The 120,914-nt window shown below is 43.8% G+C and overlaps 2 protein-coding genes and 1 long non-coding RNA gene across 7 annotated transcripts; 1 reads left to right on the top strand and 2 right to left on the bottom strand.

Annotated features, from left to right (window-relative positions):
* The first annotated feature begins 1,419 nt into the window (after nt 1–1,419).
* Nucleotides 1,420–8,103, top strand: LOC127044221 (uncharacterized). The gene is made up of 3 exons (XR_007772430.1): nt 1,420–1,551; nt 2,146–2,275; nt 7,518–8,103. It is a non-coding gene; the product is annotated as an uncharacterized LOC127044221 (long non-coding RNA).
* A 39,933-nt stretch (nt 8,104–48,036) lies between these two features.
* On the bottom strand, nt 48,037–58,989 carry NUP42 (nucleoporin 42). Of its 3 annotated transcripts, XM_050938688.1 has the most exons (7): nt 58,782–58,989; nt 56,234–56,483; nt 54,352–54,446; nt 53,847–53,923; nt 49,993–50,079; nt 48,979–49,063; nt 48,037–48,887 (listed from the first exon to the last, which is right to left on the bottom strand). In XM_050938688.1, exons 1-7 carry the CDS (start codon nt 58,891–58,893, stop codon nt 48,316–48,318), a joined length of 1,278 nt encoding a protein of 425 aa, XP_050794645.1. In that variant the 5' UTR covers nt 58,894–58,989; the 3' UTR covers nt 48,037–48,315. The 3 variants fall into 3 exon arrangements, with proteins under 3 accessions (XP_050794645.1, XP_050794646.1, XP_050794647.1); XM_050938689.1 differs by lacking the exons at nt 53,847–53,923; nt 56,234–56,483; nt 58,782–58,989; XM_050938690.1 differs by lacking the exons at nt 53,847–53,923; nt 54,352–54,446; nt 56,234–56,483; nt 58,782–58,989 and adding an exon at nt 52,645–52,824.
* A 15,650-nt stretch (nt 58,990–74,639) lies between these two features.
* Nucleotides 74,640–115,467, bottom strand: KLHL7 (kelch like family member 7). Of its 3 annotated transcripts, none has more exons than XM_050938624.1 (11): nt 114,871–115,467; nt 102,307–102,409; nt 99,877–99,970; nt 98,430–98,554; nt 97,523–97,698; nt 93,971–94,145; nt 91,265–91,407; nt 81,915–82,155; nt 78,312–78,513; nt 77,918–78,015; nt 74,640–75,142 (listed from the first exon to the last, which is right to left on the bottom strand). In XM_050938624.1, exons 1-11 carry the CDS (start codon nt 114,988–114,990, stop codon nt 74,859–74,861), a joined length of 1,761 nt encoding a protein of 586 aa, XP_050794581.1. In that variant the 5' UTR covers nt 114,991–115,467; the 3' UTR covers nt 74,640–74,858. The 3 variants fall into 3 exon arrangements, with proteins under 3 accessions (XP_050794581.1, XP_050794582.1, XP_050794583.1); XM_050938625.1 differs by having other exon boundaries at nt 115,278–115,466; XM_050938626.1 differs by lacking the exon at nt 102,307–102,409 and having other exon boundaries at nt 114,871–114,968.
* Nucleotides 115,468–120,914: the final 5,447 nt, after the last annotated feature.

The following is a 120,914-nucleotide window of genomic DNA, read 5'->3' as shown; positions in this document are numbered from 1 at the left end:
TGGTGTAAGTGTGAAGAGGGTGCTAACTCCATCCCCCAGGGGCTGCTGTGGAGCCTGCAGGGTCGGGGCACAGACAGACTGGAAATCTTTTCCCTCCCCCACTGCTCCAGAGCTTAGTGAGTGGCAGAGGGGCTTCCCATGCCAGCGCTGTGTGGGGCTTTGGTATGTGCAGGGCTTGGCTTCTCCTGGTCAGTGCCCTAGGCTGGAGGGTCTTGGGCTTTCCCAGGGCACCGGCCCAGCCAGAGGCAGTGGGAGAAGGAAGGAGCCTGTCGGCCTGGTGGTTAGTAAGCTGAGCGCTCCAACTAGGAGCTGGTTCTCTGCTCAGTACTGGGAGTGAGATGCACTCTTCCAGGTGGGATATGGAGGAGCAGCAGGGCTGGGGGGAGAGGAAGGTGTAAAGCAGGGAGAGGACAGTGAGAGGAGGAGCATGTAAAGGGCTGATGGGTGGGCAGCAAAGGCTACATGTAACCGACCGCCACCTGGAGCCTTCCCACACTCAGCAGCCACCGCAGCTCACAGAGCACAGCTGGTGCCAGCCGGAAACGGGACAGGCGGGCATGGTCCTGCTGGACAAGAGCTGGCATGCAGCGGGGGTTGCGGTGACCAACTGGCAGGAGGAATGGCCAACCCCACATACTGCATCTTCACCCCGCCACCAGCCTTGCATAGCTGCACCCATCACCAGACACCCCCCCATCACCATTGGTGGGTGGGCAGCTGGCGAGCAGGGATCCAGCCAGCAGCAGGACCCGCCAGTACTGATGTGGAGAGACAGAAAATACAGGACAATTTGTCCATTTTAAGAAAAAGTTGTGACACCTGCAGGAGGGCTTAAATATGGGCTTGTCCCTTTAAAAACAGGATGTTTGGTCATCCAAAGCTTAGAGGAATTGTGAGAAAACTGAATTTGGTTTGTTATTGTCAAAAAAAAAACTAAATGAGGGAATCAGCCACAACAAAATGCTGTTTGCTAAACATTATTTGCCACCCTCAATGGACTTGCTAGGGAAACTCATGGTCAGGCTACACATGCTGCCTTTCTGGTGAGACTTCTGCATCACCCTTTGCATGTGACAGGTGGCCACCGGCTGACCAGTTTGAAAACAAAGAAAGCCACTTTTGCCTTCTAAAATATTTCTTGAAACATACCAGTCACAAGCTTTTGACTGGTATTTGGTACGTCCAGATCAGTAAGAGCAAAACCTTGCTAATGGACAACCAGATGTGTAACAATTCATTGGGATCATCTAGTCTGACCTCCTGTATAACGTAGGCCATGGGATTTACAATAATTCAGATATTTCTTTCATCATTTTTGGGGTAGCTAATGCTACAGTTAAGAGTGCAAAACCAGGTTGTATTAGAACTCATTTTCACTCTGTGATACCTTTCTCTACATTTCTTTTTTTAGGTTGATATTTTCCAAGCTTGGTCTCTGTCCAGGTGAATTCTTTTGGAATTTTGTTAATATATATATTTTACTAGAGAGATGCCATATGACCAGCAATTTAAGGGACAGCTCAGCACTTTGAAGTCTGAATCCTCCAGCAGGTATGAACCCTCTAAGATCCCCCTCCCCCCCCACCACACACACATACATTATTTTTTAAAAGTGCATGTGTGGCAGGGAGGAGTTTTCTTCAGTCTCTTAAGAGTTGCTAGAAAGGGTGTCCATCCCAGGAGGATGTGTAGTTAGAGCAGAAGACTGGTCAGAACTCTTTTGTGCCATCACTCATGGCCCCACTGACTCTCTGGGTAACCTTAGGCAAATCATCTAATCTGCCTGTGCCTCAGTTTATCTATTTGTAAAATAACAAAAACTACTAAACCTGGTTATTTTTCAGTCTGAATATTAGCTTTATTATCTTAAATATCTAATAGATTTGTGAACTACAGATTACGTGGTTAGAGAACCTGTTTCACAGTAGATACATAAACCTTGGTTTACACATGGTTTATATTCATAGTGACTCTTCAAAGTGCAATCATCATTCGGTCTGCAGGGCATATAATTACTTTGAAAGTACTTAGTTACTACTCTGTCATATGCCATATTATATGCTTCACTACATCACTTAATAATAGCATCTATACAGCCATCTTTCACTGAAAAACGCCAAGGTTTTGCTGATGTATATCTTTCAGCTATGTACAGTGCAACCAAATTATTGCTGAAAATGTCACCCTGACATCTTTAAAGGCATTTATTGATATTTTGGAGCAAGAGAGAGAATTATTTAAAAAGACCAACACTGGAAGAACTGGACTATGGTAGGTGAGTAGAAAGAACTTAGCAAGAGCAAACCACTGGATAATAATTTTTCTGTTGAGACACAAGCGAGAGAAGTGCTGTCTCAAACAACCAAGATCCACACTGTTTATTTATTTTGTGACATACAATAAAACTGTACTGTACTGTACTGCGTCAGGGCTTCTGGGGGGGGGGGGGGCAAGTGGGGCAATTTGCCCTGGGCACCGCAGGGGCCCTCATGAGAGTTTTTTGGGGCCCCTGGAGCAGAGTCCTTCACTTGCTCTGGGGGCCCCGGAAAACTCTCACGGGGCCTGGGCCCCCAGAGCTTCTTCCGCTCCAGGTCCTCAGCGGCAATTCAGCAGCAGATTCTGGAGTGGAAGGACTCCCTGCTGCCGAATTGCCGCCGAAGACCCAGAGTGGAAGAAGTTCCAGGGCCCCGGGCCCCGTGAGAGTTTTCCGGGGCCCCCAGAGCGAGTGAAGGACCCTGCTCCAGGGGCCCCAAAAAACTCTCATGGGGGCCCTGGAGCCCTTCTTCCGCTCCAGGTCTTCGCTGGCAATTTGGCGCAGGGGGGTCCTTCCACCCCAGGACCCACCGCTGAAGTGCCTGGTCTTTGGCGGCAATTTGGCATTGGAGGCCCCCCACTGCCAAAGACCCCAGGCCCCCTGAATCCTGCATCTTATTTCCCTGCACACTCCCACCCATTTGCCATGTTACATTAGTGTTAGGCCATTATGGGGCTGAGTCAAAGAGTTCAACAAGGAAGCTCAGCAACAGGTCAAAGGGAAGAGCCCTGAAAGTTCAAGAAATATCCCTGGTACCTCTCCTGACTGGAGGTCAGACGAGATGAAAGTTTTGGCAGCTAAACCTTAGCATACTATATACTATGTTAACTACAAAGTATATGGCCAAAATCCTGTCTTATGTTACTCCCACTGAATCATGTTAATGAAACATGTTAATTCAGAAAATAATTTCCAGCAGTGGAATTTCCAGACCTCACCCCAGCTAATGCAGAGGCCATGGAGAGAAAAAGGTAGAGATCTGCACACTCTCATTGGCAAGCAAGGCACACAAGACAAAGACCAATATTTGTTGAATCATATTTAAGGGCACAGAAAGAATGCATGCACTGGACAAGTCATGGCCACTGCACTCTAGCCCACTGCAGTGGTGATGTGCTGCCGCTACCATGGAATTTAAAACTTCTTGGAGCTGGCTTCCTTGAGAATACCCATTTGCTTTTAGGAAAGGCACATTCTTTGCGGGAGCTTACAGGCACCTGTTTGAGTTATGGACACACCTCCTTTTTCAAAGTCCACACCTTCTTTTAATGGGCATGCTGTGACTTGCACAGAACTGCCAAGAATTGCTGCCTACAGGGCCAGCTTTAGGCCAGTGCAACCAATTCTCCTGAATCAGGCCCTGCCCCTAAGAGGGCCCCACGCCCCAATACGGTGTACCGGCAAGAGCCGATGTGCCAGACCGGGGTGGCCCGGCTTCCCCAGGGGGCAATTTAAAGGGCCTGGGGCTCCCAGCAGGGGCTGGAACCCCAGGCCCTTTAAATTGCCACCAGAGCCCCAATGCTGGAGCCCTGGGGTAGGGCTGTGGGGCTCTGGGGGCTATTTAAAAAGTCCGGGGCTCCCATTGCGTCTACCGCCCTGGCCCTTTAAATAGCTGCTGGAGCCCCACCACTTCCCCAGGGCTCCCGCGGCTATTTAAAGGGCCGGGGCAGTAGAAACAGCGGAGTCCCGGGCCCTTTAAATAGCCCCCGAGCCCCAGGCTGCTGCTGCTACCCTGGTGGGGGAGGGAGGAGGAGGAGGCACTCACCGTACAGGGTGGGCTGTACCCCCTGCACCTGCACCCCCTGACCACAGCCAGTCCCTGCTGCACCCCTTGCCCTGCCTGCAGCAGCTCCTGTCTGCAGCCAGCCCTGCACCCGCTGCCCACAGCCAGCCTGTCTCCAGCCAGCTCCACACCCCCTGCCCTGTCCTCACCAGCCCCTGCCTGCAGCCAGCTCTGCACCCCCTGCCCACAGCCAGCCCATCTCCAGCCAGCCCCGCACTCCCTGGCCTGCCTCCAGCCCCGTATGAGCCCCTGTCTCCAACCAGCCCCACACTCCCTGTCTGCAGCCAGCCTGTCTCCAGCCAGCCCCTGATGCACCCCCTGCCCTGTCCGCACCAGCCCCACACCCCCTGCCGTCTCCAACCAACCCTTGCCGCATCCCCTGCCTGAAGCCAGCCAGGCCTGCACTCCTCTGTATCCAGCCCTGCCGACCCCTGCCGTACCCCCCTGCAACCCTGCCCGAAGCCAGCCAGTCCTGCACTCCTCTGTCTCCAGCCCTGCCAACCCTTGCCACACCCCCTCTGTGGCCCTGCCTGAAGCCAGCCAGCCCACCCCAAACCCCCCTGTCTCCAGCCAGCCCTGCACCCCTTGCCCTGCTTGCAGCCAGACCCTACCTCCAGTCAGCCCCTGCCCTGCCTCCAGCCAGCCCCATGTCCACTGGTGCCCTGCAGTTCCCAGGGCAGTAACCCTGCACACCTGCTTTAATGAGGGGGGCAGGGAGCAGCTGGGACCCACACATGTGCACACCCTAGGGTGACCAGACAGCAAGTGTGAAAAATCAGGACGGGGTGGGGGGTAATAGAAAAAATAAGAAAAAAAACCCAAAATCGGGACTGTCCCTATAAAATCGGGACATCTGGTCACCCTAGCACACCCCCCAGGGAGTGGTGGGGACCCACACATGTAAAACGGAGCTCATTTCTAGTTCAGGCCCATCTTTTTAAAAAAGAACTTTAGGTAGGTTTAACATACATTCGTATTTTCCCGGACATGTCCAGCTTTTTGGTTCTTAAATTGCCATCTGGGAGGAAAATACGGATGTATGGTAACCCTACTGGTACAAAAGATACATGCTATGGCACATCCCTTAAATCAGAACTTTTTATAGGGAACCGGTTGCTAAGAAAGGAAAGGCTTTTTTTTACATTTTTTTTTTTTTTTAGTCATCCCCGCTGGGATGTTCCAATTGGGCTCCGCACTTCCTAAAGCCGCCCTGGCTGCCTACCTTGGTTTACTCAAGGAAACACCATACTAGCAATTCATTTTTAGTGTAATTTGCCCATTGGTCATGAGTGCACAGCACCACTTCTATTGTTTTTGTTCTGTTGCATAGCAGGCCAAAGACAGCATGATCAGGCCCTGATATTAGAACAAGAAGACTAAGTTAAAATGATGACATTTTTTACCTCGTCAATATTAAGATGCATATAAAATGTAACACAAGATTTCTCTAAGTGCTAACTAACAAAGCTTAAAACTAACAGAATTATGATGAGAGGAGGAAGGGAAAATGTTATCAAATATACTAAAAGTACTATAAGATATAATAAAAAAAATCCTGTTTTTAAAGAGACACACAAGCAATCTGAATCACCAAATGTTATATTTGCCATAATATGAATAGACAAGTTTTCACTTTTAAAAAAAATTATATATATATGATTTGTATTGAAACTTTGTTGTTTTATCTAAACCTTCTTGTACAGTGTTGGAAAACTAATTACAATCTTATATGAAAGCCAAAAATGGAACTAACAGGGCAGTTGAATTTCCCTCTCTGACCGAGGTGAACTACAAATAAACATCAAATGGTAAAAAGCAAATTAGATTTTTGCAGTGCTTGTAACTTCAATGATCTAAAGTTCTGCTTGTAACTTGGAAAAGGAATTTCTTTGAAAAATCCATCTAGCTTCTAGACCTCCAAAATACAGCGGTCACCATAGCATCTAGCTATATACATTTTTGGCCTGATAGCACTCACTACAGAAAATGTGCATGAATCACCAAAATAAATAAAAAAGCCAGTTCTTCAATCTATAGCACAAAAGATTTTTTTCTTAGAAAGAGCAGAATAGCGTAGGACATCTCCCCCAAGAAACGTGATTCCTACCTATCACTCAGGGTACTATATATTGTATCCTGTACACCAGTAAATTAAACAAAACGAGGGGGGATGCTCAGGCAGGAGTGACTAAGACTGGCTGGAGTATCCCAGCTGGGAGCAAGAGACTTTTGCAGAAGCCTGCCAAAGCGGGGAATGGCTACTGGGAGTAAGTGAACTCCAGGAGGAAAAAAGCTTCAGGCAGAAGGCATGGCAGACCCCTAGCAGGGAGACTGGGAGAATAGACTTGATGCGGTGTTGAGAACTTTTATTTTGAATATTTTGTTATGTTAATAAATCCAGCCCCATGGAACAGTGTTGCTGAACTTGAAAAGAGTTTGTTTTGGTAATTTGACTGTCAGAACCCTGAAAAGAAGGGAAATTGAGGCAGGACACCTGCAGAATGACCTCAGGCCATGAAAGAGTGCTCAGGAGGTGGCTAACCTGTTCACATAACTGAAACAATTACACTTTCAGTACAAATGGTGTGTAATGAGGCAGTCGCCCTGCTCTGGCCCTGAAAGGGTTAAAAGCCAGTCCTTGGAGAGGGCTGGGGCTGAGGGCCAATAAGAAGAGGCTGGGAGGCAGCCAATCAGGTCCAGGCTGGGTGCTATAAAAGAGCTGTGGGGCCAAAAGGCAAAGAGTCTCTCTCGAGCCTTGGAGAGAGAAGGGCCTAGTTGCCTGTGAGCACAAAGAGGAGAAGAGCGGAGCGGAGCGGAGCTGGGGGAGGGCAAGAGGAGCTGGGGAGCTCCAGCCTGGCAATTCCCCAGGCTGCGGCCTTGGTAAATGCCTATGGAGGTACTGGGGCTGCAGAGGTGCAGCCCAGGAATAGGCAGAGACAGTGGGTCCAACCCCCTTGCCAGTTATGAGTGGCCATTACAGACTGCAATTTGCCCCAGAGAATAGGAGCTAGATGATGACTAGCAGTAGCCACTGAGGCAAGGTGGGCGTAGGAGGAGATGGTTCCCAGGGGAAGGGAGACCCAGAGTGTGAGGGCACTGCTGCAGGGCAGAACCCCAAGGAAAGGGGCCTTGGGGTTTGGAAGGGATATGGGGTCCTGAGGTAGGACAGACACTGGCCAGCAGGAGGCGCTCTGAGGCTGGAAAAAAGCTAATTCCTGGATGACCAGCAGGAGGCGCCACACCAGTGAGCGCTCAATCTGCTACATGGTGCCAATGTAGACACGATGGAGCGGAAGCTTCAAGGTTATTAAATGTACATTCAGACCTCCTATAAAGCAGTTGCAATTCCCCTGAAGCCAGTGTCACTGCACCCATTTGAACCAGCTCTGAATCTGACCCTGTACTACACGTTTCCTCCAGGAGCAGAGGATTATACATAAACTAGTCTTATTCCGGAACAGCATCAAGAAACAAAATTAAAGAAATGAGCAGTGTGAAAGAAGAAGAAAAAGTGGTTCATATATTCAGAACTCTCCAAAGTTAAAGTGATTCTCCAGGCTGAAGTCAAGGCTGGTGTCCAAATGAAAGCAAAAAGATGGATTTGCTTTCTGAAATGGAGTGACATAAAATGAAAGCCATTGCGGGTCATTTCAGTTCTGAGTTGCTGCTGGTTTGTCATTCTCTGGATGTTTGCCAGAGCCAGCTCTTGTTTCTTACATGCCACAAAAGATTTTGCTGCCTCTGATCCTCTCGGTATGAAAAACTGGCGCTTTGCCAGAGTGGAGAATACAGGCATATAGGGAGGCAGTACTGGTTAAAGGACTAAAAGCCAAGAGAGCCCAACTTCTAATCACTCTCTCACTGTATAGATTTGGATACATGACTTAACTGTTGGGCCTCAGTTTACCCATCTAAAATGTTGATGAGAAATAATTCCTACCCCACAAGGGTGCTGAACGGAGGACTACATAGTTATTATTTGTAAAGTGCTTTGAACATGTAAAGCACTGTTGTGTATAATTACCAAGTGTTGTTTTTCATTTTTTTAAGAACACTAATAAAATGGTCAGTCCATGAAGTTGCTTCTTTATCTTTCTAAGTGCTGCTTTCTAGTTCAAGAAAGAACTCAGCTCTGATGCTGAGAGATCAACTTCAATGACATCGTTCACCTTTGCTCTGGCAGTTAAATTCTTGTCCTTCTCACATGTACGTATTGACGTTCTGCTCTCACTGTGATTGGGAAAACCTCCAGCTTTGTGCCACAAGATAGACACTTTGCATTTCCCATTGCAGTAACAATCTGCTCACTGACAAGACTCGCTTGGAGGTGACTGTGATTATTAAAAATAAATAGCACAGCATGAACTTTATCTGATTCATTAACTGTGTGATAGTGCCATTAGGAAGCAGGATGAGAAGTGTAAATCAGACTTTCAAGGCATTGTGTCATTTATGGCCGACCTAGTATCTGGATTCAGATCACTGGCAGTAGTCAGCATGCATCCTGATCCTTGCTTTGAACACATTCCTGTCATAGAGACATAAAATGTGAAACTACATTCCAGAGTCAGGTTCTGTTAGAAGCACTTCGCCATAAAATGCCTCACAATCATCAAAGATCTATTAAATCATTAAGTCACAAGAAAGAATTAGCTATTTGTTTCAGAGCTGCCCAGAGGATTCAAGGGGCCTGGGGTCTTTGGCGGCGGGTCCTGGGGCAGAAGGACCCCGCCACCAAGGGTCTTCAGGACACTTCAGCGGCGGATCCCGGAGCGGAAGGACTCCCCGCCACCTAATTGCCCCCGAAGACCCGCAAGAGTTTTCTGGGGCCCCCAGAGCAAGTGAAGGACCTTGCTCCAGGGGCCCCGAAAAACTCTCGTGCAGGCCCCTCCGGGGCCCAGGGCAAATTGCCCCACTTGCCCCCTCCTCTAGGCAGCCCTGATTTGTTTTATTTTTCCACCAGTAACTGGTCACTAGTAATATGAAACTGACTTAAACTGTGCATTTATTTGGCTAATAGAAAAACAGCAATTAACTTTGTAGTAAAGACCTGGGGACTGGGTGACTCAGGATTTATAATGGGATAGAGAGCTTTTTCACCTGTGGGTGGGCAATTCTGCTTCAGGTAAGTAGAGATAATAAATCACTAGCATCTGATGACTGTTTGCTGGCCTACATACAATGCATGGGTGGTCGGAGTCCAGCTCCCAGGGGGCAACTGTCTACATCACTAAACCGTCACTTGGCATCAGATGGCAGATGAAGCAGAGGGGCCAAAGACTGAAAGCGTCTGACAATCAGAACACTGTCTCACCTGTAGGCTAGGAATAAGAGAGTTTAGCAGGACAGTGTGGAGATGCTTGCACTGCTGCTGCCTCAGCTGTATGGCTTTTTGGATAAATAAATAACTTCACGTTCCAGGCTTGCTACTCCAGCTCTAAAGTAATGAACAAAATTGAGATGGAAGGAAGAATCAGCAATACGTAAGACAGAGGGATCATTATAAAGATAATGACAAAGAAATCACTCATTGAGTTATACATAAATTAATTACCCCTGGACTCTGCCTGGCATGCTGAGGAATGCAAGTGTTCCTCTGAGCACCTCACCGTAATCGCCTGTTGGAGCCTAGCTCTCTCTCTCTCTCGTTTTATGTCATGCCATTAAATCTGATCCATTCCATTAACTCCTCTGAAATCAAAAGCTCTGAGTAAAAATGACAGATAAGATTTTCAGTCTGTGGACCAGCTCACTACTATGCCATGAAACAGGGGCCTACCTCTCTTTGCCTTTGCATTGCTCCACTAGATCCTTCCATGAGCTAAGGCATTTCTCTTCTTGAGAAGGACACAGTAGAAGCTATTTTTTCCTCTGATGAAGATGGGGATTAAAAGCCTTTAATGAAATTAAACGGTCTAACAATGGCATGAAAAGCAGAGCATCATATTCAGAATATAGTGCCAACAAATCAAGGCTCTCAGAAATAAAGCAGGTAGTTTAGGGCTTGTCTTCACGTACACCACTATTATACTTTAGTGAAAATGGTCCTACGCTGACGGGACAGCTTCTCTTGTCAGAGTGTCTCCTGCCAACACAGGGGTGGATTTTTCACACCCCCGAGCAGCCAAGTTGGTCTGTAGTGTAGACCTGGCCTGACATCATTATGAAATGTTGTAGTTCTGCAGTTACCAAGTTATGGCCTGCAGACAGCCCATAGTCTGAGAAACCCCTTCTGTTAGTCCACAGAATGAAACATTTGGGGCAACAATATAATAAATGATATGGCGGACTAAAAATGTGGGAGGGGAAGTGGTCAGGGAGAGGATCTGTCGCATACAAACTAATTCACATCATGAAAAATTATGCGAACCACTGCTGTAGATCATGCCAGTGAATGGCTGGCTATTTTAAGCTACCATAGTTTATGCATGTGTTTCTCTCTTCCAATAAAAATAACATAAGAACAGCCATATGGGGTCAGACCAATGGTCTGTCTAGCCCACTATCTTGTCTTCTGACAGTTGCCAGTGCCAGGTGCTTCAGAGGGAATTAACAGAATGGAGCAATCATCAAGTGATCCATCCCCTGTCATCCAGTCCCAGCTTTTGGAACTCAGAGGTTTAGGGTCACCCGAGCAAGGGGTTGCATCCCTGACCAGTTTGGCTATTCCCCACTGATAGACATGTCCTCCATGAACTTATCTAATTCTTATTTGAACCCAATTATACTTGTGGCCTTCACGACATTCTGTGGCAATGAGTTCCACAGGTTAACTGTGCCTACTTGCTTTTGTTTGTTTTAAACCTGCTGCCTATTAATTTCATAGGATGGCCACTGGCTCTTGTGCTATGTGAAGGGGTAAAGAAAGCTTTCCTATTCACTTTCTCCATGCCAGTCATAATTTTATAGGCCTCTATCATATCCCCGCTTAGTCATCTCTTTTCTAAGCTGAACAGATCCAGCTTTCATGTCTCCTTGTATGGAAACTGTTCCATACCCTTAATGATTTTTGTTGCTCTTCTTTATAACTTTTACCATTCTAATATATCGTTTTTGAGATGAAGTGACCAGAACACCATAAAGTATTCAAGGTGTGGGTGTACCATGGATTTATGTAGTAGCATTACAATATTTTTTTGTCTTATTATCTATCCTTTTCCTAATGGTTCCTAACATTCTGTTCACTTGTTTGACTGCCACTGCACATTGAGCAGATGTTTTCAGAGAACTATCCACGATACCAAGAGCTCGTTCTTGAGTGTAACAACTAATTTAGACCCCATCATTTTGTATACATTAGTTGAGATTATGGTTTTCCAATGTACATTACTTTGCACTTTGTGATGGGTTGGACCCCCCCCTTCTGGGATGCCACCTGAGGTACTGAGGTTTAACTGAACTTGTCCTGCTCAACCACCCTGGGTTCCCTCTCCCTACTTTGCTGAATTAGGCTTTCCGGCCTCTTGCAGAGCGCATACAGACAGGGCTCCTCCCCGCTGCAGACATAGATTGAAGTCAGCTCTGTGTGAGAGGACTCCCCCAGCATTCACATGCACACTCCTTTTGGGAGACAAACCCAAAATAATACTGTCTTGAGCTGTACAGAAATATCTGTACAGCACAAGTTCACAAAATTCACTCTCTTCCTCTATGTGTATGACTTCTTTCCCCCTAGTTAGAAATTGCATGAACTGGGTTTAATAATAAACAAAATAAATTTTATTAACTATAAAGATTTTAAGTGGTTAAAGGGATATCAAACAGAACCAGATCACCTTAACAAAAGCTGCAAACTGAGTTTAACACACTAGATAGGTAGGATACAAATTAGCAAATTCTCACCCTGAGTGATAAACAGGCTGGCAGATTCTTAAGGCACAAGTTGCCTTGGCTTTCTCAGGTTTTCATACACAGACTAAAGATCTTAGTTTGGGACCATCACTTCTCACAGTTCAATCTTTGTTCCTCGGATGTTTTCAGGTGTGTTGTTGTAGGGAGAGTGAGGACCCCTTATGTTGTCATTGACCCTCTTTTATATCTTTCCCCCACTTGCTGGAAAGCTGTTTTGCTGTGACCTGAGTCAAACAGTTCCCATTGTATAGAGCTAGCTGACTTGGGTCAAACAATTCCCATTATGTAGAGCTATCTCTGAGAGGTTTCTACTGCACACAGTTCCTGGGGTAATCCTTATGCTTGTGTGCATTTCTTTAAAAAGCCACTAACATTGTTTGGCCTCATCCAATGTAGCAAATTTGAAATACAGAGACATGGTCAATATTCCCAGCTTCAGATACAAAAATGATATATGCATACAAATTGGATAAACACATTCAGTAAATCATAACCTTTCCAATGATACCTTACACGAGCCATATTGCATAAAGTATATCTTAGTTATACCATATTAACATCATAACCATGTTTCCAGGAAGAATATGGGGTGTAACGTCACACACTTATCAACACTGAATTTTGTCTGCCATTTTGTTGCCTAGTCATCCACTTTAGTGCGATCCTTTTGTAACTGTTTGCAGTGAGCTTTGGACTTAACTATCTTGAGTAATTTTTATTGTCTGTAGACTTTGCCACCCTTTTCCAGATCATTTATCAATGTGTTGACCAGCACAGATCCTTGGGGGGACCCTACTATTTATCTCTCTGTATTTATTCTTACTCTTTTCCTTTGCTGTTTTTTAACTGGTTACTTATCCATGAGAGGACCTTCCCTTTTATCCCATGACTGCTTACTTTGCTTAAGAGCCCTTACTGTGAGTCCTTGTCAAATACTTTCTTAAAGTCAAAGTACACTATATCAAATGGCTCACCCTTGTCCACATACTTGTTGACACCCTCAAGGAATTCTAATAGGTCCCTTTACAAAAGCTGTGCTGACTCTTCCCAAATACATTGTATTCATCGCTGTGTCTGATAATTCTGTTCTTTACTATAGGCTCAACCAATTTGCCTAGTACTCAAGTTAGATATACTAGCCTGTAATTGTCAGGATTGCCTCTGGAGCCTTTTTAAAAATTAGCATTACATTAGCTATCCTTCAATCATCTGGTACAGATGCTGATTTAAGCAACAGGATGCATACCATAGTTAGTTCTGCAATTTCATATTTGAGTTCCTTCAGAACTCTTGGGTGAATACCATCTGGTCCTGGTGACTTATTGCTGTTTAATTTATCGATTTGTTCCCGAAGCTCCTCTATTGACAGCTCAGTCTGGGATAGTTCCTGAGATCTGTGGCCCAAGTGTAGGAATCTCCCTCAAGTACTCTGCAGTGAAGACAGATGGAAAGAATGAATGAAATGTCTCAGTAATGGCATTATCTTTCTTGAGTGTGCCTAAGCACAGCCTTGAGCATCCAGCAGCCCCACTGACTGCTGGCAGGCTTATGATGATGTACTTTAAAAAAATTTGCTGTTCGTTTGTGTGTCATTTGTTACTTTTCAAATTCTTTTTTGGCCTGCACTAATTATACTTTTACACTTGATTTGCAGAGTTTATGCTTCTTTCTATTTTCCTCCCTGGGATTTGACTTGCAATTTTTAAAGGATGCTTTTTTGTCTCTTGTCACTGGGTGCCTTGGATAGATCATACTGATAATGCTACACTCACTGCAGACTGCAAGAAATAGGGCACATAATTCCCAAAGCTGGTGGTTTCCTCTATAGTCAGATTCACCAAACCAGCAACAAAAGAACTTCTGTAGTATCACACTAGTTAACTTGAAACCAAACACATTCCAGCCCTTGTCTCCCATCCAGGCACCTCAATCTAATATAGTGAGAGGTTATTGCAAACCATTTCAACATATGTGAGGTTCTTTCTAATCCCAAAGGATCAGACACATCCCCAGCTCAATATGTATCTCAGCTCATGCCAAATATCATGCTGTCAGCCAATCCTTAGCAAACTAACTAAAGATTTATTAATGAAAGAAAAGAAGAGTTAAGCATGGTTAATAGATCATATACATACATACAAATGATCACAAAGTCCTTAGCTCGGGTGTGTAGCAGTGATGGAATAACCTGAGAGCTTGTAAAGTCTCTCTGGTAACTTCCAAAAGGTCCATAGTTCAAGGTGTTCCTTTTAGTTGTAAATTCACAGTCCAGAGAATTAGAGCAGGAAAAGAGGCAACATGGAGATGGCTCAGGTGTCTTTATATCCTCTGCCACATACATGGAAAGTTACCACCCCAAACAAAGCCCATGGCCCTCGAGGTTGGAAAAGCAGCAAAGAATCCTGTGGCACCTTATAGACTAACAGACGTTTTGGAGCATGAGCTTTCGTGGGTGAATACCCACTTCCTCAGATGTATGTAGTGGAAATTTCCAGGGGCAGGTATATATATGCTAGCAAGCAAGCTAGAGATAACGAAGTCAGTTCAATCAGGGAGGATAAGGCCTTGTTCTAGCAGTTGAGGTGTGAAAACCAAGAGAGGAGAAACTGGTTCTGTAGTTGGCAAGCCATTCACAGTCTTTGTTCAATCCTGAGCTGATGGTGTCAAATTTGCAGATGAAGTGAAGCTCAGCAGTTTCTCTTTGAAGTCTGGTCCTGAAGTTTTTTTGCTGCAGGATGGCCACCTTAAGGTCTGCTATAGTGTGGCCAGGGAGGTTGAAGTACTCTCCTACAGGTTTTTGTATATTGCCATTCCTAATGTCTGATTTATGTCCATTTATCCTTTTCCGTAGAGACTGTCCAGTTTGGCCGATGTACATAGCAGAGGGACATTGCTGGCATATGATGGCGTATATTACATTGGTGGATGTGCAGGTGAATGAACCAGTGATGGTGTGGCTGATCTGGTTAGGTCCTGTGGTGGTGTCGCTGGTGTAGATATGTGGGCAGAGTTGGCGTCGAGGTTTGTTGCATGGATTGGTTCCTGAGCTAGAGTTTTTATGGTGCAGTGTGCAGTTACTGGTGAGAATATGTTTCAGGTTGGCAGGTTGTCTGTGGGCAAGGACTGGCCTGCCACCCAAGGCCTGTGAAAGTGTGGGATCATTGTCCAGGATGGGTTGTAGATCTTTGATGATGCGTTGGAGGGGTTTTAGCTAGGGGCTGTATGTGATGGCCAGTGGAGTCCTGTTGGTTTCTTTCTTGGGTTTGTCTTGCAGTAGGAGGCTTCTGGGTACACGTCTGGCTCTGTTGATCTGTTTCCTTATTTCCACGTGCGGGAATTGTAGTTTTGAGAATGCTTGGTGGAGATTTTGTAGGTGTTGGTCTCTGTCTGAGGGGTTAGAGCAGATGCGGTTGTACCTCAGTGCTTGGCTGTAGACAATGGATCGTGTGATGTGTCCAGGATGGAAGCTGGAGGCATGAAGGTAAGCATAGCGGTCGGTAGGTTTTCTATATAGGGTGGTGTTAATGTGACCATCACTTATTTGCACTGTGGTGTCAAGAAAGTGGACCTCCCATGTAGATTGGTCCAGGCTGAGGTTGATGGTGGGGTGGAAGCTGTTGAAATCGTGGTGGAATTTTTCCAGAGTCTCCTTCCCATGGGTCCAGATGATGAAGGTGTCATCAATGTAGCGTAGGTAGAGAAGGGGCGTGAGTGGACGAGAGCTGAGGAAGCGTTGTTCCAGGTCGGCCATAAAGATATTGGCATATTGTGGGGCCATTCAGGTGCCCATAGCAGTGCCACTGATCTGGAGATATATATTGTCATCAAATTTGAAATAGTTGTGTGTAAGTATAAAGGCACAGAGCTCAGCAGCCAGTTGTGCTGTGGCATCATCAGGGATAGTGTTCCTGACAGCTTGTATTCCATCTGTGTGGGATGTTTGTGTAGAGAGCCTCTACATCCATGGTGGCTAGGATGGTGTTTTCTGGGAGGTGACCAATGCATTGTAGTTTCCTCAGGAAATCAGTGGTGTCACGGAGATAGCTGGGAGTGCTGGTGGCATAGGGTCTGAGTAGAGAGTCCATATATCCAGACAGTCCTTCAGTGAGAGTGCCAATGCCCGAGATGATGGGGCGTCCAGGATTTCCGGGTTTGTGGATCTTGGGTAGTAGATAGAATAACCCTGGTCGGGGCTCTAGGGGTATGTTGATTTCTTCTGGTGTTAGTGTAGAGAGTGTCCTGAGTAGATGCTGTAGTTTCTTAGTGTATTCCTCAGTGGGATCTGAGGGAAGTGGCCTGTAGAATTTGTTATTGGAGAGTTGTCTGGCGGCCTCCTTTTGGTAGTCAGACCTGTTCATGATGACAACGGCACCTCCTTTATCAGCCTCTTTGATGATAATGTCAGGGTGGTTTCTGAGGCTGTGGATGGCATTGCGTTCTGCACGACTTAGGTTGTGAGGCAAGCAATGTTGTTGTTCCACGATTTCTGCCTATGCACGCCGGCGGAAGCATTCAATGTATAGGTCCAGACTGTCATTTCGACCCTCAGGAGGAGTCCATGTGGAGTTCTTCTTCTTGTACTGTTGGTGGGAGGGCACCTGTGTATCAGTGCACTGTTCAGTGTTGTTCTGGAAGTATTCTTTGAGTCGGAGACGGCGAAAGTAGGCTTCCAGATCGCCACAGAACTGTATCATTATCATAACCTTAGTCCCAGATTTGGACCTTAGCGTCCAAAATATGGGGGTTAGCATGAAAACCTCCAAGCTTAGTTACCAGCTTGGACCTGGTACCTGCTGCCACCACCCAAAAAATTAGAGTGTTTTGGGGCACTCTGGTCCCTCTGAAAAACCTTCCCTGGGGACCCCAAGACCCAAATCCCTTGAGTCTCACAACAAAGGGAAATAATCCTTTTTCCCTTCCCCCCTCCAGGTGCTCCTGGAGAGATACACAGACACAAGCTCTGTGAAACTACACAGAGAGACTCCCCCTCTCTGTTCCCAATCCTGGAAACAAAAAGTACTTTCCTATTCCCCCAGAGGGAATGCAAAATCAGGCTAGCAATCCAACACACAGATCTCCCCTTGATTTCTTCCTCCCACCAATTCCCTGGTGAGTACAGACTCAATTTCCCTGAAGTAAAGAAAAACTCCAACAGGTCTTAAAAGAAAGCTTTATATAAAAAGAAAGAAAAATACATACAAATGTTCTCTCTGTATTTAGATGATATAATACAGGGTCAATTGCTTAAAAGAATATTGAATAAACAGCCTTATTCAAAAGAATACAAATCAAAGCACTCCAGCACTTATATTCATGCAAATACCAAAGAAAAGAAACCATATAACTTACTATCTGATCTCTTTGTCCTTACACTTAGAAACAGAAGATTAGAAAGTAGAAACTACTTCTCCAAAGCTCAGAGAAAGCAGGCAGACAGACAAAAGACTCAGACACTCAATTCCCTCCACCCAAAGTTGAAAAAATCCGGTTTCCTGATTGGTCTAAAAATCCGGTTTCCTGATTGGTCCTCTGGTCAGGTGCTTCAGGTGAAAGAGACATTAACCCTTAGCTATCTGTTTATGACACGCCCCCCAAATTGCAGACAGTGGGGAAGCTCACTGGCGGCGATTTCCTTCTAGAACTTGAAAATAAACAGATTAATACAACACATAGACCTTTACATATACTCCTAAGTATATAACTAACAGACTTCTACATTTTAAGAACACTTTTTAACTACTGAATTCTGGGAAACTCTCATGGGAGAGTGCATCAGCTACTTTGTTAGAAGCTCCTGTGATGTGTTGAATTTCAAAATCAAAATCTTGGAGAGCTAAACTCCAACAAAGAAGTTTCTTGTTGTTCCCCTTGGCAGTATGAAGCCACTTTAGTGCAGCATGGTCAGTTTGTAGTTGGAACCGCCGTCCCCAAACATATGGGCGTAGCTTTTCCAGGGCGTACACAATGGCATAGCATTCCTTTTCACTGACTGACCAGTGACTTTCCCTCTCAGACAGTTTCTTGCTGAGAAACACGACAGGATGGAAGTTGTGATCTGTTGCTTCCTGCATGAGCACTGCTCCTATACCACGCTCAGATGCATCCGTGGTTACTAGGAATGGCTTGTCAAAGTCCGGGACCCTGAGCACAGGGTCAGACATGAGCGTTGCCTTAAGTTGGGTAAAGGCCTTTTGACACTCATCAGTCCACTTAACTGCATTTGGCTGGGTCTTTTTGGTCAGGTCGGTCAGTGGGGCAGCGATTTGGCTGTAGTGTGGTACAAATCGCCTGTAGTATCCGGCCAAGCCTAAGAAGGATTGGACCTGCTTCTTGGACCGTGGGACAGGCCACTTTTGGATAGCATCCACCTTGGCCTGTAGGGGGTTTATGGTTCCTCGACCCACCTGGTGCCCCAGGTAAGTCACTCTGTTTTGGCCTATTTGACACTTTTTGGCCTTAACAGTTAGTCCTGCCTGCCTGATGCGCTCAAAGACCGTTTCCAGGTGTAGTAGGTGTTCGGGCCAGGAGTCTGAAAAAATGGCCACATCATCGAGGTAGGCAACTGCAAATTCTCCCAGTCCAGCTAGTAGACCATCTACCAGCCTCTGGAAGGTGGCGGGTGCATTTCGAAGGCCGAAAGGAAGGACATTGAATTCATACACCCCCGCATGGGTGACGAATGCTGACCTCTTCTTGGCAGGTTCATCTAGCGGTACTTGCCAGTACCCCTTGGTTAAGTCTATTGTAGAGATGAACTGGGCACGTCCCAACTTCTCCAATAGCTCATCGGTGCGTGGCATTGGATAGTTGTCCGGACGAGTTACCGCATTTAGCTTACGGTAGTCCACGCAAAAGCGTATTTCCCCATCTGGTTTGGGTACCAGAACCACTGGAGATGCCCATGCACTGGTAGATGGGCGGATTATACCCATCTGTAGCATGTTCTGGATCTCCCATTCTATAGCAGCTTGGGCATGAGGAGACACTCGGTAGGGTGGGGTTCTGATTGGGTGAGCATTACCTGTATCAATGGAGTGGTATGCCCGTTCAGTCCGTCCTGGGGTGGCTGAGAACAATGGGGCGAAGCTAGTGCACAGCTCCTTGATTTGTTGCCGCTGCAGACGTTCCAGGGTGGTTGAGAGGTTCACCTCTTCCACGCCACCGTCTTTTTTCCCGTCGTAGTAGACACCGTCAGGCCACTCAGCATCATCTCCCTGGACTGTAAACTGACAAACCTGTAAATCTCTGGAATAGAAAGGCTTGAGAGAATTAACATGGTACACTTTAGGCTTTAGTGAGGAATTGGGAAATGCTATGAGGTAGTTTACAGCTCCCAGGCGCTCTTGGACCGTGAAGGGCCCTTCCCATGATGCTTCCATCTTATGGGCCTGTTGCGCCTTCAAGACCATAACCTGGTCTCCTACCTTGAAGGAACGTTCTCTGGCATGTCTGTCATACTAGGCCTTTTGCTCTTCTTGAGCATCCTTTAGGTTCTCTCTAACAAGGGCTAAAGAGTGTCGGAGGGTGCTTTGTAGGTTGCTTACAAAGTCCAGAATGTTAGTTCCTGGAGAAGGCGTAAACCCCTCCCATTGCTGCTTCACCAACTGTAATGGCCCCTTAACCTCGTGACCATACACAAGTTCAAATGGTGAAAACCCTAAACTGGGATGTGGTACAGCCCTGTAGGCAAACAGCAACTGCTGCAACACTAGGTCCCAATTATTGGAGAATTCGTTGATGAATTTTCGTATCATGGCCCCCAAAGTTCCATTGAACCTTTCCACCAGGCCATTGGTTTGATGGTGGTACGGGGTGGCAACCAAGTGATTCACCCCATGAGTTTCCCACAGTTTTTCCATGGTCCCTGCCAGGAAATTAGACCCTGAATCTGTAAGGATGTCAGAGGGCCAACCTACCCTGGCAAAGATGTCTGTTAGGGCCAGGCACACAGTGTTAGCCCTGGTGTTGCCTAGAGCGACTGCTTCTGGCCATCGGGTAGCAAAGTCCACTAAAGTCAGTACGTACTGCTTTCCTCTGGGCGTCTTTTTTGGGAAAGGGCCCAGAATATCCACAGCTACTCGCTGAAATGGGACCTCAATTATGGGGAGTGTCTGGAGAGGGGCCTTGACCTGGTCTTGAGGCTTTCCCACTCTTTGGCATACCTCACAAGACCAGACATACTTGGCAACGTCCTTGCCCATCCCCTCCCAGTGGAAGGACTTCCCCAACCGGTCCTTGGTTCTGTTCACCCCAGCATGGCCACTGGGATGATCATGGGCTAAGCTTAAGAGCTTCCCTCGGTACTTAGTTGGAACCACCAACTGTTTTTGCGGCTGCCATTCTTCCCGGTGTCCACCAGAAAGAATTTCCTTGTATAGAAGTCCTTGGTCTATAACAAACCGGGATCGATTAGAAGAGCTGAGAGGCGGTGGGGTGCTCCGTGCCGCCGTCCAAGCTTTCTGAAGGCTGTCATCTGCTTCCTGCTCAGTCTGGAACTGTTCCCTTGAGGCTGGGGTCACCAGTTCTTCCTCAGACTGTGGACTTGGGCTTAGTCCCTCTGGAAGCGATGTAGGTGATGGGGTTGTTTCCGTTGCTGGTGAACCGCTCTCCGCTGGTGCACCTGAGGGTATTTCAGGCTCTGGCTGAGCCTTTTGGGTATGGCTGTCTTTTGCTTCTGCCAGTTCTGGCTCGCTGGCGCCCTCTGGCGTTGAGTTTGAAGATGTGGTTGCACTTGCTGGTGCTGGTTGCTGTTCCAGTTCCGGGCCTGGGACTGGAGGTGCTGTGGCTGTTTCAGTGGTTGGCATGGAATCCGGGTCCACTACCTCTGTCTGGGTCTCTGGTAACCCAGACGGGGCGTTTGTGGACGGTTCAGGAACAGGAATGGGTCTGGAAGCTTGCCTGGTTTGGCTACGTGTAACCATTCCCACTCTCTTGGCCCGCCTCACCTGGTTGGCCAAGTCTTCCCCCAGTAGCATGGGGATAGGATAATTGTCATAGACTGCAAAAGTCCACACTCCTGACCAGCCTTTGTACTGGACAGGCAGTTGAGCTGTAGGCAAGTCTACAGCTTGTGACATGAAGGGGTAAATTGTAACTTTGGCCTTTGGGTTGATGAATTTGGGGTCAACGAAGGATTGGTGGATAGCTGACACTTGTGCCCCCGTGTCTCTCCACGCAGTAACCTTCTTTCCGCCCACTCTCAAATTTTCCCTTCGCTCCAAGGGTATTTGAGAGGCATCCGGGCCTGGGGATCTTTGGTGTGATGGTGGTGTAATGAATTGCACTCGCATGGTGTTCTTGGGACAGTTGGCCTTGATATGTCCCAGTTCATTACACTTAAAGCATCTTCCATCTGATGGGTCACTGGGCCGAGGTGAGTTACTGGAGACTGGTGAGGTGGAAGGGTAGGGTGTCTGTGGCTTTACTTGGGTGGTATGTGGGGTCTTTGGCTGTCCTCGGTTGTAGGGTTTATGGTCTGTGTGCCCCCTGGGGTAATCGTTCCCCTTGACAGTAGCTTTCTTGCTTTCTGCCAGTTCCATCCATTTGGCTCCAATCTCCCCCGCCTCAGCGATATCTTTGGGATTTCCATCTTGTATGTACCGTGTGATGTCTTCAGGAACACCATCCAAGAACTGCTCCATTTGTATGAGGAGGTGCAGTTCTTCCAAGGTTTGAATGTTTTTTCCTGTTATCCAGGCCTCATAGTTTTTTGCAATGTAGTAGGCGTGTTTGGGAAATGACACCTCTGGTTTCCACTTTTGGGTTCTGAAGCGCCGACGGGCATGATCTGGGGTTATCCCCATCCTGTATCTGGCCTTGGTTTGAAAAAGTTTATAGTCATTCATTTGCTGCTTAGGCATTTCAGCTGCCACCTCTGCTAAAGGTCCACTGAGCTGTGACCTCAATTCTACCATGTACTGGTCTTCGGGAATGCTGTACCCAAGACAGGCTCTTTCAAAATTTTCCAAGAAGGCCTCGGTGTCATCACCTGCCTTGTAGGTGGGAAATTTCCTGTGCTGTGGAGCAATAATTGGCGCCGGGTTGTTAGGGTTGGCTGGCACATGCAGCCCAGCTTTTGCCAACTCCAGTTCATGTTTTCTCTGTTTTTCCTTCTCTTCATTCTCTTTTTGTTGTTTTTCCATTTCTTTTTGGTGTTTTTTCCATTTCTCGGTGGTGGGCCGCCTCCTCTTCTTCTTGCTTCCTTCTGTGGGCCAACTCTTCTTCTGCTTGTTTCCTTCGGTAGGCTACCTCTTCTTCTTCTAGTTTTCTTTTGTGTGCTGCCTCTTGGGCTGCCTGTTCTCTTTGGAAGGCTGCCAGTTTCATGCTTTCTTCCTTTTCTTTCATCTCCATCTCTCGCCTGTGTTCAGCTTCTTTGATTTGTTCTTCGGCCTCAATTTTTGCCTTAGAAGTCATGGTTCCTGTTTTCTTGTGTTGGGGTGCCCTCCGGTGTTTATCTTCTGAACTGCAGGTTCTCTGTTGCCTCCTGAAGTCTGCCTAGCAACAGTGCCTTTAGCTAATTTTCAATGTTAAGTAAACCTGAAAAACCACTTTATTTGCATTCATATAGTGCTGGTAATGACTCTCAATGGGAGTGCTATTGTGTGACAAAAGACCCTTAACAGTCTCTAAATGGCTTCTTGCTTATTATGCAAGCCACAAACTGCCAGAGAGAGCAGAAAAAAAAATTCTCTCTGGTTCCCTTTTAAAACCAAACTGTTTCTCTCTCTGCTAAAAAGCCCTTAGCAGAGAAAAGAAAAATATAATATTTCTACTGGCTTCTGGATTCTGTCTATATCCCACCGCTGCCACCATATCATAACCTTAGTCCCAGATTTGGACCTTAGCGTCCAAAATATGGGGGTTAGCATGAAAACCTCCAAGCTTAGTTACCAGCTTGGACCTGGTACCTGCTGCCACCACCCAAAAAATTAGAGTGTTTTGGGGCACTCTGGTCCCTCTGAAAAACCTTCCCTGGGGACCCCAAGACCCAAATCCCTTGAGTCTCACAACAAAGGGAAATAATCCTTTTTCCCTTCCCCCCTCCAGGTGCTCCTGGAGAGATACACAGACACCAGCTCTGTGAATCCAAACAGAGTGAATCTCCCTCTCTGTTCCCAATCCTGGAAACAAAAAGTACTTTCCTATTCCCCCAGAGGGAATGCAAAATCAGGCTAGCAATCCAACACACAGATCTCCCCTTGATTTCTTCCTCCCACCAATTCCCTGGTGAGTACAGACTCAATTTCCCTGAAGTAAAGAAAAACTCCAACAGGTCTTAAAAGAAAGCTTTATATAAAAAGAAAGAAAAATACATACAAATGTTCTCTCTGTATTTAGATGATATAATACAGGGTCAATTGCTTAAAAGAATATTGAATAAACAGCCTTATTCAAAAGAATACAAATCAAAGCACTCCAGCACTTATATTCATGCAAATACCAAAGAAAAGAAACCATATAACTTACTATCTGATCTCTTTGTCCTTACACTTAGAAACAGAAGATTAGAAAGTAGAAACTACTTCTCCAAAGCTCAGAGAAAGCAGGCAGACAGACAAAAGACTCAGACACTCAATTCCCTCCACCCAAAGTTGAAAAAATCCGGTTTCCTGATTGGTCTAAAAATCCGGTTTCCTGATTGGTCCTCTGGTCAGGTGCTTCAGGTGAAAGAGACATTAACCCTTAGCTATCTGTTTATGACAATCATGTTGGTGGGGGTGGCAGGGCAGAAAGAGAGTCCCCGAGATAGGACAGACTTTTCTTCTGGGCTGAGTGTGTAGTTGGATAGATTGACGATATTGCTGGGTGGGTTAGGGTTACCACGGTTGTGGCCCCATGTGGCAGGTAGGAGTTTAGACAGCTTACAGTCCTTTTTCCTTTGTAGAGAGGTGAAGTGAGTAATGTAGATCTCCTGTCTTATTCTAGTGAAGTCCGTTTGTATAGAAGTTTGGTTATTAATGAGAGTCTCCAGGTTGGAGAGCTCTTTTTTGATGTTTTCCTGTTTCGAGGTTGGAAAGTTACTGGCTCAAGATGGAATCCAGGATCACGTGAGCATATCACATGCCCTTACAAGGTTTACTGACTCACAAGAGGTGGCCATAGGCTCTTTGCTGTCTGAGGCATCCGCAGGAAGACATATTGCTTGGAATGAGTTTCTTCAATGATCCATTGTGAGAGCTGAGTGTTCGTGATGGCCCATCAATATATAGCTGTCTAGCCCTGATGTAAATCCATCTGATGGGTGTCACCCAGGAATACAACACAGGTTTAAGATACCAGTACATAGCCAATAGTCATAACTTCTGATTCAAAGATGATACATGGATTTAACCAGGATAATCACACTTGAAAGAGGGTAGCTTATCCATTGGCATCTTACATGATACACTTTGTACAAGATTTATGGTAATTGTATAACAGTGGTAATATCAGTGATATAAATGGTCATCTTTAATCATACAGCATCATACCTCTAACTACCGTTTACTCTGCTGTTTAGCTATGGTAACTTTTATTTTGTTGGTGTTCTGTTGTTTTTATTTGGGGCTATACATTTAGTTTGAACCTCTATTATGGTCTTTTAAAATAATTTCCATGCAGCTTGTGGGCTTTTCACTCCTGCGACTGTTTGTTTTAATTTCCACTGAATTAGCTTCCATGTTTTTGTGTAGTTCCACTTTTTGAAATTAAATACTACTGTGGTGGGTTTCTTTGGTAGTCTTCCTCCTCTACAAGGATGCTAAATTTAATTACATTATGGTCGCTAATACCAAGTAGTTCAGCTATATTAATCTCTTGGACCAGATCCTATGAGCCACTTAGGACTAATTCAGTAATTGCCTTTCCTCTTGTGAGTTCCAGGACTATCTACTCCAAGAAGCTGTCATTAATGGTGTCTAGAAACTTTATTTCTGCATCCTGTCCTGAGGTGACATGTTCCCAGTCAATATGGGAATAGTTGAAATCCCCCATTATTATTGAGTTTCCTGGTTTTGTAGCCTCTCTGATCTCCCTGAGCATTTCACAATTACCATCACCATCCTGATCAGGTGGTCAGGAGTATATTCATACTGTTATCCTCTTATTATTCAAGAATGCAATTTCTATCCACAGAGATTCTATGATAGTTTGATTCCTTAAAGACTTTTACTATATTTGATGCTACACTTTCTTCCACATACAGTGCTACCCTGCAACCAGTGCGACCTGCTCTATCATTCCTATATATTTTGTATCTTGATATTACCAGGTCCCATTGATTATTATCATTCCACAAATTTTCTGTGATGCCTATTATGTCAATATCCTCATTTAATACCAGGCACTCAAGTTCACCCTTCTTAGTATTTAGACTTCTAGCTTTTGTATGCAAGCACTTATCAAATTTGTCACTATTTTGTTTACTGTCTTCATGTGATGTAATTGTTTCTCTTCCGGTGCCTTATCAACTTCTACCCTCTCCTCGTTACTAGGATATAAAGTATCTCCTTTAATAAATCCACCTCTAAGGGATGTGTCTGAACCATGTGCTCCTCTGCCTCTATTGGATTTAAAATAAAATAATAATATAATAATAATATATGGAGATAACCTATCTCATAGAACTGGACGGGACCCAAAAGGTCATTGAGTCTAGCCTCCACTAGCAGGACCAAGCACTGATTTTGTCCTAGATCCCTAAGTGGCCCCCCCTCAAAGATTTGAACTCACACTACTAGGTTTAGCAGGCCAATGCTCAAACCACTAAACTATCCCTCCCCCCTGAAGGAACAAACACATGAGGATGGTTTTGATCCTTTAACCTCAGGGTTCTGAGGCTAGCATGCTGCCACTATGCCGGCTTTCCCACAGCCAATAATTTAAACATGCACCGATATATTTGTGCTATTAGGGCAGTGTCTGTAATGACTTTATAGCTAAAGCTGTGTTCAGTTTATTATTGAAAGGCTGGGCCTACACTCGACTGCTGAAAAATCACACAACATTACCACCAGTGGTAGCAACGGTGGGAGCTACTGTAAAGACAGAATTTTGGGTGGATGTCAGTGTTAGGCAGATGTGGTATAACCTTACTCACAGTAGATGTGTACACATCAAGTAAGTAAAAACACCAGTGGCCCAGAGACCCTTGTCTACACTGGTGCTCCCTCTGTAGCCATCACCAGTGAAACTGTTCTGGCATTAGAAACAATAGGAAAGTTTGGGGCTTTTTTAAAGCCAAAAGTAGAGCAGGCTTAAGTATTATTTGAATATCTTGAAAAATTAGATTCAAATTATGAATTGCTTTAATAAATACAGGTAATGTTGGGGAGCAGATGAAATGCATAGGAAAGTTTCAAAGTTCATGCAGAAAGGAATTGGAAATAGCTAAAGCCATCCAGATCCCTACAGTGGAAATAGGCCACTCAAACCTTATAAGTTGTCTATTTATCTACACATGTATTTTTATAGTTCTAGTCACTGTAGCCTCTTTGTAATAATTACTAATTAAAAAGAAAGTTTCAGGTTATTCACAAATAAAAATACAGTTGTTTGTGGTTTATATTAAAACCACCAGCACAATGTCACCATTGTTGGATAGCTGAGCTGAGACGCCATGGACTGGCTGGGCATGCAAACTAAACTATTTTGTTCTGGAAGTAAAGAGAGATTGGGAAAATGGATAGATCTGATGGGGTAAAAAGGAGGAAGTTGGAGGAGGCCCATAAAGGAGTTGAGACATTGGGAGGACAGTGCAGTGCAGGGATGCTTATATTATATCTACATAGACTATGCCTATTTTGCAGATAAAGAAAGGATTTCTATCTCCATAGCTATCAATCCATAGCGTTAAATTTACTTGTAGGGGAAAAATATCCTCTTTCCTGTATAAAGACATTAAGTGATAGCTGTGATGTGAAAGCCATGTTATTACTATGTATGGGGCACTGATGATGAAAATGCCACCTACTTCACAAAGTGAATGGGGTCCCAAGCAAATTCCAGCTAGGAACAGTTATGACTCAAACAGATAAATAGAACATTTCTTGTGATCATATCCAAGTCTCTCAGTACATTTTGTCTTTTCTGTGCCGAATAACACATCATCAAAAAATTGTGCTCTTAGAGTGAAATTTATCTCAACATGGAGAACCAGCACAAATCCTTTTCACCCTTTAAGCCAAATCCTGGGATGTGCATTAAGAGCCAAAGGCAGAGCAACTACACAGGGGGCCTCTGCATACTGTGGATGGTAGAACCTGGGGCAGAATAATGGAACATACAGCTACATAGATTCATTTGGCCTAACAACCCATGCCAGGGACACATAGAGATTGCAGCTACTATTCCACCCCATGCCAGGACTAGTGGCTGTGAGAAGAAGGCAGCAGGTTGTTCTGCACCCTGATCCCAGAATAAGGATGCATTGCCAAGCCTAGACCTCCTGCATGTCAACAACATGAAGCCTGATTTTATCATCATATTATGAGCGATGTGAATGTCATCCTGAGGCTGAAGTCAGAGATAATGTGCATATCACATCTAGCTTTGAGCCCTTTGGACTAAGTTAGATTCCCTTGCTTCAGTTAGACTTCAAGGGCCAAGCTTATAGGTGATGTACATATAATTTTAACATTGGTAAATTGATATGAGTTTATATAAATAAATCTGTATAAAGATAGACAATGGGAGGACGTGTTTCCACAACACACACATTGAGAGGGCCAGAAGACGGTGTAAATCACACCAAATTAGATTAGATTAGGGTCACTTCTGAATTTGGTTCTTAGTCTTTAAGGTGTGTCCTCTAGCATGTATTTATGAGCACGGTACTAGAAGAAGATATTATACCAGTTAACAAAAAACTGAAATTAAAAGCCCCGGGTGTGTCCATGACAATACTTTACTGCCCTTTCTTCAAAATCTTTTAGGAGGCATGGTTTTAAGTTTTCTAAAAACAAGAGAGTGCTTAGGTCAGCAGTCATGCACTTTTGCGTGAGGTTTGTGTGGCGAAAGAGCTGACGGAACATGTGCCTTTGCTAATGAGAAGTCAGGGAGAAAAAGCTTTAAGCAGACACATTTCTGCTCCAAGTTACATCATACATTTTTGGGGAAAACTTTTTAATCAAGATCAGCAGCTTACATAGTTCAGTTGTGTTTATTTTATTTATTGTGTGTTTGAAAATGATTGAAAGGAAGAAATTCTAGCTTGTTAGTATGTTATCTTTTATGCCAAGTAAACTGTCCCAGTTCATACAGTTTTTGAGAGAGACAGATCACATATTTCAGTCTCCAGTTAATCTGGTATCCACATACTGATTTATTTTAGATTCTGATATAATATAGTAAGTTCTCAAACTGCATAGAATTGAGGAGGTTGGGTTTGTTTGTTTTTTTTAAATAGTTTTAGGAATACAGCCAGAAGACACATCTGGAAGATTCTTTTGCTAATTTTGATGTTCAGGCTTCACAAGCTGCTTTGTAATTAAGAACTCATAATATTTATATCACAGTAATGCTTACAGGCCACACCCAGGTTGGACCCAACTGTGTTAGGCACTGTACAGACAAAATAAATGACTGTCCGTGCCCAGAGACTCAGCTGTTTAAACTCAGATTCCTATATTTATGGAGTGTCTGGAATGGTACTGTCACTGTCAGATTTAATTGCACTGTGTTTGACTGAGCCTCCATTCTTCCATTTCTGTTTTGGTACCATGGATAAACACAGACTTACCTGACACTTGCTTATTATTATCCATATTATTTGCTGATGTTAATAAAATGATCATATTATGACAATTCCTCTGAGTTAGCTCAAGTGGTCATAGCAACGTAAGCTTAAGCCAGGTGTTTTCTGGCTCATCTCACACAACTGGCAACATTGGCCAGAGAGGGCAAGCTTGGGGGCTAGGAGGGAGAGAGAAAGATTGAGAATGGATGTCATATGCGTCTATCACAGGCAGATAGTTTCTCCTTTGATTTTAGCTCAGAGCACTCTTCTGTTCAGAGCAATATTTTGATGAGCCCCCCTCTGAAATGAATGGAATCCATGCACCTACAGATGAGTAGGAGACAATACTTTTTGTCTGATGGCTCACTCCCTCAGTGACCTGGGAGGACTTTATAATGACCTTCTTGTCCTCCTAGCAATGCAGTGGGCTCCTAAACATCATTTTTCTTTCCTTCATCCTCCCAGATCACCATGTTCCACAGCTGAAACAACTGAGGAGACAAGTATCCCCAGCTGGAAATTTGAGCTTTTCAGAGTGGCACATAAGAGATAAAAAAAGGCAGAGGAGTAGGCCCATGGTATTTTTTTCTTTCTTTCCAGTTTCTCTTGTTTTATACTTGGCCACTGCACTGGTGACTTAAGTGTTATGTCACAGTTGACTGTGCTTTAAAGAATTTATGAAGTCTTACACCAGGGCTGTGTAAGGAGTGAAGAAATAACCATATGGTGCTAGACCAATCAGAAACTTAAGACAGTAGAGATGTAGCTGCCTATTCAGTGGCATTTCATATAAACAACATATTATAGCAGTGCTTTGTAGTCTGCACTAGCTGCCTCTCAGTTTCCAGGTGGAGTTTTAAGTTCTGACTTTAATCTATAAAGTCCTGAATGTTTTGGATTCTTCCTTTGTGGAAACTGCCTCTTTCCCCATATGTAATAGCATCACATTTGTGATCAGTTGATGCACATGACATGAATGATCAACTCCATGATTTAAAAGGGAGGGAGCCAGTAGCTAAGCATGTTCTGAGAGACTACTGAGTCCAGAACTCAATTCCATTTTGGGTCAAAATAGCTTACATTTATTGATGTTCACAGCAGGGTTCCAGGCTCATTTATTATCTTACTGGTTTGGTGAGGTGCAGGAGTGATTTTTGGAGCATGGGACGATTAGGGATGAGGTGAGTTTGTGAGTCAGTCTCGGTGGTCTATATTTTGGGGGCTTGTGTTACACTTGGTGGCAATATCGTTAGAATAATTCTGAAGATAAAATGTCCTTTAAAAGTCCAGCTGTATTTCAGGGGAGATTCCTATTGGATAGAATGGGAAGCAACAAATAAACATGTAGTATTTACAGAATGGAGTGGGGTGAACGGTTAGAAAAGAATAGGCTAGAATACGATCAGAAATAAAAATTCACTTGTGGTAAGAAGCACTTGCCTAACTCACCTCCACAAATATTTTAAAAGGTTTTGTTTATTTCCCAAGGAAAGCAGATCAAGCTTCGTGTTCAGTTGCAGAAACCTGTTTGGAGCTCATCTCCAATGATTCAGTCCATTTCCCCTATGATCTCAGGAAGGCTGGATACAACTCCCTTAGAAGCACTACTCCCATTGGGCCTGTGGCCAGTCTGATAATAGCAATCCTCCCCACATGAAGGGTTAAGCAAACTGCTTCTCCTCCATTGCTCCCACTCCTGGCAGCCCAAACGTGGGTTTCTTTTTCAGATTTCAAGAGGGGTTTTGTCTTGTTTTTTTTAAATTTAAAAATGTATTGGATTTTTAGAATGGTCAACTATAAAGCAGAAAATAAATACCATAGACCAGCCCCTCAGCCTTGCTCGATCCCTTCCGTGCTGCTCCAGAAAGCTTAAACTGCTCACTGGGGATTCTCCTAGCACAGGGAAATCTTTGGGTAGTATATAGCTGGTTTTATGCCACTTGCTCCTGGGGCATACCATTCCCAGCAGAGAGGGCATTCAGGAATAGGACTAGAGAACGCTGTGCTCTTGCAGTCCTGGACTGCCAGCACAAGTTGGAGCCGCCCTAGGTTGTACAGGGGGCTAAATGGGCCCTGGCTAGCCCCAGAATCAGGGTAAACATCTGGTAGAAAGCTGCCGATACCTCCCTCAGGTGTACTGGTACTCTAATATATTCATACATACATACACACTCACTTCTATATATACACACAGAATTAAGTTACATAGCTATAGATTACAACACATGTTTGTGATTATGAAAATGCATAATGACTTTAGATGAGAACAATAACAGGGCTCCCTCTGTTCATGAATGTTCCCATTCTGCTGTTGTTGGAAAAATAAACCTTTTCAAAGTAGACCATCATAAGAATGGAATGCATCCAATGAACATCTAACTGGGAGGAATTCTCCCAATGCTGCCAGAACCACTTCTATAGCAGCTGTGATCAAGATGTTTGTTGTGTATATTTATTTACTTGTTCTGCAGTATTGAATTTAAAGACCAAGCGACAGGAACAATGTTAATCTTTTGAGGGGGAATATTAATTACATTCTAAGTGAAAGTGTAAATAGGAAGGGGAGAAAAAATATTAATAAGAGCACTCAGAATTCTTCAGCACAAATCAGCCTGACAGTCCAGGCCTGTATACTGACAGATGTCCACGTTGCTTTATTATATTTTTATTCAAGTAAAATTGGCAGCCATATGTGAAATATATTTCCTGGTGTAAGAATCAACACATGGTTAAACCATGCACTCTCTGGCGTATTTCTCATATGAAATGTGCCCTTCATAAACATTACTCTGTAGATCTACTGTGGGAGGAAGGATGGTCTTGTGATTAAAGCACAGGACCCAGAATCAGGAGATCTAGGTTTCATCCGCAGTGGTTTAGATTTCCCATGTGACCCATAGGACGAGAGGAGCCTACAAATGCTGTCTGTGGGGCATTCAGGGGAGGGTGGCTGGCAGTAGACTATGAGAACCTGCTAGTTAAAGCCTTCTTTGTCTGCAGGTCCAGGAGTTGCAAGCGTAGTCTGAGAACAATTCCGCAACTGGAGAGAGGATTCCGTTTCTCTTTCCACAGTGCCTGCACAACACCAGTGCATGAGGACTCCGCCCAAAAGGGAGTCCTCCCTTTAAAGATTTACCTTTAAAACTCACAGCTAGGCTATGCAGTGTTACAGTGTTATGAATTGGTCACTGATGTGTATTTGACAGAGATAACTAAGAAAACAGGGAGCTCTCTCTCCTTAAAGGCAGGCTGATCTGGATTCAGCAGTTTACTCCCTCCACCCAGGACACTTAAAAGCATTGGCTGCTTATCTAGAGCAAAAGCTGACAGTTCATGGAGTGGGGGTGCTGCTTTGGAAATGAGATATGATGGGGGCGTGGGTGGGAAATGAGTACTGTGTGCATAAAAGCTTAATAAGTAATAATAATAATAATAATAGTATTATTAGCTCACCTTCAAAATGACTCTTCCATTATAGAAACAGAATGCACAAGCCAAGATCCAATCACCCTGCCACTCCAGCCTAACTATGGTAAAGGCAAAAATGTAAAGGGAAGCTGAAATGTTGTTTTCCCAGAGGGAACTGGGGGATACACAACAGAATGATAGCAGATAGGGAGTCATTATTGTGTGATGGACCAAGACTGTTCTACTTTCTCCAGACTGTGCCCCGGATCAAGCCTTACGATGGAAAAATGCTGGTGTAACCTGCACCATTGATCTGATATATGACAACTGAGTCTTTCACCTATATTTTCCTACAGGGTCACAGACTGTAAAAGACTATAATCCCAAGGTAATTTGAAGACTAGAGACCATGTCCTTGGCACGGTGTCTGCTAAATGGAAAGAGAGAGAAGAGGACAAGCTGGATGCCTTTTAAAACCAAAAAAAGTCAAGTCACTTCCATATGTTGTTTTGAAGGGGAAGTAATGTTCTAACCTCTTCTGGACAGGTGTCTGGGAGAAAATAGTATCTTCCTTGGAGCACACAGTTGAAACAACAGCTTCAGTGCCACCCACTGTGGTTAGCAGGATCACAGGGAAAGTTGGCTGACCTGAAGGAAAAGCAGGAAGAGGGGACCACTGGATATTTAAGTCAAATCAGGGTCAGATTTATTTTGTTCCAAGTGAAAGACCCACATTTTAAAATCTATTTCCATCTAGTCTGACCATGTAAAAGAAATGCTGCAATGGGATGGCAACTTTGAACAACTCCAACCTGAAACACAAGTTGTGTTAGGTAGTGGCATGGCCCCTCTATGGTCTTGTACAGCACCGAGCTCTTTGCTGGGTGTGACTACCTTGGAGCTGCCTGGAATAATTTAGCAATAGTATATCTGGGCTGGATCATGATATTTGCTGTATGCATATGTTTGAGTGAATTCTTAGCAGTTTTGTCAGGAAGGGAGCTGGTTCCCGATATTCACGTCTCTCTGTGAACACTGGGAGGACAGTGCAGAGCAATTCACTTTGAAGCCCTGGCTCACACAACCCCTCAGGGACCTCATGGACCACACAGATAGGTTTTTTCCAAGAGGAATTCAGCTCCTGCGATGAGTGGACAGGATCAAAGGCCTCAGAAGCATTGAAAGACAGACAGACAGACAGACAGACACAGATACACACACACACACTCAAGGAGGGCAGATGGTTAAGGGGGAGACTGAGGCAGAGATTGTTGTGGAGCAGACTGACCCCTCCCCAACCCAGACTCTAGAGGTGGGAGTCTGGGGTAAGAAAAGGCGTAACTAAGCCTGCAAGTGAGATAAATGTGTATATCCATTTTGTTTTAAAATCCCTTTCCTCTTATGCTATGCAGAACTTCTACTATTAAGATTAAACAATAATTTGTTTTAAGAAGACTGTTTGAGAACACTGTATTCACCACTGGTCACAACTCCCATATGTACCGAGTCCAGTAGGCTCTGCTGGGTAAGTGTGATTGGTACACAGGGTACTGTAGCTCTGGGCTCAGGCCTGGTCAGAGTCAGAGAATTGTGGAATTCTGCCCTAGGAAGGGGAAGGCACAGTGCCCAAGACTAGGAGGGGAAGTACTCACAAGAGACCAAGGAAAGGGCTAGAGGTGCAGCTAGCCCTGAGCCGACACCAGCTTTTCACAAATAATGACTAGCAGTACTGCATAGTCAGTACTAAAACCAACCAACCTCTGGCAAATAAACTACCATGACCTAATGAAGGAGTCTCTGCTCCTGCAACTGTAGATAACTCTGCTTAGTAATGGTAGAGGTGCATGCTTTGTGTTATGTTGGGATCATGGACTGAATAGCATATGTGCAAAGGTAGGGCACCAAAGAGACCTTGCACAAGAGATTTAAGGAATATTTCAAAACTTTTCTAAACCATTCTAAAAGTGGATGGTGGTAGATAAAATCTAATAAGGTGTAAGATGTTCAGAGAAACAGCTGTTTTCTCTCTCCTTTAGGAGGAGGAGGAATGCTATAATTTCAGTTCAATCACTGGGGCCAGTAGTTATTTGCTCTAATGTTGTAAATCCTTGATCATAGCAAGAGTTAAAGAATATCTCTAAGGCAGGATTCTATCTGGATCTAATCTGAAATGCATCTGATGTGCAGAAACCGTGTGCTACTTATGGCATTTTCTTATTCCATTATTTTATCCCATTGTTATAAAATGCCATTCCTGAACAATGGTCAGTGCGTCAAGGGAAACCTGAATATATTCTTCATTGTAAAGAGAAGGCCACCATCATGAGAGTGGTGTAAACAAAAAAAATTCTCCATTGCTTTTTAAGGTTTCTGTAGCATTTAACTCTACAATAGTCCAGAGCTCATCAGATATTTCAAAGACTTGCCTTGCTGAGAGAATGCAACAACTGGGGGAAGGCAGGAAAGCAGAGTAGCAAACAGCAAGAACAGTGCCACATGTGACCGCTTTTAGAAGAGGTCTTGTATATGTTACTACACCATGTATTTTATACAAACACTCTAAACAAAGTAAGAAGTAAAGCAGTATTTGTAGGGTACACTGTGTGCATTTAAGTAATTAGTTTTTTCCTAATTAGATAGATCACATGATGGAGCATATGCTGCAGCCAGATTTCATGTGATCTGCAAGGATAAAGCAACAGAGAAGTCTTATAGGAATGTGACTAAGATGCTGACTAGAAAGTATTTAGTTTGCTGAGAGGGATGTGGAAAGCTCTGCTTAACAATGAACAGAAACACAGGACCTGCAGGAAATAAGATCTGCATGTACTTTTAACTACCACATCTCCTTTCCAGAGGCCACTAAGTTATATAATGAACACTTTTATAGAATTTGCTGCTCAAAGGGGGCAGGGCATGAAAGTTGTTTCTAATATTGATCAAATTGTGTTTGAATATTATAAATTAAGTATAATAAAATCCCACCCACTGGTGTGTAGCCTTCTAGGAAAAAGTATGAACAAAACCAAATCAAACCAAAAACACTTTTGATGTATTTGTTGACACTAAAAGAACTGTCTTTGCCTTTGTTTCTCTTCCCAACGTTTTGAGCTGTTTCATTTTGTATGGGGAAAAAGCTTACACCCAGTACCTTTTTTTTTTATTTTAAAGATGATATTGATAAGAAGTGTCTAGTCTTCCTGCACAGAGAAAACTCTGGAGAGATGCAGCAGCAATGCAGACTATGGGTACATCTACACTACAGGATTATTCCGATTTTGCATAAAGCGGTTTTGTAAAACAGATTGTATAAAGTGAAGTGCACGCGGCCACACTAAGCACATTAATTTGGTGGTGTGCGTCCATGTACCGAGGCTAGCGTCGATTTCCGGAGCATTGCACTGTGGGTAGCTATCCCGTAACTATCCCATAGTTCCCGCAGTCTCCCTCGCCCCTTGGAATTCTGGGTTGAGATCCCAGTGACTGATGGGGCAAAAAACATTGTCATGGGTGGTTCTGGGTACAGCCTCACCCCTCCCTCTGTGAAAGCAGCAGACAACCATTTCGTGCCTTTTTTCCTGGGTGAATAGTGCAAAAGCCATAGCACAGCAAGCATGGACTCTGCTCAGATCAAGACCACAATCGTAGACGTTGTAAACACCTTGCGCATTCTCATGCAGTCTATGCTGAACCAAGACCTGCAAAGCCAGGCGAGGAGGCGGCGGCTACGGCAGCGCGGCGACGAGAGTGATGAGGACATGGACACAGAATTCTCTGAAACCGCGGGCCCCTGCGCTTTGGAGATCCTGCTGGTAATGGGGCAGGTTGTAGCCATTGAATGCCGATTTTGGGCGTGGGAAACAAGCACAGACTGGTGGGACCACATAGTTTTGCAGGTTTGGGACGATTCCCAGTGGCTGCAAAACTTTCGCATGCATAAGGGCACTTTCATAGAACTTTGTGACTTGCTTTCCCCTGCCCTGAAACGCCAAAATACCAAGATGAGAGCAGCCCTCACAGTTGAGAAGCAAGTGGCAATAGATCTCTGGAAACTTGCAATGCCAGACAGCTACCGGTCAGTCGGGAATCAATTTGGAGTGGGCAAATCTACTGTGGGGGCTGCTATGATGCAAGTAGCTAAAGCAATCATTAAGCTGCTGCTATGAAAGGTTGTGACTCTGGGAAACGTGCATGTCATAGTGGATGGCTTTGCTGCAATGGGATTCCCTAACTGTGGTGGGGCGATAGATGCAACCCATATCCCTATCTTGGCACCGGAGCACCAGGGCACCCAGTACATAAACTGCAAGGGGTACTTTTCAATGGTGCTGCAAGCACTGGTGGATCACAAGGGACGTTTCAGCAACATCCACATGGGATGGCCAGGAAGGGTTCATGACGCTCGCGTCTTCAGGAACACTACTCTGTTTAAATGGCTGCAGCAAGGGAATTACTTCCCAGAACAGAAATTAACAGTTGGGGATGTTGAAATGGCTGTAGTTATCCTGGGGGACCCAGCCTACCCCTTGATGCCATGGCTCATGAAGCCATACACAAGCTGCCTGGACAGTAGTCAGGAGTTGTTCAACTACAGGCTGAGCAAGTGCAGAATGGTGATGGAATGTGCATTTGGCCATTTAAAGGCGCGCTGGTGCACATTACTGACTCACTCAGACCTCAGCCAAACCAATGTCCCCATTGTTATTGCTGCTTGCTGTGTGCTCCACAATCTCTGTGAGAGTAAAGGGGAGACCTTTATAACGGGTGGGAGGCCAAGGCAAATCACCTGGCCGCTCATTATGCGCAGCCAGACACCAGGGTGATTAGAAGAGCACACCAGGAAGCGGTGCGCATCAGAGAAGCTTTGAAAATGAGTTTCATCACAGGCCAGGGTACGGTGTGACTGCTGTGTTTGTTTCCTCTTGATGAATCCCCCCCATTGATTGACTCATTCCCTGTAAGCAACCCCACTCTCCCCCTTCGATTACAGCTTGCTTAAGGAAATAAAGTCACTATCGTTTAAAAATCATGTATTCTTTATTAATTAATTATAAAAAGAGAGAGAGAACTGACAAGGTAGCCCGGGTGTGGTTTGGGAGGAGGATAGGAGGGAAGGAAAAGGCCACTAAAAAAAATTTCAAAGTAATGACAGCCTTTTGGTTGGGCTGTCCACGGGGGTGGAGTGGGCCGGTGCATGGAGCCTCCCCCCACGCATTCTTACATGTCTGGGTGAGGAGGGTATGGAACATGGTGAGGGGGGAGGGTGGTTACACAGGGGCTGCAACGGCACTCTGTGACCCTGCTGCTGTTCCTGAAGCTCCACCAGATATCAGAGGATGTCAGTTTGATTACACAGCAGCCCCAGCGTCGCATCCCGCCACCGCTGATCTTCCTGCCTACACCTCTGATCTTCCTGCCGCCACCTCTCATCTCGAGCGTCCCTCCTGTCCTCACGTTCACTGGCATCTTTCCTGTAATTTGATACCACGTCCTTCCACTCATTCAGATGAGCTCTTTCATTGCAGGTCACTTCCATGATTTCCGAGAACATTTTGTCTTGCATCTTTTTTTTCCGCTGCCTTATCTGAGATAGCCTTCGGGATGGAGTAGGGAGGCTTGAAAAATTTGCAGCTGCATGAGGGAGGGAAAAAAGGGAGAGAAGTATTTTAAAAGATACATTTTACAGAACAATGCTTATACTCTTACACGGTGAACAACACTATTCACCTTACATAGCACATGTGATTTCACTACAAGGTCGCACTTTGCATCTTAATATTGAGTGCCTGCGGCTCTGGTGTTAGAGATCTCACAGACGCAGGCCCGGGCAGCAGAATTCAGCTTGCATGCGTCCATGGTAAGTCATTGTCTTTCGGCTTCTTTGTAGCCTTCATATACACAGTGCCCTCCTTTCCCAAATACCAAGAAAATCCCGTTCAGTGCTGCTGCTTTCCTGTTAACATCCAGCAGCAGAAACCACCCCCTACATCCAATTCTCTTGGATGATTGCTTTACCTCTCCCCCCACTGCATTGCAGGTATCATGGAAGATCACTGCTAGCCACCTTCTCCCCCGCCCCGGCTGGTAGCAGGGAAGATCCCCGCTAGCCAAACACGAAAAAGCTCAGCGCCATTCCCCCCGCCGTTCCCCTCCCCCTGCTTGGCTACCTGCAAGAAAGGATTTCTTTTAAGCAACAGGTAAACAGCCCAGTAGGAATGGCCATCTCTGTCCCCTTAATTAAATTCCTGAATTTCAACCAGGTTACCATGAACGACATCACTCTCCTGAGGATAACACAGCGAGATAAAGAACAGATGTTGCTTGAATGCCAGCAATCACCGGGACCATACGCAGCTAGGCTTTGTCATGCAGTGATACCAGATTACTTGCTACATGCATGGCGTGGTCAAGTGTCCTACCATAGAGGACGGAACAAGGCTGCCCTGCCCAGAAACCTTCTGCAAAGGCTTTTGGAGTACCTCCAGGAGAGCTTCATGGAGCTGTCCCTGGAGGATTTCCGCTCCATCCCCAGATATGTTAACAGACTTTTCCAATAACTGTACTGGCCGCGAATGCATCCCAAGTCCTCAGGGCAAATTAAGCATTAAAAAACGCTTGTTTTTAAACCATGTTTTATATTTACAAAAGGTACACTCACCAGAGGTCCCTTCCATGGCTTCATTGTCTGGGCTAGTGGCTTGGGAGGGCTGGGAGGGTAATTCCGTCTGGGTGAGAAAAAGCTCCTGGCTGTTGGGGAGAATGTGTGCTCTCTGCAAGCTCGTCGTCCTCCTCCTCCTCCTCATCTTCCCCGTCCACAGAATCCTCAGCCATGGCTGAGATTACCACCCCCACCTCAGAATCCACGGACAGGGGTGGAGTAGTGGTGGCGGACCCCCCTAGAATTGCATGCAGCTCAGCGTAGAAGCAGCATGTTTTCGGCTCTGCCCCGGACCTTCCGTTTGCTTCTGTGGTTTTCTGGTAGGCTTGTCTGAGCTCCTTAACTTTCATTCTGCACTGCACTGAGTCCCTAGTGTGGCCTTTCTCCACCATGGCCTTGGAAATTTTTTCAAAGGTTTTTTCATTTCGTCTTTTGGAACGGAGTTCTGCTAGCATGGAATCCTCTCCTCATATAGCGATCAGATCCAGTACCTCCCATGCGGTCCATGCTGGAGCTCTTTTTCAATTCTCAGGAGACTGCATTGTTACCTGTGCTGATGAGCTCTGCGTGGTCACCTGTGCTGGTGAACTCGCCACGCTGGCCAAACAGGAAATGAAATTCAAAAATTCGTGGGGCTTTTCCTGTCTACCTGGCCAGTGCATCCGAGTTCAGATTGCTTTCCAGAGCGGTCACAGTGATGCACTGTGGGATACTGGCCAGAGGCCAATACCGTCGATTTGCGGCCACACTACCCTAATCCGACATAGCAATACCGATTTCAGCGCTACTCCTCTCGTCGGGGAGGAGTACAGAAATCGGCTTTAAGAGCCCTTTATATTGATATAAAGGGCCTCGTCGTGTGGACGGGTGCAGGGTTAAATGGGTTTAACGCTACTAAAATCGGTTTAAACGTGAAGTGTAGACCAGGCCTATGTAAGAGTATTGCCTAAAGTTGATTTGTTAAGGAGAGCTACTTCTTTTTGTACTCACGCATTCTCAAAAGGAAAACTACAGACAGTTGTGGGAGAGAGATAAAGCATCCTTCTGGCACCAAATTATGTATAGCATTACGGAAATATATTAGGTCATCTATTCCTTTTACCAGTCAGAGCAGGATTAGTCCCTACTGTACACTGTTGGTGGTGGTGGTGTTTGGTTCACGAAGTTTTAAATAGAGAAGGAACTTATTGGTCTAATAAAGTTGGCAGCGAGTTCTTTTCACTGATTATGGACTAATTATATCCCTTTAAAAATTCTGTCTCCACCCTTAAGCGTTTACACCCCAAGTACCTATAGACAGTTCGGCCACTCCACATACTTAGTTATCACCAAGCAATAGTTATTTCTCTCTTGCGTTTCTTCATAAGTCCATGCCTCCAACTCTCCATTCAGTTTGCTTGCTCTCCTCTGAATTTTCTTCAACTGTTTAAACAGTTTTGTGGTTACACAGTACTTAGAACCAGTGGCACCAGTATGGAGCCAGCATTAAAGACTTATTTCTCTACTGCCATACTTGATATCTGTGTATTTCAAAAATTGTATTGGCTTTTTCTATTGACCTAGCCCATTCCAAAGTCTCATCTAGTTTGCTGTCCAGTGTCACCTAACATCTTTCAGAATCACAGATTTACAGGTTTCTCATTCTCACTAAATACACAGTACAGATTTCCCATCAGCTCTTAGGTTGCATTTTTCAAGGTTAAGTATAATTGAACACTTATTTATAACCTCTCAGTACATTTTTGTATTATTTCTCTGTCCACAACATGGTCTAGTATATTTCATTAACATGCACTTCTACTTCCAGATCATTAATAAAAGTGTTCAATAACAGAATTAACACTGACCTTTAGCTGTCTCCCTCAAACTAGATACAGAAAGTAGACTGTAAATAAATGGCATTTGATCGTTTCCAGTACACCTAGCAATGTTCCTATCCAAATCACCTTAAAACAAACATACCACATTTTTTTGGGATACACTTATGAAACGTTTTAGTAAAAGTCAAAGAATCCATCCATGGAATTCCCTTCAATTATTTTGTAATTGTCAAAAAAGCAATTGTTTGCCTGCTAAGATGTATTTTCTCCAGTACATCCCTACCGCTCCATAACTTATCAAAATAATTGTTATTGGCACAGTAAGTGCATTAGCTCATTCTCTTACTACTGGAGGAGATACACCATCTGGACTCAATGATTTGTGTACAGTAGGTTCTCATTTCACAAAGATTCCCCTAGCTGCCTTTTATCAATAAGCATTTTGTATCTTCCTTGCCTTCCTCCTGGCCAGTTATTTCAGTAGTGTTTTTAAAAATGATCTCTCAGGCATTTCAGAGTTATCAGTTCATCTCACTGTTCCTTTATTAACAGATTCTTGTATTTCCTTAAATATATTTGTAAAAGCCCTTATTTCTCTTTCTCCTTTAACTTATTTTTTTTGTGTGGCTCTTATCTTTTTACAAGTTTTAACATTCTCAGTTCATCACTTTCTTCCTCTTTGATTGTGAGAAGCGTTAGCCTCTGATTTTTCAGCAGCAGTTAGCGAAATTGTTTCTACTACTTTTCGTTCCTTTTATTACACAATTGGAATTACTTTCAAGCCTCTTATTTCCCCTCCCCCTTTAACTGCTTACACTTGAGGCCCCATATTGCTGCTGCTAGTATTTGGTTGAATAAGCCTGGAAAGCGTTTCAGTTGTTGCCCATTAAATCTGCTCCTTTTGCTTGTGCAGTAGAAAGATGCTTTTGGATGACAAATCTCTTGGGCATACAGCCAGCCCATAGCTGCTGCTATCTGAGAACTGCACCATCATCTCCCATGAACAAAACTTCAAATAATTCTTAAAATTAGTTATTTGTACACACCACAGGAATTTCAGTGACTCATAAATCCTGTTATCATTAAAGCAAGGGAAATACTCAGTATCACATGGAGCCAGACCTTGGGTTGAGAGCTTGACTCCACTGTTGTACCTAGTCTTCTGCCAGCAATCATGACACTTAAATCTGTTATAGCCCTGCACTGTGATTTTTAAACTCTTATTACTTGAACTAAAGCTAAATGTGACAATGAGATCTGTGAATTTGCTACCGTGTGCCATTTTCTTTTCCATATGTCTAGTCCAAACTTTTATGACTATCTGTATGGCAGCCAAATAAGGAGGTAGGCACAAGAGGCAGCACTCTAGTCAGCAGGAGGATAAAAGAGGGATATAACTGCTATGAATTAGGAGTTTCTCTCCCTCTTCCCCATGTTGACAGTGAATTTTGAAATCCTGTTCTGCTTTCACTGTAATTGATTAATAATGGCAGTGTGTGCATGTGGGGCATTTTTGAACACAACTGTTCAGTTGGATGGATGGACTGACTGACTGAGAAGTTATCTGTCTTATGTAGTTTAGCAAGACTCCTTTGGCTGCTTGTATTCCTACCATCTGCAGAGACTGCTCTACTTGGGGGAGGGAGAAGAGTCCACTCTTCCTTGCCCCGTTTCTGCCCTGAACCCAGAACTGTGCAGTTGACCACCCCATGAGGGGGGAGGAGGGGGAGGGGAGTGGCACTAGAACCCAGGTGGTGCTTCTCCTCCCCAGTGCTGCAGAGTCCAGCCAGTCACAGACTCCAACTGGTAGGAACAGGAGCAGCCAAAGCAGGGTCCTTTGGACATGCCAATCAAAACTGGCATGTTCTGACTTTCTCTGCCTTGTATTGACGGGCTGTTTTGCTCCAATCCTCCCCCACCATCTCTTCACTCCACACCTGCCATGCCCCTCTCATCCCCTCTCCCCCTTTCAATTTAGCTGATCTCCCATCTAAGAAAACCCACCTCCACAATCCATAAAGGGATTAACATGCTGCTTGCCACCATCATATTGTTCACTTTGCTAGTATGTTCTACCCCTTCCCACAGCCTGTGTCAATCTTGTCTATTCAGACAACATTGTCTCATTGTTTCCACGCCCTCTCTTTCTGGTGTCTTATATTTAGATTTTAGTTTCTTTGAGATGGGGGCTGTCTCATCGTTCGGTGTTTGTACAGAACCTAGCACAATAGGGTTCTAGTCCAAAATAGGTTCTTAGATGCTGCAATAATACAAATAGTTGTCATAATACTTATGCTATTTTAGCATTGTCTTATCTGTTGTATAGGCCACCACACTCAGATGCTTGATTGCTATCACTTAATATAGAGTACCAATTTTCTATTCTAGCCTCTTCCTCGTTTTAGTTACACATAACAAATTCCACTGGGGACGAAGGGGTGGGTGCTAGCTCAGTGAGGATTGTTTTTTATCTTAAAGTTGATCAATCCTACTGCAGTGATACTTTTGCTGTAGGCCCAGCTAATGAATTGTACCTTCATTCCTTTTAAATACATTTCTTATAGCCTTAAAATGATTAAAGTTAAAAAACTTTAATTTGGTTTTCTTACATCCCTCAACCTGACAATAATCCAAGTTTAAAAAATGTCATTTTAAAGATGGCATTTTGGCTGCATGCAAGACTTTCTACTTTTCTACTCCAAATCACAGTGTTATATAGCTGTTTAAAACGTGGTATGCATGGAAAACCATTGCAGCTTAGAGAAGCCCTTAGCCACTTAAGCCCTTAAAAGTTCTTAAAGCATCTTAGTAACAGCCTGTGAGACACCCTGAAAGGGGCTAATAGTCTCAGGCAGCTCAGCACTTAAGTGCAATGCTAAACAATTATAAGGATCATCTGCATTGCAAATACAGCTAAAGGCTCTTGTAGTAGCCTAGTTTTTTCAGTATTATGAAAGTGGCTTAAACTTTTAGCAGATGCAGCCCTTCTCCAACTGTTACTTCAAGAATCCCTGTCATTACTATGGCAGCCATTTAACTGGACAAACCATGAGGACAGCTGTGAAGAATGATGTCTTGAAAGTTGAAATACATGGAATTTCTAGATTATAACCACCCTTTGAGGAATTTTCCCAACACAAGTTAAGAATGACTTTTTCTAAAAAACATGCCAGGGGATTTTAATGCCAGGACTACCTCATTTTTAGGCTATATTTCAAACTATAAGCTCTCATGCAGTCTACCATCATGCACTGGTTTAAACGCTAGTTTAACAGAATATCACCACCAGCTTTTCCTGTAGCATCTGGTTTTGTTTTTCCTTGGAAATCTCTCATCCAACTACTGACTTGGTTTTCTAAATTAAGCACCATGGCTAAAGCTGCTCTAACAGTATTTGCCATTGTTTTTATCTACAAGTAATTTTACAAAAGTGAGGCAGTGAAAGTGCATTTCTTTAGAATTACAAAGGCATGACAATTGACATGCAAGTAGATTTTATTTAAACAAGCCATCTTCTGTGTTAATTAGTAGTGTATTTGTGCAAAGGTTATGTGGTCCATAGTAAATTTAAGGCAAAATGTCTTCAGACTGCTCAAGAGGAGGCAGGTGGTGGTTCGGGGGGAAGGGGGAACGGGACAATTGAGTCATCTTTCTGCCGTCCCGACCAGGAAAACCGAGAAGTGTGCTGCTTGCTAGGAGGTAGGAGCCACAATGTGACAGAGAGAGAGACTGCTGAGATTCATCATGACCTTGGATTGCTACCCTTTCCTGCTTCTCCACGGAGGCACCAATGATATTGCCAAGGATGACTTTGAGTGGAAGTCAATGAATGGCTATGCTGGTGGTGTCGGAAAGAAGGTTTTGGATTCTTTGACCATGGGATGGTGTTCCAAGAAAGACTGCCAGGCAGAGACGGGCTCCACCTAATGAAGAGAGGGAAGAACATCTTTGCAAGCAGGCGGGCTAACCTAGTGAGGAGGGCTTTAAACTAGGTTCACCGGGGGAAGGAGACTAAAGCCCTGAGGTAAGTAGGGAAGTGGGATTCCAGGAGGAAGCACAAGCAGGAGAGTGCAAGAGGGGAGGACTCCTGCCTCATACTGAGAAAGCAGGATGATCAGCGAGTTATCTTAAGTGCCTATACACAAATGCAAGAAACCTGGGAAACAACCTGGGAGAACTGGAAGTCCTGGCACAGTCAAGGAATTATGATGTGATTGGAACAACAGACTTGGTGGGATAACTCACATGACTGGAGTACTGTCATGGATGGATATAAACTGTTCAGGAAGGACAGGCAGGGCAGAAGAGGTGGGGGAGTTGCACTGTATGTAAGAGAGGAGTATGACTGTTCAGAGCTCCAGAGTGAAACTGCAGAAAAACCTGAGAGTCTCTAGATTAAGTTTAGAAGTGTAAGCAACCAGGGTGATGTCATGGTGGGAGTCTGCTATAGACCACCAGACCAGGGGGGTGAGGTGGATGAGGCTTTCTTCCGGCAACTAATAGAAGTTACTAGATCACAGGCCCTGGTTCTCATGGGGGACTTCAATCACCCTGATATCTGCTGGGAGAACAATACAGCAGTGCACAGACGATCCAGGAAGTTTTGGGAAAGTGCAGGGGACAATTTCCTGGTGCAATTGTCGGAGGAACCAACTAGGGGCAGAGCTCTTCTTGACCTGCTGCTCACAAACAGTGAAGAATCAGGGGAAGCAAAAGTGGATGGGAAGCTGGGAGGCAGTGACCATGAGATGGCAGAGTTCAGAATCCTGACACAAGGAAGAAAGGAGAGCATACGGATCATGGATTTTAGAAAAGCAGACTTTGAATCCCTCAGGAACTGATGGGCAGGATCCCCTAGGAGAATAACATGAGGGGAAAGGAGTCTAGGAGAGCTGGCTGTATTTTAAAGAAGCCTTATTGAGGTTGCAGGAACAAACCATACCGATGTGTAGAAAGAATAGTAAATATGGCAGGAGACCCGCTTGGCGTAACAGTGAAATCCTTGCTGATCTTAAACACACAAAAAAAAGCTTACAGGAAGTGGACCAGGGAGGAGTATAAAAATATTGCTCAGGCATGCAGGAGTGAAATCAGGAAGGCCAAAAATCACACTTGGAGTTGCAGCTAGCAAGAGATGTTAAGAGTAACAAGAAGGGTTTCTTCAGGTATTTTAGCAACAAGGTGGTAGTCAAGGAAAGTGTGGGCCCCTTACTGAATGAGGGAGGCAACCTAGTAACAGAGGATGTGGAAAAAGCTAATGCATTCAATGCTTTTTTTGCCTCTGTCTTCACAAACAAGGTCAGCTCCCAGACTACTGCATTGGGCAGCACAGTATGGGGAGCAGGTGACCAGCCCTCTGTGGAGAAAGAAGTGTTTCAGGACTATTTAGAAAAGCTGGACGAGCACAAGTTCATGGGGCCAGATGCACTGCATCTGAGGGTGCTAAAGGAGTTGGCAGATGTGATTGCAGAGCCATTGGCCATTATCTTTGAAAACTCATGGCGATTAGGGGAGATCCTGGATGACTAAAAAAAGACTAATGTAGTGCCCATCTTTAAAAAAGGGAAGGAGGAGGATCCAGGGGACTACAGGCCAGTCAGCCTCACCTCAGTCCCTGGAAAAATCATGGTGCAGGTCCTCAAGGAATCAATTCTGAAGCACTTAGAGGAGAGGAAAGTGAAAAGGAACAGTCAGCATGGACTCATCAAGGGCAAGTCATGCCTGACCGCCTCAGAGAAGGCAATTAGGTTAAACTGGCTCTGTGGATGAGGGGAAAACAGTGGATGTGTTATCCCTTGACTTTAGCAAAGCTTTTGATACTGTATCCACAGTATTCTTTCTAGCAAGTTAAAGTAGTATAGGCTGGACCAACAGACTATAAGGTGGACAGAAAGTTGGCTAGATCATTGGGTTCAACGGGTAGCGATCAATGGCTCCATGTCTAGTTGGCAGCTGGTATCAAGTGGAGTACCCCAACGGTTGGTCCTGGTGTCAGTTTTGTTCAACATCTTCATTAATGATCTGGAGGATGGTGTGGACTGCACTCTCAGGAAGTTTGCAGATGACACTAAACTGGGGAGGAGTGGTAGATATGTTGGAGGGTAGGCATAGGTTACAGAGGGACCTAGACAAATTAGAGGACTGGGCCAAAAGAAATTTGATGAGGGTCAACAAGGACAAGTGCAGAGTCCTGTACTTAGGACAGAAGAATCCCATGCACTGCTACAGACTAGGGACCGAGCAGCTAGGCAGCAGTTCTGCAGAAAAGGACCTAGGGGTTACAGTGGAGAAGCTGGATATGCGTCAACAGTGTGCCCTTCTTGCCAAGAAGGATATGCGTCAACAGTGTGCCCTTCTTGCCAAGAAGGCTAACAGCATCTTGGGCTGTATAAGTAGGAGCACTGCTAGCAGATCAAGGGATGTGATCATTCCCCTCTATTCGGCATTGGTGAGGCCTCATCTGGAGTACTGTGTCCTGTTTTGGGCCCCACCCTACAAGGATGTGGAAAATTGGAAAGAATCCAGTGCAGGGCAACATAATGATTAGGGGGCTGGAGCACATGACTTACGAGGAGAGGCTGAGGGACTGGGGCTATTTAGTCTGCAGAAGAGAAAAATGAAGTGGGATTTGATAGCTGCGTTCAACTACTTGAAAGAGGATGGATCTAGACTGGGCTCAGTGGTACCAGATGACAGAACAAGGAGTAATAGTCTCAAGTTGCAGTGGAGGAGGTTTAGGTTAGATATTAGGAAAAACTTTTTCACAATGAGGGTGGTGAAGCACTGGAATGGGTTACCTAGGGAGATGGTGGAATCTCCTTCCTTAGAGGTTTTTAAGGTCAGGCTTGACAAAGCCCTGGCTGGGATGATTTAGTTGGGGATTGGTCCTGCTCTGAGCAGGGAGTTGGAAAGATAACCTCCTGAGGTCCTTCCAACCCTGATATTCTATGAATCTGTTCCATTTCCCCCCCAGATTATTGATAAGCAAAATTTTGAGATTTCAACTTCAGCATGATTTGAAATGGGAAAATTCTGAAATTTTAAACTCTCATAGGACAGGAAAACTATTCACTGACCAGCTCTAAAAAAACTCATTAGCCTTTGCGAGATGCTCAGATGTTATGGTGATGAGGGCCAAACAAAAGCCTAAAAATAATCCAGGTTCTCTTGACAGCAAGGGCTTTGCCCTATTGTAGATTTTATGGTTATGAACTGACTGTAGGGTGAAGAAACAAGGTTAGAGCCTATGAGGAGTAGATGTCACTTATACTTGTCAGCAATTCAGACACACCCAGTAAAATTGTCAGTTGCCGAAGAAAGCATGTCCCCTTCTTTAAAGGCAAAAGAAGGCAAGGGAAAGTAGGTGATTTGAGGGTTAGAGCAGTTTTACTTTGTACACATTTCACTATATATCTCAAAAGTACTCTCATTCTACTGCAGATTTTCTTTTCACAGAAGAGAGGGAAAGATTGAGAAGATATCACTGTATTTTTGTTAATTCACTATAAAAAACTTTATTTTCAATTGTAAACTTCTTGGCTTTAAAGACTCTTCCAAAGCAAACAGAGAATATTTACAATTGGGATCTTACCTTCCTGGAGCAGCCTTAGAAAGGAAATTAAAATTTAACTCACAAGAAAGTATATAGTTCAGTGCCAAACCTCAAAATTATATATCTGAATTGTTAAAGTGACAAGTGGCCTAGAAAATTAAAAACATTCTGTAAAAGTTTAATTTCAGAATTTGCTTACTGTACATGTTATAGTTTCAAACATTTAAAAGCTCTATTGGTGGTGGCTTTAGAGGAATCTTTCCTAGAGTAAACTTCTTTGCTTCAAACTGCTTCAACTCTTCAGGTGATAGATCAGTCTTTGGTGTGAATAACTTATCTGAGGTAACAATGCTTGTGGCTGCAGGAGGTGCTGGTGCTACATTATATCCAAAGGCATTAAGGGACCGTCCAAATAAAGAGTTACCTGGTTCTGAGGCAGGGGCAGCAACTGCTGCATTAACAGCTCCAAAGGCTGGAAGTGAAGTTGTGCTTGACAAGTTTACAGCAGAGGAACTGCCAAACCCTGAAAATCCAGAAGCTCCAAAACCACCCGTAGTTTCAGGCTTTTTAAATGAAAAAGAGGCTGCAGATGAAGCTGGTTGGCTACCAAAGCCAATGGAAGGGGCTGATCTTGCGGAAGATGTCACACCCAATGCTGAAGGGTTCGGAACCATAGAAGAGCTTCCAAATGCAGTGGTGCTTCCAGAGGATGGACTGACAAGTTCAGTATTTGTTTTAAAGGAGGAACTGCTGGCACTCCTATTGCTGCTACTGCTTAGTGGAAAGCCTGCAATTATAAAACACACATAGGCAAATTTTTAGAACAGAAAAACAAAGGGAATATTTAACAGTGCTAGCTATTAATACAGAACACTTACCTGATGACCCAAAGGTTGATGTTTGTTGTCCACCAAATCCAAAGGCAGGCAATGGTTGACTAACCACATTTTTCAGTTCAGATACCTTTTAAAAAAAGGTAAATGTAGGATTCATTTTAAAGAGGGAAAATGTGTTTCTTTCTATAAAGATTTATAACTAATAATATAAATACTTCTGATAATTAAGTCAGTGAAGTCAAAACTAGTTTTAACTGAAGAAGTTAATTGGCATGGTTCTTTTAAGTATGTTGTCATATCAGGCCAAGCCTAAAAATATTGTGTGGTAGGAATGGAGAGCGACACTGTTTTCAAATCCAGACCACCATCATCTCTCTCACCCTCCATCTGTTCTGTTCTTCACTGCTCCCCTTCCCCCCGGCCAATGTTCCCAAAGCATTATCCAAGACCTGACACCAGACTACTATCAACATGCCTCTTTCATTGCTACTTGGTCAGGTCCTTTGACATGGATACCCATGCATGGCAGTAATATGGAAGATAATCTCAACTATGGTGTTTTTCAAAGTACTGCAGAGGTTTTAGCCACACATCTTCTATTAAAATTGCCACAGCTAGACAGCAAATATTTTCAAGTCTTGGCTATTTAGAGCCAAGCAAGACCATTCTAAATGAGTGCAAAGTATTTGTTCTTATATAATAAATGTTGAAATTTTCAAAGCCAAGCAGACAGATTTAGAATTTAATGTAAATAGAAGATGGATGGCTAAATCCTATGACTATATTATCTGTATTTTCTACACGTGGAACTTTTGCCTGATCGCTAAACGAAGATCAATTAACGAGGTCGGCAAATATGGATTCCATTTCTTCACCCATATCATGTCTCAGAAATTGGTTCATTAACGATCATTGTGAAGGCAACTAACTTTGGTATGTGTAGACACATCATGACAAAGTGTGCTAACAAACTATCTTGAATCCAAGTTAAACATTCCTGTTTAAAATTAGGAAAAGGAGAACATTAAATATATTTTACTTTTCAGTAACACTCACCAATGCTGCTTTGGTAGATGTATTCAGAGTCTTCAACATGAGCAATCTATTTCTCCATTGGTTTACTAATTGCTGGACTGAATTTATCTAAAAAAGGGGACAGAAAAAAGAGACAAAGGACATTTTAAGTCTGTTAAATGCAAATAAGAAATGGCAATATCGAGTAATTTCATGATTCAACTGAAAAGGCATAGGTTTCTCAAATTATGATAGGACAACCCCACTAGCCCAAAAGAAGTAAGACACCTTCCCCTTCCCAAAAGCTCCATGCTACAGATTTTAGCAGGGGAAGTAGAAGTCTAACACTCAAGAGTCCTTCAACTTTCTTTACACAATTGCTCTCAGACCAAGCGTACTGCTTTGTATGCATATGGAATATGAGAAACTGCAGGATACTTTCTTAAATGCAAGTTCTAACCAATTACTAGTATATTAACAGAGGAATTCCAAATTCCAGCTCTACAAGAATAAACTCTTCAATCCTTGTTTTATTGCTGGTATAGTTGACATTGTATGTGCTGAATCAGGAAGTTAAAGTACCAAGAGTTCACCTAAGGCTCCTGTTGCTTTCTAGTAAAAACACCCCCTTCTCTCAGAATAATTTAGCACTATCACCTCATACTTACCAATTAAGGACTTAAATTCACTAATATAATTAGTTCCCTTAAAGTGCGGAGTGGATTACTACACACAATTCTGTAGTAATTGCTAAAGTACAGTAAATTAAACTTTATAGAAGAAAAAGGTATTTGGTAATGATATTTAATGTTTTAATCACATCACAATATTGTGTATATCACTATTCCACATCAGTATAATTTATAACAAATGCAAAAGCACATTTAAGTAGCTATAGTTTAACATAGTGTAAAAAAAAGATGTCAACATTATAAAAGCCTTTTGATGTGCCAGCAACCTGTGAAAGTGGAATTTTTAATCTTTTAGTAAAATCTTTGTACACTTTCAAAGGGCCTCAACATCATAAATATCACAACCACCCCAGCAATTCTATTCAGTATGGTCACATGCTGGAAGATCATATTGTCTGACATCAGCTCTTATAAGACAAACTGGGAAATTCCTAGTTTATATTTTGACTCCATTTATGAATGAAACGCACATTTGGATGAGAATATCTCATGGAAGGTAAATAATTATGGACTTATATATTGACAACTTCATGAACTTGCATTTCAATATTCAGTGAAGCTCTCCTACAAATCTTAAAATCAGTTAATACATTATCCACCACCATTAAGTTTGATTATAGCTTACTAAATACTAAAGCTTTTACAAAAAATCCTCAGCATTGCAGCAATACCAGATACTAAGAAAACATGCAAAGGTGATTTAAAAAAAAAGTACATTTAAAGCTTCTTTTTTTTTTAAATGAAATATTTACTAGATTAGAACATTATATTTGGAAGGCTCACTTCAGAGATTTGAGGAAGCAACTGTTCCATCTTTGACAAAAAATACAGTATCAATATCTTTAAAGGGTTATACTTTTTGTTTTTGTATGATTTAGCCTTCGCTAATCACTTCTGCTACTTTCATATCTTCACTGGCTTGTTTGACTAATACTAAATGTTTCTGGTGGGACAAAATTTTCTTCCTCCCTCCCAAAAAGTAGCGTTCATGCTAAATGTTAACATTAACAGGAAGCACCAGTATTTAAGTGCTTCCCGTGTCTAATAAGACTAGTAATATTAGCAATTCCTGCTGAAATGCTGTTCCAAAGGGAAGAAAAATTGTGCAACAATCAGATTAGGATGGGGCATCCAAATCATGATATTCCAGAATAAAACAGAGTACGCTTTTATAATCCCAGCATATTAGATTCTGCTCTGTAGCAATATCCGAAGTCTACTTAAAGGAAGATAATCAACTTGAAATCTAGTCAATTGCAAAAGGTTTGAAGTAAGATAGTTCACAAAATTACAAAATTTTATAATTTTTTCCCCCCTTTAATCTCTGAATTAACATTAGGTGTCACTTGAAGCAATTCTTCAAATACTTTCAAAGAGAAATTTGACTTCTGATGTCATTAGGGTGTTATAAAATTAATCTTTTGCAATAGTGTAATTTCCTGTTTGTGAACTGAGAAAGAACAGAGGAAAACAAATTTAAAATAACATGCTTGGATTATTGAGGATGTTATAAACAGTTATATTATTAACCATACTACTGCAACTGATTTTAGTTTAAGCAAGACTGGTAGTAAAAGACAGATTGGACAGAACAGAGGGGTATAGAGTCAATGGACACATTTTTCTGACTGGAGACAGAGACTAAGGCCAGGCTTACTTGTGGAATTTTTGCTACTATAGTAATGTCAGTCAAGGATTTAATTTATTTTTTTAACAATACTTCTATAACAACCAAAGCCTTAGTGTAGATGTAGTTATACCAACACTAAATGCTTTTGCTGATAGAGCTTACTTCATTTGAGAAACTGATATTTGCTATACTGGAAAAGCATTCGTTTGCCAGTATAAGCTGTATCTACATTAAGAGGCACTGCTAATATAGCTGTAGGAAAAAAAATTGTCAACAGTGTAGAGGACTTTTTGTATAGGAGACAAGAACAAAAAATTTGCTAACAAGACGGGAGTCTTCAAAGCTCTATGTTTGTAATACAGATAAACTAACCTGTTTGTGTCTCAGAAGTTTGACTGAGTCATCTTTTAGTCATTTGTAAATCCAATAACTTGTATTATGAAAGGATGTGGATGAAACTTCAGCCTGACTGGTGCAGCTGGTACAAACCCCCTATAATTAGCTCAAATACACACACTTTTTGACTTTGTCCTCTTCTTCACCAGAAAGATTACTGTACTACTACATAGTACACATCATTTTATAAAATTAAACATACATATATATACATAGAGAGAGAGAGAGAGAGAGAGAGAGAGAGAGAGAGAGAGAGAGAGAGAGAGAGAATATGTGAATGATTAGTGATTCAGGTGGCTGTTTTCCTCCCAAGGAAATCTGAACCGCTGATACCGCAAGAGAGGTTGACTGTAGCAGATCAAATTAAGTGTAGTGACTGCATTCAGGGCAGGCCTACCACTACCTATTATATCCCTTTGCAGTTTTTCTATATCCCCAAATCTGTCAAACAGCTCAATTCCTACTATGAGACTGCAGTATCAAATTGTCTCCATTGCCAGGCTGGTTCCCTTGATACTAACATGGCTTTAGGGGCAGCAAGGACATAAAATTAAAATGAATACTGGTACAAGTCCTCTGCTCTGAAGGGTAAACTTTAAACAATACATGGAGTTTATCTTCATTGTGCCCTATGCTCTGCCATGTCAATATCAAATTATATTGATATCAGCAGAGACATTAGTGTCAAGCTCTCAGGCCATGATTCAAGCAGTTACACAAATAATACACACAAGATTCTAAGGGCTAGCAGAGAAGAAGCTTGGGGAGTAAGGATAAGTGTGAAATCTAGGCAAAGAGCAGCCCCTAAATTTAAATATGTGGGATTAGCTAAAGGCCCTCTCCCACTGCTTCCCATGGAGCTGCAGCATTAACAAAGCAAGTGCCCAGCACTTTAAGAAATCAAACCACTTTCTTTAGCTGCCTAATTTTAGGCATGCACGTGTGACAGTTTTGGCCAATGTTCTCAATGAAATTAATAACTGAAATGGGAAAGCATGCACAGTATATTTAAAACTAAAAACAGCCAATTCATTGAGAGTGTATTTTGGCATTCTGAAAATTCCTTGGAATTTGCTACACAGATCAAATGAGCCACCACTGTACAGTTATTAAAATAGCACTACTCTGAAGTGCATATGTTACATCAGAAAAGTTTGCAATATTTTTAAAAAGCTTACATAGTTCTGAATATTATTGTTTGCTCTGCAGTTATAGTATTCAAGATGCAACTCTTCTGGTGAAAAGTCTGGAAAACCTGCAGGGAAAGGAACAATCAAAATTCTCAGAGGAAGATGTATTGTTTAAGAGCACTTTTATGAAGCTACAATAGATAGGTTTTGCTGCAAAGCCCATAATAAGTCAATTAGTTACAGTACATTTGAAAAGATGCAAAGGTCACTTGTAATAGACCCTCAAGGTTGCACATGCCAAAAATGAGGCATCATATCACTTTATCATCTCCTTTTAGTTGCATCACAAATTAAGTCTAGATCCTGCAAGATCTCCACACAGGTAGAACAAGTGGAAAGTTTGAGGCTTTAGCTTTTCAGGGGAAGAGCTTCTGTCTCATGCATTTCTGCAAAGCAAGTGGCACTCTTTTGAACCCTAAAATAAATATAATTCAACACCTTGAGAGAAACATTTTTGGTAATAAGTGTATGATGACACTAGGGAAGTTACTACCTGAGATGTTAGGCTTTTCTTTCATAGGTGAGTAGCAGGAGAACATCCACTGTCCTGAAGATTCCCAGACTTCCATGTCCTTTATTATGCCTTCACTAGAAAAATTATACCAAAACAAAGAAAAAAACTGAATAAATCAAACGAATTATTCGATCAAAAAAGAGAACAAAAATAAGTATTTCAAAATAATTCAGGGCCAGATTCTGATACACTCCCTCACCCTGAGGGGCACTGTACTCCATAAGCAGTCTCCCTGACTTTAATGGAGTAAGCATTTCCCCATCCTACTAGTAAAGCTGAACCATGGACATTAATGGTTTACACATGTTGAAGTAAGGCATTCAATCACCAAGAACACTGGGACAATTAGCCCCTCAGTGAACAATTGTAATAACCGATAGGAATGGCCACTTTTTAAATGTTTTGCTAAAGTATACAACTGCATAATGAATTGAGCAAGTTGGAAAAAGATTGGCAGCCTGAAGTGCATACCTCCCATTAAATGATTTCCTCTGAGGGCTGCAGATCATTATCTCAACATTACTATATGAGAAACCTTGAAAATTACAAAGGTAATTCTAAAAAATAAGCTAATATGTATAGCAGCATAAAGTAAAATGCAGAAAGACTGACTAGAGGAAACCGGCTGTCTCACGTCAATTTTAAGAGAATATGAAAGTCCATATACTGTAGAAACAATGAAATAATAGGGATAAAGGACAATCAACTGAAGTAAAACAAAATGGAAGGAGAACATTTACAGACAAACACTGAAGAGAGCAAAGGCTAGAATACTGCACTGTAGAGAGAAGATTACTAAGTATTTGAAATTTGCTTTTATTACTCTGGATTTTTTGTAATAAAAACCACACATTCATATGAGGTAACCAAAATTTAGGTAAATACCAGCTTTTAAGGATTTTAAAATATTTCCTCATCCTACTCTAGAAAAAGTGACCTGCAAAGGGAATTTAATATTTTTTTCTCTCTATTAAAAAAAAAATCCATCTAGTTTATGCCCTTAATGTATGAAGAATGTCTGATTCCTTCCCCCCACCCACCCTTAAGAAGGGGGAGAAGGGTTTTACTTGTTTTCTCCTTAAGTGTCAGGAAAGTCAAGATAAATCTTTCCTTTGTTGTTGGAGAACTTTTTGAATGACTGAAATGTATATTGGGAGCTCTCAGTCCTTAATTAACCTGGCTGGCACATCAAAATCTTAAAGGAAGTGTTCTCCTAGAACTAGGTACATTAAAACTTCTTTCAGAACACCTGTTTCAACTAAAAAGAGAATAAAAGCCACTTCTGGCCTCAACCAGTACCTCCATTCCTTAACACCCATGATATAAAGATCCTACCAGTACTCCAGTCATCCAATAGCAAAGACCTGACTTTTTTTTGGTTCAAAACAAGCTGGGGAGGGAGGGGGCATTTTTTTTTTAAATAAACCTTCCAGGTGTCCTTTATGGATGAGAATAAAGCAAAAACGGGGGGGGGGGGGGGGGGGAAATAAAAGCCCAATTTTTCCCCTTTGCAGATCTTTAAAGAGAAATGCAAATTATTAAAACAGTAATTTAAATTCATAAAGGCTGTCTGTGTGCATTTTAAAGTAAGGTTCACTGAGGTTTTACTTCCAGCTCTATTGAAGTCCTATGAAATTTAATTTCACTACAAACACACTTCTTTATTACCTCCTAGTGAAGACATTCATATTAACAAGTGATCTATAATGTATAATAAATAGTTATGCATTAGAAGCCTCTTTAGACTTCATTATGGGGAAATTACATAATACACTCAGCAAGTGCCTCCATACAAATCTACACTTTTAAAATTCGTTTTTCTAAATACTTTCTAGATGCTCAAAGACAGACAAGGACTTACAGAAGCTTCTCCTCTTCATCTCTGTAGCTATTGCCAATATTTTGCTCAGAGCTTAATGCAGAGAATCTGTTTTGAGAAAATCCTGAACTTTTATTGCCACTGCCTGGTGCTCCAGAGTCAATAGAGGGTCCAAAAAATGCCTTTCCATCATCTCTGCTGCCACCCCATGCAGCGGGTTTAGAAAAGTTAGAAGGTTGGACAACATTGGTGTATCTCTGGTTATGGGCACCCCATCCTCCTCTGCCAGAACCTTACAATGAAAAAGAAAAAACAAATATTTTTTCACATTTTACACATTTTCCTCATTACCATGAATCAAGTAAACCAAGCCCAGCTATACATGGTAGCACTGTACAATGGAGCATGAAGAGAAGCAACTTCTCAGTCAACATTTTGAGGTTGTGTTTAGTGTGATCAAAGTTTATTTATTTTTTTAAAGATGTGTCGACAAACTAAGAGCCCAGGCCTGCATAGGTCAGCAACTGTAATCATGTGAGCAGTCTCAATGAAGCTAATCGGACTATTTATGCACATGTTTGCAGAGTGGGGTCTTAAGATATCCCATTCGTAGCTCAAAACCTTTCAAAAGGCCAAAACCAAAGTAAAATAAACCATAAGGGACACCAACTAAAAAAAAAATCATACATACACCAATATGAAATTTAGTCATTGTTACTGCAAGTAACAATTAAGATTACTATACCTGAAAGATTAGAAGAAAAATAACTATTCTTTTTTCAGTTTATTTTGCTCATTTGACAGCACTTTGTGATGGTCTCCCATTTAGGCCCCAATCTTGGAAGATGACCTGCACAGCTGTACCCCTTGCTCTGCCAAGTCAAGTCTATATGTTCAGCTAGAAGAATGAGGCCCTCATTTTCACACTGCTTGTGAGAGATTTCACAGGGCAATATGGACAGAAACATTAAAAAAAAAAACAAGGGAACATGTGACTGTAAGCTGCAAACTTTTGCTAGGAGATTCAGGGGCAGATAAGCATCTGAAACAACTTTCAACCTATTTTTTGAAACAGATCAGATTCCAAGTTGGCAGCACCCCCTACAAATCATAAACATTAATGATGTATTTAGCAAGGCTTGGGGGCTTGGGAGTTACCTTTCAAACTGTCCACTTTGGAAACAACAAATCACGGCACTGTGATGTGTGTGTTCTGCCTATGGAAGAAATACGGAAAAACCACACCTGTGCAGTGGGAATTAGGGAAGGTTTCTCTCCAGTGTACCTACATCTCATCTCCCTTAATACTTATGTCAGAATCCTATTAGTATTCCAGTCATCCAGTAGTCAAGAATGGAGGTGGTTTTTTTGGTTTGAAAACTAAAGATTTTCCGAAAACATCCTCCAAAAACTTTCAAGCCTTGCTTATGTATCAGAATAAACCAAAATGCATCTAGACAGGCTATAATTTCTAATGAGAAAAAAAATCAACTTTTTTATTTTACAAATATTACTAGCTCCTAGCCATTGGTCATTTACAATAAATCCCCATATGAGCTATGTGAAAAAGTGATCAATGACAAGGATGACAGTGAAAGATAATTCATGGTAGAATTTCACAAGTAACTTTTAATTAAAAGAGAGAGAAAAGAAAAAAGGAAAAGGTAAAATACGCAACTATTTGCTATTAAATAAAGATTTCCTATTTGAACTGACAGTTACTTAAGCCTTTAAACTTCAAGTTCCTGCAAAAGCCTCCAGCATTTGGTGCACCTAAATTCTGTATTTATATGTGGTGCAACACAATTGTTTTCTTTTAGAAATCTACTAATTAAGGCGTTGGAAATGGTCACCCTCTACTAGCCTCCTGTTCATTAAAGAGGAAGGAGAATTCAAGATGCCAGTTGTCCGGGATTACACATTACCCCACCAGATTAGGCACTCTGAAACAGCAGGTGCTAACCGCAGCACCAGTGATTACATTGGTAGGGCACAGACCAGAGACAAAAGAGTTTTAGCATTCAGACAATCATCCGGGACCTACACAGATGACAAGACTATTTAGAATTATAATAGTAAACGTTAAGAGAACAAACGAGTGAAGAACCATCTCTGGGCGCAGGTTAGCCCAGGCCTGCGGCAGGGCTCCTCGCAAGCCGTCCCCTGTGGCGGGCAGGATACTGGACAGGTCAGAGCAGAGCTCCAGCTAGCAGGGCAGCTGCGGTAATGACTTCCACTGAAAGCGCCCAGGGCCCCAGCCATGTATCACGGGCCCCGGCGCGAGGCTGGGTTTGCCAGGGGGCGATTGGCACAAGCCCAATGCGGGGGGAGGGGGGCAGGCAGGGTCCCAAACGTTTGGGCAGTGAAACCAGCGCGAAGGGGGGGGCGTTGGGACCCCGCCGGCCCCGACAGATTCAGCCGCTTCAAAGCCGGGGCTCGGAACCCGCAGCCGCCGGCTCCCCGCACGCAGAGAGCAGCGAGGGCCGGTCGCCGCGGGCGCGAAATCCCAGTAGCGCGGCCGCCCCGCCGCCGCCGGCCCCTCACAGAGCGGCGGCCCCCGCAGGCGCAGGAAAAGAGGAGAAGCGGCTACCCTGGGAGGGCGGCGCGGCCGGGCCCGAGCGCCCCCCGCCGCGGGGATGTTCGTTCCAGCACCTCTCGCCGAAGCGGCAGCGGCCCTGCAGGAAGAAGTGGCAGATGGTCATGGCAGCGGCCGGGCCCCCGGTTCCCTCAACCGACCCCTCCTGCGTCAAAACAACCCGCCGCTACAGCTAACGACACCGGCCGGCAGAGCCGCCCGCTGCCGTCACGTGACAGGGCCCACAGCCGCCTCACCGCGGGACATTACGGCGCTTCTCGGTGACGTGACGAGTCCCCACCCCAATGCAGGAGAGGACGTAAGAGGAAGGCGGGACCCGACTTTTAGCGGCTGTGGAGAAAACTGCCAGTTGTTGTTTTTTTGGAAGTCTTACAGCTTTGAAAAAAGTTTAATAGCTCAAATAATCCAAGACTTGTCACACACTTACCATCCTACCTGCAAATAACGTACCTGCACAGCACTCACCCTGCGGCTTCCTGTGGGCAAACTAACTAACAAGTAGTGAATTTAGGGCTACTGCTGTTAGAGACATGAATTCTAAGGGAAAGTTTTAAATCATCCTTAAAGAACTTGTTCAATGGCGCAGTCACAGCCACTGTCATGAAAACACAACCCACCTCAAAGAGAGAGTCCAGCTAAGGGGTGTAATAAGCAGCAGAGTTGTTGCTCCGCCCCTTACTCCCTGTTTAGCGCAACAGCCAATCAGAGGGCCTCAGCCTGCCTCAAGCTATTACTTGCACGTGCGGTCACCCCCGCCCTCCCACCATTCCTCCCTTAATCGCCTCATCACCTCGAGCCTAGGGGGACTCACTGTCCTGGTTTTATAGGCACAGGCCTGATATTTGGGGCTTTGTCTTATATTGGTGCCTATTATCCACCAATAGGGATGGTCTAGATGGTATTTGGTCCTGCCATGAGGGCAGGGAACTGGACTCGATAACCTCTCGAGGTCCCTTCCAGTTCTAGAGTCTATGAATCTCCCCCATCCCATCCCAATTTTTCACAGTTCCTGTCTGGTCACGTTAGCCAAGCCCCAACCCTGTTCCATTTCCCCACCTGTGCTGGGAGCAGGAGGTGGCGCTGAGTCCCCATGACCCGGCATAGCCCATCCTCAGCACAGTGCAGGGCACAGCACCCTTGCACCAGCCACCGCATGGGACAGCAGGTCCAGCACTGCAGCCAGCCTGAGGGTCCCAGTGGAAGGGGGAGACCATGAGACGCACCATGCCTCCACCCCCCTGCCTCACACAGCCACCCCAGGGGAAGCTAGACCATAACTCAGCCACAGCTCCCTCTTCTGCAGCACAGCCTGTGACCCACACTTAGGTTGCCAACCCTCTAGGACTGGCCTGAACTCTCCAGGACTTAAAAATTAACCTTTAATTAAAGATTGTCACATGATGAAATCTCCACAAATATATCCAACCAAAATTGACAACTCCCTTCCCCAAGAGCAACCATGACTCACACTGACACTCCATCCTGTTTAGTGTAACCCTTCTGCCCCTCTGAGTTGGCAGCAATGATACTGGTTCAGTATACAGGGGTTCCACTTCAATAACAATGCAAAACCGGCTCGAGCCCCCACCCAGTGACATGGGACAATTACATACCACCCCCTCTCCAAGCGCCTCTAGGAGGCAATACTTCCCCACTCGCAAGCACGGAGTCTGAGTGTAGCAAAATCCTTTTAATAAAGGAGGGAAACAATGTGGCATCACATTGGAGAAACACCACAAACAGGATTATAAACACAAACCATAAGCAAAAAACCCACCTCCAAGTACGTTAGGCAATGTCCTTTCCCTCTTAGAGTCTTAAGTCCAATCACCTCGAAGTCCAACAACCCAAAAGTCTCTGGTCAGTGCCACCCCCAGAGTTCAAAAGTTTATCTGAAGAGTTTAATCCCCCCCCCCAGCCTGGGTGGAAATGGAGGGGGGGCACACACAGGGTGTTAAGGGGCACCTTACGTGGGCCAGGGCCAACTGCTCCACCTCTCCATGGAGTTCTGCTGCAGCCTTCACCACAACCAGCTCCACTCCACCAGCTGTGCTGCGCCTCCAGCCGACCCGTGAGCCACTCCAGCCGTTCCCACGTACAGCAAACTGCTCTGCTCTGCCAGCCGCTTCAGACTCCCCCACTAGTTAACATAGCACTTAGTGATCTCAGCTCAGTAAGCTTAGCTCTTTTAGTGATTTCAGCTCTTAGTGATTTCAGCTTGTAGTAGGGGAGTCCCAGTGCTGGTGCACCATTGGCCCAACGTGAATTCAGCGCAGAAGCCTCTAGATGGACTCCTAATGGAATCAAAATTAGCTCTGCTCTTCAACAGTGGAGAGAGAGGAGGATGTGCAATTGGTGTTCCAGGCCCTCAAAAGGGGCCCATACTATCAGATACACACACCAGTCCCCAACTTCTCTCTCATTTCACTGGGTTTTGGCACCCATGTCCCTTGTCTAGCAAGTGCTACTTAATTGATGTTGAGACATCTCTGTCATAAAGCAGTGTCATGGTTCCTCATTCACATAATTAGAGTGACAACACTTCATTCCTCCTGCCCCAATAACAAAGAAATTGGGGATCCCAGAGCTGTCAAAATAACCATCCCAGGCTGCCATGAGCTATGCTAGGTGGGGTGGGTGTGCTGATACCTGAAATTCCTTTCCACACCCCTCAGAATTCACCACCAGATGTCAGGGTAGAGCTCATCCTGACTCTGCTTACATCAGATAGCAAATGTGAAAAATCTGGCTTTTTTTTTTCTTTTTTTTTTTTTTTAAAAGCAGCAGAGGGGATAAGTAGTTACTTATATAAAAAAAGCCCCTACTATGGGGATGACTCTTCACCCTCCCTACTTCCTGCCCCCCACCCCCAAAACAGACTGTGACTCTGGCATCTCCCCAAGAGACATACTGGACCCACACTGCAACCGTCCCCCAGGAGGGAGACAAGGACCCACCCTGACCCCATGCCCACAGGAGTAATGGAAAACAGACTCCTAATGTTCCAAGCATTGATTACACTCTCCTCCCAACAATGTTTTCACATATAAAGCAATTACTTAGGCAAAATGTGATATTTAGATAGTGGTAGCCTTCAACTACACTGTTTAAAAAAATTGCCTATTACCCTATCCAGCTACTAGGCCAGTTCTATTTTAATCCAACATAACTTGTGATAACATAGGATTTTTTTAAAGTTATGTAAAAAGTCAAAATAATATTTTGAATTGTCAGATAAAATATATCAAATTATCTTGATTACAAGATCATTCCTGCTTCATAGCTGCATCACTAAGGGCACATCTAAACTGGCAGTGTGTTTGTACTATCAGCTGCCTGAACAATAGCCTGTTCACAGTTGCAGCACTTGCGGTGGTATTCAGAGTGGTGCACTCTGGGCAGCTATTCCACAGAGCACCTCTTTCTCTTCTGCTGCTAAGACTTGTGGGAAGGTAGAGAGGGTCACGCGGCAGCCTAGGTCCTGTCCCAATCCCACAAATTTGGTGCCATCTTTCAATAGTTTGTGTACTATGTATCCTGCCTCTTCAGGCTGCAGGAATGGATCCCAAACTACTGACCAGCATGCTGCTCACTCTGACCAACACATCATGAGTGGCAGTGGAGTTATTCCTTAAATCACAAAGGCAAGAGAAATGTGACAACTTTTCTTGCCACGCAAAGTAGCTATGACCTGAGATTGCTTGTGGCATTCATGGAGGTGCTGACCACAGTGGAACGCCACGTTTCCTGAGCCAAAAAAAGCACTGAGTGGTGGAATCACATTGTCATGCACATCTGGGATGACAAGCAGTGGCCAAACTGCAGAGGGATGGGTGCTGAGTGCAGTGAGTAGTCTGAGTCCACAGTCCTGGACTGTGAGGAGGGCGGAGTGGAATGTTGCAGGTAGAGACTAGAGGCAGGAGGTTGATAAGAGTGTGTTGGCAGTGGCTGTAAGGCACATGGGAGAGTTTTGTGACAGTGGCTGCAGGGAGGGTGGGTGTGGAGCTGCTCAGTGTGAAGAGCTAGTATCGCTTGGAGCGTGTCCGCTTGGTGCTTCATAATGTTTAAGAGCCACTCCATGGCTTTATTCTAGTGTGCCGCATTCTCCTCACTGTCCTACCACTCCTTCAATTCCTGTTTCTTGGTGGCGGCATGCATCATAACCTCACACAGAAAAGTTCTCCTTAGTTCTTCTTGGCCACTTTCTAATTCTGTGCAGCCGTTCTGCTGCCGATAAAGAGGGAAGCTGGATTCCGAAGGTCATCTCTGTGAAGTTTAAAACAGTTTACGAAAGCAGTACTGTTTGCAACACAGACAACACCGATTCAGTGATTTAAAACACAGCCAATACTCACACACTTGTGTGCTTGGCTGACCCCAGCCAAGCACACATGAGCCACAAGACTCCCACAATGGTGAGTTGCCACAGGGGCAGGGTAAATCACTGTTCCCGGATCCTGCTGTACACAGGGCATGTGGCTCTTGGGGAGAGCCAGCACTGTAGAGTGGGCCTGATAATCATTTCTGTCCCCACACTTTCCACAGGATGTGATCATAATGGAAGACATCTTGCTGCTGAGGGTGAGCAGGGAATCAAGGGAGGGCCATCTCCACGTCTGCGACTTCTGTCCTGGCCCTTATGCAGCTCACCTTTGTGCAGCAGTGGTTACCCTTCCCATCCCCCCGTGACAGCACAGTGGCATGGGAAAGTTACCATTAATGGGGCAAGAAACAAAGCAGCTCTGCCAAAGAACCTGCAGCTGCAGATTGCCCAGTATCTCCACAAGAGTTTCCTAGAGATCTGGGAGATTCTCGTAAAGTGAGGGAGTCAATCAACAGCCTGTTCTGCTGCTCAGACTAAGCATGCTGTGGGAGACAAGCCTGCTTTCTGCAACTCTCCTGCCTCTAACAACTTGCTTCAACAATTCCCCAAATCAGGTCCACTTACCAGGGGCCTCCTCTCCTGTTTGTGCTTCGCCAAGATCTGACTGCTGTGACTGGCTAGGCTTCTCCAAGGTAGAAAAGAGCTTGTGGTTGCACACATCTCTGGCCTCTGAGTCATCCTGTGCCTCCCCGTCCTCATCCAAGATTTCCTCCTCCTGGCTTGGTCCACTCTTGACTGGCATGCAAGCCAAAAAAGTATCCACAAGGGCCTTGGTAGGTATTCTGCAGCTCCTTCACTTTTACCCTACACTGCAACGTGTCCCCGTCATGGCCCCTTTCTGTCACGCATCGTGAAATCTGTTTGTAGGTATCATAATTCCTATGGCTAGAGTGCAGCTGGGACTGCACAGCCTCCTCTCCCCAAATGCTGATGAGGTCCAGCAGCTCGGCATTGCTCAAAGTGGGGGATTGCCCAGTGCATGGAGCAGGCATGGACACTTGGAAAGATGCACCGAGACCACTGCACACATCACCAGGCAAACAGGAAGGGGACTTGTAAATTCCTTTGCAAATTTGAAAGGTGGGGATGATGGTTGGTCACCTGAGAGCAGGGCAGTAGAGTTCAAACTAATGTCCAGAAGGGTGAGAACTGGCATTGTGGGACACCTCCCGTCCCGGAGGCCAATTGCAGCACCGTAATCACCACAGTGCCTACACTGGCACTGCAGAGCTGTAGCCCCGGTGCTGAAAGCTGTACGCCTCTCGTTGAGGTGGTTTTTTTTAAAAAGTGCAACAACTGCACAGTTTCTGCACATTAAGTGGCTTGGCAGTTTGTACACCTTGGGAGTTACAGTGCAGAAAAAGACAATTACCTTTTCCGTAACTGGTGTTCTTTGAGATGTGCTGCTCATGTCCATTCCACAAAAGGTGTGCGTGCTCGCCACATGCACCAGTGCCAGAAGCTTTTCCCCTAGCAGTACCAGTAGGGGAGTGCCCCTACGACCTCAGGAGTGGCGTCTCTATGGCATGGTATAAGGGGAGCTGCATGCTCCCCCGACCCTCAGTTCCTTCTTGCCAGACAATTCCAACAGAGGGGAAGGAGGGCAGGATGTGGAATGGACATTAGCAACACATCTTGAAGAACACCAGTTACGGAAAAGGTAACTGTCTTTTCTTCTTCGAGTGATTGGTCATGTGCATTCCACAATAGGTGATTCCAAGCCATATCTGTTGGAAATACCGGGTAGGAGTTCACAGACTCTTGTGACAGAGTACAGCTCGGCCGAACCCGGCGTCCTCCCTGGTTTGGGAGACGATCCCATAATGCAAGGTGAATGTGTGAACCAAAGACCATGTGGCAGCCCTACAAACGTCCTGAATGGGAACATGGGCTAAAAAGGCAGCCGATGAGGTTTACGCCCTTGTTGAGGGTGCCCTCACAACTGGTGGCAGGGGGACTCCCGCTAGGTTATAACAGGTACAAATACATGAGGTGATCCAGTTGGAGAGTCGCTGAGTGGAGATCGGCCAGCCTCTCATTCGTTTGGCCGAGGCGATGAACAGCTGTGAGGACTTCCTGAATGGCTTAGTCCGCTCCAGGTAAAAGGCCACAGCCTGTCTCACATCCAGCATGTGGAGGCAGCAGTCCTCACTGGATACATGGGGCTTGGTACACAGCACTGGCAGGAAGATGTTCTGACCCATGTGGTAGGTGGAGACCACCTTGGGGAGGAACGAAGGATGTGATTGGAGCTGGACCTTATCCTTATGGAGCACCGTGTACATGGGCTCGGAGGTCAGGGCCCTGAGCTCCGAGACCCATCTAGCTGATGTGATCACCACCACGAAGGCCACCTTCCACGAGAGGTGCGACCAGAAGCACGTAGCTAGTGGCTCAAATGGGGGACCCATCAGCTGGGCCGGCACCAAGTTCAGGTCCCACTGCAGGACTGGGGGCCTAACGTATGGGAAGAGACGATCCAATCCCTTAGGGAATCGGTCAGTCATAGCATGGGAGAATACCATGTGCCCCTGCACCGGCGAGTGGAAGGCCGATATGGCTGCCAAGTGCACCTTGACAGATGAGAGTGCTAGGCCTTGGGCTCTAAGGTGAAGGAGGTAGTCTTAAAACAAGTTGGATTGGAGCAACCATGGGCGAAACGCCCCAATTGGCTGCCCACCAGGAAAACGAAGACCACTTCGCCAGGTAGGCCCAGCACGTGGAGGGCCATCTGCTTTCTAGGAGGACGTGCTGAACCCCTTCTGAGCATGTCCTTTCCTCCCAGCCTAACCATTGAGCAGCCACATCATGCGGTGGAGTGCTGCTTGGTTGGGGTGGAGGAGGCAGCCCTGGTCCTGGGAGAGCAGGTCCGGGAGGGACAGCAATGGCCACGTCGGGGCGACTGCCAGGCTCGTGAGAGTCCCGTACCAATGTTGCCTGGGCCATGCCAGAGCAATCAGGAGGATCAGGGCCTTGTCCGTTTTTATCTTCTCCAAGACCTTGCAAATCAGCGGGATCGGGGGGAAGGCATAGAGAAGCTGGCCAAACCAGGATAGGAGGAAGGCATTGGAGATGGCGCCCAGGCCCAAGCCCCTCCCTCCCTGAGAGTACAAACTGGGACACTGGCGGTTCTGCTGAGTCACAAACAAGTCTACCTGGGGATTTCCCCACTCTTGGAAAATCCTGCGCACCACCTCTGGGTGTAGTGACCACATGTGCTGAGAAAAGTCTCAGCTCAGGCAATCTACCCGTGAGTTCCGGGCACCTGGTAAGTGGTGGGCTTATAGCTTTTGACATTTGCATACACAGAAGTCCCACAGCCTAAGGGCTTTCTGGCAGAAGGCAGAGGAGCGGGCCCCACCTTGCCTGTTGATGTAAAACATCAAGGCCATGTTGTCCATGAGAACCCTGACCACGTCTGTGGTGGTGGCCTACCTCAGGTGCGAGCGGAAGGCCACACATGCCAGCCAGACTGTCTTGACCTCCATGACATTTGTAGGCAGGGCAAGGTCCTGTGCAGACCACAGACCTTGGGTCTGAACATTCCCCACATGGGCTCCCCGCCTAGGTCCAATGCATCGGACACCAGCTCCACCAATGGGGGCCTGCCCCTGAATGGGACCCCGTGGAGTATGTTTCCCAGGGAGGACCATTATTGTAGGGAGGTGATCACTAGTTCGGGCACAGTGAGGACTTTGTCCATCGTGTCTCTGGAGTGGGAGAACACCGAGGCCAACCAGAGCTGGAAGGGCCTCATCCTGAGCCTAGTGTGGCGAACTACATATGCGCCAACATGTGACCCAGGAGCTGGAGGCATGCTCTGGCTGTGATCACAGGGAACCTTGTGACTGTGTCAATGACTCCTTTCAGGGTCTCGAATCTGTCTGGTGGGAGAGAGGCCCTGGCCAATGTCACGTCAGGACTGCCCGGATAAACTCTATGCGCTGCACCGGGACTAACATGGACTTGGTGTCGTTTACCAACAGGCCCGGGGTGGCGCATTTGGACAGAAGGAGCTCCATGTGTTCCCTCACCTGTGAGCTGGAGCTGCCCTTGACTAGCCAGTTGTTGAGATGGGGAAGATCTGAACCCCACAACATCTGAGGTAGGCCACCACCACAGACATGCATTTTGTGAATACCCTGGGAACAGTGGACAGGCCAAACGGGAGGACTGTAAATTGCTAGTGTTCCTGCCCAACTGTGAAACGGAGGAAATACCTGTGTCCCTCGAATATCTGAATGTGGAAGTATGCATACTGCAGTTCGAGGATAGCAAACCAGTCTCCGGATCCAGGGAGGGGATAATCAAGGCCAAAGAGACCATGCAAAACTTGAGCTTCACCATGTAATGGTTCAGGCCTCGCAGGTCCAAAATGGGCCTGAGCCCCCCTTTGGCCTTCGGGATAAGGAAGCCCTTGCATTTGAACTCCGCTGGCACCACTTCCACCGCTCCTAGGCCAAGGAGCCACCGCACCTCCTGCTCGAGCAAGGCCTAGTTAGAGAGTCCCCCAGGAGCAACAGGGATGGAGGGTGGTGAGCGGGGTAGAGGTACACTGGAGGGTGTTCCCCTAGGAGATGGTGTTGAGGACCTAATCGTCCGACGTCAGCCGCGACCACCTTGGGATAAAACCCACACAACCAGTTGGAGAAGGGAAGCTTTACTGCGAGTGGATCCCTGGTATGAACTGGTAAGTTGACCCTAGGTGTCCCGTCAAAACTGCAGCTTCCTCACCTGTTTGCCCTTGGAAGGCCCAGGTGGGGGGCAGACCAGGGCTGCCTCTGCCAGCATTTCTTATAGTCCCATGACTTTTTATAAGGGGGCTCATATTTAGAGTGGGTGGCCTAAGTGGGAGCCTGCTGAGGCTTAAACTTGGTCCTGGCCAGAGTGGGGACATAGAGGCCAAGCGTCTTAAGCATCGTGTGGGAATCTTTCAGGCTGTGCAATTTCACATCCATCTGTTCCGCAAACAGGGCCTTGCCGTCAAATGGAAGGTCCTGCAAGGAGTTCTGTGCCTTGCTGGACAGCCCTGACAGCAGGAGCCACGACACTCTCTTCATGGACACTGCAGAGGCCACAGACTTTGCAGCCATATCCGTGACAGCCGACGCTGCCTACACAGTCGCCCTGGCAGTTGCTGTACCCTCCTCCACCAGAGACTTGAACTCCTTGTCACGCTCCTGGAGGGAGTCCTCAGATCTGGGCAGAGAGCCCCACAAATTGCACTCATACTACCCCAGGAGGGCCTGATGGTTTGCCACTCTTAACTGGAAACTTGAGGACAAATAAACCTGTCTCCCGAATAAGTCTAGCCTCCTTGAGTCTTTATTTTTCGGTGTAGGGGCTGGTTGGCCCTGCCTTTCCCTGTGGTTGACCGACTTGATCACCAGGGAGTCGGGGGCAGGGTGGGTGTACAGGAATTCATGCCCTTGGCGGGCACAAAGTACTTGCGTTCCGCTCTCTTAGACATGGATGGGGCGGGGAAGGATGCCGGGATTTGCCACAAGGCGTTTGAAATTTTTGCCACCCCTCCATGGAGTGGGAGGGCCACCCTGCCTGGTGCCAAGGCCCAGAGAATGTTGAAGAGGGAGTCCGAGGGTTCCTCCACCTCCTCGGCTTGAAGGTTGAGGCTTGATGCCACCCTTTTCAACAGTTCCTGGTGGGCCTTAGAGACCTTCTGCGGAACAGGTGGAGGAGGGACTATAATCACCTCATCAGGGGAGGATGAGGACAGGGGTGCAGTACTCTGCATACCCACCGGTACCGGAGGTCCCACCACTTGGTTGCCCTCTGAGTGTGGAACCAGAGATGAACGCCCCACCAACTCCTTTCTGGGAGGCTGAGAGAGGGAGGCCGATGGTCTCTCCGGGCTCTGGCCACCGAGTGAGCAACCACTGGGGGCTGCGTCGGGGGCTATAGGGCCCATTGGTACCACGGTGCTGGTGCCACTGCACCTGCTGTGACACCCACGAAGCAGGCTGTTCAGCCTGCCTAGCCTGTCCCATTGACTGATGACTACAAAAGGAGGCCGGGCTGGTGTATGACCTGCCGCTGTCCTGAGACCGAGAGGAGCAGCATCATCAGGAACGGCGCCAACCACGAGACCATGATCCCAGCATGGAGGAGCGGGAATACCACTGGTAGCAGCTGTTCCACAATCAGCTCTGATGAGCGGATCCGCGATGGTGAGGTGCCGGTGATCAACGCCTGGGACTTTGGGACCGGTGCCACGATGGGATCTTGGAATGAGACGAAGAACGGAAATGGCATTGATACCTGTAATGCGACAGGCTACAGTAGCCTCTCAGAGACGAGGACCTCTGGTGCCATCTGTCCCTGTCTAGATGGGGTCCACTCCCCTCGTGAGGTCTACCATCCTTCGAGGCGGAACAGTGCCTGGAACCCCTGCCAGTCAACCTGGTGGAGGTCGATGGGGACTGGCACGGACTGCGCACCGGGCAGTTGCTGAGTGGCGAACAGCATCGAGAACATTCCCTAGACCATGTACAGTACTGATCAGGTGGCAACTGCAGCAATCCAAGCGGTGGCTTGCCTTTGGACTGGGGAGCCAACGGTGGTGGTGCCCCTGGTACCAGCAGAGACAAAACGTCATGGGTTGCTTGCAGGGCCTCTGGCGTACAGGGCACCTGGACATCCAGGGAGGTCAGCACTGAGTAGGCCAGACTGCTCCGCTCAAGCTAAGTCAGAGGCCTGGAGGCCAACGGTGATCAAGAACTGCCTAATGTGGGTCTAGTCTCTCCCCTGGTCTTGCTCCGGTGTCTCAGCAAAGACCTCTTCTTAAGCCTTTTTGTGGTGCCCCATGGATGGAGAGTGGTGCCGACTGGTGGAAGGCACTGAAGGGTCACTGTGTACTGACACCACGGTACTTGGTCCCAACTCAGAGCAGCGCACTGGAGTCGGGATTAACGCCAACTTCATCAGAATGGCTCGAAGCCGAATGTCCCTTTCCTTCTTGGTCAGAGGCTTGAAGGATCTGCAAATCCTGCAGCGATCACTGTGATGGGTTTCCCCCAGTGTAAACAGTCTGTGTATGGATCACTCACTGGCATCGGCCACCTGCAAGTGTTGCACGACTTAAAGCCTGGGGCATGCCCCTAATTGGGCACACTAAACTGAACTGACACTAATCTAAACTACTTTAACTACAGGTACTGCTATGAATGAACAAGAGTTCAAGAGGAAATCTGCAGCCAAGCTGGAGCAGAGCAGTTAGATTGGCGGCAAGAAGGAACTGAGGCTGGGGGGAGCACGCAGCACCCCTTACATTGCGCCACAGAGGCGCCACTCCAGGGGTACTAGGAGAGCTCCCCTACAGGTATTGCTAAGGGAAAAACTTCCAGCACTAGTGTACGTGGTGAGCACACACACCTATTGTGGAATGCACATGAGCAATCACTCTCAGAAGAAGCTACTTTACTGTGCAGAAACTTGCCAGTGTAGACAGGGCCTAAGTAGGGCATATGGATTTGTCACAACAATACTAAGTAATAAACAATTGTGGATTTTTAAGTTTTTGTGGTGAGGTAAGACAAGCATTAACACTTTACTGTTAGTACTGAAGAAAACATTTACTGAACAATGGTTACTGATCCACAAGCTTCACTGAGGTATTTGTTTCATTTCCATCAGAAAGTTTTAAAGGGTGCTTCTGATACTTAACACAGAAGCCATACTTAAGGTTTATCAGTACATGAGCTTGATACACAATTATCTACGAAGACAAAAAGTTTTGTTGCACTCTCAGTAATGTTCAAATACTGATACCAATGAATCAGACAAAGAACCAGGTTTAGCATGCTCTAGACTGCTAGATTACATAGCATGAGAAAACCCAAATAAACTCTAACAGATGAAGTACATAAGCAAGATCTTCTTTACATTAGTTTAAGTCAATAAATTATAGAACATATTGAGATCGACTGATTAATAAGAGGTGGATTGTTCTTCTAGAAAAGACAAAGAAAAGGCTAAAACCAGAAGTACTGTATAGCAGTTCCAACAAAATGTCCAACTGAAGCTGCTTTTTAACTGTGCTACATGACAGTCAAATTTGTTCAAAGCCTTTCATTGTTTGTATTTATAAATTTGTCAGTAGTTTTAAGAAACTTATCAACCTATGACAATAAAATTAGAGAAATGTGCTTCCGAATTTTACAAACATACTAGCAGTTATAAAAATCAGCCTGTTGAACCCAGAAAGTGTAGGATTTAATCCAGTCTATGAGAGTATATGTGATACTTTAGTGCATAGATTCTTGAAAGGTAGTGTAAAAGCAGCAAAGAATCCTGTGGCACCTTATAGACTAACAGATGTTTTGGAGCATGAGCTTTTGTGGGTGAATACCCACTTCGTCAGATGCATGTATTCACCCACGAAAGCTCATGCTCCAAAACGTCTGTCAGTCTATAAGGTGCCACAGGACTCTCTGCTGCTTTTACAGATCCAGACTAACACGGCTACCCCTCTGATACTTGAAAGGTAGTGAGATCTGGAAGCTGGGATTTTTCCAAGTTTATATAGAACTTGGAGCGGAGCATCTTTTGGACATCTCATTTTCCTTGTGGCAGAGTATCCACTAAAAAAGTATGTACCAATGTAAGTTTTTTTTGTTTTTTTTTAAGTAATTGCTATCTTGATAGTTTAGCAGGGATGAGTCTGAAAAGGATAGGAGGTTACAGAACTGATAAAATTAGAGTGAAAACTCATGAACTAACTGAACTAACGTGCACAGCAGTACAAACTTATGCATACCAGTCTGTAGTTTTTCAAGTGGAAAAGTGTATACAGTATTGACTTCGATAAGTGTACGAGAGGTTAGCTAACAAGCATTAACACTTTAGCTTATTTGTCTTGTAAACTGGAGCATGGGGGAACTGGAAGATTATATTGTTGCCATGTTTACAGTGAAGTTTTTGATGATTTCGATACACTTACAGGACTGTCTGCTTATAGTCCACAGATTTTTCAAAATCTTTTCCAACTTTTTAAGTCTCTATAAAATTATTGTAAGGAATTTTATACAGTCAATTCCCAACAGGAAAAAAGTCAATATAACTATCTTACTGACTACTTTTCCAACCCAAATCTTCACAAATGGGTTGGCTTCCACAGTGCTTACAGCACATTTGAATGGGAAAACAGATTGGGAATTGATCCCAAGTGCCCAATCTGATAGTACATAGCACTATTACTGTGATGAATGAAATATACAATCAAACTTCAAGATTCTGAGTTTTGTGATAATTCAGAGGTCTTTTTGAATAAGGCCCTCAAAGTGCCAAATCAAATATCTAGGCATCAGTGTTTCTGTAATGTACATATGGCTTAATATTTAAAATCAGCACGCACTGAAATGATCATGAAGGTGAGGTATTAACAGCACAGGAATAAACCAACCATAGTACAGACAGGCGCTGTGCAAGTTATGTGCACATCACTTCTAATCCATTATACCCCTTGTGTTGCAAGGATGGGTACTTACAGTTATATAAGTAAAATTGTAGTTGTGCAATGTGCATCAATGAGAAAGGGAACAGTATGAGCAAATTCATTTTTGTTTGTGACTCAAGCTATATTCACTCACCTTTGGTAGCTGGAGAATTTCTGTGTCTGAGCTGTGGAAATTACATAAGAAAGTAAGAATGGCCGTACTGGGTCAGACCCAAGGTCCATCTAGCCCAGTAAACTGTCTTCCAACAGCGGCCAATGCCTGGTGCTTCAGAGGGAATGAACAGAACAGGTAATCATTAAGTGATCCATCCCCAGTCGCTCATTCCCAGCTTCTGGCAAACAGAGGCTAGGGACACCATCCCTGCCCATCATGGCTAATAGTTATTGATGGACCTATCCTTAAGACAATGTTTTAGCCATGGGTATTTTTAGTAAAAAAATCATGGACTGGTCACGGACAGTAACAAAAATTCACAGCCCGTGACCGGTCCATGACTTGCACCCCTAAAACTTGGGCTGGGGGGCTGCAGGTGCTTGAGGGTGGTGGTCCAGGGGTGCCATGGGTGCTGGGGTGTGTGGCCCAGGAGGCGGCAGCACACAGACTGGGACCTCCATTGGTGCTGCAGGAGGGGAGGGGGGCGAACAGCCTGGGACCCCTGCTAGTGCTGGGAGAGGGGGGTTTGGTGGGGCTGGCAGACTCCCTACCTAGCTCTGCATGTCCCTGCAGCTCCCAATGGGGGAGGGAAGGCCACAGGGGCTCTCCATGCTGCCCTCACCATGAGCTCCGACTCTGCAGCTCCCATTGGCAGGGAACCGCAGCCAATGGGAGCTGCAGGGGCAGCATCTGCGAGTGCGGGCTGCGTGCAGAGTCCCAACCCCTCCGCCTAGGAGCTGCAGGGATGTGCTGGTTACTTCCAGGGAGCCCCCGCCCCCACCAGGTAAGCACTGCCCTGCACCCTGAGTTCTGCCCCAGCCCTGAGCCCTCTCCCATACCCAAACTGCCCCAGCAACAGCGCACCGGCTGCTGCAGAAGTCACGGAAAGTCACAGAATTTGTGATTTCTGTGACCCCTGTGACAGACATGTAGCCTTACCTATCCTTCATGAATTTATCTAGTTCTTTTTTGAACCCTGTTATAGTCTTGGCCTTCACAGCATCCTCTGGCCAAGAGTTCCATGGGTTGACCGTGCGTTGTGTGAAGAAATACTTACTTTTGTTTGTTTTAAACCTGCTGCCTATTAATTTCATTGAGTGACCCCTAATACTTGTGTTATGAGAAGTAAATAACATTTCCAAATTTACTTTCTCCACATCCGTCATGATTTTATAGACCTCTATCATATCCCCCTTAGTCGTCTTTTTTTCAGGCTGAAAAGTTCCAGTCTTGTTAATCTCTTCTCATACAGAAGCTGTTCCATACCCCTAATCACTTTTGTTGCCTTTTCTGAACCTTTTCCAATTCCAATATATCTTTTTTGAGATGGGGCGACCACATCTGCATGCAGTATACAAGATATGGGTGAACCATGGCTTTATATAGAGGCAACATGATATTTTCTGTCTTATTGTATATCCCTGTCTCAATGATTCCCAACATTTTATTAGCTTTTTTGACTGCTGCTGCACATGGCGTCATTATGGATAGTTCTCTGAAAACATCCACTCAAAGAGCTCTTTCTTGAGTGGCAACATCCCACCTAGACTTCATCATTCTATATGTATAACTGGGATTATGTTTTCCAATGTGCATTACTTTGCATTTATCAGCATTGAATTTCATCTGCTGTTTTGTTGCCCAGCCACCCAGTTTTATGATATCCCTTTGTAACTCTTCACAGTCTACTCAAGATAGTTAAGTGAAAAGCAAAGTAAAGATGAGATTTAGGCTAAACTACATCAAATGCACTAACATTTTGTAAGTAATTGGGTTGAGTGGTGTGGGTGGTTGTTTTTTGGCAAAGCCACCCAAAAAAAATATTTTCAAGACAACTTGTCATGTGTTCTTAACTATGTTAGTGAAATCTTGAAATACTTCCCATCTTTTAAAACAATCCGTAAAAATTAAACTGACACATACTGTATATACAAATGTGAGGACTGCATCTCAGTTTTTCAGATTATTCAGTTTAACAAGAATCAATAAAACACAGAAGCAAAGGACCGATGGCATCTTTTCCAAGTCTTTGAAAAATGTCCTGACCTCTCCTTGAGGCTTTCATGTCTCTAATGTCTCTTCATTTGCTCCACAAGTATCAACAACACAGATTAAACAACTTGTCACTGGGAAAGCACGGACTTTGGAGTTGGCCACCCACTTGTCTGTTTCAGTATTATATTCAAGGATGTGCCCTAATCGGCCCACACCCTGAAAGCCAGCCAGGACGTAGACTATAGAGCCCACAGCAGCACACTTCACTGTTACACCCTTCCACGGCATTGGCGACACCATCTTCCATTCATTCATCTTAATATCATAATATTCCACGTTGTCTAGGCCACCTTGAAATGAATCAAACAAGTAACAATTAACAGCAGTATGAACACTGCCACCGCTTACATAAAAATCTCACAGATAATGCCTTTGACCGATAGTAGTAGAAGGCTCTTTAATCTATCATACATCTTCTCCCTGTGGGAGCATTTATAGAACACATATTTGTGTAGAGTGTGCATAACCAGCAGCACAAACATTACCCACATGTGCGAAGTTCCAGTTGTGTATCATTTCCAATTATAAATTGCTATTTAATGATTCTTCATTAAAACTTTCACTCTGGGCTGAAACTTGACATCCAATTTTTTTTTTTTAAATTAAAATCAACCCCTCCCCCCGTTTCTTAGAAGGCAACATGTTCTTTAATTGGGATTAGTTGCTTTTTCTTTCAAAAGAGGGAAGGGAACAGGGGAAGCGATGAAAAGCAGTTACAAAACCCCATACATGAATGTATAGCATCTCATCCAAAAATCTTAAAAAGCACTTTACAAACAGTGCCTCACAACACTATCACCCACAAGGCAGAAAGGAATATTGACTCCCAGTCCCAAATTCTAACTGTTTAGATACATGGGATTTTAAGAACACTTTATGACCTGAAGAGATACGGAAGCCATGACAATGGCATTGTTATGTCACAGTGACTGCACTGAAAGGAAGTAACTAGTCAGTCAGGCCAATTTTCACTGAACAAAAAGTGAACTGCAAAATAGTATTTTGGCCTACAGGGTAAGTAGTGTATGTTTTTAAATTGGGTGTTCAACTAGTAGGCTCAAAGGGTGGAGTTTCTAACTGATTGACTCATTGTGTGCACATAAGATGCACCTACATATACCTCTTTGCACTGGAAACTACCCATTATGTTGGAATACAGTTAGTAAATATTTTGGGACAGTTTATAATTTGCCATTTAATTAGCATTAATCTGAAACAAAATATTCCAGTTGTTAGCATGAATAAGTTTAGCAGCATTTGAGTAGTTTTCATCTTCAAAGCACTTTAGAAACATTACCAAATTAACTTTCAAACACTTCTGTGAGATAGGTAAGTATTATTATTTCTGTTGTACAGGTGGGGAGAGAGAGAGAGGATAAGAGACTTGCCCAAGACTGCCCAGTAAATCCTATGTTACCTATTCAGGGTAGTCAAAACAAGTAGTTTCACCCTTTTTAATTATTGATTTGTAATAATCCTTTAGACTGCAAGTTCCTCAGGGGAGTGACTGTATTCTTCTCTCTCTGATAGAGCTAAGCACACAGTTGCCACTTCTCAAAAATATCTAATGAAGAGTAATGAAGTTACCCTCTTGTCAAATGACAAGTTAATCCAGTTAACCCTGTTCTAGAATAGTTTCATTTAAACAGTGGGAACAAGGTTCCCCAAAGTACTTACTACTGGCAGTTCTACCAGATCCAATTTCAAGTAGGAAAGTTTGGGAAGTATCTAGGATACAAGGAGGCAGAAAGAAGGGAGGCAACAGTGGAAGGAGGAGAGTATGTGTTTGCTGTCACCCCAAAAGCAAAGAAATGGAGATCAACATCAAAAAAATGCAGTTTCTGACACTGCCAGTGTTCAGGAAGTTAAGCTACTAGAGATTTTAGCAATTCTCCCAACCTAGCTGCAAGGGAAACCTTCCTCAGCTGGGAGAGAGGGAGCAGGGAACAGAGTGCTGAACAAAACAAATAGGTAGGTTAATTATTCTTAATGACTCAGTAATTCCTACATACCGATAGGAAAGGAAAGGAAAACAAGGGAAGAGGATTTATTGAAGAAGCTGCCATCTTTTGCATATTTTGCAATAATGAGGGCCCTTAATAACCTGAGGTTGTTCAGATCCTAGAGCTCTTTTCACATGAGAGGTGCTTACCCTTGTGTCCTGACTAAATTCCAATTTCAGCCTTTTAATAATACCTTTATGTGACTGCATGGTACCAGATTTCTACTAAGCATAAGGCAAAGTTCTAAACGATAGGCTGACTGTATCCTAATTTCTGTCCTAGATCAGATTTTACAGTGTGAGTATTCAAAAAAGAGAATATGATATAGATTCTGTTCTTATTTTGCATGATTGCCATGCTGCCAAGCAATAAATTCCAAAAATAATAGAACTAGCTTTATCAATAATTGTGGTGATTTGATGTATTAACAAAAACAAACTAACAAGTGGCCTTCCAAGTTACAAAGTAGCATAATTCCAATTTTAACATTCATGTTATCAAGATAACTCATCCACTAGTTTAGTTGGAAGATTGCAAACCAGTCTTTTACTCATCTGCTCATAAGAGTCCTTCCATTGCAGTCATGTTCACGCAACTAACTTCCTCTGTCCAGTACTGATTAGCTGTTTGTGAGGGAAGAGGAAGGTTGAAGCAGTCTCTTTACCTTAGCTTCACTCCACACCTGCCCCTCTAATCCTCTCCTGCCCCATCCTGATCCCTCCAGTTGATCCCGTCTTAAGTAAATCCACCGCCCCACCCCCCAAAATTGTGGAATTTATATGCTGTTTACCACTATCACATTCTTCACTCTGCTAGTGTGTTTTATCTTTTCTCCCAGGCTGTGTCTGTCTTGTCTATTTAGTTTGTAAGATCTTCTGGACAAGGAGTATCTGTTACTCTGTTTGCTCACTCAGTGTCTAGCACAATGGGGCCCTATTCCTGGTTGGTCTTTAGGTACTACTATAATAAAACATGATTATTAATCATTAATAACCTGTATGTGTAAAGAACAGTCAGAAACAATATTTTGTGCATAAATTGAAGAGTTACAAAACTGAATACCTAAGCCATTTTGTCCACCCACAGCAAATATTTTGTCTTTTACAAACACCAGCCCATGATTCTTCCTGGCTTCTATCATTGGACATAGCTCAGTCCACCTGAAAAAAAGAAAAAAAAATGAAGAGTTACCCACCTAGTTCTTGGTAATTTATTTACATTTCTTTCCCATCTTCTGGGATTGGGGAAAGGCAAGATATGGAGGAGGAAAGCTACCTAAAGCACAGACCTCCAGGTTGCAGCCAGTCAGTCAAATATCTTGGATTCCTATTCACTATTCCTGTCCCTTCTTCAATAATTGCACAATTCTTCCTGGTTGTCTATAGTTTAGTTATCTGAAAAGCGAGCAAGTCCACAAGAGCTGCTAGTGACAAAGGGCGTTAGCATTGGTACATACGTTTCTGTTGCTGGATCATAAACTTCACAGGAATTCAGGACCCTTCCAGAAACATTGTTTCCCAAACTTCCTCCACATACGTAAATCAGGCCATTTGCCTCCACCATCCCGTGACTACAACGCTGAGTCAGCATGCTGGGCTTTGTGTGCCAGCTTTCTGTTCTTGTATCATAGCATTCAAATAAATATAGAGCAGAATTTCCTTCAAGAAAACAAAGTAATGTTTACTTTAGCAGTTGTATTTGAAAAGAAAAACCTAACAATACTGAGTCAATAGTTCAATCATTAGTTAAAGGGGAAAGTGTTTTCTATCCTGTTCCTCTCTACCCCACCCCCGTAAAATCTACCTGGCCTTAAACCTGGGATAAGTTTTGATATCTGTACTTTAAAATTTAATGAAAGTCACTTGGATAGCTCAGGGAGGTGGATTAAAAGAAGAAATGAACAGACACATGAGAAAGTACATTTATATGTAATTGATAAAATGATTATTTATGTCAGTTTCATTATTTGAAATGTGCTGAACTCATAGATGCCACAGTAAAATTGATAAAGACTTGTAAATTGTCTTTGCACAAATTCATACAAATCAACAGGATTCACACGACAATACATAGCTTGATTAATTCATTTCATAACGCTGGTCACAATGTATTCTTTTTTGGAATGATGTGGTAGCTTATGTCCATGTGATTAATGACCATTTAACTACAAAGCTACCATTTGATGTTGTACTTCTTTTCTGGAGGTGGCAAGATGGCATGTGCCTCTCACTTTCTAAAGGTCCCATATCAGTGCCCTTCCCTTGAAAGGCCCAATCCAGTTCCTTTTGAAGTCAATAGAAAGAGTCCTATTGATTACAACAGTAATTCAATGATACTTTAGCACCAGCTTAAATAATTGTCTGAATCAAGGCCCAACTGAAGAAGGCTGGATATGGTTTCCTCTAGCTACTCTGTCATTTTAACTCTTCATTCCATCAAATATTATCACTCGACTGAAGACAAGGTATTTCCCCCTCCTCTCTACCTCCAGGACGGAGCATGCTACTTCTGCAGAACTCCTAACCCTTGCCTGCCTTGGGAGGTAGGCATTCAAACCCTTGGAACCCATGTGGCAGAGCATTACATTTTCACTAGGTCATCAGGCCTGCATAGACTTCTATGAAACATACATGTATATTGTACATATCATCAGATTAGCCAAGCTGCACATTAACTAATTATGAAACAGGCTGTGTCGTACTTTAGTTCCATTTAGCAGGGACAACATGGGATAATAAACAAACAATCAAAGCTAAACTAAACACGGAATGGAGCATATTCTTCCTTTCTATAAATACACACTCATTAACACTAATGGGAATTGTGCAAGTTAGCATTAACAGGAATGGCCATAGAACTTCATTTAAAAAAATTTGAAATACAACATCAGTTCTGAATACATTTTCAATACAATATAAATGAATCTCTCTCTGTCTAAATAAAATAAAGAATTCCATCACTTGCAACAGCTAACAAAAATTTTCAAGTTAAAACTAAAATGCACTCCCACCAAAGCAATACGGGGAAAAAGAGGCTATATTAGCGAAAGTACAGTCTACAGTGAATAAACAGAAATCAGCCAGTGAAATCCTCAACTTGGATTAAATTGATACCATGTTTTTCAGACTCTTATCATAGCCAATCCAACAACACACAATAAGTTACTGACTTGTCGAGGAGTTTATTGAAAAATCTGTAATTTACAACTAAGTATTATAGGAAGATTAGGGAAAAAAACTTTAGACATAAGACAGGTAAATATGTTACTTATTCACTTTGATCTTAAACAGGATGGTAAAAGTTTGTCACAGTTTGAATAAAAATATTCTTCTGGACAACTGGCCAACGTTTGTCAAAGATTCTAAAACACGCTGCCAAAATTAATTCTAATAGAATAGTAAGAGGAGAACTAAATTATCTTAAACATTTATAGTGAGAAAAGGAGACCTATACATTTTATTTAACTGAAAACACATAAATCCTAGAACAGCTTCCTATTACAGGTGTACTATTAACTTCATAGGAGATGCTGGGCAAAAGAGCCTATGCAGTCAAAGTTTTGGTCACACTACCTTCATGAAAAGAACAGGAGTACCTGTGACACCTTAGAGACTAACAAATTTATTTCAGCATAAGTTTTCGTGAGCTGTAGCCCAAAAGCTTATGCTGAAATAAATTTGTTAGTCTCTAAGGTGCCACAAGTGCTCCTGTTCTTTTTGCGGATACAGACTAACACGGTTGCTACTCTGAAAACTACCTTCATGAACTGTTGTTTTGGACAGGGAAGGCTAGGCCTTACTCAGGTCTGACTATCACAGCATGAGATGAGTAAATGATTTGAAAGAGGAAAAACGGTTATTTCATATGTACAACACTAGATGGCAGCTATGAACTGTTGCCTTATCAACTGCAAAGTCAAACCTGATGAAGTATTTTAAAATCAAATGTTATCTAAATATCACAACTTCTTATCAAGGGAATAATATTTCAGTGTTAAGCACTGATGATGATGGTTGTTCATCTTCTGCTTGCTTTATTCTGTAGCAAGGCAGAACTCAAAATGACTTGCTATGAATTGGACTATCACAGCATTAGATATTTTGGCAGATTGCAGAGCTTTTAGTTCTCACAGCAATCAGTGAGATTCTACATACACTACATTGCAGCAATCGGTCTGACGAAGACCGTACTTACATCAGTGTAAATTAGGCATAAGACAATTGAAATAAATTGAGCTCATACTAAAGCGTGAAATCAGAACCAGGGCACTTGTCTTGGTAATAGTTTTATCTTTCTTGGTGGTTTACAGGATCTTTTTGACTGTTACACAGTCAAAAATCTGTTTCTGAAGGAGAAAGTTAGCTTCTGCCTCATTAACGGAAGTTAACAGAGAGCAAGAGAAAAACAAATCAAGAAAAATTTTCAACAAATAATCCCCTAAAATTGAGGGATACAAAATCTTTCTTTCCATGAACAGTTAAGTAGGGTTTTCCCTCAGGTAAAAATGGATAGCTTTTGAAAATACTATATAGTTACATTAAATGGCATTATTAAGATAACTGATATTTGGGCTTCATATTTATTAGGCCCAGTAAGACTATTAACAGAAATCTTATTCACACTAGCTACCCAAATGCAATGTCTTGGTGCTGCATTAGCTGTGACAAAAAATCTTGGGCTACATTCCACTGTTACTGAATCAAAAGTCAATGGAATTCTCTGGGGGTTACACCAGTAAACAGAGAACAGAATTTGACCCCCAAATGTATTTGCTTGCAGCTAATTTACTCCAGACAGTTGTAGTAATTTCTTTATGACACAGATAAAAGATAGACTGTTCATTTTTACTCAGTAAAATACCATCTAAAAATGCAATACAAATTGATAAAACCCCTCAGCATCTGGGAAAACAGACCTATTATTGAACAGAAGAACTTTATAGTCTAGTATTACAGCAACACGTACAGATTCTATTCAAACAAGGAAGTAATGGAACTAAAAAGCATTTAATATATTTTTGGGTTTTTTTGTTTTGTTTTTTTTAAATATTGTGTCTTACCCACTTCTGAACCACCAGATGTATAAATTTTGCCCTCCGCAGCACAGGCTGCAAGGCTATCTCGAGGTGTTGGAGGTCCCAGTTTGGAATACCAGCTGTCCTTCACCACATTGTAGCAGTCCATTCGCTTTATAGGGAAGAGTTGGGAGCCACCCAAAATATAAACTACATTGTCCCAGAAGACACAAGCTGCATCTCTGCGCTTTTCAAAGGGACATCGGATGTCTGTCCAGCTGTAATCCTGTATTACAAAGAACAGGTAACGTCTACCTGGAGTGAGAGTTTTCAAACAAAGATTTTCACTGAGATTTAGACATGATCAGTTTTAAGTTTCCTTTTCAAAACAAAACACCAGTACTGTGAATTGAAGAATGCTCCTCAGGCACATACATTTTGAAAAATTCACTTAGACACACATGCAGTTAGCTGCAACGAACCATGGCAGTACCAATTTCTATTTTCTTATTCTTTTCGTGCACCCAAAACAGCTTCCTGAGAACTGAGAATTTAATAAAAGCACAAAAAATACAAAAAAAAAATTTGACCTCCTACTACCATCATGTCAAACTATACATGCTGACCATAAAATGATTAAAGCTGTTTATTTTATGGGACTAGAAGAAGAGACATCTGATACAGAGAAAGAACATTACTACGGAATAAAAATATGCCCAGTTTTACAAAAGTGTTAAAAATTTGCATCTCACATAGACCTCTAATTGCTGACAGCTAGGAGCTTGTTTACAGTTTTTAGCAACACGTTATACATAGCTATCCACAGTGGATAGCACCAATAAAAACTGATAATGCTGCTGGCAGAAATGTTAGCAGCCACACTGTCAGGGATCTGAGCTCTAACAGACTGCAAGAAGAAACAAGTACCAAACATGGCTGGTAATGAGCGAGGGACCTTCACTGGGGAAGTCCTAGAAACGTCCAACCAAGGAGCTGACCGCACACTGTGATGGCATATAGCACAAGAGGCAGCTTTTAACCAGCTACAGCTCAGATCGTTCAGAGCTTTAAAAGATTTTCATCAACAGTCTGCATTGCACCCAGTGGTGCACAGGGAGCCAGTGAAGAGATTTGAGCACAGGGATTACATGTGCATCACCCTACTCCATTCGGGTGGAGGGTGGCTGCGTTCTGCACTATCTAAAGTTGCTGGGTGGTCTTCAAGATAACTTTACATACATGTATTTCAAGGAGGTAGCATTAATACCTTGGTCAGACATGGAGAAAGAAATGTTACCAATATCTGGACTCAATGTAAAGATAACGGAGCTAAGTAAAATCAATATACCAACAACTGCAGCCCAAAACATCTTGCAATCTGCCTTAGAAGCATCAAATGCATCAAGAAGGGTTGACAAGATGCATGCAGACCTTGGTGATAATAAGCAATGGGCTAGCACTAAGTTCTTGGTCCTATGTGACAGGCTGGCTGGCTCCTTATGGGGAGTCAGGCTTAGCCCTGTCTGTTATGAATCAGTTCTCCACCAGGTGGATCAGGTGGCTGAATTCAGTTTCAGACCCATCTGGGAAGGCATGAGATGAATTCCATAAATGGCTGGGAGCATTCAGCTGGTCAGAAGAGCCGCAAGAGAAAAGTTCTGTCCTGTGACTGGCCTTAAGGGAGAAGGTGGCAGGAAATGAGGATCCTGTGGCAGGCCCTGGAAAGGGCCAAAACCCAGGCAGATTGCCAGGAGTGAGATTAGGAATCAGGATCCAGTCTGGTAAGAAAGGCTCCAGGGAAAAGCCTGGAGGGTCGGCAGTTTGGATCAGAGCTAGGCCTCTGGGGAAAAAAATCTGTCAGTGCTCTGCAAGAGTGGGGCAGAAGAGCCCCCCAAGGGCAGTGGAAGACCATTCTATTTTATGTCACCTTTGGGACTACTGTTTAAGTTATCAGTATGATGCTGTATGGATTTTGGGGGACACTTTAGGATATTATGAATATTAGTATTGTAAAACTGCAATGAGTTGTGCCAGATGTGTCATGTAAGATACCTGCAAAGATGATATAATTTGCCAAATATGATAATCTCATTTATGTGTTTGCATCACCTCTGGGGTCAGAAGAACATTTTGTATGTGTGAGCAGAGTTTTTTAAATAACTTCTTACTGTACTGGACCTAGGTGCTGACTGGGAGCCAGAGAATTGGAATGCAATAAGTGGGTGCGGGGAGGGGGGAAGTGGAGGGAGGAGAAGGCTCAGAAGCACAGTCTGTGACTGGTTGGGGAGTTTAACTTCAGTGTTACCCACCAGTCTTGGAAGCATCTGCTCTCCCTTTCGCAGCCTGCCCTGACCTTGGCATTTCCAGTGAGGGCTACTCCAGGCACCCCGGGTCACAATCAGTGATGCCACATGAGGATGCTGTTTAGGCTGATCCTCCTGACAGCCTCCAGAAAAGGTATGCTATAGCACTGGAAGAAAACTAACCTCATCAGGAAATACTTAAACCTCAAGTTCTCTTGCTGCTTTGTGTAAAATCATCCTGTTTTCTACCTGATTTCCTTGCAAAAAGCTTCTCTCCCTCAACAGCAGAGGGGATCTAGTGGGTTTGACCCCCTCAGCAGCCTCAATCCACAACTCCTATTTCCTCCAGAATCATGCTTCAGACCTTGTAGGGAAGCCCAGGGCCTTCCATGCCACTCCTCTAGGGTGACCTAGTCAGCAGACTCATCATCTTCCAACTAGAAGCAAGCAAGGACCTGTTCTGGCGATGAGGTACTGCTCCCCACTACTAGCCTGTGTCAGGCCTGGTTGGTTTTGGGGGTAAAGGAGAGTAAAAAAGGGAAACCAGAAAGTTTGAACTCGATGGTTCAGGTTGTCAGAGAGAAAAAGCTGACTCGGGGTTAACGCGTAGAAGATTTGCACTAACGGCTTAACAAGAAGCCAAGATTGTTACCCATCTGTCATGCTATTCAGTAGAGCAGACTGGGAAACAGTTCCCTCCCTCCCTCCCCCCCCCACATGATTTAGATTTATTTTAATGAAATATTGAAAACTGAAATTTTCATTAAAATGGTGCCATGGTGCCTCATGGAAGCTGTAGTTCAGATGCCTTATGCAATCATTCTCCTCTATGAGCTGAACTACATCTTCCTTGATGCACCACTCTTTCCCCCTCTTAGTAAGGGAAGGGCATGCATCACAGGAGCCCTTAGTCAAAGTGCATCTAGGAAAGCAGAATTTAACTTTAAAAAGTACACTTAATTGATTAGATAGCAAGTTGACAAAAGGTAGAAATAGCTTCCAACCACTCCTCCTAATTTCTGTGCCAACATGTGCAATCGCATTTTTCTATTTTTAAATGGTTTTCCTCTTCCCCATTTTATGACAAAGGGAAAAAAAAAAACCAGGAAAGCTGACTAGCAGTCTCTACAGGAGAAATTCTGCATTTGACAGCACTTTGTGTATTAAATAAACAACCCGAAAGAAATCTTTTGCACCCTGTTATTTACAACTGTTATTCCTAACTCTAGTAGCGAAAACATTTTTAGGGAGACATGCAATTTTTGCAAATTGATTGTGTCCCTTTAACTCTTATCAGAGGGGTAGCCATGTTAGTCTGGATCTGTAAAAGCAGCAAAGAATCCTGTGGCACCTTATAGACTAACAGATGTTTTGGAGCATGAGCTTTCGTGGGTGAATACCCACTTCGTCGGATGCATGACCATCCGACGAAGTGGGTATTCACCCATGAAAGCTCATGCTCCAAAACGTCTGTTAGTCTATAAGGTGCCACAGGATTCTTTGCTGCTTTAACTCTTAAATTTCTTCACTTCTGTGGGATTTAAATTATATTTTATCTCCTACAACAGCAGATCTCATGCAACCACCATGTTGTTACTCTATTACATTATTTTAGTATTACTCCAAGGAGGCTACTTAGCAACCGAGTTTGGAAAAGTATTATATTATCACAGCAAGGGATGAATCAGAGACGTAGGGAAAGGCAGGACTTTGCAAACAGCAGCTAAATCGCAAAATAATACAGAACTTAATTCCTCTGTGTTCTGTCATCTGAAATTCCTTCCTAAGTGGTGGTGGTTTTGTTTGTTTTTTGTTTTCTAAATATTGATGACAGGTTGAGGAAGATGCTTAATCACCCTCTTTGAAGGCAATGCTCCTTTCCACCAAATAGCTTCCCCTTCCAAATTACTGGATTGGAAACAACCTTTAGCAGTGTTTCTTCAGCAGAAGTATAGGAAACTCTCTACATTAAAGTTAATCTGAAGGACTACCTCTCTATCAAACCTGTGTGCAGCAGGCAGCATATAACCGAGTTTCATTCTTTACTAAGGCCCTGTAAAGATTTACATATGTGCTTAACTTTTTGCACTGTGAGCAGTCCTACTGATTTCAATGAGATCACTGGCAATACATGAAGTTAAGCATGTGCGCCAATCTTTGCGGGATTAGAGCCTTAGATAGCAAACGCTCTGTCCATGTGCATATATCACTCCATGCACACTAGGGCCTTGATCCTTGCTCGGTGGCTTCTAGGCAATAGCACAATACTAATTTAATGAAAGATTAATTACAGTGCTGCTTGAGAGACTTATTAAAAGCTCTTTCAATATTGTTGATGTTGAGTAAATACAAAACTGCTCAACAACATATACCAAATGGAACATCTAATATATGGCTAGTTAGCAGCACAAGTGCATGAGCACCAGCCGATGTTTACAAAACACTTTTACCCTGTCTTTGATTCTCAGATCCCCAATTACCCACTTGTCACTCCTCTTTACCGTCCCACCTTCAAGGCCATATAACTTAGGAGGTGTTCTTCTGACCAAACAGGGCTGCACAAAGCTCCATCCAGAGTCAAATAATTCTGACCTTGTGATGGGCCGGAGTAATTGTTGCAGAACATTGGAAAATTCAAAGGGTTCCATGTGGTCTAACTCAAACCATTTTACTTGTAATATCTCATTTAGGTTTTGGCTGAAGACCACCCGACAGCAAACACAACCTTTCTTCAAGTTGCAAGTTATTGCCTTGCAGAACACACACAGCATACATCAGGGGCTTTTAGAAGATTAAGCCTTCAAAAAAAAATCTAGGAATTTTGTACTAGTTTACATAGTTATTAATGGGCCCCCCCTCCACTTTTACCTCAATTAACAGGAATTATTTATCATGGAATTTAGTCTTTTTATTATTAGTTATGTTGGCAAAGAGACTGGATATACTCTAAGCCAAGATAACAGAATTACCAATTGACGACTGAAGCTGTAGTACTCAGAGCCAGTTTCCATTCTGCCTTAAAATAATTTCATACTTTACCTATGTGATCTGCGATTAAGAGAAACAATTTGATCTAACACAGAGAGGTCAAAGCACATAGCATACATCACAGCCTTGTTAAAATGTCAGAAAAAAAATAACTGTTTGAAGAGGATGAATAGATTGATCAAAGATAATAGATATGTTCTCAAACACGGATTGCACCTTTCTGAACAACTCCTTGCTGGGAATTCATCATTTTACCCTGGAAACGATATCCTACCATACAAATCTCTACTCTGTTTCCTACAAAGACAGTGTTCACTTGATTCACGTACTAAAGAAACATATATGATCAGAAGGGTAAAGTGCAATTAATTATTTAGGAATCTGCAGTTCCTAATAGAATTCCATCTTTAGAGACTGAGAATTTAAGAGCTTTTTTACAGCCAAGTGACAGATGCAGATATAGGAAAGAGCAAGTCTGGACACATTTTCCTGGATTTCAAGGGAGACTATCTGTGCACAAAAAGGAAGAGACATGGACTGAAATTCTAATCCTAGTGAAGTCAATGAGAATTTTGCCATTCGCTTCAAATGGAACCCAAGATTTTACCCATGGACTCCTACATTCTGAATCATAGGGTCTATGGCCTCAAATGGCCCTTCACAGTCCACCGAAAACACACACAGCATACAGCCATTTGAAACTGTAACACATATTTGAGAAGCCAATTTTACAGCAATAAGTCTGGTATGGTGTACTCCTATGTGGTATTTTTATAAAAACACATCATATAGCCCCAATTAATTTTTAAAATATATATCAATGTGTTTTAGGATCTTGTGTGTGTTGGGGTGATAGTGGAAAGCATAAACAATCTTTCTGTAAGCAGAGAGGTTACCAGAATATATATACACTGCATACCATCCAAATTTACTCCCTTCCTGCAGTTTGGATTTATTAGTGACAAATAAAAAAATTGCATTAGACCAAAAAAAAAAAATCAATAAAGCACATATTAAATGGATTAAGAACGGGCTAACGGATAGTTCTCAAAAATTAGTCACAGGAGAATCATCACTGAATGAGACGTTTCTAGTGGGATTCTACAGGGATCAGTACTAGGCCTCATGCTATTCCACATTTTCATCAATGATCTGGAAGTAAATATAAAATCACTGCTGATAACATTTTCTAATGATACTTAGATTGGTGGAATGGTAAATGATGAGCACAGGGCAGTCACACAGAGCAACTTGGATTGCTTGGTAGGCTGGGTCCATTCAAACAAAATACACCTTAATACAGCCAAATGCAAAGTGATAAATGTAGGAACAAGGAAAGCAGGCTATACCTAGAGAATTGGGGACTGTATCTTGAAAGTCGTCGACTCTGAAGTAGACAACTTAACATGAGCTCCCAGAGTGATGCTGTGTCAAGCAGGGCTAATGCGATCCTTGGAGATGCATGCTGGGGAGTAGGAAGGCGATTTTAATATACACAGCATTGGTGAGACTGTACTGTGTACAGTTCTGGTGTCCCTATTTTAAAAAGGCTGTTAAAAAACTGGAGAGGGTGAAGAAGAGGGCCACAAAAATTATAAGGAGAAAATGTCTTACAGTGAGAGACTTAAAGAGCTCAAAATATGTAGCTTATCAAAAAGAAGACTTGGAGGTACCTTGACAGGGAGAAAATACTGGGTATTACGGGCTCTTAAATTTAGTGGAGAAAGGCATAACAAGAACCAGAGGCTAGAAACTGAAGCCAGACAAGTTCAGATTGGAAATAAAGCACACATTTTAACAGTGAGGGTGATTAATCATGGGAACAAGCTACCAAGGGAAGCAGTAGATTCTCCCATCTCTTGAGATCTTCAGATCAGAACTGGTTGCCTTTTTGCAAGATGTGCTTCAGCCAAGCACAAGTTGTTGGGCTCAATGCAGGCATAACTGGGTGAAATTTAAGTGCCTACAGTATACAGGAAGTCAGAATAGATGATCTAATGGTCCATTCTGGCCTCAGTCTTTGAATCTCCAAGCTTGGCTGGTTTCTAAGATTTTTAATTAAAGATCCTCTTCTGCCCAACAGTTAGTTCCCTGTGTTTCAGAAAGGCTCCCACTCCACTTAGATGCTGGCTAGAACTAACAAGATGCACCCACCACCGTGACTCAGTAGTAATTACCTGTCATCTTTATGCAGAGCTCAAGCACCTAATATCAGAATGATGAAAAAAATCCTTGCATCTTGTAAAAGGGTTCTGGAATCTGTTGTGCTATCATACATGCAAACCTCTTAATTTATACTAAAAAGGTCTTTCTGGTGCTTGAAGGAGTATGCAGTTTTTTAAATCAAAAGGTTGATCAGCAAATGTGACAAGGTACAATTAATATGAATATAAAATTGGCTAAGGGACACCAACTTCAAATCTAGTCAATTTTAAAAAAAGTAGAGAAAAGCGCAATTTTTAAAACCGATGATATCCCTTTATGATCTCTCCTCACACAATGTATTCCTACTTAATTACTTTATACAGTATTTCCTGATATTTATCTGTTTCCAACAGGGATGGTATTGCCGATAAAGCTCTTGAATAAAGTTATATTAAACCAGGTTTATATCAAGTACTGCAGAGAAATAAGTTTGGTACCATTAATAAAAATTAAGTACTGTATGTAAATAGGTAGTTTTAAGAATATCAAAGTTAACCGTGCTCTTTAAAAATTAAACTCTTGGGGCCAGGACCAATTCGTGACATTGCACCCCATATTCTTCATAAAAATATTGTCATAATATGAATATGGCATAACTAAGATGCTTTATGTAAGATGGATCATGTGAGAGATCATTAGAAAGGTTATGATTTATTGATGTGATTATCCAATTTGTATGCATGTATTATTTCTGTATCTGAAGTTAGGAATATTGACTATGTAGCAATTACAACTTTGTGCGTACTTGGGGAAACACCCACCAGACAGTAGGCAATCAGCCTGGATGGTTCCAATAAGAAGGACAATAGGGCTTTGATGATACTAATCTCCCACCTTCCTGAGAAGCTTCCTGGGATGCTGCTTTGACTCTACAAGGTCATGTGGTCATGTCACCTGGTACAGGGTCTCATCTTGAGCTGGTATTTTTCCACTGGAAAGGGGCTGGGCTAGGAAACAAAAGATTCCTGCCATATGTAAATCCTATTAAAGCTGGGGAGTGAGTTAATCTAGGCTCTTCTCGACTGCCTATCCGCCCAAGAAGGAAGACTGTTTCTTCAGATGTTTTCAGCAAAGGAACTAGGCTAGGGGAGGTAGGGGTGAGCCAATTGAGACAGATCAGCCTGTAAAAGGAATCCCTGGAGAATTAAGGTGCAAGCAGGGCAATTTACCTTCAAGAAACTCTGCAACCTGCTTGAAACAACATTTAGGGTGAGAAATGATTATCTGTAGCCAGTATTCCTTAGTGTATTAAGCTTAGTTTGCGTGTTTGGTTTTATTTGCTCAGTAATCTGCTTTGATCTGTTTGGTATCCCTTATAATCACTTAAAATTTACCTTTTGTAGTTAATAAGCTTGTTTTTTGTTTATTCCAAAACCCATTTTCTACAATTCATAACTTGAGGGTGGGGGGGGTGGGGGAGCTGTGCATATCTTCTTCCACATTGAGGGAGGGGGCGAATTTCATGAGCTGATGCTGTATAAATTTCTATACAACGCAAGACAATATAATTTTGGGTTTACACTCCAGAGGGTGTGTGCACCAGAGTGCTGGGCAATTCCCCAAGCTGAGCCCTCCCAAGCAGAGGTGATTGCAGACTCTGTGTGATTCTACAGCTGGGTGTGTCCCTACCTCTGTGTGTGTGTGCTGGATGGGAGCTTGAGAGCCTGACACAGCAGCAAGAGCGGGGAGGACCCAGTCTGGTGGGACCGGTGGGCTCAGTGGGACCACAGCACATCAGGTGGCACCCTGGAAAGGGGAGTTCCAACCTGTCACACACATCTTTCTCTGTATCTATCTGTACAGCACCAAGTAGGTCATCAGTGCTCAGTTAATACCACCACCACCACAAATGGAAATTACAACTAGAGACACTGCATGTATTCTGACACAATGGTTTACCTTTGGATTAAAGTATCTGCAAGACTGTGGCTGTGAGCCTCCAAATAAGGCAATGCGGTAATCATGTTTTTTCCTTCGTGGCCGCGTGCCCTCCACTAGCTCTTCTCTGTCCTCTGGAGACAGCAGATGATATCGCATTCCACCTACAAGGAAATCCATGCAGATTGTACAGAGAGGTAGGTATGTATGCATATGATAACTGTAGAGAAACAAATTTTAAGCTACATTTTCCAAATATCCAGCATTTTCCTTAAACCATTTTTCACTCATGAAAATATTCATCATTTTTTTATTTAGGAGAGAATATATAGTAGAACAGGAGTTCTCAACCTTTTTCTCTCTGAGACCCCTGTCGACATGCTATAAAAACTCCAGAGCCCAGCAGGAGGTGGGGTGGGGGCCAGGGCGGGACCTTGGGCATAGGTGTAGTTTGATTTCTATTGGGGTGGGGGGAAGAAAGAGGCCAGGATTCCAAGAAGGGAGTGCCACTTCCACCCCGTGACTCACCTCAGCAGGCTACCCTCCAGTCTGGGTTGGGGGGCAACCAAAAATTAGAACTCAAAAGGTGGGAGCTTAGGTCACAAAGTTTGAAAACAGCTTAGGGCGCAGGGAGGAGGTAGCTAGGGATTGTGTGTGGGCAGGGGGTAGCTCAAGGTGCAGAAAGGGGATAGCTGTGGCTGTGCACACAGGGGGTGACTGTGGAGCAAGGAGGGAGGTAGCTGGGGCTGTGTGCACACAGGGGGTAGCTCAGAGTACAGGAAGGGGGTAGTAGGGACTGGGTGCGGGCAGGGGGTAGCTGGGACTCCATGCCGGGGGGTCCTGTTGCCAGAGTCGATTCTCCCCACCTGGGCAGCTCTTACTGACTGCCTCTGCAGGAGCAAAGGGGGCTGGGACTTGGGAGCTGAGGAGCTGCTTTACCCGGGGCACCAGCAGGGCGGCCTGTTCCATGGCACCAGCCAGAGCAGCAGCTGCCATGCATTGCCTGTGTAATGGCAAAAACAATAGTCGGCATATTTTTCCACTAATAGCAGTTACCTACTGAGCCTGCTCAGTTCGTGTGAGCATGCTCAGTGCAACCTAGATACGAAATTCTGCCAGGGAGCTCTTTTGCGCCACTGCGCTGGTGGGGATCAGGACTTCAGCCCCACATGGGGTGCCAGGGATCAGGACTTCAGCCCTGCACCTGCAGCTTGAACCCCACAGGGGGCGTAGGCTCACAGTCTGAGGGTTTCAGCCATGGGGTCCTGCGGCCCCCTTGAAAAGGCTCACAGACCCCGTTGAGAGAACCGCTGTAGTAGAACATAGTGATAGGACAGATGCCCAGTTTTAGGATCCATGTCAGACAGATCCAGCAACATCAAAATAAAACAAGTATAAAAGATGCCTGCATGCACTATTCATTTAAAAATCTATTCATTTAGTTAAAGGCATAACTGAAAGTTGCCACATGGAAACTAACAGAAGGAAACATGCATAGAAAAAACAGACCTTGGAAGTCCAAAGTAGAAGTATAAGGAAAGAGAAACCTGACCAGCAAAATTTAAATAGGGGATACAAGTATGCTAGCAAGACGTTGACTTGTTTTTAGTCTCCAGCTAACACCACAGAGGAGAGGCAGCTGTTTGCGTTCCCCTTCTCATCAACAAAACCAAACCAAAACCTTAGTTTACCTGTGGCAACAGTATAAGACCTTTTCAAAGATAATCCAAGCATTTACTTTACTGCCTGTTTAGGAAATAGTCTGATACGTCCACAAATATTACTAATATCAGCAGTGGTATAACTTGTCTCCTCAGCCCTGCCCTGGGTTTATATCAAGAGCTCTAACCTCCATTTGGCTTTACTGAGAGTCAAGATCACTCAGCACCCTGCAGAATGAAGCCTTAAACTTGTAAGAGTTAGGTTAGCAGGAAAAAATGGCTGTGTGCTGCTTTTAAAGCAGTGCTATGTAGTTTATTCCAGCAGTAACTGAAAGGCTAAAATTAAATTTGGATTTTCTTTCCAAAAACCTGAATAATATTTATGAATATCTGGATTCATCACTGGCATTTGATAAAGTTTTAGGGATTGCATTAGGAATCCAGGTCAGGAAGGGGGCATAGGAGGATTTGTCCCCTCCCTGTTTTTTTAAAAAATGTATTCATTTAAATAAACACACTCTATGTCAAAGGGATATTTCATTCAGCACCTTTAGAGTCCTGTATCTCTAGTCACAATTGTCAGCCTGCATTAGTACCAGAGATGGTGGAGCTTAGGTTTAATTTTCTTAAGTCACCTAGGGAAGCTTCATCGACTCAGACATTTTGACAAACATTTCCTATTAATTCCAATCTAAATCTGAGAAATATTAAAGTTATTAGCTAGTCTCAAAGGCACACTAACCCTCCCAATTATCCCTAATAATCTTGACAAGGAAGCCAAATTTCATTACTTATCACTAAATTGGGATAATTTACTGCTGACTTTCATTTCTTTTCTCATTATATCTGTTATACTCTTATAGGTGCTATTTATTTGACAAGCAATTAATCAACTGCAGCTAAACGAGACACTCTAGAATGCACACAGTTATTGCCATATTTAAACTAAATGAAAATACAGTGAAAAATACTTTGATATCAGAGTAAGCAAAAGTCAGAGCAAAAAAAGTTACGTATCAAACTGATCATATAGAATATTAAAACGTGCAACTCAGAGGCAACTTACTGATCACCATTTTAAGGCATTCAGGGTTATCCTGAATAAGTGGCTCAGCTTGTACGGTTTTACTTAAGAAGTTCTTCGATATAAGAGGAAATCTGACTTTAGCAAGGATGTCGACCATGTATGGCTGGCGGTTAGGTTCATCATACTTTAGCCACCTGACTGCTGCATCATAAACCTAAAACACAAAAACAATACCCAGTAAAGTAACTAAAGCTGCAGAACAGTTTTTCTTATGTAGCTGAAAAAGAGTAGCTAACCTGGTAATATTTAAAGACTTCCTCATCCCGTCTCTTCCCCAAGCTCTGTCCCCATTCACTCCTCTTTCTCCCTCCCCCCTCCTTATCCCCCCACCCCCGTCACTCGCTGCTTTTTCGTCTTCCCTGCCACCCCCCTGCTCAGGTCAGGAGGGATTCGCCTGCAGAGCCTGCTGAGTAGGGGCTGGCATGGGCAATGACCCTGCATCTCCCTGCCAGCAGTAACCAGACTTTGTGTGACTGATCTGACTGGACACTGCCAGGTCACCTTTTTGATCAAACTTTCTGGTTCAAAACCAGGCACCTGGCCACCCTACGTTGAAAGTTCATCTCGTTTATGATTCCAGAATGTGTGAATTTCACAAAAATGTGAAAAATCCAACATACTTTAACACGAAACAAAATAAACATATTACTTTGGGATAAATACAGCCTACGAAGGCTTCAGATTTTGAGAGGTCTATACAAACCAATTCTATTTTCAAATGAAAGGCCCAATTCTGAAAATTCTTACTCACCTGAATAGCCCCACTTATATCAAGTCCACTCATGAGCATAAGGATTTGTATGACCAGGACCAAAGCAAAAAGGCAGATGTTATAAAACACCACAAGATTTATAACCCTGCCCTTACCTGAAATACTTTGTACCTGTTTTTTTTTTAAATGTTTCTAGTCTAGAGTGTGAGGGAGATCTCATTATACTGGAATTGTGTGTCTCAGAACATATTTATATTATTTTTATTCCACATTACCATAGCACCTTTGTTAGGAGGGCCACTTCAAACAATAGTTATTTAAAACAATTAACAGCAGAATACTGCAAATGCAACATTATGGTAAGTTAACTTGGTAAAGAACCCAAGTATGCCAATATGCAACTTGTGGGCATTTTTTTTGTTGTCATCTTGAGTGAAGTTGAAAGAAAAAAGCATTCAGGGTTTGCAGGCTAAAATAACTGTATGTAAATACAGCAGCTCTTTGTTCAAGAATGCAGAGTGTTTCTTTACTTTATCTAGTGTGTTCACACAGGACAGTTTCTACTTTAAATGATAGTTATTAACAATCATGCTGTCGCAACACAGTTGAGCTGAAAACTGATCATAAAAAGTAATTAGAGTTCAAACTGGATGGGTATTCTGCCACCAAACCCTTTTGCCACATTCTGAATTACTAAGGTCAAAGGACTGTCCCCTTGACCAGACAAACATTTCAGTTATAATCCCCTTTACCTATGAATTATAAATCAGAAAATAAGGGTGAATGAAAAAAATGATAGGTTTATTGCTAACCCTACAGGCTAAGTAAACCAAACAGATGTATAATTGGAACAGAAAACATGATATACACTTATTGACGGAAACATATACGGAAAAGATATGAAAAGTAGTTTATAACTAAACCAACTTTCCTTAGCTAAATCTAAATGCACTCTGGAGTATACAAGCTACCGCGTGTACAAAGATTATCCGGACACCCCAAGAATCACCTTTCACGCAGGAGTGCTTGGCTGGCAGACAGTTTGGGAGTAAGTTCCCTTTGATAACACAGAACAATTTATGCAACTTAAATCTTCTCATACTCACTTTCCTAGAGGCTTTTTATGCAGGCTAAGTTCTTCCTACACAAAATCTTTTACAACCTCGCTGAGCTGGAGCTCACCCCCTCAGCTTAGGGCTTTAACTCTATTCTATTAGTTAGCTAAGCCTGCAAACAAACAAAAAAAACCCCAACCCCCACAAAAGTACTCCAACGTTTTTGGAACTTGCATTTCTAGTTTCTAGGGTGTTACTCTGTGATCTCAGTGTTTCCATGCCCACAGCTAGAACTCTGAAGTTTCACTCATTTCCACAACTTGTAGCTGTCAATTCTCATATTCTTACCACCCAACATTTAAAAAACTAAAGATCACACACAGAGTTTAATATAACCTGAAGCTTTGTTGTTTAGTCTTTGCCAAGGAAATTCACATAGTTTTATTTAAATGCTTTATTGCAGCAGATATATTAAGTAACCTGCACTAATCTTAGAGCCTGTATATTTTGACAAACCTTAAAGTCAGCAAGATGCCAATTTTATCTTAGCGCACACATACACACCCCTTTTTGTTTGCTACTGTGACAGGAAATTGCTCATGGTTTCCTCTTAACCTGATTTTTCCAGTTTTCCTGTAGCTGCACAGACTGGCTAGAAAACAACATGCAGAAGCAGTATCTGCAGAGTCCTACATTCTAAATGGGATGGAGTGAAGGCAACTTTTAGGGCTATCAACAACGGCAGTAATTCTTTTCACTAAATGGTCTTCTGGCTCCTTTTAGCTGCCTTCAAGCATTGTCTTGATCTTCTGTCTAGTCAATCCCATTTCTTTCTCCATTCCAGGTTTCTTGAGTGCTCTGTACATTCTAGTTATATAGAGCTGGTCTACACTACAGGGGAAAATCGATCTCAGATACGCAACTTCAGCTACGTGAATAACGTAGCTGAAGTCAAAGTACCTAAGATCAAATTACTCACCGTCCTCACCGCGCGGGATCGATGTCCGCGGCTCCCCATGTCGACTCCGCAACTCCGTTGGGGTTGGTGGAGTTCCGGAATCGATGTAAGTGTGTTCGGGGATTGATATATTGCGTCTAGATGAGATGCAATATATCGATCCCCGAGGAATCGATTGCTACCTGCCGATACGGCGAGTAGTGAAGATGTAGCCATAAACTCCCCTTCCAACTCAGCTCATGTACTCTGGCTAAGGATATAGTTCTGTCACAGAGGCCACGGATTCCATGACTCCAGCGGATCTCCATGACTTCTTCAGCTTCAGCCCACCATAGCAGCCATCAGTCAGCCCCTGGAGGGGCTCCAAGTGTTAGTCTTCCCTCTCTCCCAGGTATTTTTAGTAGAAGTCACAGACAGATTGCGGACTTCCGTGAATTTTTGTTATTGCCTGTGATCTGTCTGTGACTTTTATCAAAAATACCTGGGACAAAAATCTTAACCTTAATGATGGCAATGGAGGTTATATATGGACCTATATAGACAGAACTCTTTCCATAATCCCCTCCTTAGTTCCTTGAAGCCATTCTCACAATTACACATCTTCTTACACCTGAAATGCTGCCTGTATTTGTTTTTGCCTGAATTAGACTGAAAGATTTCTGGGTCAGGGTTTATAAATGATTCCATGATCTATGAAGCACTATGGAAATAGTAAATGTAATACATTGTAAGTCAGTGTTTAAATCTTTCAATTTATGTATTTAGCTGGTAGAAGACACATTTTACTAAGAAAACTGGAGTCTTACCTGATCTTCTGCCCTTACAGTCAGTGTGTCCTGGTTCAGGAGATGTGTCACACGTTTAACATCAAGCTGTAGAAACTCATCTGTCTTGTAAACTTCAGTGAAATGTTGATGGATAAAGTCATCTGCAGTGGCCTTCAGTTCTGGACAGTCTAGGCATTCTGCTAATACACTTATACCTATGCGCGGAGGTGGAAAATATAAAAAGGTGTTAGCCTTTTCCCAAAGTTTGTATTGCAAGAAGTTTTCATACACACCAATGGAATAAGTATCTCTGAAATTATGTTATTTTTATTACACACATAGCACAGTTTTACCCATAGCACCCATAACTCATCTGCAACTCAAGCTAAAAGAACTAAATGCTTCTCTTCTTCTGAAACTGAAGGCAAACACCAATTATGGATCTATCTCAGTGGAAAGGAGGGAACAAAATACTACTATCACAATATAATGCTATTCCACTTTTGGTTCCCAAACCTGTGCAAGCCCATAATTGGATCAGGTTAATGGGTCTCTTCACAGGCAGAGCTAGTTGCAGAATTGGGACCTCAGTTTACAATGAAAATGACATCAGTTCCTCAAAAAGTGTCAAGAACATGACACTATCATCTTCATTTCTGTTAAACAGGATCCTATACTTAAATCCACTGAACCTCTTATAAGAAATATTGTTTGTAGAAGCTGCTCTGAAACTTGAGTTGATCTGTGTGAGACGCTTTTAGTAATATTATGCAGTTCATAAGTTTCCAAGTAAAGTCTCAAAAGTTTATGACATATTGAATGATATATACCTGATTTGTGCAAATTCTGTTTTTTTTTTTAAAAGAAAAACACCCAGCTCCAAACATTCATTGGCATTTTTCAAATACCTTTAAAATGGTGCATTTGTGTTAAAGTAATCTCTTACCAAGACAGTTTGAAGCATCCACTTGCTCTTTCAAAAAATCCACACACATTTTTTTCACAGGTTCTATTTGATACTGGTTTGCTGCATCTAGTAAAGACTGGACGTTATTGCTATTAACGGAAATTCTGCAAAACACATTTAGTACAAAATGAGCACCACAAACTACCAGGCTACTGGTGTTTGAAACATTTCAACAAAGTTACACAAAAACATCTCCAAAACTATTTCCCCACTCTTTCCCAGCCAGCTTTACCTTACATTTAAGGGTGAGATGTATTCTCTCTTTGTGTCCTTTCCTGCCCTCCCCTAATACAATAACTTACATAACAATAAGCAGATGAAGACAAGTTGGAACAACTGGTCCTTAATTCTAAAGGATGATTCTTAACCTCTGGACATTTGTAGGGGCCTGATCTTACAATAATCATTTGTACAATTACCCTTATACAAGTGGTAGCAGATTGAAGGAAAGGACTCTCTCTTCATCAAGTGTCACCCCACTGCCCTTTTAGCCCAAATAAGCTCAATATAAACATTCCAGATGACTGAAGTGCTATTTAAAAGCAGAAGAGAAAAGAAACATTGTTAAGAAGTTTACAGAACTGCCCTCTAATCTTCCTAGAAACATTTGCCCCAGTCCTGCAAGCAATTCTGCATATGCAGACGCTGGTGACCAGTGCCCATGTAGAGCTCCACTGACGTTAACAGGGGCATATGCAAGTCCCTGCGCACAGAGAGCAACTTGCAGGATCCGAGCCTTTGGCATCTCTTTCATAGATGCAAATATCAATCAATTTTAGGTGCTGTCAGACTGACGTTTAGAGACTTCATGTAGCAATGCAAACAGCACATTTAAGCATTTGGGAATGTTTATTTCGAAACAAAAAGCAAAAACTTGCCAATTATATATTCAATTAAAAAAAAAAATTCCTAACCTGGAACAATAGAAACCCTGTTTTATTGAGAGCCATAGTGATGTAACTTATCACATCAGAGATTAACTACACACACTTAAGCTATGTCTACACATGGAATTAGGGGTGTGATTCCATGCTCGTGTACATGTACTTCTCTAGCTCGGCTCAGCTTGTACTCGGCACAACTCAGATGAGAGCTAGCGCAAATATGTTTACATGTGCAGGGGAAATCATATCACTAGCTCCTAGCGTCCATGTACACACACGTAGCCCCATTTAAGATACAAGTTTAAGTGTTTTCAGAATCAAGGCATACATTTTTAATATTTTAGTTGGAATAACTATTTGGAAGACTATAGTACTGAGAAAAAAAGCTTTACCAAGTTTAACAAATTTTAAATAAGGAGTTATAAATAGTAACAAGTTGCTGGACTACATACAACTTTTTTTTTCCTTTGAGATTTTATCATTTATAAATAATATACTAAGCTTAAACTTTCTGGCAAAAATGACATTTTTAAACAAGCTACCTCGCAGTATAAGCAAACTCCACAAGCTGTTCAATAATGTCAGGCTCTGCATCTTTTAGCTCCACTTCAAAGGACTTTGATTCAAGCATATTTGCTGCAATGAAAAGTAACAATAGAACTACATCAGTCTATCATTCTCTGAGCAGTTAATTTTCCACCAGTCACAAAAATCAGCAGTAAAGCAACTATGTCAAGGGGAAAACCTTAAAACAAAAACAAAATGAAACCAGCATTCCCGGAACCTAAATATTCACACATAGGAACTATTTAAATAGAAATAAAATTAATTTATACTTTATCATAATATAAAAGTTTATTATTATTATTCCAATAATAACTTCACTTTTGTAAGTTCTACTCATCTTTAAGAACATAAAAACCAGGGCTGTTGATTAATCGCAATTAAGTCACACGATTAACTCAAAATAAATTAATCGTAATTAATCGCAGTTTTAATTACACTGGTAAACAATAGACTACCAATTGAAATTTATTCAATATTTTGGATGTTTTTCTACATTTTCATTTATACATATGAATGAAAATAATATTTTTCAATTCACCACATACAAGTACAGTTGTGCACTCTCTTTGTTGTGAAAGTGCAACTTACAAATGTAGATTTTTGTTATTGTTACATAACTGCACTCAAAAACAAAACAATGTAAAACTTCAGAGCCTACAAGTCCACTCAGTCCAACTTCTTGTTCAGCCAATCACTCAGACAAACATGTTTGTTTACATTTACAGGAGATAATGCTGCCCTCTTCTTATTTATAACGTCACCTGAAAGTGAGAACAGGCATTTGCATGGCACTTTTGTAGCTGGCATTGCAAGATATTTATGAGCCAAATGAGCTAAAGATTCATATGGGCATGCTTCGGCCACCATTTCAGAGGACACACTTCCATGCTGATGACGCTCGTTAAAAAAAATACTGTGCTAATTAAATTTGTGACTGAACTCCTTGGGGGAGAACTGTATGTCCCCTGCTCTGTTTACCCACATTCTGCCATGTATTTCATGTTATAGCAGTCTCAGATTATGACCCAGCACATGTTGTTCATTTTAAGAACACTTTCACTGCAGATTTCACAAACACAAAGAAGGAACCAATGTGAGGTTTCTAAAGATAGCTACAGCCCTTTACTCAAGGTTTAAGAATCTGAAGTGCCTTCCAAAATCAGAGGGATGAGGTGTGGAGCACGCTTTCAGAAGTCTGAAAAGAGAAATGCTGCAATGCAGAAACTACAGAATCTGAACCACCAAAAAAGAAAAATCAACCTTCTGCTGATGGCATCTGACTCAGATGATGAAGATGAATATGCCTCAGTTCACACTGCTTTGGACTGTTATTGAGCAGAACCTGTCATCAGCATGGACACATGCCCCCGGAATGGTGGTTGAAGCATGAAGGGATATAGGAATCTTTAGCGCATTTGGCTTATAAATACCTCGCAACGCCAGCTTCAACAGTGCCACGAGAATGCTTGTCCTCACTTTCAGGTGACATTGTAAACAAGAAGCGAGCAAGCATTATCTCCTGCAAATGTAAACAAACATGTTTGTCTGAGTGATTGGCTGAACAAGAAGTCAGACTGAGTGGACTTGCAGGCTCTGAAATTTTACAGAAATGATTGGGGTATGGAACAGCTTCCGTATGAGGAGAGATTAATAAGACTTTTCAGCTTGGAAAAGAGACAAATAGGGAGGTGGGGGAGGATATGATAGAGGTCTATAAAATCATGACTGTGTCGAGAAAGTAAATAAGGAAGGCTTATTTACTCCTTCTCATAACACAAGAACTAGGGGTGACCAAATGAAATTAATAGATAGCCGGTTTAAAACAAACAAAAGGAATTATTTCTTCACACAACGCACAGTTAATCTGTGAAACTTTGCCAGAGGATGTTGTGAAGGACAAGATTATAACACGGTTCAAAAAAGAACTAGATAAATTTATGGAGCATAGGTCCATCAATGGCTATTAGGCAGGATGGGCAGGGATGGTTTGCCAGAAGCTAGGAATAGAAGAGAAGGGATGGATCACTTGATGATTACCTGTTCTGTTCATTCCCTCTGGGGCACCGGCCATTGGCCACTATCCTCCATGAACTTACCCAGCTCTTTTTTGAACCCTGTTATAGTTTTGGCATTCACAACATCCTCTGGCAAGGAGTTCCACAGGAAGATACTTAATCACATGAGTAGCCCCACTGACTTTAACAAGAGGAGATAAAAAGGGTAAAAAGCAGAGCTGCATGAGAGAAGGAGCGAAATTAAGGAGAGAGGAAAGTACAAGAGCTTTCCCTCCGACTGTTTAAGAGCCAGTCTCGATTACCTTCTTCAGAGACCTGTAGCAAAAAGTTGTTAACTTTTTATTTTAAATATTAAAAACATTAAAATAAGCCAATTTTGAGAAGACTTACTAGTAAACATCAAGTTAAAAAAGTGACTGGCTGAAGCAAGCACAACACGATGAGCTGGGATCTTTCTTTCCTGTACCATGAGAATGACATCACAGAGAGTTTTCTAATAAAAAAGTAAAGATCAACTTTGTGAGAAATACACAGCAGAATATTATTATAAGAAACGTTTTCAGAAATCCATTGCTTTCTCTGCTCTCTGGCTAGCAGGCTCATCACATAATGGTAAAGTAAAAAACATAAGAACAATTAGTAGTTTAGATATGCCAAACAAAGGTGAAGGGAGGATCAAAGTTGAGGCTTACATAACAATCTTGGTTTACCCTGTTTAGCAAGACAATAACGCACCTTTCTATTGGAGACAAATAGATCACCCAAGCATCAACTCAAAAATACACAAGTTAAAGGGACAGTTTTCAGTTTAAAAGTTTCCACAAAGAAATTTTTTTTTACCTGCCATTGTCTAAGTAACATGTAAGATCACTGTTCTGAGAATTTTCTGTTTACTCAGGGCTTGTCTACATCACAAAGTTGCAGCGCTGGTGAGGGGGTTACAGCGCTGCAACTTAGGAGGTGTACACATCTGCAGGGCACCACCAGCGCTGCAACTCCCTGTTTGCAGCGCTGGCCGTACTCCCGTTTTGTCTCGGGTGTAGAGGATCCAGCGCTGGTGATCCAGCGCTGGTAATCAAGTGTAGACACTTACCAGCGCTTTTCTTGACCTCCGTGGAATAAGCAGGTATCCCAGCATACCTGAGGAAGCCTCTGGTAATCAAGCTGGTCTCCTTCCCCGGTTTGCTCTCGCGTTCCCCGAACCCCCGAGCTAGCAGGTCTCCTTCCCTGCGGTTTGCAGGGTGGTTCGGGGAACGCGAGAGCAAACCGCGGTGAAGCTGGTCTCCTTTCCCGGTTTGCTCTCGCGTTCCCCGAACCCCCGAGCTAGCAGGTCTCCTTCCCTGCGGTTTGCAGGGTGGTTCCGGGAACGCGAGAGCAAACCGCGGCGAAGCTGGTCTCCTTTCCCGGTTTGCTCTCGCGTTCCCCGAACCCCTGAGCAAGCAGGTCTCCTTCCCTGCGGTTTGCAGGGTGGTTCGGGGAACGCGAGAGCAAACCGCGGCGAAGCTGGTCTCCTTTCCCGGTTTGCTCTCGCGTTCCCCGAACCCCCGAGCAAGCAGGTCTCCTTCCCTGCGGTTTGCAGGGGGGTTTGGGGAACGCGAGAGCAAACCGCGGCGAAGCTGGTCTCCTTTCCCGGTTTGCTCTCACGTTCCCCGAACCCCCCTTGAAGCCGCCCAACAGCGCTGCAGTGTGGCCACATCTAACACCACTTGCAGCGCTGGTTGCTGTAAGTGTGGCCACTCTGCAGCGCTGGCCCTATACAGCTGTAGTAATACAGCTGTAACAACCAGCGCTGCAAAATTGTAGATGTAGACATACCCTCAGTTTGGTTGCCTGGTATATTTTGACAACACTGAATGTCTAGTCAGACAATTTTCCCATTTGTGTGACCTTTCACACAGTGACGGGAAGAGAAAGCATCTATACAACTAGAAAAGTTGTTGGAGCAAGAATAGTGTGTAGGGGTGGAATATATATAAACGAATAGAATTAAAGTTGGCATCCCTTTAAGACTGCCTTTAAGAACATGAACACTGACTTGAGTCAGACTTCAATGGGAACCGAGGACATACAGCATCAGGTTCTTATTGAATTCACTAGCATTAGAACTTCATTCTGAGGTACATGAAGTTCCCTTATTGCAAAAAAGTTAAACCAAAACAACCCATTAATATAGTGGGAAGGAAGTGTGCACAGTCAGAACTAGATAGGGAAAACAGAATGACAGTTTAAATAACCGATTATTTGAGTTTCAGTCAGATCCCTAAATGATCTTTTAGTAGTTTTTGGTTCACTCAGGAAATAACACAGAACAGAAGCACCTACAGCTACAATAACAGATTCATAAAAATAATGCATATGTCAAAAAAACAAACAGTTGTTTGAGTAACAACCATACACCAGAAAAATGTCCCTTTGCACATCTGTAGCTTAAAATACTTAAGCAATAACGACCAAATTTAGTCGTAAAAAAAGTTGTTCCAAACCCAAGGCCTTGTAGGCAAAACTTCAGAGCAAGTTCTTTTACAGATGAATTAGAAATTCTTAAACATATTTGGATCAAACAGAAATACTGTCTGACTTATGACAAGCATAACTGTAATATTCTGCATTTAATTCAGATGGTAGGGTCCAAGAAGGGACCAAAGCCAAGATTTTTAGTGACGATATTAAAAGCTGCCAACACTTTTGCACAACACGGGAAACACGACATGTTGTGAACTACCACTCCCTGCTTTGTTATGAAAAATAAGAATGCTGTCATTTGAAATTTACCTAGAGGTGGGACTTCTATACAAACAGGTCTTATTTCTTAGTCAGATTTTTCACTCAAAGGTGGTCGTTAATTTTTTCCTCTTAAAATGCTTTCCTTCACCTCCACCTGTCCCCCTCTGCCCCAGAGATGGAGGGAGTGTGTGAACACAAACAAAACTAAATACAACCCTCTAGGAGAGGGAAACTGATTTCAGCTTCAGTACAGAGCCTTCTTTCCTCTATTGCACACACGCTTGTTAGAGCAATTTAAGATGTCCATATTTGGAGCCTCCCAATCCTGATAATGTCTCCTTTTAATTAAAATTGGTAGTTTTATGGGATGAGAAATATTTCCACACTCATTCATTCCCACCCAAAGGTTCTAGAGCACAGGCGTCGACTCCATGGGTGCTCCAGGGCTAGAGCACCCACAGGGAAAAATTAGCGAGTGCTCTGCACCCATTGGCAGCCAAGCTCCCCCTGCCCCGCTTCTTCCTCCTCTCCTGAGCGCACTGCATCCCCGCTCCTCCACCTATCTCCCAGCCCGCTGTTAGCACGCTCCAGGAGGGAGGAGGAGGAGCAGGAACATGGTGCGCTCAGGGGAGGAGGTGGGGCCAGGAGAGAGATTAGGGGAAGGAGTTGGAATAGGGGCACTGAGGGCGCAGAGTTGGGGTGAGGACTTTGGGGAAGGGGTTGAAATGGGGGTGGGAAGGGGCGGGGCTTCATGGAAGGGGTGGACTGGGGGCAGGGCCGGGGCCAAGCATCTCCGAGAAAGATAGGAAGTTGGTGCCTCTGTTCTAGAGCATCAGACAATAGTTACAACTCAAGGTTCTAATTTTCAAATTCTTAAGCAGGTAGCTTCACTCACGTGAGTAGCTCCACAGAGTCCTTTGGGTTAATCACTTGACTAACTACAATTGCATGCATAAGAGTTTACTTTACAGACCATACATTTGATAAATTTTGAGCTGTTCTACTCTGTGTACTGAATACAGCATTAAGAACATTGCCCTGCCACCATTAGCTGAAGCAAGGGAAATGCAGAAATAAAATTATCTAAATTAGTAAAACTTGGAGCGGAAATAAAAAGCTATGTGGTACATTTGTTCAATGAGAGGTTCTCAGCAGGACAGCACATCATGGAGGTGAATATTGCCTGAAACAACAGCTCTGAGAGGCGTGAATTGCTCCATTCATCGCAGTAGGTATTCTCACTCCCCCTCCCCAGTGTCAGTGCTCATGAGCCTGTGCTATGAAGGGATCAAGCCCATTATCACCCCCAATCTCAGTACTTTGTGCCTGGTGCATGCTACAAACATGCCTGTTTTCAACTCCCCACCCAGAGGGCACTGGGAGATGGGGCTCAGACCCCCACAGAGAGATAGGGTCCCCCAGTTGCCAGCTCATATGTGGAAGGGCAGCGAGAGAAACTTCCCAGAAAAGTTAGACCCCCTTTTAAATTAGCTGTACTACTCAGGGCTTATTTCCGCAAAATATATAAGCCCTCTTGAGAGAGGCAGACAGTGGCAACATGCCTATAGATTTCTGCCAGGGATAGGGTTTGAATTTACAATGCATGGGAATTTACAATGCAGGTTCAACGGCCACAGCATTTCCCTTGAACCATCAAATTATTGTGAAAATACAGTGCAAATCCTCATTTCAACAGAGCCCTAGGGCTTGTCTACACTGGTAATTTACAGCACTGCAACTTTCTTGCTACGCCTCTCATGGAGGTGGGGTTTTTTTTTTTTTTAAGAGTACTGGAAGAGCTATCTCCCAGCGCTGTGCAGCAACCACACAAGCCACGTTAAAGCACCACTGTGCTTTAGCGTTGCCAGTGTAGACTAGCCCGTAGCCTTGCTGCACATGTGCATTTCATTTTCTCTGGCTCCACCTACTTTCCTAACTTAACCCTGAATATCTTCTACAGCAGTAGTTCCCAAACTCCCTTCCCTCCCACCCCCCAAAGATACTATTTTGAGAACAAAATGGTGTCCTCCAGCATGTTCCAGCCCTGGTTCAAGGGACAGACCCCTGCATAAACCACAGTGGACCCTCAGGGATACAGGGACACCAATTTAGAAACCACTGTTCTACAGCATAAACCTCCAAAGGGGCACTGAGTATCTTGCACTAGCTGAACTAAATCCCAAGTGACTGAGATCAGTCTGAGGGGAGGACAAGAGCCACAGTCTGAGCCCTAAGCATGGGCAAAACCCAGAAGCTTAGATTTTGTAAAATGTAGCACCCCTCGCCCCCAAATACAACATCTAAGGAACGCTTTGCTCAATGACCTCTAACTTGGTCTACTCACATTACCCGGCACCCTCATGTGTCACTGAAAATTTCAAGATAATCTGAGTAACCATGCAGATTTAAAACACAATTTGAGTCAGCCTTAGACCTGAAAGTGATGTTCAATCATAACTACAGTGGTGCTGGTGCTCTGCTATAATAAAGCACCATGCACTCATATGCCAATACATTATTATTTGTGTGTGTTGTGGCAGCATCTAGAGGCCTCAATCAAGAATTGGGACCTCATAGTGCTAGGCATTGTATGTACATGTATTGAGAAGATGTTCCCTGCCTCAAATTGCTTACAAACAAGGGATAGCACCATTCAGTGGCCTCAAATTGGTGTTGTGGGTGAATGGCACTCTACATAAACAACAAAAACCACCTTAATACCGGATGTTCTCCACCAGTACTACATTATCAGAACTGAAAGGCACATCCTCTGAATTATGGATGTGAAGGTATACTGAAAAATGGTTTATCCAAATGAGAACAAACAAAAGCATACATGTGGACAACCAGATACAACACTATTAGTCTGCCTATGAGACAGGACTAGTTTGCTGAACATATTAAATCAATTTGCACTGAGTACCAGAACTCAGTATACAGCCTCCATTTAAGCAAGCTTTTACTCTTTTCCTTTTTTGGTTATTTGAAAAAAACAAGTTTAAGCAGTGTGGGGGGAAAAAACTGACTTCTACAACATGAATTCATAACTTCTGGCCCACCACAGTAATACACAGATGATGGGCCAATGGGAGCGGAAAGGGACAGTGGAAAAGATGTGAAGGCCAAAAGAAAATTATTTCACTAGCCTGATGTCAGTTATTGGCAATCCGGGGCCTGATCCAACTCCCATATAAATCAGTGGGAGTTGGACTGGGCCTTTGGGAAGGTTCATGCTGGAGGAGTATTTACTTTCTACTAGTAAACATAGTATTGCACAACACCTAGTACAAACGGCTGTTCATGCCCCAGTTCCAGTCACCACACTATCTCTGGTTGTTGAGTCAGCTGTGGTTTTGGCTTCCTATCCACAACCTCAAAGGCACTTGAATCCTAGAATTAAGTTTGCTTTTGTGGAGTTGGTTGGTTGTTTTAAACAGAGTTGGCAGTTTTTAAAAGAGATACTATTAAGGGCAGACAAGCAAACTATCCCACTGCATAGGAAAGACAGGAAGTATGGGAAGACACCATGCTGGTTTAACCAGGAGCTCTTCAATGACCTGTAACTCAAAAGAGAGTCATACAAGAAGTAGAAACTAGATCAAATTACAAAGGATGAATATAAAACACCACCACAAGCATGTAGGGACAGAACTGGAAAGGCCACGGTACAAAACAAGGTTAAGCCAGGTAGAGGTAGAAAGAGTAACAAGAAAGCATTTTACAAATACATAGGAAGCAAGAGGAAGACCAGGGTCAAGGTAGGTCCATTACTCAGTGAGGAGGGAAAGACAATTACAGAAATCAGTCTCACAATATGCACAACGTGCCTCAGAAGGCATGTGACCAGGATTCATAACCAAATTTGGTCCACTGGTTGGATCATTAGTTTCCCTGGATTGTGTAATGATGGGTAGTGTGATGTGAACACTGATATACGTTCCCCCCCAAAATGCAGTGATGGCCTAAGTCTTAAATGCCTGCTTCGTTTCAGATTTCACCAAAAAAAGTTAGCAGTGGTTGGATGACTAACATAGTAGACATCAGCATAAATGGGGTAGGATCTGAGGCTAAAAGAGGAAAAGAACAAGTTAAGAATTATTTAGGGAACATCTTCACTAGCAATGTTAAAGCGCTGCCGTGCGTGGCTTGTGTAGTCACTGCACAGAGCTGGGAGCCCAGAGCTCTAAAAAAACCATGTCCATTAGGGGACTAGCTCCTAGCGATGGTGCTCTGTCTACACTGGCACTTTACGGCACTGAAACTTGCAGCACTCAAGGGGGGAGGGTGTTTTTTCACACCTCTGAGTGAGATAGTTGCAGTGCTGTAAAGTGCCAATATAGACAAGCCCCTAGGCAAGTTAGATGTCTCCAGGTCAATCATTTTTATTCTTATTGTCTCTGGAGTCTGGACCTTGAGTTCACCCTGTCCAAAAAATTTGGACCTTGACAAAAAAATAATTGACTACCACAGTCTAGATAATTGGAGCTCTGCATGGACACAAAATTTGTATTTGCATCTGATCCGTGATCCGCAAATGTGGACCGTGGATATCCACTGATTTGCAGGGCTCTATAGTTAATACTTAGTCCTGCCTCAGTGCAGGGGAATGGACTAGATCAGTGGTTCCCAAACTTGTTCTGCTGCTTGTACAGGGAAAGTCCCGCCAGGCCGGTTTGTTTACCTGTCGCATCCACAGGTTTGGCCAATCGCGGCTCCCAGCGGCCGCGGTTCGCAGCTCCAGGCCAATGGGAGTTGCTGGTAGTGGCGGACAGTACATCCCTTGGCCCGCGCTGCTTCCAAGCGCCTCCCATTGGCCTGGAGCAGCAAACCATGGCCAATGGGAGCCGCGATTGGCCGAACCTCTGGACACGGCAGGTAAACAAACCGGCCCGGCCCGCGGCGGAACAAGTTTGGGAACCTCTTGACTAGATGATCTATCAAGATCTCTTCCAGTCCTATATTTTTATGATTCACTTCCTCACAGAAAAAATAAATAAGTCTTCCTTTGCATCAAGGAGTCATTTTGGTTATCCTGGATGCTCTTGGACCAAGCCTGCAATAATTTGATCTTTTTCCAGTAGTGACTGGCATGCCTTGAATTCTGCCAGTTTGTCTGAAAGCCACTTCCAGGGTCATGATTTTGGACAGTCAGCCTAGATACCCATCAGGTTATTGGCCTAGCAGGATGATCAACCTAAAGACAAGGCTAGCACCAGCATTCAGCAATTCAAAAGAATAGAGGAAAACTCCGTAGCTCAGGGTTGGCCTTACCATGAGACAAACTGAGGCGGCTGCCTCAGGAGCCAGACTGTGGGGGGGGAGGGGGACACCACTAGGATCCAGAGTGTAGAAAACTGTGTCTGCTGCTGGTGCATATGTATTCTGTCTGCTCTAGATGCACAGAGATGGTGGAGTGCTGTGCTAGAGGAAGGAGGGCACAAGCGACGTAACAGGCAGGCAGGAGAAAAGGTGAGAGGGAATAACAAAAGCAGCAGGAGCTGCAGGGAGAGTGAGGAGGAGCCTCTTATGTACCTCTCTAGCACCCCCAGGAGCCTGGACTGATTAACACCAGCTCCTCAGGGAGCTTCCTGTTTTCTGCTGCTTCCCTGAACACACTTGAGGAGAACAAGCAGTTAATGAAGTAGTAGGAACCAGTTAGGCCCGTAAGACGCTGATATCTTCCCTCGCTCAGGCCCTGCTACCAGTCTGTTTATTTGTTCCCTTCAATTGAGTGTTGAGAGCCAATATAGCTGGCAGAGAACAGCAGGCATGTGTGAAAGAAGAAAACACCTCTCTGGGGCAGCATTCAGAAAAAGAAAGCAAGCAAAGGAAGCTTTTCTATCTAAGCAGGAAGGAGCTCTCCTGAGATACATAGACACAAACGTTCACGGTGAGCCTTCCGGCCCCAGTGAGGATGTGAGTGGTGAGGAGATGCCTGATCTTCCAGTTAGTCAGAGTGCAGGTGACCTGGCAGCTACTGCAGCATCCATATCTGCATCTCAAATGGATTTAACCATGCACATTCCTGAAGAAAAGTGTACATCAGAAAAGAGTGTGGTGGAGGTGCAAGAAACAGCTGCTGCTGAGTTTAGTTCCTTAAGTCTAGATGATCCAGGACTGTGGACCCACTTGAGCAAGTAGCCTGAAGGACTTACTTGTACTGCATGGGCCACAGCAAGTGAAAAACTTCATGTTCCTCAAAGACAATGAAAATAGAAGTTTTCATCCAATACATTACTGGTGTGAAATCCCCAATAGTGACAAAGTGAAGAGGCCATGGCTTATGTACTCAAAACCCCAGAATGTTGCATACTGTTTTTGGTGCAAACTCTTCCAGTCTAATGTTCCAGCCACATTGGGTTCTACAGGAACAAAGGACTGGAAAACTCTGGCAGCAAATCACCAGAGAGCATTCCATAAGTGGAAAGTGCTTGAGATGAGACTAAGGTTAAAGGCCACCGTAGACGATCAGCATCAAGAGAAGACTGCATCAGAGTCTCTTTACTGGCAAAATGTTCTGAAAAGGCTCATTGGCATTGTGAGAATGCTTGCTATCCAAAACCTAGCACTGTGTGGCACTTCAGATCAGCCATATGTGCCAAACAATGGAAACTTTCTTAAAATTGTGGAGCTGATGGCTGAGTTTGATGCTGTACTCCAGGAGCATCAAAGAAGAGTCACCAAAGAAATGTACACGCACCACTACCTTGGAAAAACAATTCAAAATGAGATCATACAGTTACTGGCAACAAAAGTCAAACAGAAGATTGTGCCAGATCTGAAGTCAGCAAGATATTACTCTGTTGCTCTGAACTTCACGTCTGACATCAGCCATATGGAACAAATGACTTTAATGGTGCATTTTGTAACAATAACAGAACCAAGTGAAAATGTCCCTGCAATGGTGACTGTCAGAGAGCATTTTTTAGAATTTATTGACATTGACGACATTACAGGAGCTGATTTGACAAATGTGCTTCTTAAAAAGCTGGAAGATACGGGAATTGCGATAGCTGACATGAGAGGTCAGGGCTATGATAACAGTGCCTACATGAGAGGAAAGAACAGAGGAGTGCAGACACAGATCTGAGAGTTAAACCTTCGAGTTTTTTTTGTCCCATGCAGTTCTCATTCTTTGAACTTGGTGGTCAGTGATGCAGTATCAGCGTCTAGTGAGGTTGCTGAATTTTTTATGTAATTCAAAGCATCTATGTATTTTTCTCTGCATCAGTGGCAAATTTTGAAGCAACATCTGGGAACATCCTCTCTGACACTGAAACCACTGAGTCCCACATGATGGGAAAGTCGAGGGGAGGCGATAAAGCCTAACAAACACCAAATTGGGAAGATAGATGAGGCCATAGTTGCCATTATAGAGGTTAATGCTACAACAAGAACTGTTCATGGGAGAACAGTGGCAGAGGGAAATGGAATCAGCAGCAACATGCATAACTTCAAATTTGTGTGTGGCTTAGTGTTGTGGCATGACATACAGTTTGAAATAAATGTTGTAAGCAAGGTGTTGACCTGGATATATCTAGAGCAATGGAACAACTGGACAAAGCAAAGTCATACCTACAGTCTTACCAATCAGATGAGGGATTTCAAAATGTTCTGAAGAGCGTACAGAAGTTGGCAGAGGAACTTCACACTGAAGCTATTTTCCCACTCATTCAAGAATACAAGAGTAGCCGAAGACGAAATTTTAATTAGGAGGCACGAGATAATCCCATAAGTGACCCCAAACAATTCAAAGTTGAATTCTTGAACCAGGTGCTAGATTGTGCAACACAGTCAATTGAAGAACGTTTCATGCAGCTCAAGGAATGCAGCAGTATATTTGGGATATTGTATGATATTCCAAAACTCCTCACTATACCTGAAGACGACCTATACCAGCAATGCAGGGCACTAGAGACAGTGTTGTCATATGATGATGTGCGATAGTGATGCGAGTGGTTTAGGTGATGAACTGAATGCCCTTTCAAGATAAATTTCAGCAGGATCAACTCCAAAGGCTGTTCTGGAATATATGTGCACAAATAAGATGACCACCCTCTTTCCAAATGCTTTTAAGTATCAGAGGGGTAGCCGTGTTAGTCTGGATCTGTAAAAGCAACAAAGAATCCTGTGGCACCTTATAGACTAACAGACGTTCTGGAGCATGAGCTTTCGCGGGTGAATACCCACTTCGTCGGATGCAACGAGGCGGGTATTCACCCACGAAAACTCATCCGACGAAGTGGGTATTCACCCACGAAAGCTCACGCTCCAAAACGTCTGTTAGTCTATAAGGTGCCACAGGATTCTTTGCCAAATGCTTTTGTTGCTCTGTGCATACTTCTAACACTTCCTGTAACAGTTGCCAGTGGAGAGCGCAGCTTCTCCAAGCTGAAGTTAATAAAAACACATCCACATTCCACAACAACACAGGAGAGGCTGGTCGGCCTTGCAACCATCTCAACAGAGCATGAGCTGGCCCAGACTGTGGACCTTCAGGAAGCAGTTCAAATCTTTGCAACCAAGAAGGCACGGAAAGCACCACTTTGATTATTTAAACAGATAAAAATGCCAGTGTTTACCATGCAGACAAGAAAAGTTACATTTGCTGCTCAGGCATTTGAAAGTTAAGTGTTACTTAAAATTTTTCAACAAGGCATTTTAAGTTATTAGTTCTCCTTTACTGGGGCAGGTAGCAGAGCAGTACCATGAGAGGAATTGAACAGAAAGAAGACAGATTTGAGACCTTCCAAAGTTTTGGCCCAAGCGAGGGTGCATGGGGGCATCAGTTGAGCTCATGTGTCAAAATGTTGTGGCCAGCCCTACCTACCAGGCTATAAACATGAGCATGGGCTTCTTAGGTAAGCAGTCAGATATAGCAGCCATGTAGAACAAGAAACAACATTTTGCAGGGTTGCCACCTAGAATTCTAACAGAATTTCAACTGATTCAGTTGACAGGATGCATATTTAGTTTTGGATCCACACTGGGAGAATACATACTAAAACACACCCAACACCCATTCCACCTACACCAAGCAAAAAAGACTTGACTGTGCATGTCCACCTCAATTCCAACTAGGGTGACCAGATGTCCCGATTTTATAGGGACAGTCCCGCTATTTGGAGTTTTTTCTTATATAGGCATCTACTACCCCTCTATTCCTGTCCCGATTTTTCACACTTGCGGTCTGGTCACCCTAATTCCAACAGCCTCTGAAAAAGGGTTGTGTGTTAGTAAAGTTTCAAGCTGAAATAACTGAGCCCTCTACTCAAACTTGATTTTTTGGCTTAGTGCAGAGAAGCCCTCAGATAATAAAGTGGATCCACTGCAGTAACTCTTCCTGTTTTTGTATTAGCAACAGACACTTGCATAACAATAACTGAACTTTCAATACAGGAAGATGTTCACTGTGCCACAGCACACAAGTATGTCAGCAGCTATTTATTATTTTTACAATGCTCAAAGCATGCTGGGTGCTGAGACTACTTATTGCTTGTATTTCATACAGCTCATTTTGTGACATCTTCCTCTCAAAATCCAGTATGTGCAAGGATTAAATAGAAACGAGTTTTGTCATCCCTAAACATTTTTTAGAAGCTCCACCAGATCTCTAGATTATTCTATATGCATATATTCATTTAATAAAGGATACTGAAGCCTAGTTGAGAAACTAGTTTTGGCTGGACTCAAACGCTGAATTGGTGGATTACCCCCATTAAAATACTTAAGAGCAGATGTTGGTTTAACACAACAACACTGAAAGTTATCTTAAGCAACCACCCTATAGATAGGGAGACATCTATGACAGGTCAAACAAACTTGAAATGTCTAGTGAATACAAGTGGGATAGCAGGATTCCTGGGATCAACATCTGACTGGATGTGTGCCCGTGGGAAAATTACTTATATGCTTGGTGCCTGTAAAATGGGAACAATTCAGACATCGTGTAGCTTACTAGGTTACAGTTTCCAATGCATACTCAAAGCTAGGCAGTTAAGTCAGCGGAAGCCCACACACACATCCAAACACAAAGGACAGGACTAATGATGACATGTTCTAACTACGATTAACGGGAAACTTGAGGTTGATATAGATCAGTTTACTAAGACTGGGACGTGATGATGTTGGCTACTAGACACTGGATATTGGATCCTATGGGCAGATTTCACCACGAACAGGGAAAGAACACAGGACGTTCTTCTCCTTCAGCTGTATCACCTGCCCTACCTGTTTTCGCATGGTATTCATGACTCCCATAAAGCTCGCCAGCAGTTTAGCTTCTTCTCGGGCTGCAAGTTTCTTCTCTGTTTTCTTCTTGTTGCTTTTTTCCGACCCAGAGGCTGCCATGCTCCCCTCCTCTCACCACCAAGAAAACAAAGGCTGGCAGGACTCACGCAGGCCCATGCACAGCAGCCAAAGGAAACCAATTATAACACACCGAACTGCCCTAACCAAGATACCAGACGGACGAGTAGGCTGCACAACCACGCACTACAGAACCTCCTGCTGTTTCTGCAACCGGGCAGGCAGCAGGGCGAGCCACCTGGGCAATCACCAGGCGCGGCAGCCGGAGGAGCCGGGCTGATCAGACCCCATGAGAAGCCGCAGGGCCAACCATCCCCTAGTGCAGACACCTGAGAACGCAGCCTTGGGCCCGCAACTGCAGCGCTCCGGCGATGGTGGGGGCGCGCGATACATCAATCGCCAGCGTTCGACCGACAGAACGCGAGCTCCTGGAAAAAATCCTACATAATTCCCAAAGGGAGCGGACCGGTGCACACTGACGTCATATAACAGCGCGAGGTCTGGCTCTAGTCTCCTCCTACCTCCCGCCCCCCACCCCCCGGGCGCTCCGGAGCCAAACAAACAAAGGACGAGGAGGCGGAACGGGTCACGTGCATTCACAGGGGCGGGGGAGGCGGGTTGAGTCAAGTGTGCACGGGCACGACTGAGCGTGCTGAGCTGAGGGGAGCCTACGGGGTAGTGGGTGCACGTGTCTGTGCTTTGCGGAGGGGAACAGGCCTGTGCAAATCCCTCGCCTTTTACTGTGTTATCCGAGTTGCCAGCTGCAGAGCTTCGGAGGCATGCTGTGTTTAGGGGAAAGGGTGAAAACTGGTTCCTGATGGGTTTTGTCCTCTCCCTCTCCCCTTTTATGGAGGAAACAACTAGTCCCTGCTTGGGCACCAATCCAGCCAGGAGCATACTGGCACCAGGCTGTGGTCACAATCACAGTCATCTGCCAGAGTTTGAGAACAAGTGTTAACTGCTGTGCTTGCACTTAAAAAAAAAATCTGATAGGTCCTGGAACAATAATGCCATAAATACCTGGATCCTGCCAAATTTGTGACTAGTCTGCCTCCCCCTCCCCCTCAAATCAAGATTTCAGCACATCCCTTTAGTTTTAACTTAAATGTTGTGTTTGTGTAAGGGGACTATTATTCCCTTACTGATATTCAGGGGTGGTGTTTTGGTTGGCTGGCTCCCAGCACGAAAAGGGGAAGGGTTGATGGGAGATCAGGACTCTTACGACTGACAGTCCCCAGGAACAATGGGCAGAGGCTAATGTTCCAGGTCAGCCTGATTGACAGGGTGGACAGGCTAGTCAGGAGGCGGAGGGGGGGGGGGCGAGGGGGGGGAATGTCCTCCAATTGAGCTGGAATTGCCTGGGTCAGAGGGGGTCCAAGCTGAGCTGGGGAGCAGAGCTGTGCCAGAGACACCTCCCAGGGAGAGAGCAGATCCTGTGCTGGTAGAAGGGCTGCAACCACAGGGCCAGGTGTGAGCAACTGGGGCCAGCCAAGGGGGGACTTTGGGCAAAGGGCCCAGTGTGGAAAGATACCCCCAGCCAAGGGTCCTTGCAGGCCAGGCTAGGTGGGGAATCTTAACCCAACAGGGAGCTGACGCTGGGAAAAAGGGTCCCACCACCCAAAAGCAGGAGGTGTGTGGCCACCACCATTGCAAGTGTCCAACCTGCACCATCCCTGCAGCATAGCCAGGGCCTGAGAAGACCTGGGACCTACAAGACACAGACTGTGAAGTGCCCTGATGTCCAGAGACACTGTCTGTAATGTTCCCTGCCACAGAGCAGGGTGATGTGTTTTCCTTTAACCTTTCCCATTTTTCCTTATTTTTTAAAATTAATTGTTAATTAAGCAACTTGTATTTGCTTTAAATTGTATGAAATGATCAGTGCGTCAGGGAGATGCCCAGTGCAGAGAGAGTACCCTGGAGTGGGGACAGCCTAGCCCCTGTCCTAGGTGACCACAGTAGGGTTGGGGGTTGAGCCCCTAGGAATCCTGGGCCCAGCCTTGTTGGGGTTATGAGGACTCTGCCAGACAGGAGAGTGGAAGGGGAGTCCTCAAGGGCAGGGAGGCCTCTGGATAAAGGAAGTGTGAGTGAGGACTCAGATCCTTTTGCTAGCCCAATTCACCGGGGTAGTGCAGAAGCCAGGAACGTTCCCCACAATAGCAGGACCATTCCCCTGCTTACATTTGTATTCTGCTGGGTATGGCTAATTTTGGCTGCATAACTGTCCCTCCCCCCAGTCAGGGGTGGCTCTATGTATTTTGCTGCCCCAAGCACAGGAAGCAGGTGGCTTTCAGCGGCATGCCTGCGGGAGGTCCACTGGTAATGCACATTCGGCGGCATGCCTGTGGGAGGTCTGCCGGTCCCTGCCGCCGAATTACTGCCGAAGCCATGGGACCGGCGGGCCTCCCGCAGGCGTGCCACCGAAGGCAGCCTGACTGCCACCCTGACAGCGACCATCAGGCTGCCCCCCCTGCGCGGCTTGCTGCCCCAGGCATGCGCTTGGCACACTGGTGCCTGGAGCCACCCCTGCCCCTACTTTTAGCATCTAAATTTAGTACATAGATATGCAGCACGTCCTAGTCCACCAGGAGAAAACAGATATCAGAGTATCATGGTACAAAATCTAGCTGTTCCAAGTTTTTGCAGCACTGTTATGCCAGGATGCATTGGAGTCTGGAGTTTTTTGATGCATCAGAAGCAGCTAGACTTGCTGAGTCAGTGAAAATTTGGGTGTTGGGTTAAAACTGGCAGGATACAGCTTTTACCTAGAGGATAGTCCCACTTTGACTTGTAAATGCTCTACATTTAATTCCATGCTGCCAAGGTTTTATAACTGAGTAACCCTGTGATTTGTAGGAGAAAGGGATTTATATATGACCATCTGTCCTTTAGTTTAAGGAACATATATTTGGTTCCTAATATGCTTATCCTGTACTAAGTCACTATGATATACTTTGTCCTGTGCTGCAGCAATAATCATATGTGACTGAGTAGTACACAAACTATTTTGTATAAAAATCCATATTATACTATAGAAATCAGATTTGGTATTTTATCATTAGGAGATCACCCTAGGATAAGATAGTGACAAAGATACACGTAGGTGCTAGAGTGGGGGCATGCTGATCTTTCTGAGAGCTATGTGGAGCTACAGCACACAGGGAGTGGGGCCAACCCCTGACTCTGCTCCCTTGGTAGGAGCTTGAGGGCCAAATTAAAATGTTTGGAGGGCCAGATGCAGCTCTGATGCTGTAGTTTGCCAACCCCTGATCTAAGTGCTTATATGGCCAATATCAACATATAGTGTCTGAGTGCCTCATGAGTATTTAAAAATAGACCAGCCCACGGGACAAATAGCTTTATTAGTTCATGGTGGGCTTTGTGTGTGTATATAATGTATTGAAGACAACCTACCATAAGTCAAAAAGATGAGTTTTATATTTACAGCTGAATACAGGGAAGTTAGTAACTGGAATGCATCAGAAACAGATGGATCTTCATGGATTCCCTCTTCCGCTGAAAACCAGATAGTTTACTTGTATATGGAAAATGTTGCTAAAAGACAAGGGGAATTTTTTTTCTTGAAATCTAGGACCTTGGCACACATTTTTTTCTTCATGATTGAGTAGGATTTTCAGCCTTAAGAGGAAAATGGGAAAGCGTACAACATAAGGCACACATGGAAAGTCTTTTATTCAGAATTTTGAGGTGGGGATTGGAAGAATACCTGTGTACTTCCAATCCTCTTATATGGATCGGAAGCATGGACATTGCTTAAAGAATTCATCAGGAGACATTTTATATGCATTGGTAATGGCAATTACAGGGCATAAGATGTTTGATTTTATCAGTAATAGGGAGGTATTATTGAGAACTGTCCTTGAGAAGATAGAAATCATTGGTCACCAGTGGCAGGCACTTTTTGGTTATATAGCCCCATCGAAGATAAAGTGCCCACAATTGAACCCAGAAGATCAGACTTGAGGTCAGGAGGGGACATTGTCCGGTCCCAGGCTGGTGGCAGTTATAGTCTTCAGCGATTAGCCTAGCTGCACCAGATCAGTGATAACCCTAGGAAGCTTTCAGAGGCCTAGAATAAAGCTCTACAATGTGACCATGGACATTCAGCACCATAGATCCTCACCATGTAAGCGTGGTGGTGTTGATTGGAAATCATAGAAGTGATAGAGCTACCCATTACAAAAATAAGAAATTGTCATATAATTTAACTGAAAAAGAAATAGGCAACTTGCTGTGTAAATTGGTATATTATGCAATTAAGATAATTTTACCTATAATAATTAGTACTGGTATGGCACATAGTTTGTACAGGGCTTTGAAAACAGTGTCTTATATTCCAATCCACAAACTGAGGTTATAAGAGACATTTAGATCCTCCCAAAAGAGTATTTTATCACAGGATTGGGTGGGAAAATAGTTGGACTGGCACAAATGACATCTTTTTCAGAGCAGTCTCAAGAACTGCATTGTATTACATTTTGAGCTTTCAACTAATACTGTTGAACAGGTTTGTGCATTATTCCTGTGTATCCTGAAATGTTAAAGTGCACATGTTTGGTTACTCCAATAACCTCTAATCCATAGCATTGTAGAAATATGTAAACCAGCCTCTCTGTTGGTGCAGCAGTAGTGTGCTGGCATGCAGATGACTAAGCTTACTTTCCTGCATTTATTCTGGCAGCTATGTATGCAAGATCAATACTTTTTTTTTTTTAATACAATAAGAGGAGGGTGGAAGGGTTGGATCATCCCATGGGAATCTCAAAAATTATTCAAATGTGTCTAAAGATTAAGATGTTTAGAAATATTTAAATTTGAGCAAAACTCTATGATAATACTCATGAATAGGCACAAACATTAACATCCCCTTGTTGAACACAAACTGATTTTAGTGTCCCTGGCCTTTTTGTGGGGGCATAGGAAGTAAAGTGGGGCCACCACCTTGTGTGCCCTATGCAAGGAACAGGGACAATATCAGCCTCTGCACTCAGGGAAGGGCAAGGAGTGCTATGTACCCTGAAGTGTAAATTTCCCCAGAGAGGTCAGGGAGATTGTGGGTCTACTGCTCCACTACAACAGCCTGTGGAGCTGGCTCAGTGTATTCAGAGGAGTGGGTTTCATATTGCCCATGTGCATCAAGAAGATCTCACAGGAATTACCCCAATCAGAAACTCCACCTTAGTTTGGTACTGTCACAGGATGACTAGCTCCTTTGAGGGGAAATGGGACCAGCTGTGCCTGTTTCATAATTAGTGGCTTCCTAGCCTAAGGGGGTAGGACTAATTGGGATAAGGTGGGAGACTAATGAACAACTGGGCCTCAGGAAAGGGTAGAGAGCATAGTTTGGAAGAGGAACCAGAAGGATCTATTTGGGATTCTATGGCCCTGGAAGAATCAGGGGAGTCAAGACCCTATCCTAGATCAAGGATGACTGAAAGGTAGCCTAGAAAGGCTGATGTTGTGAGAGGGATTTAGGGAAGCAATCTAGGAGCTAGTGAAGCAAAAGAACTTTTGTTCAGACTTCAATTACTCTGAAAGGGAATGGAACTCTGATGGTGACCTAGCTGGAGATCTGGGCCCTGTGAATTCCTAGCAGAGAGAAAAAACCCTGGGGAGGGAAAACTGAGGCAGACTGCTGTAAAGCCACCTAAGGCCAAGAGGAGGTGCTTAGGAGGTGGCTGCCTGAGCCCAGGGACATTTAAAAATGTCAAAAATTGCACAGCAGTCTGTGGGGGCAGGTTGTTGATGGGTGCCAACTTTCTCTCCCCATGAAAAAAACATTGCCTCATCTCTCTTGATCTTTTCTGAGCTGTGTCGAGATTTAAGGGGATTTGTATTTGAACAATGTTTCTTTGTTGAATTGGCATACTACTTCTCGCACAATTTGTTATTAAAAGTTTTTCTAATGGCTTGTCTTGAAAGGGTGTTTCATTGTTACCTTGAAT

This window comes from Gopherus flavomarginatus, chromosome 2 (genome assembly GCF_025201925.1).
Source record: "Gopherus flavomarginatus isolate rGopFla2 chromosome 2, rGopFla2.mat.asm, whole genome shotgun sequence".
NCBI lineage: Eukaryota > Metazoa > Chordata > Testudines > Testudinidae > Gopherus > Gopherus flavomarginatus.
The sequence above is the reverse complement of the archived record's forward strand: the minus strand, read 5'-3'. Positions and strand labels throughout refer to the sequence as shown.

Excerpts from the sequence above, each read along its gene's own strand:
- NUP42 (XM_050938688.1), bottom strand. The coding sequence starts at position 58,893 with ATGACCATCTGCCACTTCTTCCTGCAGGGCCGCTGCCGCTTCGGCGAG. Across the intron at positions 49,064-49,992 it reads CATCTACCAAAGCAGCATTG|GTATCTGAACTGAAAAATGT; the intron begins GTGAGTGTTACT and ends TTTTTTTAAAAG. Across the intron at positions 48,888-48,978 it reads ATCAACCTTTGGGTCATCAG|GCTTTCCACTAAGCAGTAGC; the intron begins GTAAGTGTTCTG and ends TTATAATTGCAG.
- KLHL7 (XM_050938624.1), bottom strand. The coding sequence starts at position 114,990 with ATGGCAGCCTCTGGGTCGGAAAAAAGCAACAAGAAGAAAACAGAGAAG. Across the intron at positions 99,971-102,306 it reads TTTTAACTTGATGTTTACTA|CAAATATGCTTGAATCAAAG; the intron begins GTAAGTCTTCTC and ends TTTTCATTGCAG. Across the intron at positions 75,143-77,917 it reads GGGTGGACAAAATGGCTTAG|GTGGCCTAGACAACGTGGAA; the intron begins GTATTCAGTTTT and ends ATTCATTTCAAG.